The 132,513-nt window shown below is 45.8% G+C and overlaps 2 protein-coding genes and 1 non-coding gene across 3 annotated transcripts; 2 read left to right on the plus strand and 1 right to left on the minus strand.

Moving 5' to 3' along the window:
• Positions 1-4,774: 4,774 nt before the first annotated feature.
• MFSD6L (major facilitator superfamily domain containing 6 like) lies at positions 4,775-13,716 on the plus strand (the record flags this gene model as incomplete). Its single annotated transcript, XM_059732985.1, has 1 exon — positions 4,775-13,716. A coding segment is annotated over one exon (1,923 nt), but the record flags the coding sequence as incomplete, so codon positions are not given.
• An 8,607-nt stretch (positions 13,717-22,323) lies between these two features.
• Positions 22,324-117,017, plus strand: LOC102567257 (bMERB domain-containing protein 1). Its single transcript, XM_014595678.3, has 7 exons — positions 22,324-22,576; positions 49,748-49,868; positions 90,672-90,745; positions 92,713-92,827; positions 103,877-103,950; positions 106,665-106,822; positions 109,866-117,017. The coding sequence occupies exons 1-6, from the start codon at positions 22,498-22,500 to the stop codon at positions 106,781-106,783; spliced, it is 582 nt and encodes a 193-aa protein (XP_014451164.1). The 5' UTR covers positions 22,324-22,497; the 3' UTR covers positions 106,784-106,822; positions 109,866-117,017.
• Positions 96,897-96,968, minus strand: TRNAQ-UUG (transfer RNA glutamine (anticodon UUG)). Its single transcript has one exon. It is a non-coding gene; the product is annotated as a tRNA-Gln (tRNA).
• Positions 117,018-132,513: the final 15,496 nt, after the last annotated feature.

The raw sequence follows: 132,513 nt of genomic DNA on the forward strand, positions 1-132,513 counted from the left end.
CTTTGTATCTCTATGTTTCCACTATCCTGTCTCTGAAGAGTATGCTGCAAACACAGAGTGTCCACAAGGGCAAAGCCCGGTGGAAAAGTATGTATGCTTAAGTGACGGAGGTGTCCATGGTTCTGAGGCTGAGGGCAGCTGAGCTGCGAAGGGATATGTTTGCTGGCTATAGATACATTTTGGGAGTAAAATCCAGGAAGCGGTTGGTGGGGGAGGTTTAAACTATAGGACAGTGTACTAAGAACCTTAGCATTTGTTCAGTTTGTGCTGTTTCAAATGCATTTGTGGGGTCTCAAAGTGCAAGCAAACATACATTCAAGCCATTTGTTACATTGCAAGTGCAAGTGAAAAATTGTAAAGTTGCCCCATTTCAGTTGAAGTTTACCATGGGAGAGTGATATCTTTGGCAAAATCAAACATGTGCTTACTCCACTGAGATATCACTGTCCTCTAGCAACCCAGAATACACTATTCCTCACCTCCATTCCACTCCAAGGCCTGTCTCTCCCTTGACCCTTCCAACCTTACAATCTATGAATCTATGAAAGTGAGCCAGGGTAAATCCCTACAGGAAGGCATGCTGACATATCTGTTCAGCATCCCTCTTGTGGAGTGCAAGCGGTGCATACTCAGGTTGGTTGGGACCATGAACATGTGCCTGTTCCTGTTACATCCCAACTTTGCTACAGCACAAAATTCCACAAAATTGGAATGGCACAAGCTGAACATGTACCAAGCCCATAAGATCTACAGAGCTGAAAAACCACACAGACCCAGAATGTGAGGCCCACACACAGAAACCTGGTGAGTGTCCACTACACTCAATAAATCTCTTCCATTTAAATGGTTGTCTTTATGTTGCAAGTGCCAGTACACAATTTTCTTGTTCAGTTGTGTGTATCCAAAAAAAAAAAATGGAATAATCCCATTTGAAAATATTGTGAAAAGATTCTAGAGATATTTAGTTTGCCTTAGCTCAGGAACATCTTGTTTGAAGCTAGTGAAATTTCTCATCTGGAAATGTTCACTTCTCCATTCCCTTGATCAAAAGAAATTTCAGTTTTTCAAAACCAAAGTAAGCATGATTTTTTTTAAATGTGCATCGTTTCCTGATCACCTCCAGTTTTGACCTTTTTGGTGGCTGTGTTTGGCTAGCCTGTGAGCTGGTTTAGCAAGAGTTAGCAAAACCTACCTGTGTGGTCTTGGACATGTCACTTCCTTTGTGCCTCAGTTTTCTGAACAAGAATGAAACACACCACGAAACACAAAGAGATCCTATTTTCAGCAGTGCAAGTAGCAATGCTTACGGTTAAATATAGTCTGATACTTCTTGATTATTAGACATTCTTTTCAGTTGTTTATAAATTTGCCCAACTTTAAGCATTTTGGCTGAAATTCTCCCTCCTTGGGATTTGCCTAAGATTTACTTTTACCAGGAAAGTTTCAGCAAATATAGCTCAGGCATGTCTCACAGATGAGGTTAAGGGAAAATATACTGTTCTCCCCATATAATATTCTGATACTGTGTTGAGAAGCTCCTATGCTTTCAACCAGAGTTTTGAAATATAGCCTAGCATGGGGATCTACATTTTATCGTTCTGAAAACCCTCAGATCAGATGCACAGGTGTAGAAACATGCTACTGTAAACGTTTCTTTTCCTTTAGAACCTGGACTGAGTTGCTTGTTGTGTGTGTATAGGCACTTAATTTTTTTTCCCCCAAGGCCAAATCAGTTCCAAATTCAGCTGAGCAAAGCCCAGTAGTCTAGTTCCAAAATTCAACTGAGCAGAGCTTAATTGTCAAGTCTGTGTGCCTAGACCACTGGTCAAGTATGCTCCCTCCCAGACCCAGAGGTCTGGGGCTTTGGATACTCCCCAAATCCAGGCAGGAATCCTCTGTGTAAGCCCAGGCCTGGAGGCCCTGGGGTTCAGCTGTCCCCTTTCTCCCTTGATCTTAGCCAAATGGCTGCATTTGGTGCATGTAAGTGAGCAGAACTATTCACCTTGATGCTACATTCCTGACATTGCTTTTACACCATCACAAATAAAGGAACTTCCTGATAATTTACAGTGATGGAAGTGAGAAAGAAATTAAGCTGTTACATGCACCCCTGCACACACACACAGATCCATTGCAAGGCCCAGAACTCACACTTTCCTAGATCTCCCTTTCCCACACCGTGATTGTATGGATTTGATGAAAAGGTAACTGTTGCAAATGAAGATCCCTAAAGAGAACCCTGATCTAAGCAGCTGTCCGACAGGGATCAGGAGGTTGAAGTCGGTTCCTAGGTTGGGCAGCACCCTGCTCAGACTTATTAAGAAGTGTCCTCCAGATGCGTGGTTTGGGGTGACCTGAAAATGATTTTGCCCCATAATCCCAGTTCCTTATTCAGGGCTATGTACTTGATACCTGATATCATTTTACATTTTTCATAGGATCATAGAATCATAGAAAATGAGGGTTGGCAGGGACCTCAGGAGGTCTAGTCCAACCCCCCCGCTCAAAGCAGGACCATCCCCAACTAGATCATTGCAGCCAGGGCTTTGTTGAGTCTGGCCTTAAAACCACCTAGATAACCCGTTCTCGTGCTTCACCACCCTCCTAGTGAGAAAGTTTTCCAACTTAAACCTCCCTTGAGACCATTGCTCCTTACCATTGCTCCTTGTTCTGTCATCTGCCACCGCTGAGAACAGTCTCACTCCATACTCTTTGGAACTACCTTCAGGTAGTTGAAGGCTGTTATTAAATCCCACCCTGTCTTCTCTTCTCCAGACTAAATAAGCCCAGTTCCCTCAGTCTCTCCCTCAGCCACTCCTCCCAAGTCATATGCTGCAGCCCCCTAACCACTTTCATTGCCCTCCACTGGACTCTTTCCAACTTGTCCACATTCTTTCTATAATATATTTTTATTAGGAAATATACATTTTTTTATGAAATCCTAACTCTTTAGCATGTCTAATTCATTACTCTCAACCTTCGAGTGTGTAAAGATTAGCTTTGAGAAAGGAGCAGGAAATAGCAGCTCCCACATGGTCTAGCAGTTAGGATTCCTGGTTTTTCACCTGGGTGACCTGGGTTTGACTCCCAGCATGGGAATGCTCTGACTTTGGGGCTGGACCTGATGATCTGCAGTGTCCCTTTCAGCCTCTCTGAATAAGGATGTGGCAATAAGGAATCAACTTCAGCCTCATACAGAGATTATTGCCAGATGCGGCTTTCCTTTCACCTCTCTGCCTCAGGTTTGCTGCTTTCCACCCCCTGGAGGACAAGGGGGAACAAGCAGGAAACATTGCAAAGGACAAGGCAAAGGTCACTCTGAAACCCCACGTTGGCCTTGGGGACTAGTGTGGGAATGGCTGTGCCTGCAGGCTCCTCCAGCCTGAAGGGGGAAGCAGGGGGGGCTTCAATCTGGGCTGCACAACCTGCACCTGGACTCATGCTCCCCAGCCCTGCACACAGCTGGCAAGGGAGGGGCCAGGTCTTAAATATGAAATTATCATATTTGTAAACTCAAAGTTATCATATTTGCTGAAAAACTATTGTACACTGCAAAATATGCAAATAACTCATCTTCTTATTGACTTTATATTGCTCCCTATAAGTTGCTACTGAGTGAGTGAGAACTGGATCATCAAAGTGGAAACTCTTTCAGGCAAGTAACGATAAGAAAGTGACAAAATAAGCTCAAAAGTCAGCTGAGACTCCCTGACAATGACTTGGGTTTTGCACATGCTGCATCAATGAGCTGCCTCAAAAATTATCATACGTTTTGTCAGGTATCCAGGTTGTAGCCATATTAGTCTAGAGACAAAAGGAATCAAAACTCATGGCAGAGGTTATATTTTTTATTAAGCCAACTAAATTTTGGCAACAGAACATTATTTGCATGCTTTGGGGCACAAATGCCCTTCTTCAGGCAAAGGAGAAAAGATTGTAAAAGTTGCCCTAGGTAGAAATGAAAGTTCATACTACATAGGAGGGTTGAAGGTGTGGTAACATCTCTTAGGTTGTCTGGAGCAGGGATGTATTTGGTCTGAGACAAAAAGAAAAACTCTAGAGCTCTTGGTTCAGAGTTGGTCTTTTATTAGACCAACTAAGAAATCACACAAAAAAAATCATCTTTTTTTCTGCAAGCTTTCGGGCACACGCGCCCTTCCTCCAGCTCAGGGAAAATGAATGGTCAACAGTCCCCACAGGTAGAAAATAATCTTCATTTTTGCACACATTTTATAGATAGATATAAATATATAGATCTCTCTCTCTCTCGATATAGATATATAGAGATGGAGAGAGAGATCTATATATTTGCGATTTCTTAGTCTAATAAAGGGATCACGTCTGAACCCAGCGTGCTACCGTTTTGCACGTCTCCAGGACGAGGACTGATGATCACCCCACACCCCGCAACATTGGGGAGCGGCAGCTGGCGCCGCCCCCCTCCCCGCCTGCAGGCGGCGCTACCCCTCGCCGCGCCCCCAGCTGCCGGCCTCTCTGTCCCGCGGGAGGACTCGGCTCTGTGGTGCGTCTCCTAGCAGCGGGCAGGCCCGGGGCGGGGCCGGGGCCGGGGCCGAGCCGGGCCTGGCCGGCAGGTGGCGGGGGCGGGGCGGCAGGTGCACGTGGCGCATGCGCACGGGGAAGGCGGCGGCGGGGAGCGGGGCCATGAGCAGCCCGCGGCCGGCAGGTAAGGGGAAGGGAAGGGAAGGGCTGGGGCGGGCGCGGGGCGGCGGCGTGGGCCCCGCCGTAGCGCTGAGCCCGTCTTCCCGGTGGTTGCCTTGCAGGTGGCGGTGGGGGCCGGCAGCATGTGGCCGAGGCCACGAGCACCAACCAGCAGTGGGACGTGCACAAGGCCCTGGCTGTGGCTGGCGTCTTCCATTTCCTCCACGGCGCCGGCAACGCCTGCGTGGCTCCCTTTCTGAGCCTGTACTGCCGGCAGCTGGGGCTGCCCGCCCCGCTCGTGGGCATCGTCATGGGCATCAAGCACCTCGTGTCGTGCCTCTGGGCCCCACTCGCCTCCTACCTAGCCAAGAGCCGCGGCAAGAGGAAGGTGCTCATCGCCGCCTCCCTGCTGGGCTCCGTCGGGGCCGGGTTGCTGCTCACGCTCGTCCCGCCTCTGAGCCAGGAGGCTCTGTACAGGTACTGCAACGTCAGCCACGCGTCGCCCGGTGCCACTGCCGACGTGGGCACGAGCAACGCCAGTGGCAACGCGGCCCTGGGGACCGGGGTCCAGCCCGCGGTAAGTAAGGCGGCTTTCCAAGAATCGATTGGTTTTACGGATCCGCTCGAGGAAAAAAATGGAAGAGCTGGTAAAGATGATAAAAGTGCGGATCCCCACATGAGTGGTGCCCCTGGCATGACGGCGTCTGTACAGTTGAAACAGGTGGCACAGGAGCTTGATACGCCCCCTTCCAGTGAAACGCGGTTTAACCAACCTGAACAAGGAACAAGCAGCCCGGGCTCTCGGTTTCTAAAGGTGAATGATAATCCTGAAGAAAACTTTCCTATGAGTGGAAGTAGCGAGCTTTCTCTGTTTCAAACAAACCCTCGCCCTGTTGTTGAGACTCCTTATGTTTTTGAAAATCTCTCGGGACACTGGGAAGACGCTCAGGATGTCAACTTGGAGCTCCTGCCAGTTAACTTTCTTGACAGGAAGCACCAGGTTTTTCTCATGGTGCTGGGTGCTGTTGTGTTTTGGGAGCTGCTGGCTGCACCCCTCGAATGGACAGTTGATGATAGCCTTTATGAATATCTTGACTTTGTTGATGCAACCGACAGATACGGGAATCTTTGGATTTGGAGTTATTTGGGTGCTTCCGGAGGAGCCTGCAGTATTTCTATACTTGTGGATCAGTTGAATTGCTTCCTCAATACTGAAGTCTCCCGTCTCGCTGTTCATTTCTATGGCTACGCCCTGCTGATCACACTCACATTGCTTGTCAGCATCTTTTTTCCCATACATGTTTCTAGGAAAACGGAGCACGTGAACAAAACTGTCAAGGCACTGAACCTCATTGGAAGTGATGGTCGAACAATTCTGTCAGCTGTCACAGTCTTCCTGACCGGGGTCATTGGATCTACGGTACAGAACTTTCTCTTCTGGCAAATGCAGGACCAGGGCAGCACTGAATTATACATGGGTCTCTCAGTGGCAATTGGACTAATTGCTGAAATTTTGCTGCATTTCTGCAAAAGCAGGTTGCTAAGGACTCTGTCAAGCAGTGGCACTGTTGCACTGAGTTTAAGTTGCCTTGCACTACAACTTCTGTACTATTCGTTCCTGTGGAATGCATGGGCCGTTTTACCTATCCAGATTTTATCTGCCTTCAGTAATGGTTCTTTATGGTGGGCAGTTAATATGATGGTTGATGATGTAGCCACTCCTGGAACAGAAAGAGCTCTGCACATTGTCCTCCAAGGCCTCTCCTATGGTTGTGGAGCTAGTCTGGGAAGTTTCACAGGAGGATTTGTTGTGAGCAATTTTGGCCTGGCAGTTCTATACAGGGCATGTTGCATAAGTTTGATACTTTGGTTAATCTTGTTCCTTATCGTCCAATCCAAGCTGCCTCGGCAGAAAAAAATCAATTATTCTCGTCTCCTAGCTGCAGATCCCAGTGATGTGAGCGATTCTGATGAGGAAAGGGAAAGGGACTGGCTGGTGAAAGCTATGAAAGATGAGCATTTCAGTAGGAATTGGTAACTTTGCACTTGATCTGTAATGGAACAAATTCTGAGTACAAAGATTAAACTGCTGGACGGCAAGGAAAGAAGTACCTAGGAATGTCTAATAATTTTTAAATGATGGAATTATACAGTGTACATATCTGCAACACAAGCTATGTATAAAGACCACATTTTATAAATTGTTTATTTTCTTAAGGTTAATTTATAGTAAATATTTGTAAGAAGTTTTTGTTTTTTTAACTTAATGATTCAATTTCCAGAATTTAAAAGGAAAGGATTTTGAGATGAATGCTAAAATGAAAAAGACAAATGTGGACGTTAGCTTCTTATCTGAAGCTTACAAAGCTGGAATCTTATACTTTAGCACAGTTGACTCTGTTTGTTTTTTTAATGCTTATGCACTAAGGCTGCCAACAGACATGGAAAAAAAACTGCACTTTCCTGGAAGAGGCAACACATTAGTTTGACCAGGCTCTGCAGCATCTGTATAGATTACGTGCTTCAGCAGGGGGTTTTGGTACTTTTATGTAATAGCTGATTCATTCAGCTATTAGATGAAAGCACAAAAAAGCCCCAATAACCACCTGATCTCTACAGATGTTGGGCAAACTGGATCCAACTAGCGTGCTGCATCTTCTGGGTGTTGGTTTTGGCATGGGGCGCACAGAGTTTAAAGTGCCGTTTTGGGGTGTTGGGGGGTTACATCTGTAAGCAGCCTAATATTAATAAGATGCCATTTCAGTGAGACTCACTTTTTATTGACCACAGACTATTAATGAAAGAAACACCCAACTTGTTTTATTCTGTTTGGGACTCTAAAATCAATCTCACTGTAGACTGTACACTTTTGGGTTTAGGTGATGAAGGCAAAGCTGACAAACCATTGGGCTTCCTATTAGTCAACCATTTTTTAAAGTGGTGGCTGGGACTGTGCGCCAAATATTGGCTCCTTCCGCCCCCAAAGCTTCCTATAGATCTTCCTTATATTTAACATTATCTACAAAGACTGCAGGTACCCAGAATGCAATACCATATCTTGATTTGAATAGCCTCTGTTTGAATCAAAATAGAATGCTGAATACTGGGAACTTACATGATAAGATATTAGTTGGCCTAGCTGCTCCCACTGAATTTGATGGGTCTTTTGAATTCAGGGGAAGCAGACTTAAATTGTCAAGTTTGGTGCTCTTGACAAGTTGCCCCTTGAGAAAGTTTGGGTAACTTGTATATTTAAATACACTCCACTAGCTATATCTTGTCCAAATGCATTTATACTTCTTTGGGGTCAGTAACTCAGTTTAAAGTGTCCCCTACATTTGTCCAGTTACCTCCAAAAGTATGAATTCCAACATATTTGAAGATTTGACTGACTTTACCAAAAGATTCATGATGGACCTTTATAGGATGAATAGATCATGAAGTTTTATTGTCCTTCTGGCTAAAATGAGGCATTTATTGCCAGTTTAAGAAATGCTTACTCTTCGGAGACTCTTCCTCTCTTGAAGGATGATAGAACTGAATACCTAGTGGGTGGCCAGCTGAGGGGCCACTGAAAGCAAAAGGATTAAATATTTAGTGCAGGTATATGCAATAGAAGTAGGGCTTGTAAAAGACCTGAAAATAGTATGCATTTGGCCATGGTAAACAGTTTACCTATTACCTTTCTAATTTAGTAGAAAGTGGCAGGGAACCAGCAACAGGGAAGGTGGTACCATTAAAAGGTAATTTATGGCTGTTACGATTCATCTGCATGCCAGATAATTTCAATTTTAGTTTAACTATCTGCACTTCCTGGCATAAAACTACTTTACCATGAAGAATACTCTACTAGAATTGTTCTATAGATACAATTGTTATACTGCCAAAAACAATTTAAGCTCTTTTTTTTTTTTTTTTGATAGGCAAGATAATATTGCCACCTTGTAGGAATTCAAACAGAACAAGCTGAGAAGTTTTGGTGTCAAAAAAATTGGACCCCAGCTCAATCAATCATATAATACTTTGCCACTGAGTGGTAATTGGTGACACTTAGCAGTTTTGGCTGAGGGTTTTTTAATTAAAAGTATGCATCAGACCCCAGCACTATTTTTTGAAGGACAGTGTCATAGGCACCCAGATATAGTTTGGTAATAACTAGGTAGGTAGGATTTGGTCCAAAATTGGCCCAAATCTTATAATTATAACCTGTGTCTTTAAAATCTAGTGAAAATACTTGGGTTTTTTTTCTAAATCAAAGTTTGAAACCTAAGTTTTAAATGCTGTGAATTAGTCTGTAAGTGAAACAGATACAGCAAGCTTGTATTGAAGCAGAAATTGTACTGATTTAAGTACCTGTTATTTTTTTTTAATATGTGCAACAGCATTTTACATAAAACGGTATCGCATTACAGAGTACTTTGTGCTAATTTAGATAGTATAGCACCTCTTACTTTGTTTTGGGAGTGTTTATGGGGCTGCCCAAATTTAGCAACATGGATTTAACAACATGGGATAACAACTGATCTCAGTAAAACGATTCAATTTCTATGTGTAGACCTAGACTTTCAGAATAAAAGATTTTACAAACTGAGATGAGGAATGTTAAAAGTAAAAAGATAAACGGTTTGAAGTGTCCAGTAAATTGGATATCTAAACTATTTTCACTTCATCACAGACCCAGTAGCAGTAATAGTAAAACAAGTTTGTCTACAACACATAATTACAGCATATCAGAGCAGGCTCCGGGCTTGTGTTCTGGACTTAGGTGATAAATTCCTGTTACTCTGGCTCATCTCTTTCATTCTCCATTTCTCCTTTCTGTGCTAGGTTTTATGTGCACTGTCCCAGCCCTAGTGAAGAGAAATGAGGGCCTGTGTGAAGAACAGTGGGATATTCTGCCCCTCAGTGACTCATGTTTTTACAGCAGCCAGCAGATTAAACTGAGTTGTCTTTTACATTCACTTAACACTTTCTAGTGTTTTAGCTGTGATACCCTTTGCTGTAGCGGGTCTCCCTCACAGCTTTGGTATTTTTTTTAACAAGTATAAATGTATTAAAGCTGTGAATACCATTGGGACTGCAATAAAAATGCAGAGAAACCAAAGTGCCATTAGGTCGTATAAATTGTGTCTTTTAACAAGTGAAGAAACCGATTCAATGTACTGATGCATTTCCAAGCCCAACCATGTCAATAACGTAGAGTTGGATCATTTAACATATGCTAATGCCAAAAAGCAGTAGTGACAAACTTCTGCAAAATGTTTCTCTGTTGTATTATTTTTTTAATCTTATAAGGCAGTGGGTGTGTGGAATAAGTGACTATAAAGCTCTGGAGCAAACTTCCACAATTTACTTCTAGAACTATTTTTTTTCTATGTCAGTTGGAGAGTTGAGCTGGGTGCTTTCCTTCTTACACATCACCATGCTTTCTAATCAAGCATTTATATTTTTAGTGAAGGGAATGACTGTAATTATGAACACTTCTGGAATTGATAGATGAGAAGGAAGAGACTTCAGCCCCCAACATAACTGTGCTGGTCCTGCGGAACTAATATGAGTAAAAGCATAAACACTGCCTTTTCTGCTTATGTCTGTATTAGAAAGCTTGCACTAGTATAACTAAGTCACCTTGAATCATTGCAGGCCCCTAATAAATAGTTGAAACCAATTTAAATTGTGCTTTAATTGGTTTAAGTGCATCTATATGAGAAGTTTGTATTGCTTTAATTGGATCAGGTTTAGTGGACAGTGCCTCTGTTACCAAAATTAGCAAATCAATGAAATAAGTGCCATTTTTACATACTCACTTTTCTGGCCATAACTAAACTATAAAACGAGCAGAATGCTGTCATTCTGATTCAGCTAAACCAGAATCTGGAATAACTGACTTCATTATCGCCTTTATTTGTTTTTTATCACTGAAACCACAGCCTTGTGCAACATTTCCATTGGTGTTTTATAAAAAATAATGACTTGTAACTAGGACTGTGGAAAGCAGTATGTTCATTTTACAGTAGGACTGTGCAGACTTCCATCCAGTTCTAGCCATGCGAGTGGTTCACATCCTCTTGAGTGCTGCTTGGAGTTTAAGATTCCAGGAGAACCACTATTTCTAAGCACAAGTTGCATGAAACCAGCAATCCAATGAAATTGCAATTTCCTCATACGTTCCAAATGATAAGAATCATCCTAGGTTGAACTTCTAGAGACAGAAATAATTTCTAAGTGTTCATGGAATTCAACAAATCTTTTCACGAAGCTGATTTCATTGTTTAGTTAGTAATGAAATATAGTCAGGTGAATTTCTAGAGAGGATTTTGGTGTTCGCAATGAATGCCTGGCCATTCTTTCAAATAAATAGGTCTCATCTAGTCCTTTTGTTAGATAGTTCAATTTAATATGTATTTTTCCAAGAATGTTAAGGTTACTATTTTGACTAGCAGTATATGACAAACAGGAATTTTTGCAGGTACCAAATCTTAAAAACTGGAACGTTCCTGAATCCAGACCTCTTTTATGATAGAACATAATGTTCATAATGTTTCAGGCATTATGTATATTGTCTTACTATTGCTAAGGCTTTCCATACAATCCATCTATAAAAACGCTTGTTTGGTTTTTGGTTTTTTTGTTGTTTTTTTTTTTTTTGGGGGGGGGGGGTGTTGCTTTGTGTTTTTGAAATCTGTACTGTCCTGGGAGTTTGGATGATGCATTCTAAATCAGATTGCAGTTTTTGGAATCACAGTGTTGCAGAGTCTCTTGATAGAACCTGCTGCAACCTTTTAAAATTGATCCATCCTCAGCTGTCCTTTCTCAGAGTTTTCAGCTGTGCAAACCAATGTAGTAGGTGTTGGAACTAATCTTGTCCATTTGGTTCAACATTCTAATGAGAAGATAATATTGGAGGTATAGGAAAAGAAAAATGACTATTTTATGATCCAGCTATTATGGAAATAGGCATTTGTATGTGATTTGATCAATCATAAGAATTTGGTAAGTGCTCTTATTTATCAAAGTGGCTTTCATTTGCATCTGCAATCTAATTAGTTAATTGGCTTTATTTTTTACTATTGCTATTGACCTTGATTGTTTTAAGCCAGGAGTGGTGAAGTTGATGCCACAAGTGCCATAACAGCTGCTTATAGAAAGAGGCTCAAGCTTCCAACCATGCAAGCAGCATACTGGAGAGGAGGTATCAGGTGTCACCACTAAGGACTGGGCTAACCCTTCCCTAGCCCTGCATCTGCCACTGAATTGTTTGTCACAGAGAACTTTGGATCCTCGCTTGCCATGTAGAACTGTGGTTGTGAGGCCACAGAAGGGTTAATTTGGCTGTTGGTAGTGACACCTTTCTTGCAGCAACATCCTCCCCCTGCTCTGCTCGGCTTTCCAGCCTCCATTCCTGCATCCCAAGGTGAGAAATCTGTCAAGTATGCCTCTGGGGATGAGGGGCCGGAGCTGTGGTAGGAACATAATTTGTGGCATGCCTGCCAAAAAGATAACCACAACTGATTTTTGGCAATGAAAAATAACTGCATTATTTTATGACTTGATGAAAATACTTCTTGACAAATAGAGCAGCAAGAAAACTGTTTTTCCCAAATCAGAATGAAAAGTCCAATCCAGAAAATACTTATATACTGAAAATCTTTCTCCCACTCCCTCCCCCCTGGCAAATTGGTACTGGTCCACTGATTTTGTTTTTGTTCTTTTCTGTTTTAATGCTTTTTATTTATTTATTTACTATAGCTAATCTAAATTTCTAAACAAAAAGTTACATTGAACCTAAAAACTGGAATGCTTTGTTTAGAAAATGTCTTGTTTCTTTTTAACATCCCAAACTTGTTCACACAGTTTGTGTTGAGAAACTCAAAGTTAACCTTTCACATGGAAAGTTTCATCGGTAGTGGTTTTAATATTTTCTCCTTAGACAACGAATTAACAACGTCCTGTAGTGACAAGCATTTATTCTATAGCACTTCCACAACAATAAGATTGCAGCTTCTCCTCATTAAACTCCTGTAACAGCTGGTGGGGGGGGTGTAGGTTGTAACCGTGTTGGTCTAAGGACATAGGCAGACAAGGTTCCTTGGGTGAATCTGGTATCTTTTATTAGACCTCTATATATATATATATATATATATATATATATATATATATATTAGACCAACAGCTGGTAAAATCTGAATGTAGAAACAGATTTTCCAGGTAGCCACCACTACCTTATGTTGCCAGGCAACATATCTGTATATAATGAAGGAAGCTTAATAATGTTAATGGAGTTGGCATTGAATGGTTCAGCTATCAAGACTATGGAAGCACTTCAGTTCTTGTATTTTTGTTGTGTGCCTTAGAGCTATATAAAGTTTCTTACTATCTACTCAAATTGCCTTCTAAAGAGCTCAAATGAGTGTATCTGTCTTAATGTTTTTCAACCTGCTGTTTTAATCTTTTTGTAATTTGCTAGCACACTTCAAGTAGTATGGATACTATATTACAGCTTACTTGACTTGGGCAGGATGTTTTTTATAATCCTTTAATGTATGTCTACTTTTCATTATGGATACATCTCTTTTTCTCTGTGCATGGTTACTTCTGTAAAAAGCAATATTTTTGCTTTTAAGAACTACTCCTCTATGACTGGAAGTGTTGATATTAGAAAATCTGTTCCTGTGTAGTCTTATATAAAAACCCTTTGAGAACTGGATCCATGAAAGACTTTCAGCTTATTCGAGGACTTATGGAGGTTCTGCATGGAATTAGAACGACGGATTTCGCCATGTGGATCAGTTTGAACAGGGCATGCTGATGGGTTCCAGTGATTCCAAGTACAACAGTCAACGCATTTGAATGTAACTTTCTTTTATTTAGACCTATTCTTCCAGTTTGGCAAAGTGTTGTTGTTTTTTTTAAATTTAATGATGACTGTATGCAGCGGATCAAATTGCATGCTTGAATTGGATCATAAACCCAGCATGTAAACTCTGAACTTGTTAGATTACATCCCATATTCTTATTAGCATATAAAATAAAAATCTAAAACATGTTAAAACCTCATTTTGGCCCACATTAGTTTCCACTACTGATGAAAGCAGTCCCAGAACTATTCCAGTCTCCCACTGATTAAAATATTTACGCTTTTTTGTTTCCCTTGCAACACAATCAAAACAAATCTGAGGTGACTCACGTTGAGAGCATGGAAATTGGTTTAATGGAAGATGTTCTTTGCTTAATGAGTTGACACAATTGGATGCTGGGAGCTGATAACATTTTTGCATATGTAATTAAGGTGTTATAATATGCTTGATTTAAAAAAAAAAAAAAGTAGATGTCAACAGATGTTTCTATTTGCACAGGAACAGCCATTTCCTTCCTACATAGATTAGAGGTGCACTGATATATCAGATTGGCACCAATAAAAGGAAAATTATCGGCAGTTGGCTTTTTTTTTGGCTGGTTGTAGCTGATAAAGTCACTGCATGCATGTGTGTAGCCACAGCATGCACACAGCCAGGAATGCAGCCTGGGAGTTAGGAAAGCAGCATCCTCCTGGTAAGTCTGTGGAGGGGAAGGGGTGTGGAGGAGGGAAGGGGCGTGGGGGAGCAGATTCCCCTATTTCCTCCCCCAGGGGTGCATACAACGGTGGGTAGCTGCCACCCCTCCCACATGCCCTGGACAAGCTGCCTACGGCTCTGTCCCATTCCTGGGTTGCATTCCCCACCCCTTCCTTTCCCTTCCTTACACCTCTTCTCCCCCACAGACTTACCGGCCAGACACCGCCCTCCAAACTGCTGGGCTGCATTCCAGTAAATTGGCTATCTGATTGGTATTGGCCAATATGGCTGGTTAATAATTGGCCATCAGTATTGGCCAAGAAAAATCTTTATTGGTGCACGCCCAGTATAGATATTTGGTTTGCCTCTTTAGCAATAAAAATAAACCTAAAGGTTCCCCTTGCACAGGGGGCTGGACCCAATGATCTCACAAGGTCCCTTCCAGTGTTAATGTCTATGAAATGTGTAATGCAAATTCTAAAATTGTTAGTGCGTAGAATAGGTGGCATGAGAGGTTTGGAACAGCTCATGAAAATACTGAGGTTGCATATTGATGAGATCGTGTTTTTTTTTTCAAAATGGCATCAGATATTGCACTGCTTGCTTCCCTGACTTTCTGTGCTAACACAGTGAGGAAGTTGTATTTGCAAAACATGAATTATTTAGAAAAGGAAGAACTGTTTGTGTCTACTGTGAATACTTGCATTTAATCTGCATAGGGTCACTATTGCTACTTTTCATTCTAGAATCAACATTTCTAGCATACTTTATCAGAAATGAGTTATTGTTTTAAATCTTTGATTGAATGAAGGATGACCCATTTCCCTTTGCTCTTGGAGATGTTAGGAACTCTGTTTCATTAAATTATTGCCTTTTGGAACTTGGGGATTTTGGCATGCATATGTTCTGCTGCTTTGTGGATGGATGCAGTTCTAATAGGTAGGCGTAATCTCTGGGTGGATGGATTAAAGCCATGTAATGCCCAAATGGGGCAGGATTTAAAACACATCCCTGTCCTCATCATTTCCATATTGGGCAGTTTAGGTAGCTCCTTGATCCATGTACTGGGTTTTGAGGAATCCATTTTGAGGAACATACTTCTTCCCATGCATTTTATAAGGACTTGAGATGCCTACTGCCTAATTCAGGGCTGTTTTTTGTCTTTTTAGCACAAAAATACTGCATCAGAACCCAGTGCCTGAAATATCTATTTCCTTGTCCACAGCACGATTTAGGATTTAATGTGGCACTTGTTATGCTCTCTAAATATCTCCCAAAATGCTGATGGATTTAACCTAACGACACTCTTTGGCATCCGTTTACATGTGGACGGCTGAGGTACAAAAAAAGGAAGCAATGTGTTCAGGTCACACCAGACTGGCAGACCCTGGGTCTCATGAAACCTAGTCCAGTGCTGTGCCCGTCATCTTTTCCTGTCATATAAATGTTCTGTTGAGACATCTGCTGTTTCCCTCTCTCCTGCATGGAGTGCCAGCTGCCCATGGGAAAGGATATTATGTTCTCAGTATATTATAAAACCCTTTCACATCCCTCTGATGTGTACTGTAAATCCTAACCCCAACACTTGAATACAAGGCCCTCTATTGTTGAACTCTGATACAATAGAAATAGTGACATCTCATTTTAAATAGACTTCGGGTGCATCTACATGTTGCCCTAGGGCGATGTACTGATGCGCTGCATCATATGGCACACCGTAGTGATGTAGCAATCACATGGGCCTATACATAATCGGCAGCTCTTGCCGTAGTGGCACACTTCCCCAGTATAGCATGCTGCTACAGTGACATGGCAGTAAAATCTAACAGTGTGCTGTGCACACAGCACAGTGAGTAACCACCCATACAGCGCCGTGCTCTAGTACTTCCAAAAGGAAGTACTAAGGCACAGTGCTGTAGCAACGTCACCATATGGCAATATGTAGATGTGCCCTTTGAGAAACAGTTTCTCTGTGCCACCCCTCCTTTTTTCATTGGTTCAAACTGAATATAGGGTCTTTAGACTTCAAGTAAATGTGTGTTTTAAAAAAAACCCCATCTTTTGTTTATGCAATTAATCTCTATTCCTGTGTGCCTTGCAGTCCACAATGCAAAGCTCAGCCCAGCTGTGCAGTGGAAGGTGCAAGCTTTTTTTCTGTAGGATAAAGACCTGATGAAAAATGTAAGCATCTGAGAAACTACTTCTACCAATTTGCACAGGAAACTATACTCTCTCATTGTACTGTGTGAGAAGTGAGACTTAGCTCTACCAAAAACTTGAGCCAGTCAGATCTGTGTATTTTGGAGGAGAGGCAGAAGGGGAGTAGTTTTTTGGTCAAGAAACAAAATATGTTGAGTCTGAAATGCTGTTGGAGTACTTCTTGGGAGTTGTAATTTGAAGGCATTCCTCATAGACTGGGCTTTGGCTGAACTTCATCTCCTGTGATGCACCAGTTCCCCCCCTTGTAGTAGGAAAGATTGAGCCCCATTACCATGCCAACACTGCTAAGCATCGTGGAACATAAAGTACCTCTGGGGACTTGTGGCCCTATTATATTGCTTCAGGTCAAAATGTGTTCAGTTTTGGCAAAAGGCAGAAACTGCTTTGGTTTTCTGATATTCTGTTTCCTGACCAATTCACATTTTCTATACAAAGGAGACACTTTTTTTGGGGGGGGGGGGAGGGGGGGAGTATGAAAACCCAGCTTTTTGTTGACACTTTTGATGGAATATCTAATGTAAACTGTCTCTCCAGGGGTCACCTCCTCCTATACAGAAAGCACTTTGCACTTCTCTTAACAAAATCCTGCAAGTCTGGATTTGGGGCTGGGTTCCCAGGTGAAGTTCACCTTGTTTCTCTAATCGCATCTTCAGCTGGTCTATCTGCATTTTGCTGTCTGCTCCCCTATGATAAGTGCGAAAACATAATGACACAGGATAGCATCTTCAAAGCAAAATATGTATTTTTCCATAGAAACATAAACTAAGTGACTCTTAATATCTCTTCCAAGCTAGATATTGAGCCACTGATGACTGCTCTGAACATGATGATCCAACCAATTATATATCCACTTTACAGTACTTTCACCCAGACTGCATTTCCCTGTCTTAGTAATGAGAATGTCATGGGAGGCAGTCGAAAAGCTTGCTATAGTTGAGGTATATCACATTGTACTGCTCTCCCCCCTGCATCCACAGATCCTGTCAACTTGTAAAAAGACATCAGCTTTCTCAAGCTTTTCATCAAATCCATGTTGGCTGTTTCCTGATCACAGTGTTATCCTGCTGGGGCTCATCCAGACGAGCACAAACGTATAGTTTGTGGTGCCACAGACCTGTCTGCAGTGCCACACACATCACACATGCAGGCATTCTCTGTATTGATAATTTGCAGCATGGTGGGTGGGGGGAGGAGGGGGTTTGACACCAGGAGATCCTGGTGTCAAAAAAACCCATGCCTTAAAAAAGCAGGGTGGTGCGTGTGGTGGCAGCATGCAGGGCCAGAAACCAGAGCCTGGCTGGCTGGAGTCACACTTAAGGTGCCAGCCAGGCTTTGTGCTGCCAGATTGCCAGGGCTGGAGCCCCTGGAGTCCCTCAGGACCCCAGGTGCTGGCCTCAGCCTACTCCACCCGACCCAGGCAGCGTTCCCTCTAAGGTGTGCGGCCGCACAGGTGCGCCTGGCAGCACGGCATGTGCGTGCCTACACGTCCACTCACGCCACACAGCTTAAAGGGAACACTGCACCCAGGGCAACATGCCATGTGTGCACAGGCGTTTCCTGGGGACAGGCAGAAGCGGCACATGTGGGGATGGGCCCTTGGTGTTTAGAAACCAAAATACTGTATTTACTCGACTAGAAGATGAGGCTGATTATAAGACAATGCCCCAAAAATTAGATTCTGTATATGGAAAATCTATACATTTGTTATAATTTTCCAGGTATAGAATCTAATTATTGGAGGTTTGCTTTGAATTTGTCTCCCTCCACCTGTTACAGCAGAGAAAATAAATCTGGGGGGGATCAGGTAGACCCTTTTCCCTCGAGCAGCACCTTGCTCCTCTCCTTACTGTCAGACCTGACCTTCCTGAGCATATGGAAGTGAGGAGCAAATTTGAAAGCAATAACCTTGAAATTAAACATGGCTGTAGCAATATGCATATAGTGCCTATACACCCAGTTCATCCAGAATTGAGGCATTTTACCTTGGGTTTTTTTTAAACTGCTGCAGGTTTTAGCACAGGTGTTTCATAAACATACCTTTGAGCAGAATTTTGGCACTTATGTATGTGTAGTACAAACTATGTGATATTAGTCCAAAGCCAAAGGTTTATGATTTACTCCATAGTTTATTGGAGTGGTCTCTACCCGAGTCAACAACATGACAACCACACAGCTCAGCACTGCTCAATATGTGTGCGTACGCCAGATACTAGGGGGGTGTGAAACAGGCCGTATTCAATTTGGATTTGGATTTGGCCTGCATCAGGAACAGTGATTCGATTCATTGATTCGGATCACTGTCCCCAATTCGATTCAGCCAAATCCGAATCTGAAGATTTGATGATGATTCAGAGAATCAGCAATTTGGACATAGGCACAACTTTAAATGTTTTTTCTACATACCTCTAGGTACCAGGCATGGCTCATGAATGCGACTGGCAGGGGGTGTACGTGCCTCCCCCACCCCCCATGGGGCCAGGGCCCCCCCGATAGCTGACACTGATGCTGTTTGTAGGGTTGGTGCCCTCCCTGATAGGGTTGGCAGCTTCTGCAGGTGCCTCCCCCCAGATTCAGGAGGCACCAGCCACTCATGACTTCCAGTCCGCTTCTGGGTCCACTGCAGAGGACAACAGGGCCCGCCCCCCGCATGTCCTCCCGGCCCGGTGATTGGCCACAGGGAGGCACCAGTCGCTGAGCCAGGGAGGTACAGCCCCCTCCCCCCCCCCCCCCCGCGTGCTCTCCGGCAGACTGGGAAGTGGACCAGAAGTGCTCTTGTGGGACGTTCCATCCACCCCAGCATCGCAGCATTCACAAGCTGCCTGCTACCTTGAGGTATGTAGAAAAAAAATGTAAAGCTGTGTCTATGTCTGAATTACTGAATCTTTCCAAATCTCTCTGAGTCAATCCAGAGGGTTCCGATTCAATTCGGAGAGATTAAAGGGTCTCCTGATTCGATTCGGAGATTCAGCCACTGAATTGGATCGAATCTCTGCCAAATTGAATTGGAGACCGACACTTTGCACAGCCCTACCAGATACCTCCCTCACCCACACCCCCGCCAAAGGAACCATGTGTTAATTAACTCCTACTCATGACTGGAAGCAGGTGTTATTGTCACAAGTCCAGGGATGCTTCAAAAATTCATATACAGATAAGGCATAGGGCAACCTCATTCCAGCTTTACCCCATGGAGGACAGGGCCACATTAATCATATATGCCAGGCTGAGGGGGGAGATAACATAGGGATTCTGAGTGAACTGTTTGGGGCCCTGTTTCATATTGTTGGCCAAGCATTTAACGCTAGTGAAGAAACAGTAATGATTGGAAATGGGAAAGACACGGGCAGTTTAACTGTGGGACTGAGAGGAAGTCAAAATATATGCAATGTTGTGGCTCACCATGACTTGAAAAAGAGTTGGGGTTGAGGCAGACTGCGCTTAATGGGTACTGCCCTTCTGATCTATACTTGTTAGACACTGCACTGACCTATCCTTGTAGTACCAGTGACAGTAATGTGAACTAGGGGTTGAAAGCTAGCAACTGGAGCTGCAATGAAAGGGATATTGTAAATGTACCAGGGAAAAGAATATGGACAGATGCACAGGACTCTGTGTGTGATTATTGTAACAGGCATGTGGGTGCACAGATATGAGGTTTTGTTACAAGTTAATGTTTTGAAAATGGGTTAAGGATTTTGAAGAATGGGATGCTAGACATTATATCTATCTATCTGTCTATCTGTCTATCTATCTATCTATCTATCTATCTATTGACATACATTTTTTACAAAAAAATGGTTTGCATGTTTGTCCATTCATTTTATGATCATGTTTAGTGTTGGCTGTATTTAATCAAGTTCATAGTTGGTTTCTCTTGTTAAGAGTTGCTGCATTTAGCAGCTGTTTAACCATGGGCAATGTATTTAGTGAGATTTCCTTGTATGAGGCTATAAAATGAGGGGGCTTTTTTCCCCATGCAAATTGGGGGAAAATCCCTTGTCTTGTATTTGAGAAAATATGGTAGATATACTCCACAGTCTTTCTGAGTATTGAGGTTAGACTGACTGGTCTTTCATTCCAATATATAATGCACATTGGGTTGTGACACTGTCTAATCAGAGCTCTATCTAGGAACCTCGTTTGCAGAGAGGGAACTGTGACAGACCTGTATTCAGAGGTGATTCTTAGGGGAGTTTAATCTGGTGTAAATCACCCAGCAAGGGGTTGAATGAGTGCATACATTCTGCCAATGCAGACTTACATCCATTGTCTCTAAAAATGGTTCCCATACTTCATTAATGTGTTTCAGTTAATGTGCTTTAGTTAATGCACATTAATTCTAATACTGCCATTGTGAAGAACTAGGAAAATGCACATTAACCTGGCTTAACACGCATTAACGAAAGTGCATGCTTTTAAAGTGATGCTTAATGTACATTAGCCTATTTTAATGCACATTAAGTAAAAAACGGGCTTTTATATGTCATGACCCAAAGGGTATGATTGTGTGTGTGCTTTGGCACTGCAGAATTATTTCCTGCCACGAGGAGCTTTCTTTGCACGGTGCAATTCTCAGTTGCATAGAGACAACCCTGGTGCAAAGGAGTTCCCGCCACCTGTATGTAAATTTGTTTCCCATTATTGGCTGTTTCTAAATTATTCCCACGTGGTGGCTAGCGATTGGCTTGCTAGCCGTATAAGAGGCTAGAGCGGTTTCCGCCCAAGTTGGAGGAGGAGAAAGAGGACTTCACATCTCATGAAGAACTCTAAGCGTGCTGTGGAGCTTAACAAACCCAGCGTGTGCCTTAAGAAGGATACAGGGGCCTGATCAACCTCTAGCCTCTCCCCATCGCCGCCTGATCCCTCGACGTACCCTTCCCTGAGCGCTTTCGTGGAGAGTCACCTTTCGGACTCTCATCATGGTATCCAGAGCTCTTCTCGGGTTATTTCGTCCGGTTGATTCGACGGGCTCGCGGTTCTAGAGCTCTCAGCCGGCCTTGGACCAGAGTTCGCGGTTAGAACTCTTGTCCGCTCTTCTTTTCTATCTGTAACTGCAACGCAAGCAAGTTTTCCTGCCTGCACCGTGACCATCTATGGCGTAAGTAAAATAATCTTTAATCAACCTCTACGCGTCTGTGCCTAATTCTAGTCCGCCGTGCCGAATTCCCCGACCCACGTGCCAGGGCTGCTGGCCACAGCCTGCTGCGCGCCCCCGAAAGCCTCGGACCACTCCCGGCCCGCACATTATATACATACTTTTCTGTCCCATGACATGCCAACGAACCTGCTGCTTCCACACGTGAGCTGAGGCAAACTGTGCAGTTGTGTAAACGCTGAAATGCGCATCAGCATGCGGAAAATGGCAGCGGCACGCTTTTGAACGAAAGCACCTCTGATGGGTTTTAGTTCAAAGTGTGCCACTGCCGTTTTCTCCGCACTGAAATGCATTTCACTGCTTATACAACGGCAAGCATCACAGCACCAGGTGCTTTTCAAACCGCCCCGCACTGGGGCGCTTGTATGTGCAAAAATGCCCCGCATGTATAGGTGAGGCTTTAATGTGTATTAAAATGGGCTAACGCGCATTAAAGTGCACGTGTAGACTTGCCCAAGGACGTGACAATCCAAAAGCTAGCTCATGAATGTCCTGCTTGACATCCTCTGGGTTTAATTCCCTTCTGTGCTATTGACACCCCTCAGGGGGTTGGGAAGGAGGAGCCCTCCCCTGAGTCGCACGCTTCGGCTTTCAGCAGGCGCGGACCGGAGCTGCGTGCCTCGTTCCTGCCAAGGGCAGGGGGCTGGAGCCCGAGCCAGCCCTTCCCCCGGTGTCCGCCAGAGGACGCGTCTCCGCCCATCCAGCCGCCAGCTCCGCCGGGTCGGCGCAGCCCTGCCGAGCCGTCGGGACGCGCGGGCGCCGGGGGCCGCTGCGCTCCGCGCCGGGCTCGCTCCCTCCACGCGCGCGGCGCTTCCCTCTGCCGCGGGCTCCCCAGCAGTGCCGCTGCCGGCCCGGGGGGCTCCGCTGCGCAAAGCCCAGCACGCCCCCGGCAAGGATTTGGAAGCAGGGATGGAGAAGGAGCGCGGGACGCCGACCCAGTACGGAGCGCTGGAGTCGACCAGGTGGACAGCCGCGGAGCCGGCCGCAGGTGAGCGCGGGCGGGCGGGGGGCGCCGCAGCCCCTTCCCGCGCGGCGCGCGGAGCTCCCTCCTCCTCCTCCACCTCCATTCATAAAAGCGGCTCCAGCGCCCGGGCGGCCACGAGCAGCTGGGGAGAGGAGAGGAGAGGGCGCGGGCGCGGGCGGCTCCTCCCCGCGGTCCCGGCGCTCGGGGTCCGGCCTGGGCAGGCGGAGGCCGCCCTCCCCGGACTCAGCACCTGGAAAGGCTGGGCTGGGGGCAGGGGTCAGCCCACCCTCCGGCCGGGTGGGGACAGGGGGGTTCAAGCACGTGTCAAACCCCTCCAGTCACCTCCTGGTGCCAGAGCACGGCCTTGGTGGTCAACTCCGAGGCAGCTGATAGAGAGACCCGATTTCAGTCGGTGACAGCTGCAGGGCAGATGCAGAGAGGAGGAAACCTGCCAGAGCTGGAAGCAAAGCATCTTCTGTGAAAGGGATCCAGCTGTGGGACCCCTGGGAGGAGATGGGGGGGGGGGCCGACAAGCTGCAGGAGGTGACCCAAAGTCATCCTCTCCGGCAGGACAGCGCTGGCAATGCTGCCCCTGCCCTCCAACGCCCCCCCCCCCCCCCAAAATGTGTTCCAACACTGTCTGCTTATTAGACTTATATGCCAGTCTTTCCAACAAAGGCTCAGGGTAGCTTGCAAATAAACAAGAAAATATATTATGGAACAAAATGTGAACAAAAATAACTTAGAGTGTTAAAATAGAATATAATACACCCACTCCCAAAGCAACACTGCCTCTTAAACCCACGCTGACCCCTTTTATACCAGTGGCTCTTTCTAGACTGAAGACACCCCTCCGAAAATGCCAGCTCTTAACTTTCACTTGTTCTTTGAGCACAGAAAAATAATAGCACAATTCTGTTGCAAAGAGCTCAGAAGGACCACAGCAGGTCAGAGTGTATTTGATACTGTGGATTGCTTTTTTTGAAATCTCTGCGTTTATCTTGTGAATCGTGTCTCATTTAACAGTGCAGCATCTCACAGCACCCTTTAAAAAATCTTACAGCACCCCAGGTTGCCATGGCGTTTTCTGTGAAAAGCAGCCCCTTCCTGCCTCCATGTGCTAGATAGGTCCCTCCAACACCCTTGGCCAACGGGAGTTTCAGGATCAGGCTGCTTATGATTTTATTTATATTCTTTTTAGTACACCTCCCTGCCTGCATACACCCCTCAAGAAATTGTTAAACTTAACATTTTTATATGGTAAGGTTGTTGTAAGAGAACAGGATCCCACACATGGTAGCCATATACATATATAGTTGTGGGATGTTAAAGCAGTCTTAATCATTTACTTAATCATACAGTCTATGTTTGCCCTGGGGAAAGCATTTATGACTCTTTCATATGATGCTGTGGTTCTGAGAGACAGGACCCCAGGCATGGTAACTGCATTAGTACATATTTTTAGGATAATAAAGTATTGTTAGGCATAGAACTTAGTATGCGGTCTAAATATGCCTGGTCTAGCTGGTCTTCACTATAGTCTATCATATACAGGAGGATCTCATTCAGTACATCACTCTCACTTTTGGCAGGTGGTCTCATCAAGCTCTCTTCATACCGACAACGGCCAGTGATGTGTTTGATATAAATGTCCTACAACTATCTGATGCTGTCTGATCCTATGAGATACCTCATGAGCTTGGAGTAGTGCCTTAGCATTCTGTAGGCTCTTAGGACAGTCTTGTTGCTTGGGTCCCATTACACTGCAGGCTAACCACATGTCCACATACATGTGTACACACAAGCTGATGCCATGACAGTAGCCTAGCTTATGCCATTCTAGTGGGTCTCTGAGCAATGTTTTTAGCATTGCTGATGGTGTTTTTATATTTGCCAGTGCAGTGCCAGAAAAGCCTGAGGGTGACATCCTTTTCTTTCTTCCCAAATAGTTCCAAGAGGAAATTTGGCAGTAACACTTGCAGCTGGGGCTCTAAATTATAGCTAAATCAGTCCATGATCTGAGCTTTGACTTAGCGTGTGCATACTAGAATGTTATTGGCACCTGGCAAGTCTCAGCAGCTAAAAGGATCTAGCTCACATAGAGAAGTTTAGTCCTTGGGAACTGTCAATCACTCAGGCATCTTTCACTGTGACATAACTGACTAGAACAGAGGTGGGCAATTATTTGGCCCCATAGGCCCCATAGGCAGTTTCAGGGAGCTGCTGTGGGCTGGTCAGCACCAACCCCCTGCCTCTCCCTACCACAACAGTGCACCAAACCCGGGGCCCACAGGTCCTGCGGCTCCTCCCTGCCTCTGTTGCCACCACCAGAACCCAGTAGCAGCTGAGCACCTGCCCCTCCCCATGCCTGCTCTGGACTCACCCTGGCTGGAGGAGACCAGCTCCAGACCAGCTGGGATCTAAGTGCACAGCCCCGTTCCTGGTTCCAGCCTGCCCCATGCCTACTCTGGACCAGTCCCAGCTGAAGCAAACCATCTTGGGACCAGCCCGGGGCCCACGCACACAGCCCCAACCTCAGCTGCACCTGCTCTGGACTGGCCCACCTATGATGAGTGGCAGTGGCTGGGCAGAACCTGCTACTGGGTATGGGGGAAAAGTGGCTGCACCCTGCATCCTTTTGCTTCTGGCTGCAGCTGCCCAGAGCCTGCATCCAGGCTGCCCTGAAGCTACTCTCTGCTGCCACTGCTGCCCCACTGGGCAGCCCAGAGGTGGTGCTAGTGACAGCTGCAGAGAGGAGCCGCAGGGCAGCCCAGCAGGGTAGTGGTGGCAGTGAAGAGGAGCTGCAAGGCAGCCTGCGTGCAGACTCAAGGCACCTGCAGCAAGAAGGGCCTGGCAGCAGCAAGGAGGGAGTGGCTGGTCCCGCCCCCCCCCCCCCCCAACCCAGCAGCAGCTTTCATCTGGGTGCTTATCATGGGCAGGGTGGGCTGGGACCAGGGCTGTGCACACAGGTCCTGGCTGGTCTAAAGCTAGTTCAGGCAGGCCAGGGTTGGGGTTGTGCACACAGGGACTTGCCAGTCTTCATGGGACCAGGGCTGGCATTGGCAACTGGAAGGAGATGCCCCAGCCCCGCTGTGTGCCTGGGGGTAGTGGGATGTGTGCCATGGACTGGATGGCACCTGGGTCAGGTGGGACCAAGGGACCCACTGTGGGGTGGTCAAAGTCCTTCTGCAGGCTGGATCTGGCCCATGGGCCATATTTTGCCCACCTCTGCACTAGAACCACAGACCTGCTTTGGTTGCTGTTTTGAGTTATGCAGGGCTTACTGCTGGCTGTCTAAATGTTTTCAAAGTCATACAAAGTGAAACGCTTTAGCTATCATATTCCTTATTGGTGACTCTTTCCCCGGGCGGTGCGTGATGATTATTGCATCTCTGGGTTTAAATCAAAGCTCTCTTCTCTTATTTGCAGGGTTCAAATTGTTCCTGTCAGGACGTCAGGTTATTCCAGTAATACTTTATTGATCTAGTTGTCTCACTTGGTTACCATGTGCCAAAAGTTTTGGTATGCCTGGCTGCTTAAACAATCTCTGCTGTCATGGTATAATCACATATCCACTAATAGGACCATTTCTTTTCCTATCATAAGTGGATCAGAGGACCTGCTGATTGGTTTACACCTATCATCTGGTATCAAGAAAGGTACAGGGAAAGCATGGTGGGAAGTCATGGAACAACCCAGCAACAGGGAAACCTTCTACCTCCCTCCCATCAGTTCCAGGACAGTTTATCTTTTCTAAGGTGTTACCAAAAACCCAGTACTGTTCTTTCAAGAGACAAAGCTACAGCCAGTCTATGATTAGGACCTCTTTTGCAGGTTTAGACACAAAATTAAGGGACAGTTATAAATTCCTTAGTGGTTACCCTTTTTGTACATCAAATCAAGATGGTAGAATTACATCTCACAATGCTCCTCCATTGCTTTTTAGCAGGTAAGGTGTTACTACCACACAAATCAAATAAAGAGGGAAGAGACCATTCTATAACACAGCCTTTTATTGATTTTACACCCCAAAGCACAAAAATAAGCACTCATTTCTATGCCTATCTAACTACCTGCAACAGCACAATACAGATTCTCAGCAGGGCCGTGCAAAGCTTCAGGTGGTGGTTTGATTCGGAGGAGATTAGGCCCAATTTGGTGGACAAATCTCCGAATCCAAATCGAATCTGGAGACCAAGTTAAAGGTCCAAATCGATTCAAAGCTCTCTGAATCTTCGGAAAAGATTTGGAGAGCTTTGATGATTTGGACAGTCCTCGGTGGCTGCAGTGGGGATCTGCAGCCAGACTCTGAGCTGGTAAGTACTAGGGGCAGGGAAGGGGGGACTGGGGGGAGGGGACTGGGACCCCTGCCAGCCCCACCCCCATGGCTGCCCTGCCTGCCCCAGCTCCTGGTGCTTCAAAGAAAAGTCCCAGTGCTCACCAGGTGCTGCCAGGCAGAGGGGTGATCCCTGCTGTCCCCCACTGCCCTACACTGTGTGGGGGGCTCTGCCACAAGCCCGCTGACCACCCCTCACTCCCCCAGCCCCCCCATGGGTGCCCCACCCAGGCCAGGTCTGGCCCTTTAAGAAAAAAACACCCAGAATAGAATGCCCTGGGACTCTCCGCTCCTGCAGCAGCTTTGGGGGGGCTTGTGCAGAGCCCCCCACGTGGCACAGAGCAGCAGGGGGCAGAAGGGAGTGGTGAGTCCCGGGGCTTTTCTCATTTGCTTTTTTTTCTAAAAGGTTCTGGAGCTGGCCCAGGCGGGGTGCTGGGGGAGTAGGGAGGGGGGGTTGGGGGACTCATGCAGAGCCCCCCACATAGCATGGGACAGTGAGGGGCAGTAGGGATTGCCCTCCCCCACGAGCAGCACACGGTGAGTCAGGGCTTTTTTTTCCCAAAGAGCTGGAAGCTGGGGAGGACGGGGCAGCCATTGCTGAGCTGGGAGAGATGGGCCTGGCTGATTTGGAGATTTGGCAGCAGCAGAATCTCCAAATCAGATTCAGCGGAACCAATTTGGGACAGTGATTCGAACCACCACATGGAATCACTGTCCCGCGAATTGGCCGAATCCGAAGCGAATACTAGCCACTTTACACAGGCCTAATTCTCACCTATACTGGCTGGGGGAGAACCAGGAGGAAGGAGAAAGGTGGCATGCAGGCTGGCAGCAGGTTGTCTTGAATTTGCTGAGGTCTTCCCCAAGTCATTCCCCCCGCACTTTTACACCCAATCTTTATATGTGGGTTAGTTAAATATTCTGACTGGCTTATTCAAATTTCTTTGTTTCACTGACCTGAGACTGAACCAGCTTTTCTGTAGACTTGAAAGATGCCAATTAACTAGGGTCTGTGTCCGTGTGAAAATTACAATTCCGGGAGAGAGGATTAAGAACATAAATAAGCATTGCCGTTTGTTGGATTAGACCATAGATCCATCTTGCTGACTAGGGCTGTGCAAAACAGCACCATTCCACTTCGACAGCTGTTTCAACGGAAGAGTGTTTTGTTTTGAGTTTTGTTTCATTTCGAAAGCACTGTTTCGTTTTGTTTCATCAAAACTGTTTTGCTGTTTCTGTCATCCAGCAGGCAGATCGGGGCTCCTGCACCCCAGGAGGAGTCGGCAGATTCCCGCAGCCCTCCTGTGGGTTTGGGGAGGCCCCAATCGGCCTGCCAGATCATAGGAGGCTGCTCCTGCTGCCTGGGACGGTGCTGGGTGCAGCCTGCACCTAGCACCAGGAAGATCGGTGCTGCTGCTGGCCCCAGCTGGCAGCATCCTCCTCCTGTCATCTAGACCTGCCACAGCTCCGATCCCAGGAGGGTCCCTGCATGAGCTGATTTGCCCTGGACCCCACACCCTCCTTGGGCCAGCTCCGGTATGGGGCCTGGGGCATATCAGTTCGTGCAGGGACCTACCATTGCCCTGATCCCTTTTCCCCCAATTCATTATTTTAAGAACTGTTACAGTCTTCCTCCTTATCTAATTTCTAGTTGAGATGAATAATACCAATCTTTTTCTATATGGATTCTACATAGCAAGGGCAGTGCCAGCAGTGCACCTGAACCAGGAGTCCTGGCACCGGGAGCATCAAATCGAACAGAAGTAATGTTACCTGTTAGTGCATAGGGAGGAGCTCTGCACATGACCTGTACTGAACATCGAAATGCCTGGCTATGGCTCTGTATATGGTTGTTCCCAGACCTGTATGAATTTTGTCCTCTTGTCTCCCAACTTCCTCTGCTTTTGCTATGTCCTTTTGGTGGTAGGGTGACAAGAGCTGTCCACAATGCTTCAGATGAGGGCAAACCTCTGATTAATATAATAGCACTGTATTATTTTCCATCCTATTCCTAGTGAGCCAAACTCTTTGCTTTTTTGGCTGTTGCTGCACATTAAGGGGAAGTCATCCTTTAACAGCTTGCAATAAGGCTCTGATCTTTTGCCTGAGTTATTAAAGCTCACCTTAACTTCAGCAAAGTGTATATCTGTAATTCTGTAACGATTCCCTCTCCTCTCATATGACTATCTGATTCTTCCAGTGTCTCAGGCTCACTTTACAGATTATTTAATTTTCTAACTCCAATCTTTTAAACATTCATACATATTCACTAGCTTCCCCCATTGAAACAGAATGAAATTACATTAGCAGCCTCCTGTACAATGACATGGGCCTGTGTATTCTCATTCAGGTCTAAACTGCCCAGTCCCTAGGCAGGTCCCCTGCACATTATTCAAGTGACCTATTCAGACTTCAGTATAACAGCTACTCTGTTTTGCTGGGCCGTTATTTTCTCTGAATCAGTTATTGTCCAAAAAAAAACAGCAACAACTCAGAGCAGACTTATGATCCCATGGACCATATCTAACACTCACAAAAGCCAGAAGGGACAGCATGAGGAGTGATTGGAATAATTTTTAAAGTAAAGACTTTCCCAGAGATACCAGTAAGGTGCTGTTGAGACTGGAGCTCTACGATCAAAATTTCTGTTCCTCTGTGTCACCAGCTGTGAATAGCCCCTTTGTATTTTCTCTGTGTAATAAATGCTAAGGAAGCAGAGATGGATAATGCACCTTATAAGCACAAAATGTGACCAACTGAAAACCTCATGAACCCACCAGCTCTGGCTGTCACTATGTAGAACAAGGGTGCGAAAGACACAGCCAGCAAACTGGATCCGGCCCACCCTGTCATCTGACCCTTGGTGTTGCCTGCAGAGCTCAGAGTTGACACACGGGCAGCATATGGAGCATGCCAGATGGCTCTGCACACCTCATGCAGTGCCTGCTCCAGCCATTCTGGGACCGTATCACACACGGCACCCACTCCAGCCACTTTGGGACCACTTTGTACATGGTGCCCATTCCAGCACTCATCAGTCCCATACTGGATCTAGCAGCACATCCCAGAGTAGTGGCTACACACAGCACGGCCCCAGAGCAGTGAAGTGGCTGCTGCATGCAGTGTGGCCCTGGAGTGTTGGAGAGGCTGCCACATGCAGCACAGCTCCAGACCAGCTGCCACATGGCTCTGGAGCACTGGAGCAGAATCGTGGCATGCGCAGTGTCTACTCCAGCTGCTCTAGGACACGCATTAGATCTGCCATGTGGTTCCGATCCATCCCACGGACCAGCCCCCCACCACTCATCCGGCCTGCAGGGCTGGATGTGTTTGACAGCCCTGATATAGAAAAAAAAAAAGAAATCAGTAGCTTCAGATCACTGGGTCAGCCTACATATTGCTTAAAGCAGTTACATTAACTAAAAAGAAAGTAATGCCCAACTCAACCACAACTCCTGTATTTGTCCAAGAGCACTCTGAAATAAGTCGGAAGTGTGGATACGACCCCTGCCATGCTGGCCAGCACTGAATATATTTGGAAAGTAAAGTAAAGCTATGCATTAGGTGCCATCAGTAGGTTCAGTGAAACAGAAGTTATCTTGGCTTCTAATGAGCATATTCAATATATTGCATACCTTACAACAACCACCAGAAAAATGGCGCACAGCTGCGGACTTCATTTTTTCACACATACAGCATCCCTTAGCCTAGCAAAACAAGGTACTGCCTAGAGGTGACATTCAAACAACCTTAAATTCTGCACTCCTAACCAGAGGCTAAATGGGACTGAAAAAAAGAATACCTGTCTGAGACTTCTATCTTCCCACAGGTGATCAGAGCAAAGAGGCTTTTTTTCCAGGAATTTCTGCCTTCCTGGCTTGTACACCAGGGATAAGATTTTCAAAAGCAGCCATTTTCAAAAGTAATTTTGGGCTGGAGCCTCAAAGGTAATTGGTTCCTAAATCCCATTGAAATCCTAAAAGAATCTGATCCTGAGGAGTTTAAATCTTAGTTAGGTGTATCTACACAAGATGCTACTTCACAATGGTTATTTGCACATTTATTTGGTACTTGTACAAGCAAGTACCAAACAAATGCGCAGTAACTGGAGTTACTGTGTAGTAGCACTGGTGAACGCATTACATGACACTACTGTGCAGTAGCCTAATGTTACTCAGCAGTAGGGTCTTGGCATGGTTTTTGCCACGTGACACTACTACGCAGTAGTATCAGGCTACTGCGAAGTCAGCATCTTGTGTAGATGCATCCAGTGATTTTCATATGTGCACCTTTCTCCTGAAATAAATATTACCATTTAAAAAAAAAGACAAAAAATGATTGACCTGGAGAACAGAAATAAAAGCAGAGAAAGTGGGGTCAGAATTCCCTGGTGACCTCTTGAATATTATATTGCAAGAGAGAAAATTAGCCTTTTAAAAAAGGAATGATGAGTTAGGGAAAAGTCCTTTGGATGCTGGCAACAGGAAGGCATGCTTCTCTTTTGCAGAAACTAGACAAATACTTCTGAAGTGTATTCAGGATTTTTTAAGCTGTTTGACTCCCTGTCTCTAATATTGTCTTGGAACTTGTATGCAATTAGCTTGATTGTTTCACATTTTTCCTCTTCCATCTCACTGGGTGATCAGTGGCAGTAACACCAGGATTCCTCAAAAAGCTCTCAGAATTCAGTTGGGTACGAGGATCATTAGTTTCCTTGGTGTGGACCAGGTACTGACGGTTGGCGCGATGTGAACGTTGATCCATTGCCAACCTTCCATCTCACTAGTTTGTTGTAGTTTTGCTTGTGAATGACTAGATTAGCGTAGGGCACAGAAGGACTTTGGTGCAGGGCAGATGGGATGTGCAGGCTTGATGTCATACAGTATCAATGCTCTGTGGGTCCTAGAATGGGCACGAAGAGGAATGCGACAGGTCAGGAGAGTAGAGCTGAGAAACCAAAGGAGTGGCTGGGACTACAACAATGGAGGTTGGTAAAGGTCAAGACCAAGATTTATTAGCAGACTTGTGTCAGGACCATGGGCTAGGATATGAAGGGATTATTGTAGGGCACATCTGAGGCAGACTAAAGCACTGTGTTGGGAAGTTTCATTTATAGATCTAACCAGAGGTGCTCTTCCTTTCCCTTTCAGAGTTTCCTGTTTCACATGCAAACACCACTGTATACACTGCAGAGCAAAAAGTAACGAGTCATTGAAGGGTTAAGCCAGTGCCTCCCAGTGTGCTAGCTTTCTTTTTTCCCATGTTAGAGCTGGGCTAACAGGAGAAAACCTTTAGCATGAGTGTAGAGCAGGGCATGAATGTATAGCTCTGGAGCCCTAGCAGGACATCTTGACTATTCTGTCTTCCTGCTGTGGACTGTGATTGTGAGTGAAGGAAGAGATGTCCCAAAGAAAAGCTATTAAAATGTGGTCTGTACAACATCTGCCCCAGTGCTGCCATGACTCCCCAGCAGGCATTGCCATTGTCAATAACTTGCTTCTGAGTGCACATATATGTTACCTCCAGGTGTGTCAAAATCCTCTGGAGAGGCTGAGGCATCCGGGTAAAAACAGCTGCTGTACAGTCAGAACAGTGCCAGCATTGAAGCATCTGAGCATGGAGTGGTTGAGCAGTAAAATGTCTCCAGTGGCTTTTCATTTTTCAGCACAGTTGGACTGTGATACCAATGACTGATGGAAGTATCACAGAGCCACTTTCTTGTGGGTACCAGCTTCAATTACAATGGAAGAAAACTAAAGTGTGAGAATGTTTTTTAACATAGCTCTGTGGTGATGCTCTGAATTGTCATTCCGACCTTGATTCATTTTTCTTCAAGGTTGTGCCTGGACTCTTCAGTGTATTCAGAAGACCAGCAAGCACAAGGAAAGGTATATCTGCAATGGAGTAGCTAGGACTGGGGCTTCTTCTTAAATGCTCCCAAAATGTGGGTCACATCTTCACTGAGAAATTATCTTATGAGCTAGAGGATTCTCGTGTGACCTGGGCTTGCCTGTTTGCAGGGGACTATTGTTTTCTGCTGCTCTATACTCTGGCAGCACCTCAAAGCAACAGTTTTCCTATTTAGACCTTTTTTCATCTGTGATGCTTGTTGATTGTATTTTTGCTTTTGAAGTCCCTCTTTGTGCATTGCCCAACCCATGTGAGTTGTCATTTTGAACTGTGAGCCGATTGATATATTTTCTCACAGAAAAGTGACTGCTGGGAGGGGCTCACAGGCACACAGATGAGAAGAAGGAGTTTGCAATATATACCCTGAGGGTGCTGTGCTCAGGGATGCTCATTGACTTCCTTGGTCATAATGGTTTACATTCTAGAAGACTAGGAAAACTACAGGAGTTTGTGGAAATCACCCGGCATGTCTGAACCGAGAGAGCGTTATATAAAATGAGAGAATGAGAATTACACCCAGTCAGGTTTTGAAAGATAGGTAGTTAAGTTACGTTGTCATGCAGTCCAGCCAGCCTGGGTGTCTATAAGCAGTTGATTGAATAAAGACATGTTGGAAGCTCAAATGTGAGGTCTGCATGTGCAGTGCACACATTCAGCAGGCAGATTTCAGGTGCATGTCTGGAACCGTGGGCCATGGTGATTTTCAGTGTGGGTCGAGTTATCAGCAATGCTGAAGATTCATGATCTGGGTAGATAACAATGATAGTTCAAGGTGCTTGTGACCTCTCAGAATCAGGCCCCCATACCAGTTTTCTACTGTTTCTGGTTTTCCAGTCTTGCCATTTTCTCTGTTGTTCCTTTCACTCCTTAGCAAAATATTAACCAAGTGATTCATTTCCTGGGAAGAAAACACAGATGGACCCAAGGGCTGAACCAAGCAGCAGGAGTGGAAGGGCTTTATAATTGTTTTGTGAAGCTGCTTAAAAGCTGAAATTACTTCTCTTTTTTTTAAACAGCATAGCAATGACTGGACACTACTGTAAACAGAAATAACAACTTACAAGTCTGGGAGAGTTTATGCAAATGAAATTATGTACCAGGAATGATGGAGTGGCTCAGCAGCTTAACTAGGGCAGGGTGCCCAGGGGACCCACCCTGGGCACTGACCGGGGGGTGGGAGGGAGCACAAAAAAAGCCTGCTGCCACTGCAGCCATACAAATCACACCAGTGGCACCACAGCAGCCAGAATTTGCTGTTGTCACAGCTGTCCTGTGCACCCAGATGCATTGTTATGCCTTAGGAATGGTTATTTTAATGACTGGACTACAATGCTGAGCACACCTTTGGTGAAGCAGATGTTTGCAGAACCCTAATCACACCCAATCTGAGTTTTTTCCTGTAATGAAAGACATATACATATAGACCTGAAAGGCACTTGGATTGTTCAGTCTGGCCCAAACTATCCCAGGCAACCATGCCTTATAATCTGCTTCCTCCAATCAGTCTACCCCTTGAGTACTTACTAGCCATTGCACCTGTGTCTTTACCTAATGAAATCTGCATTAAGCTCAAGTCTCAGCTTATAGGAGCAGCTGTAAAATAACCAGCCTCATCATCTTATTCTGGCCACAGAAGCGAGATTTAAATAAATGCAGATTTTTATGGAAGCTTCAAGGCTGCGTTTAAAAAAATATCAATGAGTGACAGTATATGCATTCTAGCCATTTGTGCTATTGTTTTCATTACGTGGCCAATTATTGGGCACTGTAGTAAAGCATGCTTGGTGAAAGCACAGCCAGTTAATGGTAGGCTGAGCTAAAATGTTGCAATGCTAGTTCTTACATTTCGACAGCACATTCCTTGTGGAAGAACAAGACATCAAAGCACTTTGCAGGCTGGGTGCATGTACACTGCAGTGCAAAAAAAATCTGTCCATGCGCATGGCTCCTGGGTGCCTGAACACCAGAGGCATGGAACCTCCCAGCAGCCAGCCCCTAGCAACCACCGAACAGGGCCCTAGCAACTGCGCTAAAGAAGGATTTCCTTTAAAAATTAACAGCAGGTGTCTTAAAGCTGGGGTGTCAAACACATCAGGCTCTGCAGCAGGATGTGTAATATGGAGCCAGCTGGATGAGTAGCCTAGGGCCAGTCAATGGGCTCAGACCAGCCCTGCATGCTGTATCCAGGACACAGGGTTGGTTTAGTGTGGATGCTACATGCCGTGCATGTGTCAGCCCCACGGGCTGCATGCACGATGCAGCACATGAGGCCTGTCTGGTGTTTGCTGTGTATAGCACGTGGTGCTGGTCTGAGACCTGCAGGCAGCTCCCCAGCCCAGATGATAGTGCTTTGCAGGCCATATCTTTGACACCCCTGGCTTCAAGTGCAGCCAAACATTTCTGATTCCATCCAGTATGCACTGGCCCACGTGCATACTTGACTGCTTGTTACAGCAAGGCCGCACACAACACGCTGAGCCAAGTCTTGCACGTGCACCACACATGGCATCCAGGGCCAGTCTGGTGTGCACTGCTTGGGGTGCCCATGCCAGACCAGATCCAGCACATAGGACCAGATTGCAGGCCCAATCCAGCCTGTGGACCAGCCACATGCTACACCCCTGGCCCATGGACCAGTTTCAAGCTACTCATCTGGTCCAAGTGGCCTGATGGGTTTGCTGCACCCGCATTACAGAATATTCAGTTATTGTCTTCTGAACACCGTATCCTAGTTTCCCTTCAGGAACTTACCCAGATCAGTCCTGCTTAGCTTATAAGTAAGTCCTAGGTCAGAGCCCGAAGTGGATGTGGTAGCAGTTGTGAGCAATACATAATGAATGTGTGTTTGCTGCTTGATAGGTTTTGTTAAAATAAGCATAGGTGATGATTTCTGCCTCCTCTCAGGGAGGAAGTCGTTACTCAGGCACTGTCAGGCACAGCAGTTCTTTCTCCTGCTAGAATGGTTCATCACAGCTCACCAGAGTTATGAATCAGGAGTGAGTGTATTAGTGAAACCTCAGAAGACTGGATACAGGTTCTAGGCACCCACACAAAATGCTTTCTTAATTTACAAATTAGGATTGCCGTTTCCCCAGTAAAAGACAAGGAAACAATACAGCAGTTCTCACAGCCAACACAATACCAGTCTGTAGATGACAACTCATCATGATCAGGAAGGACACTCCACCTTTCCAGAACAGCAACAAAGGTATAGCCCAGATCCTATCCAAGCCAATGGAAGGGTATTCACTATTTTTTGGTGGGTACTGCTGGAGGTTGGGTTGGTGCAGGCACTAAGGTGTGTGCTTGCTAGTCCAGAGGTCATGAGTTCAAGGCTCACAGCAAAGCCTCCTTGTGAGCCCAGATCCCATCCAAATCAAAGGAAGAGTATTCACTATTTTCAGTGGGCATTGGTTGAGGGCTGGAGTGGTGCAAGCCATCAGATTGCAACAAATCTGCAAGTTCTGCTAAATACCTTGTCATGAGAAGGAGGAGAATTAGGGTTTGGTCAGGCTCTGCCTGGCTACTACTTTCATTCCCATCTCATTCTGGGCAGGGAGTCCTAGCATTCAGGCCCATGGCTTTCTGGGCAAGTACCTTAACCACTTAGCTTTTGGGGTTATATGAGAATCCTCTTCTCCTGGGCTTATCTTTCTGGGACTTATGCTTCTGGTAGTTTTAGCTCCACTCCAGCTGGTAGCTTGTTGGTGGTCAGATGTAGCATCGCAATAAGAAATATTGAAGAGTGTTGGAGCAATGATACAGCTTTGCTTACCTCCCATCTTAGCCTCAAAAAGATCTGTGATTGATCCATTACTGAGAACTACCGCTTGCATATCATCACGGAGCAGGCAAAGAATGGTGATGAATTTCAGTGGGCATCCTCAGTCAATGAGCTGCAGTACGCTGATGATGCTCTGCTCACTCAGAAGTAGAACTTCAGGCAATCATCAGTGTCTTTACTGAGGCTCACAAGAAAATGAGACCAATGCCTAATATTCAAAAAACAAAGATCTTCAATCAACAAGCTTTTAATGAGCAATCCTCAGTTCCAGTCATTCAGATTCACAGGGAGACTCTGGAGAACATTGAGTACTTCCATCTCTTGCAGAGGGCTGACATTGATGAAGAAATCCAACATTGCCTCAAATGTGCAAGTGCAGCCTTTGGAGCCTGAGGAAAAGTGTGTTCAAAGATCATGACATCAAATCTGAAACTAAGCTCATGGTTGTGAGCCCCACCCTATTGTACAGAGCTGAGACATGAACAACCTACAGGAGACAACTCAGCTGGAGAAGTACCATCGGTGCTGCCTGCAGAAGATCCTTTGAATCCAGTGGGAAGATGGATGCACCAAGATTAGCATTCTCTTACAAGCAAATACCATGAGCATCAAAACGATGATCATCCAACTTCAACTTTGTTGGGCTGGCCATATCATCTGGATGTCTGATTCCAGACTCCCAAAGCAAGTTTTGTTCTCCCAACTCAGTTGAGGCATACACTCAAGAGGAGGGCAGAGAAAGTGCTTCAAGGAAGTCCTCAAGACCAACTTGAAAAAATAAGCATTGACATCAGCTCATGGGAGACTATTGCCCAGAACCACCCCACATGGAGGCAGAGTCTGCTGCAAAGATCTCAGTACTTTGAAACCTTATGATGACAACAGGAGATGGAAAAGAGTGAGCAGCAGAAACAGCGTGTTGTGTTTTGAATCAAGAATCCAGAGCCACCCACCTCACACAGAAACATGTGCCTGAGTTGCAATAGAACCTGTCAATCCCAGATCAGCCTCGTCAGCTGTCTTTGGACCCACAGATAAGACTTTAATGGAAAACTATGATCCTCAACCGCAAGGGATTGCCAAAGACGACAGACCGTCCAACAAATTAGTTTAAATAAGTGCTGAATTTGAGAAAAACACAGCAGGTGATTTGTGAACAGAGGAGTAGAACTGGTTGAATAGATTACTCATCACATATAACTATTCACTTCCAGTTCCATGGTTTTGGAATAAAAATGCCAAATAGTTGCATACCAGTATAACAGTAACTGTGAAGTGGACACACAAGAATACCAAAACACTTTGCGCTTCTGCAGGAATTCCTGCCACAGGGACTCAGAGTTCTTCACTAATCTTAGCTGATAAAAGATCATCATTATAGGTACAAGGTTGTGAGCATAGTTCATGGAGAAAATTCCACTCACATATTGGTGCATCTTCATTCTTTGTCTCCTCCCAAATGGACAGAGCTTCTTGGGGACTAAGGAAAGCAACATATAAGGGATCTGCTCTCTCAGTGATCAGGAAGCAAAAACTATCCTTGACACGTGACTTATAACCTTTTCTTATTGTCTGTCATGGCTTTCGCTCATGAGCTCCTGCCATTTCTTCCAATGCTTGTACATCATAGGAAAGATGCATTATTGAGCATGTAATAAATCTGTCACTGCACATCATTGATAATGAGCAAAATTGACACATCTCTGATAACTAAACAGAGCTCTGAAGCAGAAGTTTATAGGGACAGGGCCTGGAAGAGACTCTGACATGACACACAAAAATGGATTGGATGTTTCTGCCATGGTGAAAAATGCAGGCTCTGATGCACTGCATAAATCAGTGAGACATCTGTCAAAACAGAGTAGCAGGAAGGAGGCACATCTAGTGGCTGGAGCAGACAAACGGAGTCAAGATGGTGAAGTTCTGATCCTCTCTTAGCCTCTGAATAGCTAAGCAGGGCTCTTCTGTCACTGCAAAACAAAGGCCATAGACCCCACATACCTCAGGGGAGCATTGTGAGACTCAGTAAAGGTTTTGAAATAGCTTCTCAATCTTTGCATGAAAAGTAAAAAGTATTAGGTTAACTACAAGCTCCTTAGGGGAGGGGCTGTTTTCAGATCTGTGTTTGTGCAGTGTGTAGCAGGGTGGGGGCCTGGTCCCCAAGTGGGAGCCCTCGGTGCTAGTGCAATATGAATTCTTCATTTCACTGTCCATTGAGGGATGTCTAAAGGAATTTGGTGCCCTTGTTGTGGCAGGTTTTATTTCCTACCCTCTCACTCGCCTGATTTAGCTTTCTGGGTAATGAAGATAAACCATGGAGATGCTTTAAGGCTTTAAGAAAACTTAAAAGCTAAGGAGCTGCCTCATTTGGGGCTATTCATGACAGGGCAATGGGTTTCTGTTATCATATAGCTAGGGATCTACTTAATTCACAATTTTGCAGAAACTGTGAAATCTGGGATTGTCCATGAGATCAACTTAAAAAAAAAATGCTAGCTCCCCAGTGGGAGCTAGCAATCCTCGCTGCTATGGCCCAGCTTTGCAGCCCACTCAGGGAGGGGAAGGTGCCAGGTAATGAGGCGGTATTAAGGGCAGCTGCCCCCTTGTCCCTCCTCCCCCACCAGGGCCTCTCCACCAGTCAGTGCTGAGGGGCAGGGCTGGCAGAACACATCTGGAAAATGTCCGTGAAATGTGCTCTTTATGCTGCTACCAACCCATGAAAATAGTTTAGTTTCACCACGACTTAAGTAGGTCCCTACGTATAGTTTGCACTGTGTGGGGAAGCAGGGAGGAGAACCTTTGCTCTAGTTTTAGGGCATGAACCACTGGATCCTTTGCCATGCAAGCTAAATGAGCACTGTGTCTGTTAGCATTCAGAGCAGGTTCTGTAGCTTCTCTGTGAATGAGACCCTCCAGAGTCAGAAGACCTGTGCATGTTTACTGAGCCAGTACATCACGAAAGGATATACTGCGTAGCACTGCACCACTCCCTCATCCAACTTCGTAGGTCTTATTAGATTTCCAAAGAGGTGGGGAAAATCCTTGATGAGGCAGATGTGTGCTGTGTGGATCAGCACCTTACCCAAAGGACCCAGTGCAGGGGAAGTGCCCTACTAACAGGGTTGCCAACTGTTCAAAAAAAAAAAAAAGGCTAAAAATGCTTATTCATAAAGTCTCTTACAAAAGTTGAGCTGTCTGTAAAAAAAACCAGGAAACCATGAGCTTGATTGACGATCTGTTCCTGGAATGAGGCTGGATGCAAGTCTTGATGGACAGAGCAAAAGCATTGCCACCTTGTGTCTGAGAATGAGCATAGCTCAGCACCCTGCAGGGAGCTTTCCATTAGCGTTTTGTGACCTATGGGAGTGTCCATAACCTACTCCTACCTGTCCCCCCACCCTCCCTACAACCACATGCTGCCACTAAGTCCTATTGGCCATTGCCTGCCTGTAGCAACAGTTAACTTCAATGGCAAGCAGGTCTGCATGGCCCTAGACCAGGGGTGGGCAAAATGCGGCCCATGGGCCAAATGCGGCCCACCAGGCCATCCTATCCGGCCTGTCGGGCCCCTAAAAAATTTAGAAAATTAATATTTATCTGCCCCTGGCTGCTTGTCATGCGGCCCTTGATGGCTTGTCAAAACTCAGTAAGCGGCCCTCCATCCAAAATAATTGCCCGCCCCTGCCGTAGGCAGTCTGAGGCACTGGACTGGACAGGGAAGTGGGAGGCACAGTTCGTTTGCTAGTGGGTGAGACTGTTAACTGCTTGAGGTCACTTAATGTTTAATGGTTATGGTCTTCCCCAAGGTTATATGTTTATCCTTTTTTTCCTGTTAATCAACCCTGTTTTAGTTGAACGTTGCTTGCGAGTGAGGAAGGCTGTTCACTTTAGAATACCCAGTTAAAATGTATTTTCCTAGGTTTCTGGGTGAAGGCTCAAGCCAGATTGAGACAGCTGGTGTTAAACTGCTAAATTTAAACCTGGCCCCTGATACTTCTGTCCAGGGCATTGCAGAAGGGTTACATTTGCATTACATATAATGTATGTCAATAAAAACGCACACCAGTAAAAAGTTTGGTTATCAGTAAACAGTTTGCAGGTTGGCAAAAAAAAAATTCTTGGGCTGGCAACCCTGCCTGCTATGTGGGGGCATGCCCTGTTGGCAATAGCGTAGCTAAAGTGGGACACCTGAAGCTGGAACCCTGGGCATTGACTTAAGGGAGTGAGGGGACAGAAAAATAGATGCTGCCGCAGCTGCATAGCCATGCCAGCCACACCAGCAGCTGGAAGTCACTGCTGTCCCTATGCATTGCCACTGTTCTGGGCACCCAGGTGCTTTGTTATGCCTCTACTGGTTGGTTACCCCTAGCAAATGTCAGCCATGGGGCAACTGACTCTTCTACTTTATATCTATGCCCCAGCCCAGGCAATAGCAAAACTCTTGAGGGATGGTGACATGTATAGATATGTTTGAACTCATAACTGCCTATATGAAACACTGCAGCTGGGCCATGGAAGGTTGTCTGTCCAGCTTATCCCGGTACTCACAGCACAAGGTTCTCTCTGCACTCACTGTTTCCAGCTTTACAATCCATTTTTGTTTGACACTTGGCAATTTCCATTCCATTCCTCCCACTGCAAAGTTCAACCCAAGAAACCTAGATATAACCTTTATGGGAAGGAAAAAGGGAATCTGGAAGTCAGGATGCCTGGGTTCTTTTCCTGGCTATGCCTCTGACTCCTTGTGTTACCTAGAGTAAGTCATTTTCCCTCTCTGTGCCTCAGTTTCCCTGTCTGGGCAGTGAAAACAATACGTACATCATAGGTGGGTTATGAAGCTTAACTGTTGGTTGCAGAGCACAGTGAGATCCTTGAGCAGAAGGACAAAGGGTTATTGCATGAAATGAGTAACTTCTGTATATCATGCCTACAAACCTTAATTCAAGGAGCTCAACCGAAACCAATAACTGATAACGCCAAATGTCATTGAAATGCCACTTGTTCTATATTTGCTGGTGTGACAAAGCTGAATTAAATGCAAACATTAAACAATAGAATCAGCTGCTCTTTACCCATCTGTCTGCAAAGCACTGCCTGTCTACAAGTAGCTCCAGGTTATTACTGTCCCACATTAACCCTGAACATCACCTGGTCTCAAAATCCCACTGTTTCTTGTTTAGCTTACAGTAACTTGGAGAAAGAACACTGAAATCCTGCTTTTCAGATTCTACCCATGGCTTTGCAGATTATCACTTTAAATTAAACCCTGTGAAGTGACAGCATTTGCTCCATAGTTTAGGTTGAAACTAGGTTTTCATTATAAGTTTGATCCCCTCCATATAAAGTCCTATTGGCCTCCAAATTGGCAGGTTTAGTTCAGGGCCACAGTAAGACCTTTGCACAAAAGTTGGAGTGAATCAGATCAGGGATCCCTGAATTACGGCCTTTGACCACAGCAAAGCATCCAATTCCCAAACTTCTTCAAATCTGTCTCTTCCTGTTCTCTCCCCAACTTTCAGCAAAATGAATGGAAAGCAAGGGAGAAAGAGAAATGTTGTTGTGGCCATGGTGGTCCAGGAAATGCATGAGAAGGAAAGGGTTTTTTTGTGCTGTCATTTATGTGTCCAGCTGTATAGGTAGGGTAGGTAAGCTTTCAGGCACAAAGACCTGAAGAAGGGCACTTGTTCAGCATTCCCACAAATCAGATTTAGCTGATCATGTCAAGTAACAAAAATAACTAACCTGCTTTCCAACAGCATTGCTGGGGGATGTCAGCTCCAGCTATCTTAAAAGTAGGGCTATAGCCCCACTGCTAGGAGCTACAGAAGCAGGGAGGCTTTGTGCTTCTTTCTCCCCCTGTAATCTCCTGCAACATAAAGTTGCTCCCGGTGCCTCCCAACTTTACCATCTCTGCTTCTTAAACCCTTCCCATCTCCTCCTACTTTCAAAAGCCCTTTGGCCCCACATGCTCCTCAACCTCACCCATGTTTTACAAGCAAGGGCCCACGTGGTTGAGTGAGGTTGATGAGATTACCCAGGCAGAGGTAGGATACCAGGGGATGGGCTTCCTTCCTGAGGAACACAGTAGGACCCCTCACCTCACCCACAGCCGTCTGCTGTCCCACAGTCTGCTTATTCTCACCAGGATGATCCTCCTGCTGTTTCCCTCACCCCCAGCAATGTGGGCACTAGAGCAGCTGGGGGCTATCAGAGTTTCCCCCTTGCTCTGTGCACCTCCCCAGTGCAGCTGGTCAGGCTGACCTGAGGGAGCACCTGGGCTCTGGGGTGAATATATTCAGCATGAGCAAACTAGCATGGCATGTCCCCCTTTTCTGACTGGGATACTGTCAGAAAAGGCTAATTTGACCCCTAGCCAGACTCTGAGTGTCCTTCATTTAGAGCTATGGGTGAGGGAGGGACCCAGATTTTGGTTCATTAAAAAAATAAGCCATCCAAAGTATCGGAGAGGGGAGTTTTTGGTATGGGGAATGTCAGTGTGTGAATCTGATAGGCAGTATCTCTCCCTTACTGGATTGAAAGACTCCAGCTAGGCACAAGCTTCACTGGAGTTTCTTATGAGAGAGATTGAGGGAACATAGTGGGTGTCTGGATTACATAAGTATCCTAATTCACAGACCAAGATCCCTCTCCAGATAGAGAATAAATTGAGGGTGGGGCGAGAGAGATCTTAACAAATGTAGATTTTGCTCTGTGCTGCCTCCTAAATACTGTCTGAGTAAGGAGCTGGCAGGGGGATGTGCCACAATAACCATGAAATGTTCCAAGACTCCATGAACCCATGATATTCAAGCCCCATTTGTACATATTCAAGCCCCATTTGTACATAGAGCATAACAAGCAGCAAGAGCCTGGTTATGGTCTATGCAGAGGCCATAAATGGGAAGATGTGAATTGTATCTGAGTGCATGTCCAGGTTTGGGTGTCCTTACCATGTACACATGTCTGCATCTGCCTTAGTGTGCACACATGTTCACATGTGTTTTGTGTGCAAGGACAGTTTAGGTATTTATTCATTAGATGTGAAATGTATTAACCAAGAGTTGGTGCCATTGCTACCCTCAGTCTCAGGTAAGGTGCTGCTTCCCACACAGCCAGCTGCATTTGTTGGTGCTGGAGCTGAGTGATTGGAGGTGCAGAGCCACCTTTCTGGGAGGAGTGTCAATCTTGTGTACCAAGTAATTTGTTAAGTCTGGCTCTGTTGTGACTACCTCAGGGAGTTGTACTAACCGTTTAGCTCATTTTTGTTGTCTGCGTATCAGCTGTCTTCCTAGTCTGACCTGTTATCTTTCAGTTCTACCCTTAGTCCGAGCTCCTGTTTTGCTGGGTAAGGTACCACCAACAGGCAAGGGCAGAGGCAGAGAGGGAGCAGTGTCATGGTCATACCCCCTTTCAGGTTATGCTGTAGGAACAGCAGCCAGGAACTTTTTTAATGTCTTTGAAACAGGTAAGAATCCACCTCTCTTGGCACCCCCTCCCTTCTCTGTGCTCAACGGCATCTCCCATTCCCTCCCCTCCTATTTTCCCCATCCCCTAAGCACCATTGCCACTGTCCTTGGCTGACCATGGGGTGGGGGAACTCCAAAGCCACTTCTGCTCTGCTCAAGACAGGCTGCATGGGCATCAGGAAGAGCAGCAGCAGCTGTAGTGGGCAGGTTTCCCTCCCGGCCTGGTCTTTCTGGGTGTCCCCTGCCAGCCCAGGAGCAAATGCAAGGAAGGAACATCCAAGCACCTCTTTTGCTTTCCCCTGAAGAGCCTGGCTCCTTGTGCTCCTGCTTCTTGCAGCCCTGGTAGGAGCATGGTAGGAGTGGCCAGGGCAGCGGCAAATTGGTGTCCTCTTCCTGCACCCTGAGACTTAAGTAGGGGGATGAGAGTAGAGGAAATGTGCTGCTGAGCATGGAGGGGAAGGGAGTGGGGGAGGGGAGGGGGAATTCTTACCTGATTTGGGGACTTAATAAAAGTCCCTGACTACTGCTTCCACAGTGTGGCCTGCCCTCCTTTGTGCGGGTGGGGGGAAGCTGAGAGCAGGAGTCAAGCCACATCTTCAGTGCTGGTTGTTGCTTCTGCACCACCTGCTTTGAAGTCCTGGATCTGCCTTTGGCTAAAGCTATATATTGGCATAGTGGGGTTGTTTTTGACTTACTCCCTCCACTAGGGTATTGAATTGGTTATGCTATGGTCACTATTATGGAGTGGCTTACCTAGATACCTCTTGAGCCAGGACCTGTGTACTACTCCGGATTAGGCACAGAGTTCCTTCTCCTGTTGTGTGTTGCAAGACAAGTTATTCTAGAAAGCAGTAATTTGTTAGATCCAGAAATTTTATCTCCAAATCTCACCCTCATGAGGTGTTTTATCTAGTTAATATGAGGGTAGTTGAAGACTCCCACTATTATTGCCTATCCTACTTTTACAGCTTCTCTAATTTCCCTCAGCATTTCATAACTACCTTCACTCTCCTCATTAGGTGGTTGGTAGTACAATCTTAGTACTATGTTTTTTTATATTCAAGTATGAAATTACTGCCCACACAGGTTCTATGCTACCATATGTAGCCAAATCCAAGATGACTTTGAATTTAAGGTGACCCCCAATAATTAGATTCTATACATGGACAATTATAAATTAGTTATAATTTTCTATGCATAGAATCTAATTATATTGAAGGGTTGTCTTAAATTCTTCCCTTCCCTCCACTGCTGTTGCAAGGAAACCAGCAGCAGGGGGACAAGCAGTGGGGAATGAAATGCGGGGGGGGGGGGGGGAGGGGAGGGGCAGGCAGCCTGCCCCTTGCATACTCTCCAACTGGTGTCTGCCCCCCCCCCCCCCTCCTCCCCAGCCACCTGCCCCCTGGGTGTGTGCCCCTTTGGCTCTGACTATGACTCTGACTTGGAGCACGGAGCATATGGTGGCTTCAGCCCTGGTTGTGTATCAGTGACAGTGGTAGCTTTTAGAGTCATGGAGATGTAAGACTGTAAGGGACCTCCAGAGGCCATCTAGTCCAACCCCCTGCCTAAGGCAGGATCATCCCTAGGCAAATCATCCCATACAAACCATAAACTAAACTCTACATAAGATTGCCATCAACCCTGACACAACACAGACCTAACACTAACCTGCCACAAGTAAAGCAGGGGAACCACAGCAGCCAATGTCCTGCTTCTATGACATGTTGTCCATATATGCTCAAGTGATCCTGGATAGAGGGTCATGCCCCCCACTACAGGGAAGGCAAAAACCCCCACAATGCATACCAATCTGACTATGGGGGGAAATTCCTTCCAGTTCCTGAATATGAAGATTGGTCTGACCCTGAGCACAGGGGGCAAGGTCCTCTAGCCAGGGACCTCCAGGTTTAAGTCTTGGCAGGGGTATTGGCACACCTCAGTCAAAATCCCCAGCTTTGTCTGCAGCCAATGCCTCTGAGGAGGGCTTAAAAAAATCTTGACGCATGTAGCAGGAAGGGAAGGGGGGAGCGCAAAATTCCCTCCCAGCCCTATGTGGTAACCAGCAAAATCCAGAAGCATAGGAAATACCTATAGTGGAACCAGTGGCTGTTCAACCTCTTCTTGAGCACTTCCGCTGATGGAGAGTCCACAACTTCCTTCGGCAGTCAATTCCACTGCCTCACTGTTCTGCCAGTGAAGAATTTTTTCCAGATATCCAATCTAAACCTACTTTGCTGCAACTTCAAGCCAGTGGTCTATGCCCCCCTCCCTGCAGCAACGTGTTTTCCCTGTTCATTATGGCAGCACTTCAAGTATGTGAAGATTGCTATCATGTCTCCTCTTAAGCACCTTTTCTGCAAGCTGAACATGCCTAGCTCCTTCAACCTTATATCCAGCTGCAGGTACTTCTGTGCAGTGTCTTTCAGTTGTCATGCCAATGTCTGGGTTACTGTGCTATATCCATTTTTCTTTCTCAGAATCTTTGCTTGTATGTCTCCTTAGATATTTTGAGATGTTTTAGGATAGCCTTCTTTACTTCTGGGGCCTCTTCTCAGGTAGTGTTTGATCAGTGGCCTGAGCCTCTCCAATTAACAAATGTCTAGTTCTCAGGGCCCACATATTGAAACTCCATCAAGCTGCCATGGTGGCCTTCTCAAATAGTTTGGGAAAAGACTCTGGGTTGTCATCCTTTGTCATTTTTCAGGGACAAATCCTGGCAACTCTGGCAGGGAGCAGCAGCTTTGGCCTCAGTCATTTCTTGCAATGTTCACATTAATTATTGTTGTTGTCTCAGGACGTCTAATTGAGCTGTTCCTTGTTCATGATGCAGACCCATCTATTCTCCATTTTCCCACATAAGCCTTATATTTCTTGTAATAGGAGGTCTAAAGTCCTTTGTGCGTGTTCTCTGTTGGCCTTTCGCTGTTCAGTTGTTACTATGCCAGGAGGTGTACTAGTTGCTCCATGGTCTCATGGTCCTCAGCATTCTTCGTATCTACTGCTGTCTTCCCGGCCAGTATACCAAATGCAGTGGCTTGCACCTTCTCCTTGCTCAAGATGGGATGCCATCTGCACTCTCTGCACTCTAGCCTTCCCTCCTCCCCAGGGGTTCCTTTATCTCGCCTGCCACATCTTGCTCTAATTCAGTGTGCAGGTGTCTGAAGAGAAGAACAGATTAGTCAACAGGACATGAGGTTTTTTGGGTCTACTGGTACTTGCTTCTTCAGTTTGGACTTTCTGCCCAATGTCCTTTAATTCTTGTTGCCAATCTCTATTGGACTTTTTCCCACCTGGTAAGCCTGCCCAGGCCAATCCCCTCTTCTTCATGCTTCTTAATCCTTCTGGATAGGCCCAGCACCAAGATGGCTTTCCTTGTGGCCTATTAGGCCTCCCTAAGTTTTACCCCAGACTCATCAACAGGCAATTCCCCTGGGTTTCTATTCCTCCAGCAGGAGCTCTGTCCTTCTCACCAGAGGAAAGCCCTTCTGCCCCCCTCTATCCCCACCCCAATTCACTGCTGGGAACCTTCCCTTATATTTCTCTCTAGGGTATGGCCTCCAGCCTGCCTTGTTCTTCTTAAAGAGCTCTGCCCCTTCTCCCTTGTAATGAGGATGAAAGTTGCCATGTTAAAATGGCCCAGGGGGCCTCTTCCAGTCCTTTGTACAGTTGGGTCCGGATGGAGGCTTGAGCTAGGATTGTGTATTGAATAGAGAGCTAGCTGAGGACAGGTATGTAACAACCAGTGCACATCTGGTTAAGACATGTCAGATGGAGGACATGTCCAGTATGGTACAGGTATTTCTTACCATGGCTAATAGAACATCAGGTACTTTTTTAGGCTCTTACTTCTGAACTTTGTGCTCCCCATGTCCTAACAGTGATCTCAGACAAGGCAGAACAGCCTCTTAGTCTAACAGTCTTTTCTCTCTGCCTTCCATTCATCTCCAGCAGAAATGTCTCTAGGCAAAACACAAGCAGTCTGACTATCTAAAGAATGAAACATCAGTTCATACTCTCCCCTTAAGCAAGTCTTCTCATTCATTCTTTCACTGCTTTATAGAGGATGAGGTCACAGGTATTCTGATGTTTATCACCAGTGTAAAGTCTGGCAAAACATTGGCTTTGAAAGAATAATCAGCAAAGCTCAAGAAAGAGGGTTAAAGGTGACAGAGCTAACTTCATGCTTGACCTGTTGCTTTCCTTTTTCCATGTCCTTTTGACAAGGTATTTAGCAGAAGTCACAGATTTTCATTGGAATCTGACAGGGCCATGCTGCAAGTGCTTTTGCTGTAGCCTCAAACTCGCGACCTGTGGGCTGTCAACCACACACCTTAGCACCCTCGGCAATCTAGCCCCATGCTCAGCCTGTAAGGAGCAGGAACTGATTCCAGCAGGCTTCCTTTTCAGACACAATCCTTCACATGGGCACTGCATGCTTGAAGAGCTGACTGAGCTGGCTCTGATGATAATGTGTGCAGCCAAGCAGAACTGTTCTAGGGCAGAGCAGATTGAGCAAAGCCAAGAAAATACAAGTAAAGGAAAAGGGCAACTGCATGGCACTTTTACAGAAGTTAACTTTCACATATGGAAGTGTATGTGTCTTGGACCAGAATCTAATCTCTCTTTTCCTAGTGTATTTTTGAAGTGGTACCACTGAAGTCAGTAGAGTTGCTGCAAGTTAGTGTTCCAGCTTGTTTGGTGCTTGCACTGCTACCAAGATTGAGCAAAGAATGTAAGGGTGTGACTGTTCTGCTGAATATGATAGATGTGATTCTCAGTTACAGTAAAGCCATACTGATACAGCAAACAGCATACTGGGGAACTTAAGCATGCTACATGGGCAGGCTGTCTAGTAGCATAACTAGGGGGCCAAGAGAAGCAAACTTGGAGGGGGTGCCAGAATGGCCCCCAGCTCCACTAGTTTTTGCCATAGCAGAAACAGCCCTGCACCATCTGGTCAGAGGATCTGGGTACGGGTCAGGAACACCTTCCTTTCCCCTTTTTCCTTTCCCCACTACACCTTGCTCTCCAGAGCTCAGTATACCAACCTAACCCCTCTCTGAGCACAAGGGAGTTTGCCTGGGGCAGGAAAGTCATTAATTGCACCTCTTCTTTTCTCATATACTTCATTTCCCCCTCTACGCTTCATTAATGTGGCAGAGCCACACAACGGCTTTATCTTTGATGCTTGCCAGGTCCTCATCCTGGGCGTGCTGGAGTGCTGCCAGTTTCAACCCACCTAGTTTCACCTCTGAGGCTGCCCCTTGAACTGCAAGCTGTGTAGCTGCATCTGTACATTGCTGTGTGTGGGCTAATTGAAACTGTCACTCAGCAGTGCTCATTTGCCTGCCTGTAGTGCTACACAGACACAACTACAGTTTTTCCAGTTCAGTAAGTAGCTTGTCCAGAGCAGTCCAGCATGGTGGAGGGCATTGCTGCCTGGCAGGGTAGATGTGCCCTAAATCCCCTGTGGATTACATAGGCAGGTAAAGTAGGATTAAGCTACACTGAAAATGTAGTGTAAATCAGACCCAGTGAGTTTTAAGTTAAGCATGTGCCTAATTGCTTTGCTGAACTAAGGCAAGGATGCTCCACACCTTGCAGGATTGAACCATGAGAGTATTTGATCCCTTGTCTCCACGAATCATCTATCCTTTATTCCTGCTTTTAACCTGATTCATTCCATGTTTCATTTGCAGAAAAGGACATTGTTTCAATGGCTGATTCCACCACAACCATTGATGACATAGAAGGGGAGCTCTTTAAAATTGAGAGAATAAGAGAGGTCCTCGTGCGAAGGGAGTCAGAGCTGAGATACATGTGAGTAGAGCACCAGTTTCTCTGTGTGTGTGTGTGTGTGTGTGTGTGTGTGTGTGTGTGTGTGTGTGTGTGTGTGTGTGTGTGCGTGCGCGCGCACCTGCCAGTGGTTGGGGCTATTCAATGATACCTTTGTCTTCTGTTGCTGCCTGCTGTTATGCTTGAAGAGCATTCAGTTAAGCCTTTGCTAGTATTATAAAGATGGCTGCCCTGTGGCTTTCTGCCTGATCTCATTGAGACAAATCCCTGCAATATACAGAGCTGGTGCCAAGGACAGGAGTCCAGTGAGCAGGATGCTGCCATGTCTTCATCCTGAACTGTTAAGTGCTGATTGCTGCCAGAGGAGCCCAGCCCAAGGGGTTCCTTCCCAGGAGATGCTCAGAAAAGCTTCTCCCCAACACGGTGACCTTGGACTGCAGAGAAGCATTTGGTAGGGCCAGGTCATCATCCTGGAATGTCTATGCCTCTGTCTTCTACCTGGAGGTCAATCAGATTACTGAGCTTAACCGAAAGTGTGCCATGCTACTGACTGTCATTGGCTCAGATGCTTTTGATATTGTGTACTCACAATGTCCCCAGCAAAACCCCATGACAAGTCAAACACTGAAATCCTCACACTACTAAATAATCATCTCACACTAACTCCACCTGAAACTGTTAGACAGTTCCATTTCAACAAGTGCAGTCAGCTGCCAGATGAAAGGATTGCAGCATATACAGGTGAGTTGAATTGTTTGTCCAAGAATTGTATTTATGGTACAAGTCTTGAGTCTCAACTGGGAATCAGCTTGTGTGTGGGATTCAGGATGAAGCCCTGCTGCAGACTCCTTTCAAAGCAAAACTTAACATCCACCAATGCTTAGGAAGAAACATTTAACAAGGCTGAATCTCACTGTTTAAAGCTTGTCTGCAAAACTGATATCAACTGAGATTCAGCAAGTGCAATTCAAAGGGAATTCACTAAAGGAGCCACCATCAGCACATAACATAGTAAATTCTTCAACTCTGGGAAGCTGCCAAAGCTGTGGTGAGAGCCACAGATGCAACACATACCATGTCCGTGATGCCAAATGCTGTCATTACAAATGCAAGTATCACATTAAATGTGTGTGTTGTCAGAAGTTCACGCTATCCAAAAAGAAGTGAAACAAGCAGGGTATGCTTTGAGCTGCCACAAATACTGTTGTTGATCTAAATGGAATTTCAGCCTGATGTTTGCCAACAGCATGGAAATACCGCCCATACAGAAGAAGATGACCTACACTATACTCCAAGTTGTTCCATGTGTCATGAAGGCAGACTCAGATCTGCATTTGCTGTAATTTCAAACAAGACATAGGAATTCTGTGGCCTCAAAATCATGTTCCTTTTGTTCCATGAGAAGCAGGACTTGCTGAGTCCAGTAAACAAGCAGTTGAATTGAAAGGAGAATGTTATGTAAATAACCTCTATGGCAGTGGTCACCAACCGGTCAATCCCGATCAACTGGTTGATCAGGGAGCCTCTGACAGCCTCTGAGATAGACTATCAGAGGCTTCGTGATCGGGAGCAGCCAGAATGCAGTCCAGGAGCAGCAGGACATAGGAGCGGCAGGACCCATGTGGCTGGGCTGAGCTGCACCCCCTGGTGCTGGGGCCGAGCTGCATGAGTGGGACGATCCCCCTCCGTGCCCCCTGCCACCAGGTGAATGGGGTCCTGGCCGGGCCGGGCCAGGCCAAGGGAGGGTCAGAGCCTGGGTAGCTTGTCCAGGCATGCAGGGGGGCTCCCGCCACTGCATGCACCCCAGCAGAGGTCTGGGGGGCACGTTGCCCCCAATCTGTGCACAGGGCGAGGCGGCTGCTGCTGTGCACTGGGCTTTGTGCCCCAAGCCCCGCTGCAGTTTGTGGTGTGAAGCCTGGGGTGAAAGCCCAGCACGCAGTGGCAGCAGACCTGTTGACCAGATCTGAAATCAAATTCCAGGTGATGTACCATCTACAGTTGCAGAAGACATTGTACCGTCAACAGGTTTTATGAGTCCATTAGTTCTTGTTTTAGTCGTGTCAAATACTCCAGCTGCTGAAGTAACTCAAGAAGAGCCAAAACAACCTGCTGCCATCTACAGTGACAGGCCTCCAACCCCTGAATTAGGTTGTCCAGGGAGAGTCATCAACTCGTAGGTAGAGCTTTTCTATGTTGTGTTTCTCTCCTATGGCCGTCTGCTATTATGCTTGAAGATCAGGCAGTCAAGGCTTAAGCCAGAGCTGTCCACCTGACAGGCCACATGCAGTCTGCAGGGCTTGTCAGTAGACCTGTGTGAATCAGTTTGGCTGAATCTCTGAATCAGCCAGGCCAGGCCTATCCCCCTCCTGCTCTCCCAAACCCCTTCCCCATCCCAGCCCTCCCCCATGGCTCCCCCACCTGCCGCGGCTCCGGCTCTTTAAGGAAAAAAAACTCAAGAAAACGCCCCTGGACTCACTGTTCCCGCCGGCAGGGGGCAACCTCCACTGCCCCCGCTGCCCTGCACCATGTGGGGGGCTCTGCCATGAGCCCCCAGAAGCCCCGAGGCTGCTGCATGAGTGGTGAGTCCTGGGGTTTTTCTCTGGTTTTTTTTTCTTAAAGGGCTGGAGCTGGGGCAGGTGGGGCAGCCGTGGGGGGCTGGAGGAGTGTGGGGGGGTTGGAGGGCTTGTGACAGAGCCCCCCTTCCAGCGTGGGGCAATGGGGGGCAGCGGGGATCATCCCCTCCCCCCACCCAGCAGCACCTGGTGAGTGGGGGCTTTTTTTAAAGCACCAGGAGCTGGGGTGGGCAGGGCAGCCATGTGGGGGCTGCGGGAGCGGGCAGCGGGGGTCAGAGGTGCTGGGGGGGGTTAGGGGAGCAAGCAGGGGATGGGGGCTGGCAGGGATCCCCCCATGGTCCCCTCCACCCTCCTCCAGCCCCCTATTTACCAGCTCTGAGTCTGGCTCCAGCTCCGTGCTGCAGCAGGCGGGGACTGCCCAAATCATTGAAGCTCTCCAAATCTTTTCCGAAGATTCAGAGAGCTTCAAATTGATTCGGACCTTTTTACTGGTCCCCTGATTCGATTCAGATTTGGAGATTTGGCCACCAAATCGAGCCGAATCTGCTCTGAATCAAATCACCACCCGAAGCCTCGCACAGCCCTACTTGTCAGTACAGCTGCTGCAGCCGCTGGTTTGGCGCAGCTCCAGAACCCAGAGGGTGAACGTTGCTGCTACTCGCTCCCTTCCCCTTACCTCCCACTGGATTTAGGATCTTTGGTTGCCATTGGTGACAAAAATTGTGCTAGGGAAGAAGTGGGGGAGGCATTCACCCTTTAAGTGACAGAGCCATGCCAATACAGCAGCTCCAACAGCTGTGCAGACAAGCCATCAACCCCCTTGTCAGAGGTGGGTCATCCAGCCTGTGAGAAGTCCTGCAGTCCAGATTCGGCCCGCAAAGCCAAATGACTTGGATGCACCAAGTACAACGTACAATGAAAATGGTTGCCCTGTTGTTTCCTGTGTCCTCACTAGGACAAACAACCCCCTTCAAGATCTTCTGTGCCTTTGCGCGGTGCCTCTGCCTTTTTTTAAAGAAAAAGTCCCAGTTCCCTGCAGAACTAGTGCTGACTCTGGGGCTTTTCTCCATTAAAAAAGAGTCTGGGATTGTAAGTGAATCTCACTCAAACTTCAACACTTGAGAACAATTGCATTTTAGCAGGTTTTGTTGCGAAAGCAGCCATTTAGCTGGACTAAACCTGATCACAATGAGGACTGTGAAAATAAAGCAACAATAAGAGAAACTAGCAAAACAAAAAATCACTGAGAAACTCTCTCCATATTGCATGACGTTCTCAGTGCCACAGTTAAAGTGGTTGAGGTAAGGGCCTGAGTGGGAGAAAATAGGCAGGAGCTCAGTGATATGATTGAGGTTTCAACGAAGTTTAAAGTCAGGAAGGAACATCCTAGTCCTCTAATCTGGCCTCTTGTATGACATAGCCCAGAGTGTTTTACACAGCATCAGACCCACAAATTTGTCTAAAGGCTGAGGAAGGATTCGATAACAGTCGTCAAATACTTGAAAGGCAATTACACAGAGGATGGAAATGTTTTTTTCTGTGTGGCTGTAGGGGATAGAACTAGGAGCAATGGCCTCAAGCTTCAGCAGGGGTAATTTAGGTTGGAGATTAGGAGGAACTTTCTGACTTTGAGGGTGGTCAAGCACTGGAAAAAGCTACCTGGAGAAATTGAAGAATCTCCATTTTCAGAAGTTTTCAAGAGCAGGCTAGACAGACACTTGGCTGGGATGGTTTGGTCAGGGATGACCCTGCCTTGATCAGGGAGCTGGACTAGATGATCTCATGAGGTCCCTTCCAGCCCTTATCACCTACAATCCTATGGACTTCCTAACTGGGCTAGAGCACAGCTTTTAGAATCCAGTTTTGATTTGAAAACTTCACACACAGAGAATCCTCTCCCTAGGGAGGTGATAGTGATGGGTTGTGGGAAAGCAGCCAGAGGAAAAGGCAAAGGTAATATCAACCCCTTTCACTCAGTGCTGCTGTCACAGCTCATCGGAGTCCAGCATGTAGGGATGGTGTTTGGCCTCCAACCATCAGTGCTGGGAACCTCAGGGCCCATGAGTTCTCATCTGTTTGATGTTTTTGTCCATGCCTCCCTGATTACAGCATGATGTCTGTGGTGAGACCCATTCTTGGGACTTCATAATTTTCAGAAATAATGAATATAAAGAAGAAATTAATCTTCCATTTTATAATAAAATAGATTTCTCATTCTTCCTTTCAGCAGATCCTTCAACACTTCATTGATCCAAAGCAAAAAAGAGCAGTCAGTAAAATTGCATGCATCAGTAAGGCTCAACTTCTATGGCAGGTTGTTTGAGAAGAAAAAAAAACCACACGCCCCATAGTATGCAAACCATCTCTTATTTTGCAGTGATTGTCTCCAGAACCCTAAAGCCATGTCACTGTAAAATAGTGTGATCATGGTGGCCAGAAACCAGTTACAGTTGAGGTGTGCGTGTTGGTGAGGGGAGTGAAAGACAGAAAGCAAACTAGTTTTACAGCCCCAGTCCCACAAATAGTGAAACTGGCTCTGTCTGCAGTCCTTGGGATTTTATATTCAACAATCCAATTGAATCCCACAGGCTGTGACCACAGCAACCACAATGTGGTTTCAGATGCTGTCACAAATCAAAGAACCTGCAGCCCTGCTGAAGGTCACCCAGTGATTCACTCCGATTCCCTGTGACTTCGTTTGTTGCCATGAGTCATGCGAACACTTGCTGTATAGCGGTAAAGAAGGAATTGAGAGAGCCTGGGTCAAAGCTAGCACAGCAGGACGGTGAGAGATCACCTGGCTCACAGAAAGCAGGAGCTTCCTCTGCTGTCCAGAAGCTGGGCTCACAAGACAGCATCTTAACTACATCTGGAAGCTGCACCCCTGGAAACTGAACTGAAACTGTTATAGTTAACTAAAAAGGCTGGGTGGATATGCTTCCTCCAGTGTTAAATGAAGCTTATTTTGGCTTAGCTTGGGTCCATTTGGAACAGGTTTAACTAAACCAAAAGAAATTCTTACACCAAAATAAGCACGCAGGCTTTTGCACTGATCGAAATCTCAGTTAAGCAGCCAATTCACATTTTTCCAGTAAAAATTTTCCCATGTAGACAAACCACAACCTGAACCCATCACAGGGCTGGGGACTTTCACAGCAGCAAAGCATCACTGGATACATGTAGGAGGGATGAGTATATATTTGGAGTGAATATATGTGTATATTTTTTCCACGCAAGTCTTCAGCGCACTAGATCCCTGGTGGTCTATAGTGCTTCTTTTCTGTCTTTGCCTCCCCAACAATTGGAGGCCATGAGCATCAGCCTGCAATCTGGCCAGGCACAAGGGACAAAACTTCCCCCCAACACTTTTGCAGGAACCACAGCTGCTGTTTGGGGGGTTTGGGTTTTTTTTAGGAGTATGAGACTGGGTTTTGGGAAAGGAACCTGAAACTTTGCTAGTTGCTCAAAGAAGAGCACTCCCAAATATCCAGGTTTTGTACTCTGCAATAACGTGTTTCTCTGACCTACCTATCTCTGCAATGAAACATAACTTAATTGAAACTCCCAGTGCATCCTCGTAAAACTTTCCTATGCTTTCCCATCACCTGGGGTCTTTGGAGAGCTGTCTCTCTTATTACATCAAGCCAAAAGGGAAATGTTGCACATCAAAGGCTTGAATTAGTCTTTATCTGTTCCATCTTCCTCATAGACTTTCCAGTTCAGGTGCTTGTCTTTTTCTTTTTGGACAAAAGCAACTTCTGCAGCTTATGCAAGCAGAAGCAGAGGAAAGGGCTTCAGCAGTCTTGGGAAAAGTTTATAAAAAATGTAACTAATTAAAGTTAAAAGTTAACACCTTTAATATTAACTTGAGTTAAGTTAAAAGTTAAATATTTCCACTTTCAACTAGTTAAAAGAGTAACTAGTTATAAGTTAAGTTGATTCATGAGAAATGTGTGAAACACGGTGAATTGCCTCTTAGCATCATTTTTCATTTTCAAATGCAATGAGTGGGTTTCTTTTCCATAAGCCAACAGAAGCACACTCAGTTACATGGAGCTCACCCTGGTTTACCTGAAAACAATGTTATAGTTGTCATACAGTTTTCAGAATAACACTTTACCAATACCTATGTAATGTTAGATCCTTCTCACCCTCTCCATGTGAAGTACGTTGTAAAAGTCAAAGCATCATATAGGTATACCAGAATAACAGAAAGGAGATATTCATAGCCAGGTGACAAATGAAAGCTGTTTCCACAGAAAACCTCTGTTGCTACAATTTTTATTGCTCAAAAGGTAACAAAAAGGTATGAAATACATCTGAATTGGAAAGAAAGTGTCTGAAAATCAAAATTAGACTGAAATGAGAAAATCAGTTGAAATGAGAAAAAGAATGTTGAGTTGCATAGCAGGAACTGTTTAAACATGCTGATTGAACTTCAGCAAAAGCTGCATTTCAAAATTGACATCTGACAATTTTCCTCTTCTGTCTTGCAAAACTAAGCCCCCACTACTGAGCAATCGCTCTACATGGGCAGATGAGGGAATGCTCGTGTTATAATGGATGAATAGTTTCTTCATAGTAAGTGACATCTCAGATACGTTTCTCACAGATGAGAAGTAATGCTCAATTTCTTGGGCCCTGGGCTGCTGGTTCTGATCTTCAATAAAATTTAAAAAGTCATCATGTGCTTCACCCTCACTACTTGCTCCCACTCTTACTGGGATCAGTGTCTCTGCTTGCTTGTGCTTGTTCCCCCTCCTGCAGCCAACTGGCTGCCCTGTTGACTTCTGCAAATGCACAGAAAATGCCAGCATGAACTAGGGAACTCTTAGGCTTGCAGTTCTTAAGACACCATATCTCATAGGAAGGCACACTACTCTCTGTCTCTTGAACAAGAAGTCCTAGAGTTTCAATAAAGAAATATTCCATGTACGTCCTAGAGTATGGCTGTGTCAGGAAAAACTCTGGGAAAGCCGGATTTCCATTTTTTTTTAACTTTTAATTTATACTTTAAAAAAAGTTAAAGTTAACCTCTTTTTTTTACTAGTTAAAGTTAAAAGTTGACAGCTGAAAAATTTGATTAGTTAAAGTTAAAAATTAGCCATTTCTTTAACTATTTAACTAGTTAATTCCCATGTCTGGACTTCAGGGAGTGATTATGATGCTTGACAAAACAGTCTTTTTCTTAAGCAAACTATGAATCACTTAAGCTTGAGGGAGTCAAATTGCAACCTACAGATTTCTGCAGCATGAGAGGCATCTGCCTCCATCTCTACGTTTATGTAAATTCGCTCTTACAGATTGTAGAAAAGTAGGACTGTGTGAGAGAGGCCCCTAATCCTTGTTACTTTAAGAGAGGGCAGCGTTATATCCTTGGAAACTATTGTAGTCATCTGAGTTAGTGCCAGCTGCAAAAGGTAAGTAGCCAAGGAAAGACATAGGCAAGAGCCACAAGACCACAAGCAACTATCCTAGAGCAAGTTGCCTTGAAATAAATAAGCTACAAGGTGCTGAGCTCCAGATATGTAGTTAACTAGTGACAGCAGCATAGCTGAGTAGGCTGCAGCAGAGGGGAGCAGGCTGCTGATTAATGAATTAAGGAGAAACTGTTATGTGTAGTTGAAAGGTCATGTGATTGGAAGGGATGGAGTCCAGTGTAGTATGAGCCTGGCTCGGTGATTCGGCAGGTGAGTTATTATTACACACTCCGTAACGGATTCCAACTTCCATTGGCAACGTGCAGGGGGTGCACGCGCACCCCTGAGATTGGCTGTGCACCCCCTGGAAGCGCCTGCCATGAAACGATTGGCTGCTGTACCACCCCCAGGTCAGCGATCTGGTGCCCGCCCAGACTCAGGAGACACCAGTTGCCCATGCCAACTTCCATGGCCATCATCCGGCTATGAGCGCCTGGCTCCTGGGCCAGAGAAGGCAGTCTGTTGCTTAAGCATTGAAAGGAAAAGAGCTGAGAGAAAAGGCAGACAGAGCTCTTTGGGTAAATGTGATATCTTTTATTAGACCAACTAAATAGTTGGAAAAATTGTTCTTTGCAAGCTTTGGGGTACAAACGCCCTTCTTCAGGCAGAAGGAGATTTTGTGCGAATAAACTGCTGAACAGAGATCCACAGTCAGAGGAAGGTACCCTGAAGAGCTGTCAGAGTTAACTGATAGAGAACAAAGGTTTCCTGTGGTATGAAGGCCCAGAGAGGCTTAGGCGTTTTAGTTAATTAATATTTGTTAATGTTGGTTGGTTTGGCTGTGCTGCAGGGGCACTAGGGAGGAAAGCCCTGGACGGAGGCAGGCAGTTGGGAGTGCTTGGGAGAAAATATGCTCAGATATAAAGACCAAAAGCACAAGCTGGCTGAGGTTAATTTAAAGGGAAAATGCCTTGCTCAGGAACTTAGTTGAAAGGTTGGGCCAGACCAAGACAGCCTGATAATAAGCAAGGCAGGGCAAAGCATCTCAAGGATCATTCTGGTATTCTGAAGCCAGACAAACTGATTTATTTTTCAACAAGGGGTGGCAACGAGGGAACCAGGTGGTGTTCTGGGAAGACAGAGAGAAGAGGATTGGAGCAGCAGATGGGGGGTACTGCAGCTATCCTCAGAAGTGGGGTCCTATTAAAGGCTGCACGATTGCAGGGGGGAGTTCTCTGCCCAGCCTGGAGCTGGCTGGGACCTGCCCTTGACCAGGACAGTTTCCAGCCAGCCCTGTGCTTAGTGGGAAAGTCTGCACGTGCTGCCTGGAGATGACTGGGGACTGTCTCATTTCAGGTAGTCCCTAGCCAGCTTCCGGCTGCATGGGAGTAGACTACTGCCAGAAACAGATCTGCTCTCAAATCCCCACACATGTAGATGCCTGCCCACTGCCCAGGGTGGGTTTAAACCTACCCCGCAGCATTTGTGAATGTAGACATGCCCAGTGAGAACCAGAAGTAGAACTTGAGTTGTAGCTCCTTGACCTCCAATCTAGCCTCTAAGCACACTCCTTTCATAGAGGGTTTTAAAATTTGAATTGATTCTTCCTTCAGCTAATAGCAGAGTTTCTCACCTGTTGGAGAGATGCTAAAAAGTGTGAGTTCTTCACTATCCAAATTATGACTGATTGGCTTATTCTGCTAGTGAAAGATTGCAGAATTTGGTCCTAAACCGGGTACAAAATAGGCATGTACAGATTCAAGAATAATCACTGGCACAACAACTGTGGATGGCAGAATTGGGTGGGACGTCTCTGCATTTCACTGGGTGCATCTACATGTGAAATTGATTGATGCAATCAACATAGTTCATGCTGGAGTTTATTGCTCCCAGGTGCAGCATTTACACATGCACCTGAGACCACAGCATGTTGAGTCAGGGCAGTGTACCCCAACTGGCAGCAGGCCCAGGGGGCAGCTGAGTTGCAGCAGAGTAAATAACTCCACCGTAGAATGGTACTTGTGATGGGCAGTACTATTCTATGGCAGAGTTAACTAGTTTACTCTGACCTAATAGCACCACACATGTAGATGGTGTTGCTTTACTGAGGGGCTAACTAGGCAGCTCTATAGTAAGCATCTTGTGTAGATGCCCCCACTGTTACTGCAGTCCCTCTGTGTCAGTCTGCAGGGCCCTGCTTGCTCTAACACCACTCATTTAGGAAGCCCACGTAGAAGGCAGGGTTTTGTTCCTTTTAAATGGTGTGTTCAGAACTCCCAGATGTTGTCTCCATACAGGTAAATCGGTCCAGCATTCACAGCACAGTGCACCGGAGGAGTTGCCAGCATAGCATTAGCAGCCCCACTCTGTGAACTGCCAAGCAGCCATAGAAAAGTGCAGAGGGGCACATCCAGACCTGGGAAGAGTATGTCTGCATTATGTGGGATGGTGCTACAGAGTACTGCTTAAAAACATGTCCCCTGGCCCTGTACTTGCTCCCACTCTGAATATGCTGTGTTTAAAAAATGTCATTTAGCTGCTGTTTGAACAGTGTTGGTGCAGCCAAATGCTGCTCTCAGGAATGAGCAATGTTGGGTGCATGCCAGAAAGCAACTACATGGCATATTTAGTTTTGGCCTACAGCATACATGGAGCAAGATCATTGCTTAGGATGTGTTTTTTTCCAATAGCATCATCCAACCTGGTGTCACCTGCCCTAATGCAGCCCTCATCTTTAGCTGTCTCAGTTGGCAGTCACAGGAACAAGTGCTATTATTTATGTCTATATGTGGATGTGGGTTTTTAATATCTGATCCTTTTCTCTGTATCAGAAAATTGGCCTGCAATTTCAATGGATTAAGAAGTGAATCCAAGATCCTCATTAAATACCCACTAGTCACTACACAATGGCCATGTTAAACAGACTGGTCTTTTGGTCAAATTAATTGTATTCCTCTTTGTATCCTGGGCCCATATTTGCCTCTAGCTTGTAATTGTTTGTGGAGGATCAGAAACAGTGTTCCCCAGTTTCCTGAAAGCACCTTGACAGAGTGTGTACTGTGCCTTATAGACATCTCATTAAAGCAGTGGTTTTCAGCCTGTGGGCTGCAGACCCCTGGGGGTCCACAGACTGTCTAGGGGTCCATGAAAGATTACTATGATCAATCAAAAGTATATGAATACCCACACTTACAATTCAAAGGAATGTGCACCTCCATTCATTTTTAGGGGTCTGCAAATGAAAATGGATTGAAAACTAGGCCTGTACGAAGTGCCTAGTATTTGCTTCAGATTTGGATTTGGCCAATTCGGGGGACAGTGATTCAATTCAGTGATTTGAATCGTTGTCCCAAATCAATTCCGCCAAATCAGCCAGACCCATCCCCGCCAGCCCGGCAATGGCTGCCCCACCTGCCCCAGCTCCCGGCTCTTTGGGGGAAAAAAGTTCTGACTCACCGGGTGCTACCAGGTAGGGGACAATTCCTGCTGCCCCCCACTGCCCCACGCTGTGTGGGGGGGGCTCTGCACGAGCCCCCAACCCCCTCCCCCTCACTCCCCCAGCCCTGCCACAGGTGCCCCACCTGGGCCAGCTCTGGCCCTTTAAGGAAAAAAAACCCAAGAAACCCTACAGACTCACCACTCCTGCCAGCGAGGGGTGATCCCCACTGCCCCGCACCATGTGGGGGGCTCTGCATGAGCCCCCAAAGCCTGAGGCCGCTGCAGAAGCAGTGAGTCTCTGGGGTTTTCTCAGGTTTTTTTTTTTCTTAAGGGGCTGGAGCTGGCCCAGGCGGGGCAGCCGTGGGGAGGCTGGAGCAGCAGGGGGGGCAGCAGAGATCACCCCCCACTGGCAGCACCCAGTGAGCGCCAGGGGGTTTCATTAAAGCACCGGGAGCTGGGGCAGGTGTGGCAGCCATGGGGGGGCTGGCAGAGTGGGCACGGGTCAGAGGGAGTGGGGGGGCTGGCAGGGGGGCTGGCAGGGGTCCCTCCATGGTCCCCTCCCCTGCCTCTAGTACATACCAGCTCAGAGTCCCAGTCCAGCTCCCTGCTGCAGCCACTGGGGACTGCCCGAATCATCAAAGCTTTCTGAATCTTTTCCGAAGATTTGGAGAGCTTTGAATCAATTTGGACCTTTAAATTGGTCCCCTGATTTGATTCGGATTTGGAGATTCGGCCACTGAATCAGGCTGAATCTCCTCTGAATCGAATCACTGTCCGAAGCCTCGCGCAGCCCTATTGAAAAGCCCTGCACTAGAGTGAGCACTGTAGAGATTTGATGGGCGTTAGGCACTAGCAGTGTGTACATCATGAAGATGCTACAGTGATTCTATTTGTACAGCCTGTGGGAGTCTCACCCATTACAGCACTAATGCTATTTGCATAAAGTACATGGGAAGGAAAGGGTTGTTTGATGCTGCTGTTGGGTGTCTCTTGTCTCTACCTTCAGCAAAGCATCAGCGAATATTTTTTTTTCATTCAGGCCAAGCTTTTCTTGGCACATGTTTGTGACCCAAAGCAGTGCTGACAGCATTCATTTTGCAACAGCCAGGATGAGTGGGAGCTGTATTTTTACCACACTAATTGGATGCTGCCTTGGACTGTTATCAAGGGTGACACTGCCAGGAAGGAAAAGGCAGCCACGAAAAGGGCTTTTATGTTTGGTCTTTTTTATTGTTATTATTTCTGTTAGAATCACAGACAATCTGGCAAAATCTTTGGGTTGCAGAGTATTAGGGTGCCCTGAAGCAGTGTGGACCAGTGGAGTGGCCATAATACCGAGGCTCCACAAAAGTGGTTTCTAGCCCCAAGTTTGCCTACTGATCTGCTGTCAGATACCCTCTGTGTCTTTTCCCCCTCTTCCCCCATTAACAAAGAGAAGATAATGCTATTGTCCCACTTTGCCGAGCACCTGGAGATCTAGGAATACGATACACAATAGGATACCTAGGTATACATTTTTGGATCCCCATCTGGCTTATGGCATTTATATCCTTACCAGCTTGAGTGAAAGGGTCTGAATCAGAATGGATGAGGGCAAAACTCCTATGTATTTTTGGCATTGATTTGAAACAGCTGTGCATACTGCCATCCAGGTCCTAGAAACTGAGGTCATAACTACAAGGCAAATGTATTGTGCTAGGCATCAGCGTTCTTGAACATGCCATGTGTGCTGCCTCCTGAACCAGAAGCAGTGTAACCATGTCTAGAACATTTGGGTGGGCTAATTAGCATGGTTGAGCAACCTTGCCAATTAGTGTGCCTCCTTGCTAATTAGCCCAGACCTGTCATCACACAGGCACAGCTAAACACCTTGCCATTTCAAAGGCAAGCCATACAATGCAGTTTGGCATGTTTGAAACTGCTTTTCCCTGGCATGGTAAACCTGGCATGTAGACATGGCTTGAGAAACCCAGAAATTGTAGCATCGCCCAACTCATCCTCCAAATAGACTCCTGCAGGACAGTGTACATAAAGATCTGCAGTCCCCAGAGAGCCGAAGCTCTGGCAAGACTTCAGTCAGGCTTCTCCATCCTTTTTTGTTCTGAACTGGATGGAATACAATCACACATAGCACCCAGGTCCATTCACGTGCTTAATAGAAACTGGCTTGTAGTGCACACTGACAGTATTAAGTTCAGTACAAATCACAGCAATCATAATTGCCTACAGGCTGGAACACTCACCCAGGAAGCAGATCTGGATTTTGGACTCTCTTGAGGCTGAGAGGATTCAAACCCACATATTCCACCTACAGGGATACTACAGAAAAGTTGAGCTGGAAGAGACTTCAGGAAGTCATTTAGTACAAACCTGCTCAAAGTAGGATCATCCCTACCTAAACCATCCTATGCAAAACTGTACGAATAACCCTCTCACATAACTACCAGATACAATGCCCAATAACACTACAAACACCCTAAATTGCCACAAAAAATAGGGGAACTAGAGCACTGTCAGTCTTCTGCCACCACAAGGACAGGAAGTAGTTTGTTAAATTATATTAGAGCTATCCAAGGAAGAGGACCCTACCCACTGCTGCGGTGAGAGGCATCCCTCCCCCAGACTGCCAGTCAGATTGTGGGTAATATTCTTTCCTCATCCCAAATGTAACAATCAGTCTGACCCCAGGAGGAGCAAGACCTAGATATCTAGGTACTTCTGGGTTTTTTAATACCAACAAGAGCATTGCCACAGCCCAGTTAAAATCCCCAGCCTTGGCTGCAGCCAATATCTAATGTTTCATAGTAAGGCAAAAAAAAAACAACAAAAAAACCCCCAAAACATAAAAAACACATGACATTTGTTGCAACAGGAGGGGAAAAATTCCTTCCTAGCCCTGTATAGCAACCAGCAAAGCCTAGAAACATGGGAAAAACAAACACCTTCCACTCTGTACTGCAACCTGCACATTACCATACAACCCCACACATCACACACCCTAAGTGGAGAGCTGGAGCTTCCCTTTTTATCACCCTATCCCCTCCATGAAATTATCCTAAATCTTTTAATCTTCTTTCATAACTGAACCATCTGTGGAGCTCTGCTTCATTCTCCTGCGCCTCCATAATTTCTATTTATTCTGGGCTGCAGAGCTCTTATCGTGATCTCCAAGCAGGAGTCTCCTGGACTTCCAACTGTTGCTCTTCAGAATCTAGACACTGCTACTCCTAGGTCATTTCTGACAGTGCTTATCCAACCTCTTCTTGCAGCAGTTGAGGAGTGCTTATCCAACTCTCAGTTAAGGAGATTCCCTAATTGCCCCAGGCAGTCCATTCCCTTCTGTCTCACAGTTCTAACAGGAAAGAAGCATTTCCTGACAGACAGTCTCAACCTACTTTGCAATTCTAAGCCATTGCTAGGCATCCTACTTTCTGCAGCGAGGAAAAAGGGGAGTTCTCGCTCTTATTTCTGGCAGCCCTTCAGGTATTTAAGAAGTGCTATCATGTCCCCTCGTGAGCGCCATTTCTGCATGCTGAACATGCTTATTTCTCTCAATCTCTCCTTTTGTGGCTTGACTTGAAAATCTTAAGTATTTTTGTCACCTACCTTTGGGACTCCCTCTAGCTCCTCCATGTCCTTTTTAAAATGCAGAGTATAGAACTGTGCAGTGTGGAGTAGAGTGGCACTGTCACCTCCTCTGTTTTATACAACATACTCATATAGTCAGCAACAAGCAGCAGGGCCACCAGGACCCCTTGGCCAATCAGTGGCAGGGAGGCAAAAATGGTACCGTGTTTAAAATCACAGTTTTTGCTTCCCTCCCGATCAGGAGTGAGCCATAAGCAGGGCCCCTCCTCCAGTCAGCAGCAGGGGGGTGTGCAGGAGAACCTGCAAGATTAAATGAGCTGCAGCACATCCCACTTCCGCTGTAAATTGTAGTAGTTTTCTCTAGATCTTGTTCCTCCAATTTGCTTCTAAGGAAGTTGTACGGTACTTTGTCAAAAGCTTTTTCCGAAGTCCAAGTACACTCAATCCACTGCATTCCCTTCAGCCACCTGATTAATTACTTTGTCAAAGAAGGAGATCAGATTTGTTTGGCATAGTTTGTTCTTAGCAAATCAATGCTGGCTGCTTGTGATCATTGTTTCCTCCTCCAGATGCTTGCAAATGAACTCATTTTAGAGCTTTATGTGGCCTTCATTCACCTGAGACCTTTGATTCAATCCACAGAGAGACCCTATGGAAGATGCTGATGAGATTTGGATGCCTGCCAAAATTTGTTACCATTAATCAGACTTCTTCATGATGACATGACAGCTACAGCAGCCCTAAGCAATGGCTCGGAAATGGGCCCCTTCACCATTAGAACTGGACTCAAGCATGATTGCACCAACACTTTTTTCCACCTATATTGCAGCTATTCTCATTGCTGATAGATTTCCATCTGGCATCCAATATTGGCATCCATCTGGTATCCAATATTGCATGGACAGCACTCTCTTTAACATCAACCAGTTATGTTCCAAATCCAAAATAAACACCACTTCCATTGCTGATCTTCAGTACATGATGATGCCATGTGTGCCCACTCAATTGAAGAGTTGCAGGTCACTCCTGACTGCTTCTGTGATGTGGATGGAATGCCTGGACTCGTTTTCATCACGAAAACCAAGATACTTTTCCAACCTAACCCAAATCATCCAGCTGCTCCCCCACATATAACAACTAGAGGGCAGTCCTTGGAGAACATTGAGCATTTCCTCTACCCGGGTTGTCACTTTTCCCAAAATGTAAACATAGATGATGATATTCAACACCAAATAAAATCTTCCAATGCTGTCTTTGGACATCTGCAAAATCAGGTTTTCAGTGATCATGACATCAGAACCCAAACCAAACTTCTAATCTACCAGGCTGTTGTCATCCCTACACTGTTGTATGGGTGTGAAACCTGGACACCATATTGAAAACACCTGAAAGCCTTGGAATGTTACCATCAGCGATGTCTTCAGAAAATCCTGCATGTCGACTGGTAGAACAGAAGAATGGATGTTCTGGCACAAGCAAACCCCACCAGTATTGAAGCCATGTTTATATATTCACCAGATCCGTTGGACAGGATGTGTCATAAGGATGCCTGACAACCAGCTCCTGGAACAGGTTCTGTACTCCCAAGTCACCAGTGGTTACCTCTGTGGAGATGGGCAAAAGAATCCTAGAACTTGAAGGGACCAGTATCATCAAGTCTAGTCCCCTGCCATGGGCAGGAAGTTATTGGGCTCAGATGAGCTCAACAAGGTGCCTGTCCAGCCTCAACTTGAACATCTCCAAGGAGGGTGATTGCACCACCTCTACCAGGAGTGTGTTCCAGATTCTGGTGACCCTTACAGAAAAGAAGGTCTTTCTTATATCTAGCCTAAATTTACCCTCTATTAGCTTATGCCCATTGGTCCTTGTCCTCCCTTGAGGTACTTTCCTGAAGAGTTGCTCCCCTAGATCCTGGTGCTCACCTCTGACGTTCTTGTAGGCGGCTATTAAGTCACCTCTTAGTTTTCTCTTACTGAGGCTGAACAGGCCCACTTCCCGGAGTCTCTCCTTGTAGGACCTATCCTCCATGCCCTTAATCATATGGGTGGCCCTTCTTTGTATCCTCAAGTGTCTAGTTCTCAAGCGGTGCCCAGAACTAGACAAAGTACTCCAGCTGAGGCCTCACCAGTGCCAAATAGCAAGGGAGGAGCACCTCCCTGGATCTGTTGACCATGTATCGGCTGATGCATGCCAGGATTCTATTTGCCCTTCTGGCAACATCATTGCACCGCTGGCTTATATTCATCTTTCAGTCGATTGTGATCCCCAGGTCTCGTTCAGATATTCAGTGCCAGCCAATGGACCACCACCCATCATGTAGTTGTGGTGAGTGTTCTTTCTACCCAGGTGAAGGACCTTGCACTTATCCCTGTTAAACTTCATCTGATTTCATTCCGCCCAAAATTCCAGTCTGTCAAGGTCTTCCTGGATCCCACCCCTATCCTCCAGTGTGCCCGCATTCCCTCACAGCTTGGTATCCTCGGCAAACTTAATCATTGAGCTCTCCACCCCCTCATCCAAGTCATTAATGAATATATTGAAGAGCACGGGTTCAAGCACCGATCCCTGGGGGACACCACTGGAGACGACCCTCCAGGATGAGGCCATCCCATCAATTACCACCCTCTAGGAGTGGCCTATGAGCCAATTGTCCACCTAGCTCACCGGAGACTGGTCCAGCCCAGCAATCTCCAGTTTGTTTGAGGGTATCCCATGGGAAACAGAATCAAAGACTTTAGTAAAGTCTAAGTAAATTTCATCAACCACATGTCCCTCATCCAGATGGCTAGTTACCTGGTTGTAGAAGGACACAAGGTTTGTCAGACATGATCTACCCACCACAAAGCCATGCTGGTTACTTCTTAAGACCCCGTCAGTTACCAGATTGTGATTTATGGCCTCCTTAATAAATTTTTCAAAGATTTTACCCAGGACTGAGGTTAGACTGACCAATCTGTAGTTTGCAGGGTCATCCCTCTTCCTCTTTTTTGAAGATGGGCACCACATTGGCCCTCTTCCAGTTGTCAGGGACCACTGCCAAGTTCCACACCTCTGCAAACAGCTTGGCCAGTGGCATTGCTATAAGCTACGCAGATTCTTTCAGGACTCTTGGGGCAGATCATTGGGCCCAGCAGACTTGAAAACATCCAAGTGTTGTAGGAGATCCCTCACTTGTTCAGGACTGATTTCATGTAGCCTGTTGTCTTCCTCATGCTCCCCAGGCCTCTGGCCAGGTGAACAACCTTTGTTTGATTGCAGGAATACCGACACGAAGTATATATTTAGGAGTTCTGATTTCTCACAGGCATCAACTGTGGGCTGCCCATGAGTATTCAGTAGGGGGTCCACAGTAGAGCCCTAATTTTTTTTCTTGCTCCCTGTGTATCTGTAGAAGAACTTTTTGTTGTCTTCTATTCTGGTTGCCAACTTTATCTCCAAGCTTGCTTTAACCTTCTGTCTTGTATCTGCAGGCCCTGGTGATACAGGTGTATTCCTCTCTGGTTGTTGAGCCTTTCTTCCAGTGCTTGTATGTTTCTTTTTTCTTTTTCAGCAGCTCACTAACATTGTTGTTGAGCTAAGCAGGTCTCTTGGCTCCTTTCCCACTTTTTGCCCGCATGGGAATGGCCTGTTTTTGAGCTTCAAGAACTGCCTACTTAAGGAAGCACCACTGTTCCTGCACTCCCAAATCATCTAGTTGCTGGTTGCAGAGGGCCTTTCCAGCTAGCCTCTTGAGTTTGCCAAAATCTACCTTCTTGAAATCCAGGACTTCTGTTCTGCTGACCAATTTTCCAGTCTTACAGTGGATGGTGAACCTAACCAGGTCATGATCGCTATCTCCCAGAGTACCACCAATCCATAGGTGGCCCATGATGTCCTCTCCTTTGGCCAGCACTAAATCCAGAGTAGCCTTACACCTAGTGGGCCCTTCCACTACCTGTGTCAGAAGCAGGTCATCTATTGTTGCCAAGAAATTGGCTGATCTGCCGGAGGTGGCCAAGTGATCTTCCCAATAGATGTCAGAGTAGTTGAAGTCACCCATGACAATCATGTCTCTAGAGCTAGCTGCCTCAGTGAGTTATCTGGAAAATGCTTGATCACTCTCCTTATCTTGGGATGGAGGCCTGTAGTAGACTTCCACCATCAGGTCTCCTTCTCCTGGTCCCCCTTGTATCCTGACCCAGAGGATCTCAAGGGACACTTCCCTATTGTCAAACGTGACCTGCAGGGAGGGGTATCACTCTTTTACATACAGGGCTTTGCCTCCTCCCTTCTTCCCAACCCAATCCTTCCTGTAGAGCTTATAGCCCTCAATATTCACTGCCCAGTTATGTGTGTCATCCCACCAAGCCTCTGTCAACCTAATCAAATGAAAATCCTCGTCATCCAGAACGAGTGCAAGTTCCTCCTGTTTGTTCCCCATGCTTCTGGCATTTCCATAGAGACACATGAGCTCTCCCCTAGCCGCCTCAGGTTTACTGTAACACCACTTGTGATTAAAGATGTCAGTACATGTCTGGTTATCCATTGCTTGAATGTCTTCCTATGCTTCCTTTTGGCTTCATGTCCAGCAGTGGAACCTTCTCCCTGGCCCCCATACGTGCTTAGTTTAAAGCTCTCCTCAACAAGTTGGTGACTCTCGTAGAAAAGAGCTTCTTCCCTCTGCCTGTGAGATGAATGGCATCCCTTGCGTGTAGACTGCTGTTGCAGAACTGCATACTAAGGTCGAGGTATCTGAAGCCCACATGGTGACACCATCTCCTAAGCCTTCGGTTGAGCTCTTCGATACATTCCTCCCTCCAACAGCAACAGTGCCTGGCTGGGAGGATTGAAGAGAAGACTACATGCGCTCCTAGGCCCTTGAGCTTTGCCCCCCATGGTCTTGTAGTCTCTCATGATCCTCCTGGGGCCACTTCTCACTGTATTGTTGGTGCCCACAGGGACAAGGAGCATGGGGTAGTGGTCCATAGGGCAGACCCGCTTAGGGATTCCAACTGTGACATCTCTAATCCTGGCTCCTGGAAGGCAGCAGACCTGTCATGCAAAGGGGTCTGGGCGGCAGATGGTTTCTTCTGCCCTCCCACGACTATCACCCTACATTGTTTCCTTACTGGGGTTGGATGATCCTGCATGGGTGCACGGTCCATCGATGGTGAGAGGGCTGCAAAGCTGATGTGTACGGTTATTGGAGGGGCAACTGATGCACCTCATGGCATCGATCCTGATGTGACCAGTTTCCACCCGCTATCAGTCATGGCATCTTGGCATCTTGGCCAGGCTTGGTCTTCTGCCCAGTCTCCATAGCATCCTCCTCCAGGTGCAGGGCCTGGCAGTAGGTGTCAGTCTCTACCTCCTGTTCCCTGATGAATCTTAGCCTGTCCACCTACTCCTGTAGTTACCTCATCCGGCCCTCCAGAGTCTCCACCAGCGAGCACATCCCACAAGTGGGAGGGGGAGTGCCCCTAGTCCCAGTGACCAGCAGACATGATAGGCAGCCCCTGCAGCCTGGAGACAAGGGCTCTGTCTGTGTGAAAGCCAGGAGCATAGGCTCTGTCAGGGTGGAAGCCTCCAAGGTACCAGGGGGGGTGTTCCATCCAGACCAGGAAACCTAGGGGTGCAGTGTGTACCCAACAGCATATTGCAGGGTGGCCCTGGTCGCGTGGCTGCCTAAGTGTTTGTATAAGTAGTAGACCAGATGGGTGGGTGTTATTGCCCCCACATGGTCCTTACCTGCTGCTGCTGCAGCCTAGCATGCAGGCTCAAGCAGCTGCCTGTTGGGGAATCCCCTAGCTTCCTGGTTTCCCAAGCAGCTGGGGGATTCCCAGGGTCCCTCCCTGAAGGGGGGGAGGGTAGATCCCTTGTCCCCTTTACTTGATGTCCAGTACTGGATGACTTTCCTCAGCATGGGGGGTAGGGCTTTGGTACCCCAGGGGTGTCCTGCCATGTGTGGAGCAACCAGGGGGGCAACTCAGGACTGAGAGTGCCCGCCAGTAGCCCCCAGATACCCCCCCATGCAAACTCTTGCACTAACTCACATGCCAGGCCCAGAGTGCGCCTGGTTGCATGGCTGCAGTCACGTGGCTCCCTGGGGGGCTGGGCTAAGTAAGAACTGGGGGGAGAGGGGGGCATGACCATCCTCGGCTCCACTCAGTTGCCTCTCATCACTGCTCTGGCTACCTGTCACGGCCCCTGCTTACCTCCTGGCTCTGCACTGGGGGTGTCCGCCTAAGGGTCCACTGGCGGGATACAGCTCTCGGGGGTGCAATGAGCTTACGCCCATGCATCTCCACCAGAGAGCCGGTCCCAATTGAGATTTGAGGAAACCCTGAAGAGGTTCAAGGAAACCGTGAAGACCAATTTGAAGAAATTAATTTCAACACCTGGGAGACTCAAGCACTGAATTGTCCGTAGTGGCACCATGAAGTATGAAGAGGCATTGACTATTTTGACTAAACTCGCCTCACTGGAGACAAATTGGTGAGAGAGACAAAGGGAAAGAACTGTGACCCATCATCACAAATATCCACTCCTTCCTACTGAAGCTGTATGGCATATCTGCAGTCAAGCATGCAGGTCTTGGCTGGCATCTTCAGTCATCCCCAGACTCACTGATGACTTCTCTGTCTACTGGAAGACTTTCATCCTCATTCAAAGGACTGCTGATAACAATGTTTGCAAATAGTCTTATGATATGCTCCAATAACTTCCTGGGTATTTAAGTCAGGCTAACGGCTCTACAATTCTCTAGTTTCTTTTTTTTATTTTATTTTTTTAATTAGGGGCACTATATTGGCCCTTTTCCAGACCTCTGATACCTCATCTGTCTCCCATGATTGAGTCAGTATAATTATCAAGGACTCTGAGATCTCCTTTGCCAGTTCCTTCAGTACCCCGGGCTGAAGTTCATCAAGCTACGCTGATGTGAATTCATTCAAACCAATCAAAAGCTCTCTGACAGGCTCTTTCCTTATATCAACCTTCAGCCTGTCCTCTTCCTTGTCCAGTAATCATCATTAGCTCTCAGGTTGCAGCTTATTTTATAGGGAAGACTGAGGCAAAGTAGGTGTTAAGTAGCTCCACCGTCTTAGCATCTTCTGTTAAGAGCTCCCTCTGCCTATTTAGCAGTAGACCCGCAGCTTCCTCAGTCTTTCTTTTCTGACTAACAGACTTACAGAGCCTTTTAACTTCCTTTACCAGGTATAGCTCACTTTTTACCTGTGCCTCCTTGATTTTGTCGCTTTTGCTATTTCCTGGTATTCTTCTTTAGTGGCCTGCCTGTCCTTTGATTGCCTGTATGTTTTCCTATTGATTTTGAGGTGTCCTGAAAGCTCCTTGTGCAGACACTTTGGTCTCTCCCATTTTTCTTGTGTTTCCATTGTCCCATAGTTGGGATCCTTGCTTCCTGACCTTGTCTGTTCCTGATCCTCTGGGTTGTGCCCCTCCAGGGTCAAGACCTGAACCTCCCAGTAGTACCCCTGACAAAGGTTCCCAGAACCTGAGACCAAGAGCTTGGTATGTTTTTAACTTAATAAAAAGGTACTTTTGCCCTGGTAATATTGAAAAATATCTCTTTTGCAGTTTCTCTACCCATACATCTCATTTATATACTCCCTGGGTAGAGGGATAGCTCACAGCTGTAAGTTTTGAGTTTCACCTGATTGTTTTCTCCTGCCTGTGGCTTCTGGCACCATATTGGCTTGTGCACCTGTGTCTAGTTTAAAACAAATTTGTCCCATGTGTCTCCCACTGCAATGTTGTCCATCATTCCTATGAAAAATGCCTTCAAGCTAATGGGGCTGTCATCATCCTCATTGTCTATACCTAGCAGGCACTGCTTGCCCTTAAAAGGACTGCAGTGGATTACATGCCTCTGCATGTAACAAAGTCTACATCTTTGTTTCCAAGCTCAGCATTGTTTTGTCTTGTGGTTGGCACAATAGGTGCAACTCCATGAGCTTTTTTTTGTGAATTGTTGCAGATGCCTTTCTGCTTCAGGCCTCGCTTCTTAAGAATCCTTATTATACTAATAGATTCTCTAGCATTCACAGTGTCAGAGCACAATCCTCTCTTTATATGTATCTGTCTAGTGTGGGTGATTTCCTTTGCTTAGCAAATTATAATTGCTTTGGCAAAGGTTAATGCTGGATCTTCAGATAACCTAAGTGTTTTGTCCCAAGTCCTGATCACAATCTGGGCTCTTCTTAGCATCGTGGTTAATGCCTTTAAATTGAAAGATTAGCTCTACAGCCTTGGGTCAGTTATACACACTTCTATGCTTTCATCTCCTTTCCCATATTGTTCATATCTTCCATTTTAATGTGCAGTGCAGTGCTTATCAATTTTTGTATTACAGTTTTGTAGCTAGCTTCCTCTGTGAAACATAACTATAAGCTATTAAAATATGTCATGTGCTTTAGAACCAACTATTGTCAGAAATAATGTTACCTTCTGACTTTTCCTTTTTCCTAGCACTCACTTTTGAATAGGGTGGAACAGAATCACAGTTAGGTGCCTAAGTCCACTTTTAAATCTAATAGGAGGAAGAAAATCAGTCATATTCCTTTGTGTTCAGTTGTAAAACACACTAGAAATCTGCAGAATACATGTGGGATTGCTAAAGTTACATGTTAATTCTCAGTCATGTTTGGGGACGAAAGAGAGTCTTTCCTGGATGTACTAAACTACACCTGCAGGATTGAAAGGGTTAATGCCTTATCAATCAGAATAGAAACTGATAGCAACTAGAACAATAAAAGAACATTGCGCATGGATGTTCAAAAGAACCCTGATGGTGTGGCTTTCTTTCACAGTCTCACAAATTGTGTTATAAATTACATGTTATGCACAGATCTGCTAATCCTTTTTTATTTATTGTAAAGAAAAAGATAAAAGCACTTTACCTCTCATTACTCTCCCAAGGTAGCATTACTTCTTTGCCCTGCATTTTCCTATTGGGTCAGACAAAGTACAAAACAACAATCATTCCTTTGGAGAGAGAAGTAATTGCATTTCCTTAACTTAAAATTATTGATGGAAATGATCTTAAATGAGTACTCACCTTCCTGACTGTAAATACAGAGATGTGGAGTGCAGGGGAAATTTTATCAATAGCAGCACATAAGTTATAGGAACCCTGCTTAGAAAGCAGTCAGAAAGGCAGTATGTGCTAAGGTTCAATATAATTGAGCAGGGCTATGGTAGCTCCAGTCTGTATAGATTTGTTATGACCATTAGGTTTGATGAATGGACTGTAAGGTGGATAGAAAACTGGCTGGAGCATAGGGGTCAGGGGGTAGTAGTCAATGGCTCGAAGTCCAGTTGACTGCCAGTATCAAGTGGAGTGCCCCAAGGGTTGGTCCTGGGGCCAGTTTTGTTCAACGTCTTCATCAACAACCTGGAAGATGGTATAGAGTGCACCCTCAGTAAATTTGCAGATGACACCAAGCTAGGAGAGTAGTAGATACGCTGGCAGGTAGGGCTAGGATTCAGAGAGTACTAGACAAACTGGAGGATTGAGACAAAAAAAATTTCATGAGGTTCAATAAGGACAAGTGCAAAGTCCTGCACTTAGGACAGAATGACCCCATGCGCCAGTACAGGCTGGGGGCTGACTGGCTGGGCAGCAGCTCTGTAGAAAAGGACCTGGGGGTTACAGTGAGAAAATAAGCTGAATATGAGCCAGCAGTGTGCCCTTGTTGTGAAGAAGGATAACAGCATACTGGGCTGCATCGGTAGGTGTGTTGCCAGCAGATCAAGGAAAGTGATTATTCCCCTCTATTCAGCACTGGTGAGGCCACATCTGGAGTACTGTGTTCAGTTTTGGGCCCCCCACTACAGAAGGGTTGTGTACAAATTGGAGAGAGTTCAGTGGAGGGCACCAAAAATGGTTAGGGAGCTGGGGGACATGACTTATGAGGAGAGGCTGCAGGAACTTGGCTTATTTAATCTGGAAAAGAGAAGACTGAGGTGGGATTTAATAGCAGCCTTCAACTACCTGAAGGTGGTTCCAAAGAGGATGGAGCTGGACTGTCCTCAGTGGTGACAGATGACAGAACAAGGAGCAGTGGGGAGGAGTAAGGAGAAGTTTAGGCTAGATATTAGGGGAAAAAATTAACTAGGAGGATAGTAAAACATTGGAACAGGTTACCCAGAGAGGTGATGAAAGCTCCGTTCTTGGAGGTTTTTAAGACCTGGCTAGACAGTCTTGGCTGGGGAGATCTAGTTGGGGATGGTCCTGCTTTGAGCACGGGTTGGACTAGATGACTTCCTGAGAACCCTTTCAACCCTGATTTTCTATGATTCTGTGATCACATTTAGGAAACTGTCTGCCATTTGAGGCACCTCTTTACCATAAAAAGTAGAGTAACGAAACACAACTAAGAGAAAAGCAAATGAAATGTTGAAGGGTCAAGCAACTTTTGTCTGTAGTAGAAGATAGATATCCACAGTTCCCTTCAGCTAGCAATATGTGGCTCTAAAAATTGAGAAACTTCTTTGAGCTTGCCCCAGCCCCACAGATTTGTCCTTGTCCCAAATGCACTGGGTCTCACATGTGGCAGGCATAAACTGGGAGCTCCTGATGGTAGCACATAGCAGCAAGTGCAGCAGCAGTCACTACCCTTCCATCCTCTTGAATTTGGAATCAATGGGAAACCATGAGTTATAGTGTCAGTTTTTTAGCTTAGTGCTATGATTCTATGCAGTCATCTTTATCTTGGGACATGGGCATGTGTTGTTCATCTCCTTCCTGGATAAGTAAAGAGGAAATTTCATAGCTCAGAATCAAAGTCAGGTCTCTGTTATGGCAAGTCTCAATCATCTTGCCAGAGCTGCAACTGATAAGATTTGCACCCCAGGCACAACCCCCAATAGCCCATGAGGGATGTTGCTGTGAGGAAAGTGTTGTCACCACCAGCAGGCTGTGGGGATGAACAGGTAATTACCTCTCTCTGGAAAGTACTCATTATAGAGAGGTTGATGTTTCCCCTTACAGGCGAATCAATACTGCCAATATTTTCGTTTGCCCATCCCAACAAATTTGTCTCTCTGTATCCATAGCTCTTTATACTACCTGTCAGTGGGCATGTCTGTACATTCATTAGTGCACATTAGGTACTGCACATTTAGTTTTGTACTAGCTTAATAAAGTACTAACTAAATGCTCTGTAACTGGAGTTACTGCACACTAGCACCAGTGCACGTTTTTTTTGTGATGCTTACTGCACCTTACCCTAATAACATTGTGCAGTAGGCTATTAGCACGGTTTTAAACCACCACACTACTGCACAGTATTATTAGGCTAATGCGCTTTAAGCGTCTTTTGTAGACATGCCCAGTGAGTCTGGTAATAGCTTTTGTCCTTGTAAAGCAATGGCCCATTGAAATTTAAGAGTTTCCCCTCCTCCCTGTCCCTTAGGTCTGCGTGCCATGGTTCTTCTGACCTGTATATAGCTGTTAACTAGGCAGGAGTACTTTCCTTATCTGATCCAGCTATAACTGTTTGTATAAACTATGGCCCAGAATTGCAGAGAATACAGGCCAAATAACATGATTCATATAGTGATAAAAGTGATGCAAATGAATGTAGCATATCCATAGCTTTCAAAAGAAATAAAGCATGATGTTAATTAAATTAAATGTGGAACAAATATCTCCACATGAGACACCCTGAATCTCCATATTGTTCCTGGGTTTTGGGTGGGTTTGTGAGGACAGGCATCTAGGGAATTTGGTTTCTATCCTGGCACTGACACAGGTACAGGCCTTGGGGCAAACTGACTTACAATGAATATGTAATGTGTGCTAGAGCTGGCCAGGAATTTGTGTCAAGCAATTTTCTGATGGACTATTCTATTTCTGCAGCATCAGAATAGACCACAAGATACAGTTGCTCTTACAAAAAATATTATTTTCCTCCAGAAAAGTCAAAATTAAATATTAAATATTTCCTTTCCAGCTGATTTGTCCCAAATTGGAATAACTTGCTTCCTTGAAATGACCCTGTTTCATATTTCAGTATTTCCTTATTGGATGTTTTTTGGCCTTCATTCTCCCTTATGGGCCTGTCTCCCTGATAAGGCTACATTTTCTGATCTGAGCAGAACACAGGGGTCATGGCAGCTTAGTTTTTCCTAGAGTATCTTTTTATTCACCCATAGCCTGAACTTTAACTTTGTGTCTGAAGCAAAGATGAGCCATGGTCATTAGTATTTCTGGAGAAGAAATGGAGCAGGCAGGCCCCATTATCTCTGAGGTAGCCCTTCAGCCATCACTGTTTTAGTGGTAGTGGTTTATTATAGAAACAGGAATGGCATGTGCTCAGCACTTTTGTAAATTAGGTCTTTAATCTTCTCTGGGGGTATGGTACTCCATAAGTGCCTTGCACTTTCCTGCTAAGCAACTGGGTCCATCCATGCTGGAAACTGTCTGATCCAGTGTTGCAGTTCCTATGGTAGCTTGCTTTGTACAGCATCCACACCTCTCCCTCTTTGCTTTTCTGTGGACTAGCATTAATGATTTTGGATCTATCTATTGCTGATCATCAAGGGCTGATAGTGTGCAACATTTTTTTTATTTTTTTTTTTTGGGGGGGGGGGGGGGTTGTCCATGCAGGCCTCTTAGTGCTTTTTTTTTAACTGAATGGGAGGGAAGGATGGACGAACGGACGGACGAAAGGACAGACAGATAGATACCTGCTTTCACTATTCATAGTTGTAAAACTTTACCATCCTCTTCAGTTATTCAATGGCTAATGGTACCTTAGAAAGAGTATTTTTTCTTTTCCATTTATTTGGGACTCTAAATAGTTGAATAAGGTGCTGGACTCAACACCTTCGATGCCAGAGTTTAAGATAAATCTGCTTTTCCAGGGGACATATTTTGCTCATGCAGAACAGTCTTCCAGGTCCCAGTTACTCCTGAAGCATCACTAACATTCTTCCCCTTTCCTTCTTTCATTTTTCTTCCCTAATTAATATTTTAGTGTCCTCCATTCAGCCAACAAGACTGCAGCTTTGGGCTGCTCCATACAGACATGAATCATTCTGAAAGGGGCAAAGGATGATGACTCACAGCTGAAAACAGCAGGATTGTTTGATTTGCAGAAAGGGTGCTTAGCAACGCAGGCTTTCAAGTGATCTAAAGCCATATCCCTCTAAGGTGATGCAGGCTAATAAGCTACAGAATATGTATGTTTCTTTGTCACTCCTAAAAATGTCAACAGTATTCTCCTAGATTGCTGAATTTCCAGTGTGGCTTGCAAAACATCCACTGAGCCCTAGTATGTTGCACAACTCAGGAAGAATTTCCTGATTCCTTTTTATAATTTGCACAAGTGAGTCCTGGTCCAAAGTATCAGTGAGTCATAGGTATGTTATAGGTATGTAATGGAGCTGCCAAATAACAAGGAGTCTCGAGGCAAAAGCCTGGGGGAACTGTCTTGGGAAAACAGCATGTGAACAAAAAGTTGCCCCAGGAAAAAGATACCCTGGATTGGAAGTGGAGTAAAGATTTACTTCTGTGTAAGGTGGTACAGTATGTGGTTCCAGCTTTGATTTTTTTTCTCTTCAGGGTAGCTTGTTTTTTCATTCCTCCATGGCCTGAGGTAGTACTGGTTCTTGACTGAGTTTGTGTCTGTAGAAAAGGTGAGCCAGGGTCATAAGTAGGGTTGCCAACCCTCCAGGATTGCCCTGGGTTCTCCAGAAATTAGATATCTGTCTCCAGGGCTATGGTCAAACTTTACACATAAACCAGTTTAAGTAATCAAAAACTGGTTTAAACCTTAACAAAACAGATTTTCAGCGCGCAGAAGCCAGTTTCAAAACGGCAAAAACCAGTTTGAGATAAACCTGGTTGACTGTTATATCAGACTTAATAGATTGAGCTCAAACTGGTTTATGCAATTTCTATCCCAGACCCCTTTCTGGTTTAAGTTCAACCAGAGTCCCCCAGCATCCCACCATGCTCTCTGGGCTGGGCTTTCTGCTCCAGCAGAGCAGGGCTGGCCCCACCTCTCTGCTCCCCAGCCAGAGCAGGGATAGGCAAGGACAGGCAGGGTCAGGGGTCTTACCAGACGCTGGGTGGGAAGGGAGTAGGGAATACGTTTATTCCCCCACTCCCTCCCTCCCCTGTCCCACCAGCACAGACCTCCACTTCTCAGTGGTGAGGGCATGGCCAGACCCTGAAGTAGCCTTGGCTGAACTGGCCAGAGAGGGGTTTAATACTCCCTCCCTGTCCAACCAGCAGGGATTGGAGCTGGGTCTGCCAGGCTCTCTCTCCTTGCTGCTGCAGCGGTGGGGCCAGGAACGGCCAGACACCAGCCAACATGGCCGCCAGGAAAGAGGGGGCAGGAGTGGGGGTTCTTCCTCCCTCTACCCTCACTGCCTCTGGGGGGCTGCAGCTGGATCTGCCTGCCCTGGCCACCACCACCGCCTGCTCTGTGCTTGGAGCAAGCAGCAGAATAAGCCTGCTGCTGCCCCCTCTACCAGAGGGAAGTGGAATAACCCCCCTCCCTGCCCCCCACCTAAAGAGTCTTGTGCCCCACCCGGCCGCTGCAGCAGCGAGGGGGCAGGGCTCTTGATGGGGGCAGCAGCCTCTGTCATGGTATTGGAGAGTGCAAGCCCCTTCACAGCAGGGGCACCATGCTGCGGGGCAGGCAGAGCTGCAGCTGACTGCGCATGGCAGGGCCAGGATTCAGAGGGGCCACAGCCCCCCCAGCACCATCGCTGCTGCCATGGTCCACAGCAGCTTTCCCCGTCCTGCAGTATGGCCCCTCCCACCAGGAAGGGGCTTGCATTCCAGGGAATTGTGACAGGGGCTGCTGCCTCCCTTGTGGTCACTCCCCCCGCATCACTCCAGCAGCCGGGCAGGGGCATGGCCAGACACCTGCCAGCACGGCCCCTTAGGCAGGGGGCAGAGAGGGAGGTTATTCCTCCGGCATGTGGCAGAGGGGGCAGCAGAGGGCTTATTCCACTGCTTGCCCCAAGCAGGGAGCAAGCGGCGGCAGTTGGGGCGGGCAGCCCTGGCTGCAGTTTCCCGGGAGCAGTGGGGATAGAGGGGCAAATGACCCCCCTCCCTGCTGCCTCTGCCTCAGGGGCCATGGTGGTTGGCATCTGGCTGCACCTGGCCCCACTGCTGCAGCAGCAAGTGGGGAGTGCCCAGCAGACTTGACTTGGGTCCCTGGCAGTGGGACAGGGAGGGGGGAATTAAACCCCCCTCCCTGGCCAGTTCAGCCAAGGCTACTGTCTGGGCTGGCCATGCCCCATCCTCCAACTCCACACACAGTTTCCCTGCAGCCAAGGGTGCACTCTAGCACCCTCCAGCTCCTAACCTGAGCAACTGCAGGCATGTGCCCACATTTCCTCAGTCCAGAGGGAATGTCTGTACAGTTGCAGTTCAGTTCAACCTAGACAGGTTAGACTAACTTGCAAAGATCAAATCAATTCAGGCTCTGGCTTTTTGAATGTCTGTCCCTAGCCAAGGAAACTGCTGAGAGTCACCTGGAAGATAAATGACAGGACATTCTTTAAAATTAATATTAAATGTTGAACCAACGTATACAGTAGTCCAGTGGGTTTGCCTTTCTGATGTAATGTCTACATACCGTAATCCATACCTGATATATGCAAGCATGCTGGCATGTGCACATTGTATGTTGTGGCCACACTGGTGTTCTGGAAACCTCCCAGAACAGATTCAAACAGAGTTGGCAACCCTAGTCATGAGTGTTTCTGAAGAGGTGAAGCAGGCAGGCCCCAGTATCTCTGAAGCAAAGGTAAACCCACACCCATTACTGTTTTAGTTATGTAAAAGGAATTGCATGTGCTTAGTATTGTGATGGATTAGGCTTTTATCTGTGTGCTATTTGAACAATACATATGCAGAGATGGGTTTAATAAAGGTAAATGTAACCAACAAAGTTCATATCCGTATCTGTACTACTTTAAAGGCTGAGTAGGTGTCTTCATATCCTGACTTTGGTTTGGGTCTGGCTATCCTCTTTACATGTTTGTGAAATACCAGACTTATCAGTGATTCTGTACAATGTTAGCAACCACCCCCCAGCTATTACTAGGCATTATTCCAAATGCTGGTTAGTTCAGAAATACCATGATAGCTCTACCTGGTAGGGCTGTGTGAAGCTCTGGTCCCTGATTTGATTCAGCAGAGATTCAGCCCAGTTCAGTGGCCAAATCTCTGAATCTGAATTGAATCATAGGACCCTTTAATCTCTCTGAATCAAATCAGAACCCTCTGAATCAATTCGGAGAGATTCAGAAAGATTCAGCTATTCAGACATAGACACAGTTTTAAATGTTTTTTCTACATACCTCTAGGTACCAGGCAACTCGTGAATGCTGCAGTGCTGGGGTGCATGGAGCGGTCCACAGGAGCGTGGGAGGCTCCCCAGCATGCTCAGCAGGTGACCCGGAAGTGGACCAGAAGCACTTCCAGTCCACTTCTGGGTCCACCGGGGAGTGTGCTAGGACCACCCCTCCCCCACCCGTGCGCCCTCCCAGCTCGGCAACTGGTGCATCCTGGGTCTGGGGGGGCACCCGGGGTCCCCTGGTAGCCGATCACAGAGTCGGGAGGGGGGGCCCTGTGAGCTCTGCGGTGGACCCAGAAGTGGTTGGAAGTACTTCCAGTCCACTTCCAGGTTCGCTGTCAAGCATGCAGAGGGCCCCCCATGCTCCTGTGAGATGCCCCATCTGCCCCAGCATTGCAGCGTTCACAAGCTGCGCTGGTACCTCGAGGTATGTAGAAAAATCATTTAAAACTGTGTCTATGTCCAAATCGCTGATTCTCCAAATCAGCATCAAATCTTCAGATTCAGATTTGGCCAAATCGAATCGGAGATAGCGATCTGAATCAACAAATCAAATCATTGTCCCCAATTCAGGCCGAATCCGAATCAAATAGGGCCTGTTTCGCATACCCCTTGTACCTGAGTATTTTAATTTCCTGCCTTGCCTGAGTCCAGGACATAGTGCAAAGACATTGAAATATTTATCAAAATTGCATCTATTAAAGAAATGTCAGATGAAGTCAGCTCTTCTCAAGTCACACTTCAGGTAAATCTCTGAGGAAAATACAAAGCAGCAGTCTCTGTGATAATCGATCCACAGCTGTCTAGGATTATTGTAGAACATAGGACTAGACTCCTTTCTATCAATGGAGTTGGTCAGTTTAGAGTGTTTGAACTACCCTTTCTTGCCTGCATGGAGTTTCTACTGGTACAAAGCTATTCTGGTCCACAGAAATTAAAGTGTTTGGCTACAAAGGCCAGCAGCTAGCTCCTTGATGCATCCATGGAATGAGAGGTATAACTCAGTCCCTAGTGTGCGTGGGTGACACTGATGCCTGTCATGACCAGGAGGCTGTCCTTCACTGTTACGCCATTGTCCCATTCTGCTACAATTACTACTTCTGATGCCATGCTGAGTCTGGCCCAGAAAAAGGACTTGGAGCTCTGGAAAGAGAAATATCTCAGTTGCTCTGATGGGAAATCAGGCCTGGGGGTCTGTGAATGTATAGTTAATAAACCCTGAAAAATTGGCTTGTCATTCTGCAGGAATTCAATGTGGAAGTAGAAATAACCCTCTAATTGCTAAAATGCATGAACTGTTTCTTAATTAAAAGGAAATATCTTTGGAAGCTCTTTTTCAGATCTGCGTGGAACCTCGGTCAAATCAATATGCATTCATGATCACCACTGCTGTGCCAAGGAAATTCCCAGGAAACTAGGCTTCAAAAGAACTGTAGCTTGCTCTATCTTAGATTGTTATAATAAAATATACTGAGCACATTTTACTGTTTGTGGAGGAGCTTCACATGCAAGTCAGAGCAAAGTAAATGCCGTCTTCAGTTTCAGATGAGGGAAGAGCAGTTCAGAAGGGCTAAATGACTGATCAAAATAACTCATTTCTCAGTGTTAGATTTAGGAAGAGAAACTATGATTTTTGATTCCCAGTCCAGTATGCTAATCCCTGGCCCATAAACCACAGTCTAAGCAGAAGAGTCAACATCCAGTCAATCTAGAGGCACCAGAAAAACTCATGGTCTCTGCTGTAGATTTATTTTTGCAGGCTTGAAGCATGTATGCAAATAAATTTACAAAACAAAACAAAAATACAGTATTTCTTTCATAGATTTCATAGACACTAGGGCTCGAAGGGACCTCAGAAGATCATCGAGTCCAGCCCCCTGCCCAATTTCTTGCTTGCTGCAGGTGACTAGCAAAGCCTGGGTTTAATACATTATAGTTTCATAGTTTCATAGTTGGTAAGGTCAGAAGGGACCTGAGGAGATCTTCTAGTCCGACCCCTTGCCGTGGCAGGAAAGAGTACTGGGGTCAAACGACCCCAGCCAGATGTTCATCCAGCCTTTTTTTAAAGACCCCCAGGGTAGGAGCCAGCACCACTTCTCTTGGAAGTTGGTTCCAGATCCTAGCTGCCCTGACAGAGAAATAACGCCTCCTAATGTCTAGCCTGAAACTACCCTCCGCTAGCTTCTGTCCGTTGTTTCGTGTAACTCCCGGAAGTGCTCGGGGGAACGGAGACTCCCAGTGCCTGCTGGTCCCCCTTGACTAGTTATAAATAGCCACTAGATCCCCTCTCAGCCTTCTCTTGTGGAGGCTGAACAGGTTCAGGTCCCGTAGCCTCTCCTCGTAGGGCCTGCCCTGCTGCCCCCTGATCATGCGGGTGGCCCTCCTCTGGACCCTCTCCATGTTGTCCACATCCCTCCTGAAGTGCAGTGCCCAGAACTGGACGCAGTACTCCAACTGCGACCTGACCAGTGTCGCGTAGAGGGGGAGGATCACCTCCTTGGACCTGCTTGAGATGCATCTGCGGATGCACGACAAGGTGTGTTTGGCCTTCCTGACCATGTCCTCACTTTGTCGGCCCATATTTGTTGTGGCATCAATGATGACTCCAAGATCCTTTTCTGTCTCAACACTGGCGAGAAGGGAGTTCCCCAGCCTGCAGGTCTGCCGCTGGTTCCTCCTCCCCAGGTGCAGTACCCTGCACTTGTCAGTGTTGAACCCCATCCTGTTCTCATTGGCCCACCCCTGTAACCTGTCTAGATCCACTTGCAGCCTGTTCCTTCCTACTAGCGTACCCACTTCACCCCACATCTTAGTGTCATCTGCGAACTTGAACAGGGTGCTTTCTACCCCCTCACCCAAGTCACTGATGAAGATGTTGAATTGTGCGGGTCTGAGGACCGAGCCCTGGGGAACCCCACTGCCCACATCCCTCCAGGTCGAATAAGATCTGTCCACCACCACCCTCTGGGCGCAGCCCTCCAGCCAGTTAGTGACCCATCTGACCGTGTAGGCATCAACACCACTGTCTCCTAGTTTCCTACTGAGAATGGGGTGAGGGACCGTGTCGAAGGCCTTCCTGAAATCCAGAAATCTATATTCACTGTGACACCTGAATCCAAGGACTTGGTGACCTGGTCATAGAAGGCCACCAGGTTGGTTTGACAAGACCTGCCCCTAATGAACCCATGCTGATTGCCCCTGAGCATAACCTCCCCTGCTGGCCCTTCCTGGACATGTGCCAGGATAATTCTTTCGAAAAGCTTCCCCAGGACCAAGGTAAGACTCCTGGGCCTATAGTTTCCTGGGTCCTCCTTCTTCCCTTTTTTGAAGATGGGGACTGCATTGGCCCTTTTCCAGTCCTCCGGCACATCGCCCAAGTGCCATGAGTGCTCGTAGAGCTGTGCCAGAGGTCCCGCAATGACCCCTGCTAGTTCCTTCAGCACTCTGGGGTGCAGACCATCAGGACCTGCGGATTTAAATACATCTAGTCCCTCCAGAAGTTCCCTGACAAGGTCCTCATTAACCCTAGGCCTGGGTGTGCCACCCAGTGGGCCCTTGGGGGTGCCAGTGGGGGAGATATCTGGGTCCCACCCTTATAAAAGGGTGCAAAACATATTGTAAGCATATTAAAAACTTAAGAGGCAGGTGCATAAACAAAGGAAAAAACCTTTGATAGCAGACACTTCTGTTGCAGGGCAGCTGTGCGGCATCTAGCCTTTGTATTTCACTTCAGATATAGAAATTTGGGATGAGTTTTTGTGCTCCCTTTCTGTCACATGCTTTTATATTTTTTTCTTTGTTGTTTTCCTTAATTTGCAATCAGAATAATGTTGCTTGAGAAATACAGGTGTGTTTCCGTTCATGTGGGAGACATAACAGAAGCAAAACCCCATATGTAACCAGAGTAGCTGCTTTAATGTAGGGTGCACCCTGTGGGTGTTCCCTCATGGTGGCTGTGCATTTCACAGCACACGGAGGATGGTTCAGTTGGCCGCAAAATATACGTTCTTCTGTAGTATCGCATCTGAAACTCACACCAAACAGTAGGCCTGTGTGAAGCGGCTAGTATTCGCTTTGAATTCAGATTTGGCCGATTCAGGGCACGGTGATTCGATTGGGTGATTCAGATCACTGACCCGAATCAATTTGGCTGAATCTCCAAATTTCCGAATCGCCCAGGCCCGTACCCACCCCCTGTTCTCCCAGCCCAGCAATGGCTGCCCCATCTGCCCCAGCTCCTGGCACTTGGAAAAAAAAAGCCCCAGTGCTCACTGGGTGCTGCCAGACGGGGGGCAATCCCCGCTGCCCCCCACTACCCCACACTGCATGGGGGGCTCTGCACGAGCCCCTCTCCCCCTCCCCCCACTGTCCCAGACCACCCATGGCTGCCCAGCCCAGCTCCAGCCCTCTAACAAAAAAAAATGAGGAAAACCCCCAGACTCACTGCTCCTGCTGGTGGGGGGCAATCCTGCTGGGCAGGGCAGGGGGCTGGGCAGGGCAGCCATGGGGAGGGCTGGGAGAGCAAGGGGGGGGTTGAGGGGCTCATGACAGAGCCCCCCCATGCAGCATGGGGCAGTGGGGGGCAGCAGGGATCGCCCGCTGCCTGGCAGCACCCGGTGAGCTGGGGCTTTTTTTTTAAAGTACTGGCAGGTGGGGCAGGTGGGGCAGTCATGGTAGGATTGGGGGAGCAGGTGGGGGCTGGGGGAGCAGGCAGGGGATAGGGGCTGGCAGGGGTCCCCCCATGGTCCCCTCCCCCCAACCCCCTCTAGCTCCTCCTCCTCCGCCCCTTCTTACGAGCTCAGAGTCCAGCTGCAGCCACCAGGGACTGTCCAAATCTATTCGAAGCTCTCCTAATCTTTTCTGAAGATTCAGAGAGCTTTGAATATATTCGGACCTTTTAATTGTCCCTTGATTCAATTCGGATTTGGAGATTCGGCCACCGAATCGGGCCGAATCTCCTCCAAATAGAATCACCACCCAAAGCTTCACACAGCCCTACCAAACAGCAGTGAAGACTTTTAGGATATCTAAGCAGATGGTAGAGGTCTTGCTCTAGGAGCTTCTAAAGGAGAATCTGATACAAAGATACGTGAGAAAACATTTAAATTGCAAGTGATGGATCCAATTGTTTGGCTCTTGGTCTGCACAGAACTAAACATGTAAGTGCTGTTTCAGTGAAACGTGGGTGATTTTGAATGAAAAAGCTGCAAACCAAAATAAAAAGCATAGCCTACAGCTGTGAGTATTTAAAATGCCAGGGAGATAACTGACATCGTATATTGGGATGAGGGAACAGCTGAAAAGACTGTAAGATACTGACTTGATCTGCCTTTGATAGAGAATCTGGCTTGTTAGACACCTAGAGATACCCCTAATTATACTGCTATTGGTGCAGTCCCTGGCTTGCAGAAGGGGTATGTCTTTGTGGATAACCTTTGCTAATGTGAGTAGCCCCACTGATATCAAGGGAGTTGTAGTGATCACCGGGTTCAATAAAAACCATCAGACTGACAAAGTATCAGACTCTCTGAGGCATGTGAAGATCTTGCTTTTGATGATCTGGCTCTCCTTCTGTTCTCAGTGGTAAGGTAGGTTGACAATAGTCCATGTATAGAATTGAAGGCTTGTGATAATGCCTTGATTCTATGGCCAGGGACAGAAGTTACATATAAACCAGTGTAAGTGATCAGAAGCAGCTCAGATCTGTAACACATCAGAAGTTCAGTGCACGTAAACCACTTTCAAAATGACTGAAACCGATTTAAGATACACTTGGATAGATGTAGTAACAGACTTAACTGATTTAGATTAAATCGGTTTATTGAACTTCTGTCCCAGTTCCGCTCCAGAGTCAAGTTAACTTGCAGTCCTTCAGGACTTGCTTCCTTGCTTGCAGCATCCCAGGATGCTTTGAACCTCCCCCATAACCTCCCCCTCCCACTGTCTCCCCAAGGTGGACGGGCTAGCTGTGGCCCAAGCTGTCTGCTCCAACCAAGCAGAGAGGCATGCTCTAGTACCCCCCAGCTTCTGGCCTGGAGCGCTGCAGGTATGTGGCTGCATTTCCAGAATCAAAAGCAAATGTTTGTTCACTTGCTTATTGGTTCAGTCTATGCAGCTTAGACTAACCTGTGAAAACGGAGTCAGTTCAGCCTCGGGCTTTTTGACTGTCTGTACTTAGCCTATATGACTAACTTTGCATTTGTGGTAAAGGAACATGCTAACCCTGTAGGAAAGACTGGATTAAGGTGGCCATGTGGGAGCATGTGTTGGTACTTTTAAGTTTTATTCCAGTTGTGGGTCAAGTGAACTTACATAAGATTGGTCATTGTAACGCACCTAGGAATAGTGACTACTACAGCTGATACTCCCTTCACTTAGTTTTGGCAGCTATGCTTCTGCACAAAGTTCTTTAGCTATAGGCTACAGGGGCTGATTTCTTCTTTCTGAATGATAGTATTTGTATTTCTCTTTAGGACCATTTCTTCCCATAAGAAAACAGTTGCTACTTATGTTCTGTAACAGTTGGTTTAAACAACAGTTAACAATTCTGTAACAATTGGCTTAAAGATAGAAAGCAAAGAGTAAGTATAAATGGTCAGTTTTCAAGATAGCAAGTTAGGAATATAGCTTCTGAATGAGAACTTCCTATACCTTAAATGTGGGAGGCTGCAAGTGAGAAAGGAACAGTGGAAAAAAACTCTGGTCATAACAGGTTATTTCCCCCTTTCAGCATCAGCTGTCTGCCACTGTGTGATTGGGCAAGATAGACCTATGGTCTGACCCAGTAAATGGCAATGCTTATGTTTTGTTATGATTTCATCCTAAGAAAACTGTCCACATTTGGGCCATGACAGCCAACAGGATCATCAAGAGGCATGGATTTTGTGTCTTGTACTGCAAACACACTGTTAACTAGATTGAGTTTCTCACAAGCTGCCAGAAATGGTGTCACCTTCCTAGGTTCTTTACTTTTGTATTGGATACTAGCAATGCACCTCCCTTTCACTGGCAACATTCAGTCTTTCTTATTGGTTTTGCTCGATCCCACCATATCTACAAAAAGACTTCACCTCCACTGTATGCTTAACTGTATGTACTTGAGGGTTTTGTGCTTGGGATCTGCAACACTTGGCAAAATGGTTCCTCTTACCAGTTATAACAAAACTTTCCAAATGAAGAACAGTGTTTGTGGCCATGCTGTCTTCGACACTTACTGCACACCTGGAGGAGGTGTTAGGTGAGCAATTACCTTAAATGTGTCAATTGCTGCCTAACTGCAGTGTGACCCACAACATGACGACAGTTTGGTGCCTGTTATTGACCTGCCTTCAAAAAAACAATGCTAGTTCCATTAATTATCCACTTTGCCTAGATTGGTATGTAGTAGTACACCACCCTCACATGAGGCAGGGAGGGCAGAGGGGGACATAGCAGAGTAATCCTTAAATGCAGCCATGCAGTCTGAGTGCAAACCCAAACTGCAATTCTGTGGGGTTCGGGGGAAGGGGACCACAGTTCAACCACCCACTGGCCATTGAGGTTCCAGAGAGCTTGAGCTCCTCACCTACCACCTCCCTGTAGCCTGACTTCTCCTTACCCAGCCAGTATATCTGGCTGCCACTTAGCATCCCTGGGAGGAAGGTTTGACCTGTCATGGGCTGGGTCTTTTGGAGCGCTTGGTCCCTATTGGGAGAGAACTTGCTGAGATGCTGAACATGGGAGGAGGACGGGAAACTCCAGGCCTTCATTGTCTGAGCCTGGGTCTGTTTGGCAGGATGGCCAGTGAGCCCATGTGGCTCAGCAGGATGGCCTGGGAGTCTATAATCTGGCTAATCACCTAAATTGCTCTGCTGATATGTGGCTGCACGCCTTCAGCCTCAGTCGAGACGTCCTCATCATTCTCCTGGGTGATGCAGGCCTCTATGTCCTCTGCAGTTTTGTGGCTATGACTGTGCTTAACTGTGAAGATTCAAGACAGTTTCTCATGGGGAGCATACATGATCCTGCATGCACCCAACATGCGGTTGTTATCCTATGTCCTCATGAATTGCTGCCTCAGTACCTTGCTTTTGACCATCCCTGGGTCCAGTCACAGTCCTTGGGCTGCTGTTTCCTTTGCAATTCACCTTGTTTTTTTGGCTCTACCAGAGCACCCACTGGTTTTCAATCTCACCCCAGATAGTGATGAGATCCACTACCCCCTGCCTGTTCCAGGTGTTGCCATACTTTTTCATTCACTGTCAGGGCAGCTAGGATCTGGAACCAACTTCCAAGAGAAGCGGTGCTGGCTCCTACCCTGGGGACCTTTAAGAGAAGGCTGGATGAACACCTCACCAGGGTCGTTTGACCCCAGTACTCTTTCCTGCCATGGCAGTGGGTCGGACTTGATGATCTGCTCAGGTCCCTTCCAACCCTACCAACTATGAACCTATGATGCTGCTCTCAGATCACAGGCCCATGGTGGAGGGAGGCTGGATGGCGGTGTGGAGGTATGGAGGTCCAAACTTGCCTTTGATGGATCTGATGACCTTCCTGACAGCCAGACAGTTAAGTGGATGGAGGTCCTTGTTGATTGGGGTGTTTCAGGTTACTTCAGTGGATGGAGACTCCAAAGCTGATCTCAGGTGGACAATGAGCATGAAATAGCTGAGTCACCATGCAGGGCATATAATAGATAGGGGTCCGCCAGGGTCCTGACACCACTGGGTAGTAGAGTTCTGCAATCAGGGCTAGCGTGGCTGCACATAGTTCAAAGGGGGCAAAGAATGGGGCTGAAACAGTGCATTGTTGTATGCTTGAACTGATTGGCCTGTTTGTCCTACAGCAGTATGGGGCAACCACTCAGACATCCTCTGCAGTAGTGTCTTCTAACCCACAAATCTATTTGGGGTTTTATTCTTTGACAAGCAACAGCATCTGACCATTTGTGCTTTGTCCCCAAACAAAACATTTTCTCACACAACACGGATAATGTCTGTTCATAGCCTGTCTTTCAGTTTCTAACTACTTCAGTTTGGGTCTCACATTCTTTCAAGTTCTTTCTCATTTGCCATTTTTGACACCACGTAGTGATCATTTGGTTTATTAAAAATAGTCAGGCATGAAGAGATCTAAACAACTGTGGAGTACTAGGGGAGAAAAAAGCAACATGATTTTATACACGGTTTTTGGATTTTTTGTTTGAGGAGATGGGTGCTTTGATGTTAAGCACAACTGCCATTGTGGAGAGAGAGTATGTAAGATTTTAATAAAGTTTCATTGTCCCTAGAGCAATGAAACTTGTTTTGCCAACAACCATCTATGCTGACCAATTAATACTAACAAAAGCTCTCAAACATGGGTAAAATAAAGTGAGTTGCTATTCTCTGGCAGAGGTGGACATTCCACTCCATGTGAAGAATATACATTAAATTCAGGATTTGGTTTGTTTGGTTTTTATACTTTGCCTCTATCAGTCCTTTCATAAGGTATTTTTTGTCTCTATAGGATGGATGACATTCAGCTTTGTAAAGAAATCAGTCGGCTGAAAAAGGAGCTTCAGAAACTCATTGCACTGCCAGGTAAGGCCCAAGTATGTTGCAAACCTTTTGGACCATGTTCCAAATCCTTTTGAACTTAATGGTTCAGACCACCAATTACTTTTAGAGGTTTTTGACTGTGTCCCTTGTTTCTAGATGTGCTAATACTAAGTGATGAGCTGAACAACAAAAGTTCAGTTGAGCAACCAGCAGCTTGGATCTTGCTCAAATCATGATGTACTAGAAATCTCAGCAAAAACAGTGATCTTCTGGGTTTCCCAATGAACTTCTAACGGGAATTTTTGTTTAGAAAATAATCTAAATATGTTGGTGCATGCCTAGGGCTCGAAATTTCACCAGATCAGAATATGTTTAATAGAGAAAGGCATAGTAAGGACAAGATAAAATCTGGAACTATCAAAGGTGAAAACTAGGACAAAGTTGCAAAATTTAACAGTGGCTGCATCAACACTAAAGTTTTTAACTCAAATTAGTTGACTGCTGCTTAAATGAGCCAACATCCAAGATATTTATATGGCTTCCACTATCACAGTGCCTGAGTACCTGGAATTAACTTAAAGTATTTATCTTCACAACACTGCTGAGAGGTAGGGAAATCAGCTCTATTATAGGGATGAAGAACTGAGGCACAGAGAGACTGCTGGGTATGTCTGTACCACTGACTACGGTGTAGAAATATCTGAGCTAGCTTGGATGCTGGTAGCCATCGATGCAGAATAATTTGTAACTTGCCCAAAGTAACACAAAGTCTGTGGTGGAGCAGCAACCCAATCAGAGGCCTCACAAGTCATAAGCTAGTGCCATAACCACAAAACCATCTTTCATAAGCAGAGACGCGTTGAATTGAAGACTCCACAAATGTTCATTCCAGGCATAAATGTGCATAGCTTACCCTTGGATCTAAAGTTGGATATGACTGACCTGTGCTCAGCCAACAATAAGATGCAATAAGACAACCTTCTGTGTCCTGAGCATATGTCTAACACTGTAAAATGATAAGAAGTCCTTCCTATTTGGATCCTAATAGCAACACCTCAGATCTCTCTATATAAAAGGCTTTAAACTAAAAATCAATACCCACTTTAAATGTTGCTGAGATTCAACCTACAAATTAGGTCCACACCATGGATTTCACTGCATATTTATATAGCCCAAGGAGGACAGGTAATGGGAATCCAGTCTGTGCTGGATCAATTTTGAAACTGGTTGCTTGAACACTTGAGATTGTCTTACAAACTGCAGCTGCATATAGCAAAATTCAATCTTTAAATTATCTAGCCCTCCATTTATCTTTAATACTAGCATCATGTTCATATTATTCACACGGTACTGCCTATTTTATATGCCATATGTTTTAAGGGAGATTTAACAGATACCTAGACTTTATATCAGCCTATTGCATAGAGGTAAGCGATGACAGAAAGTGCTCAGGATTCTGATGGCAAGGACACCCCATGGAGTTCACGTAAAGATTTAGCCAGAGAATTTCAAAGCATTTTGGAGGAGATGCTTGTCCCTGATCCTTCTTAATTCAGATAGGAACTGGCCATTCAGGTCCCTTTGGCAGTTTGGAAAGCTAAGGATCCCGTTTGGAAAGTTCAGTAAGGTTCCATGATCCGTGTTATGCAGGAAATCAGGCTAGATGATTCAAAAGGAGCATTATGGCTTTAATATTTATGAATCTACTAAGTGAAAGGTAATTCCCAAGTCAGAGGCACTTTCAAAATATCCACCCAAATCTCTAGTTAGCCAGCTAAGTAGCCTGATTTTTAAAACTGCAGATTTCTAAAAGCAACCCCCACTTGAGGGTATTTGGGAAATGTTGCCACTTCAGTGCCCAAATACAGATATAAAAACTCTCTTCCTCCCCTTGTTTCATACAAGACATTGTCTGGGAAGTCAGCTTAGCCTGCAGCACAGTTAAAATCATGTGCTTTGATACTTTTTCTAGCATTAGGACAGAGTGTGTTGTGTTCTTCCTGCTACAGAAACAGAGAAGTCTAACGAGGAGAAGCAGAAGGAGGAAGAGCTGGTACAGCAGATACACAAGCTGGTGGAAACGCGGGATTTCCTGGTGGACGACGTGGAATTTGAAAGACTGAGGTAGCTGAAGGAACCAGCTCAAGTGTGCTTGGAGCCTGCTGTAGAAAGAGTATTGCAAAGGCTGGCAGAAGGCCAGTTTGTCAGGCTCCCAGCAGGTTTGTTAGCATTGGTACCTGATGCACAGATGGGTCACTTTGGCAAAAATAGGTGTAAAAATAGCTCAACAGCTGGGTTGGTGTGCAGGGTTGGATTATGGCAATTTATTATACGAGGCACATTTTAACACTGGGTTCATCAAGTCACTGCCTGCACAGCCTGGCCCACAATACAGGCCTGTCCAGCCCAATATGGCAGCATACTTATGCCGGTCTGGGCTCGTTTACATGAGACACTAAATGAGCAGTAGACTAATTCTGCTGCGCATTAGCACATCATGGCAAAAGCTGTACTAATGCAGTAATGCACAGTAGAATTAGTCTACTGTGCATTAGTGTCACAAAAAGACCATGCGCTGGCAGTATAGCACAGTAGTGCCAGTTACTGCACACTGAGTTAGTACCTGTTATTACAGGTGCTAAACTTAATGTGCAGTAACAATGGCGCATTAATACATGTGTAGATGCGCCCTCTGTCTAGTGCATGTATAGTGCCAGTCACTGTAGTATCTAAGCTAAATTGCTACCAAAGGCAAGCATCACAATGTTATCTGACATGGACATTGCTGCTGATGCTACCCTAAAGAACTAACCTTTGCTTGGAAAACTATCCCAGGAGTGTTGTGTGGTTGCATGTTGTTCCCTTGTCCTCAGCTTCATTCTTCAGCTTCAGTAACTACACAGAGGCTTCCATACATCAAAGGAGTTTGCATTCAACTATTAAACACTCAGGCTCATATCTGCCCATAGGATGTAGACAGCTGGCTCTTTGTGGGAACTATCCAATAAGTGTCCCCCGCTCTCCCCCTATAAATCCAGTAACAGCATTTTAGGGGTAGCCCACCTGCCCCTCCCTCCAAATGCCTCTTTAGATCTCCTTGCCATTAAGAGTTAAAAAGCCTTAAAACTGATGTGTGACAACATGGAAGGGATTGGGTAAGTTGGGATGCCTGGCTCCTGCGTGTACCATTCCCTCTGCACTCTGGATCACTGCCATCCAAATACTAACTAGTTTTCAGTCTCTTGTGAAATCTGACAAGATGGCAGTTTGTAGTGTGGGGCCAAGGTGGTACTGGGACCTTGCTGCAATGAGTCTGTAAAGCAGAGGGAAAGATTCATAGATTCATAGACGTTTGGGTCGGAAGGGACCTTAGGAGATCATTGAGTCTGACCCCCTACCCTGGGCAGGAAAGAGCGCTGGGGTCAGATGACCCCAGCCAGATACCTGTCAAGCCTCTTAAAGACCCCCAAGGTAAGGGAGAGCACCACCTTTCTTGGAAACCCATTCCTGATGTTGGCAACCCTTACCGTAAAGAAGTTCTTCCTGATGTCTAACCTAAATCTGCTCTCCGTAAGTTTGTAACCATTGTTCCTAGTTACTCCAAGGGGTGCCCTGGTAAACAGAGTATCTCCTATTCCTTATGGCTCCCCCTGATGAATTTGTAGGAGACCACAAGATCACCTCTCAGCCTTCTCTTGTGGAGGCTGAAGAGATCCAGGGCCCTCAATCTCTCCTCGTAGGGCTTTGCCTGCACGCCCCTAACCATTCAAGTGGCCCTCCTCTGGAACCTCTCGAGGTTGTCCACATCCCTCTTGAAGTGTGGCACCCAAAACTGGATGCAGTACTCCAACTACAGCTTGACCAATGCCACATAAAGGGAAAGTATCACCTCCTTGGACCTGTTCGTCATCCACCTGCTAATGCATGATAAAGTGCGGTTAGCTTTAGTGATCACTTTGTCACACTGATGACTCACGTTCATCTTGGAATCAACAGTGACTCCAAGATCCCTTTCTGCTGCTGAGAAAGTCCTCCCCCATCCTGTAAGCTGGTTGTTCCTCCTCCCTAGGTGCAGCACCTTGCATTTGTCCTTATTGAACTGCCTCCTGTTCTGTTCCACCCACTTTTCCAACCTGTCCAGATCTACCTGGATTCAGTCCCTACCCTCTGGTGTGTTAACTGTACTCCATAATTTGGTATCATCGTCAAATTTGGACAGAGTGCTTTCCATGCCCTCATCCAAGTCACTGATGAAGACATTGAACAGCCCTGATCCAAGTACCAAGCCTTGTGGGACTCCACTGCCCAGATCTTTCCAGGTCGATACTGACCCGTCCACCACCACTCTCTGAGTGTGACCCCTAAGCCAATTTGTCACCCACCTGACCATGTCATCATCTACATTATCTATGAGAATATATTGAGATACTGAATCAAAGGTCTTCTTAAAATCCAAGTAGATGGCATCCACCTCAATTCCTGTGTCTAAGCATTTTGTGACCTTGTCATAAAAAGAAACAAGGTTAGTCAGGCAGGATCTGCCTACTATGAATCTATGCTGGTTGCCCTTTAGCATTGCTTTTCCCGCTGGACTCCCACAAATGTGATCCTTAATAATTTTTTCAAAGATTTTCCTGAGGATAAAGGTGAGACTATCTGGTTTATAGTTATCTGTATCCTTCTTCCTCCCCTTCTTGAAAATAGGGACCACATTGGCCCTTTTCCAGTCCTCTGGGACCTGACCTGAGCACCAAGAGTGCTCAAACAGCCGTGCCAGTGGCTCTGCTATTACACTGGCTGATTTGAACACATCCAGCCCCTCCAAGTATCTCTTTACTAAGTCAGTGCTAACTGTTGGTGGGTTGGTTTCCCCTTTATGCCTGTCTATGATCCCATTGGGAGATTTGTCCTTATCTGAGTTCAGGAATACAGAGGGAAAAAACCTCATTGAAGAGCTCAGCTTTGCCCCCCCACCCCACCCATCTGTCACTAATTGCCCTAGTTTGTGCTGTAGGGGTCTATGCTACCCTGCACCTTCTTTTTGCTCCCTATGTACCTGACATTTTGTTTTCTTTCATTTTTGTTGCTAGCCTAAGTTCCATTTCTGCTTTGGCCTTTCTGACTGCCTCCCTGTAAGGGTGTACCAAGTAGGTATACTCCACCTTGGTAGCTACCCCCTGCTTCCACAGCCTGTATGCTTCTTTTTTTGCCCCTAGGCTTTCTTGGACTTCCCTGTTCAGCCAAGAGGGTTTCTTGGCCCGTTTGCCCCCTTTCTTGCACAACGGGATTGTCTCCTGCACCACCCTTCCTGGACTCCTATTTCACCAATGCTCTTGTTCTTCAGTGCCTCACTACCTAATCTCCTAAGCACACTGAAGTTAGCCGTTCTGAAGTCTAGCACTTCTGCCCTACTGGTTATCTTTCCCACCCTACGCCAGATAGTGAATTCAATCAAGTGATGGTCACTGTCCCCTAGGTTACCTTGTGTCAGTAGATCCCCCACCAAATCATCCCCTGCAGCTCAGACCAAGTCCAGCAAGGCGTTTCCCCTAGTGGGACTGTATGCCTCCTGTGTAAGGTGAAGGTCCTGTATGCAGGTTAAGAACATACATGAATGGCTGGATCTAGCTGACTGCTGCTCCCAGCAGATGCCCAGGTAGTTTAGGTCCAACTCTTCCTCCTGGTGTAGCGGCCTGTAGTAGACCCCCACTACCAAGTCCCTTTCCCCCTGATTCCCTTGCATTCTGACCCACAATACCTCTATTTGCCCTTCCTCTGATCCCATCTTGATTATGGCAGATGTATATTGCTCCTTCACATAGAGAGCAACACCTCCCCCTTTTTCTGCCTACTCTATCTCATCTGTACAGCCTATAGCCCTCAATGCTTACTGCCCAATCATGGGTGAGGTCCTACTAAGTTTCAGTTAGCCCAACTAAATTAAAATTCTTGTTTGCAAGCAGGAGCGTGCATTCCTCCTGCTTGTCCCCCATGCTCCTAGCATTAGTGTAGAGACATTTGAGCCCCCCCACCATGGGTGTCCTTGGTGCCTCCCTGTCCTGATGCCTATCAGGCCCCTTAGTACTTATGGGGGCTTTTCCAGCACATGGCTCTTGGTTTATTGCCTATAGATTCTCACTGTTGTCTGCATCCATGTCCCCCAACAAACCTGGTTTAAAGCCCTAATGAAAGTAGGTTCTACTGAGATTTGAACTCAGATTGCTGGATTCAAAGTCCAGAGTGCGAACCATTACACCATAGAACCAGGTGTTTGCTTTTATTGCAGGGGGTGTATGTTCTCCTTGTTTTATTATTTGTATTGCTGTAGCATCTAGAGACCCTAACCAAAATCAGACCCCAGTTGTTAGGTGCTGTACAAACAGTTAGATGGGCCCTGCCCCAGAAAGTTTACAATCTAACTGGACAAAGAAAGAACAGGAAGGGAAAGATCAGTAAGGCAAAGTGAAAGGGCTTGTTTAAATTCATAAAGCTAGTTCAGGCAGAGCCAGAGAGAACACAGGTCTCTTGACTTCTAGTCCACTGTCTGACCAATTAAGCTATATTTATCAATGACAATTTTCCAGAGCTCCTGCCAAATGGAAAATTTGTAAGATGAAAGATCCTGCTGTTCTGGGATCTTTGCTTACAGGAGTGATGGGGGTTCCAGTCGTTAATGTAGTAAACTCCCTGTTGGGCAGCTATCAGGACTGGAAGAACATCAAATGATTGCAGGAGCAATTACATGGCTGGTGAGTGGAAAGTGGCAATAAGATTGATATTCTGGGAATCTCAGGGTGTCATCCAACAGTCTGTTCTTCAGAAGTGGATGTCTGAGAGTCTACTTAATAAACTGCAGAGGCCTGGACCTCCTGACACAGCATGTGAAGATGAAGGGTTGCATGCAGTCAACTAATGAGAGGTGCCTCCTCTATACAGAGTACCTGACTGCTGAGATTTTCCAAGCAAAGCTTTCACATCATAGATGCACATTTAGCCCTCAGTACAAATGGGTCTACAAAGGGGTTCTGACATAGAGTAAGCTCTCCTGGAAACAGTGTGTGTTTAGGAGTGTGGCATCCCAGGAAACAGTCTGGGTGCAGCTAGCAGGAACTTCCTCATGTGGCACCTCTATTCTAGGTGCAGAATGACAAATATTCATAATTTGAGAGTAGAGCTAATCAGAGTTCAGGTAGAGAGAATGAAACAGGAGCTTCATACCATCCAAATGAGCTCAGTAGATCATCCTGATCAGGGAATGCACATGATGGTGTCTGCCGGAGTCAGAGGCCAGGTTCTAACACTTGTGATGACTGCTGATCCTCTGCATCCCGTAGTATAGACCCTGCATCTCTTTCAGGGTCAAACCCCTAATACATTGTGCCATATTGTGCTATATTTTCAAAGCTTAACCACAAAAGCTAACTTTTCCCCCCTCATTCTTATATAGAAAAAAATCAGCTTCTAACTAGGTCTGTGTGAAGCAGCTAGTATTCGCTTCAAATTCAGCTGGTTCGGGGGACAGTGATTCAATTCGGTGATTCAAATCACTGTCCTGATTTGATTTGGCCGAATCTTCAAATCAGCCAGGCCCATCCCCCACCCCTCTCCCAGCCCCGCAATGGCTGCCCCACCTGCCTCAGTTCCCCGCACTTTGGAAAAAAAAAGCCCCAACTCAGCAGGTGCTGCCGGGTGGGAGGCGATCCCCCTGCCTCTCATTGCCCCACGCTATATGGGGGCTTTGCACAAGCCCCACAACCCCTCCACGGGTGCTCTGCCCAGGCCAGTTCCAGCCCTTTAAGAAAAAAAAAATGAAAACCCCCAGACTCACCACTCCTGCTGGTGGGGGGCAATCTCTGCTGCCCCATGCCATGTGGGGGGCTCTGCACGAGCCCCCAAAGCCCCAAGGCCGCTGCAGGAGCAGTGATTCCCAGGGGTTTTCTTGGGGTTTTTTTCTTAAAGGGCAAGAGCTGGCCTGGGCAGGGCACCCCGGGGCAGGGGGGCTAGGGGAGTGAGGGGAGGGCCGGGGGGGGTCTCATGCAGAGCCCCCCATGCAGTAGGGGGCAGCAGACATCGCCCTTCCTGCCCGGCAGCACCCAATGAGCACTGGGGCTTTTCTTTAAAGTACCAAGCTGGGGAGGGTGGGGCAGCCATGGGGAGGCTGGGGGAGCGGGCAGGGGTTGGGGGGACTGGCAGGTGTCCCCCCACGGTCCCCTCCCCCAGCCCCACTCCTCTGCCCCTAGTTCTTATCAGCTTAGAGTCAGCTGCAGCTCCCTGCTGCAGCCACCGGGGACTGCCTGAATCATCAAAGCTCTCCAAATCTTTTCCGAAGATTTGGAGAGCTTTGAATCCATTCAGACCTTTACATTCATTGGTCCCCTGATTCAATTCGGATTCGGAGATTTGGCCACCGAATCGGGCCAAATCTACTCCAAAGCAAAGCACCACCCGAAGCTTCGCACAGCCCTACTTCTAACCCCAGAATTTTGAGTAGAGATTCATTGACTCAGCATATTATTTAAATAATTTTAATAGCTTATACTCAATTTATAGCTTATACTACATTTTTACCTTAGCCTATGCTGTATTAAATTAAAATTTCATTTTAACTGGTTTATTTAAAAAAAAAGAAAGTGCAATTATAATTTAAATTTTAAAAAATCCAATTTAATTAAAAATCAGCCTTTTTTTTTTTTTTTAAATCTCCACCACTAACATTGAATTTGATTGACCTTGATGTATGTCATTTTGTTTTTTCTTGTTAATGTTACCAGGTCAGGTAGTCTCATTCTAAGTTTCTTGTTAAGAAACAGCTCTGCTTGCAAAAGCTCATTTATCAAAGGTGTTTCAAAGGAGATGCGCTACAGTTTAGAAATGCCAAATAAAAACCTGTGTGAGACTCCTCTGCCTTTGAGAATCATAGAAACATAGAATATTAGGTTTGGAAAGGACCTCAGGAAGTCATTTAGTCTAACCCCCTGCTAAAAGCAGGACCATCCTCACCTATATCATCCCAGCCAAGGCTTTCCTAGCCAGGTCTTTTTAGCAGCCTTTTTATTATTTTGATATCATTTTCTACAAGTTTATTAGACTGTGGATATCTTGGGCTAGAGGTTATGTGTGTAGACTCATATTCCTTTGCAAAATGCTTGAACTCATACCCATCAAATTGTGGTCCATTGTCAGACCTGACCACAACTGGGTTGCTGTTTTTGGCAATGAAATACTGTGTGCTATTACATGCGTTACAGTAGTTGTTCTCAGGTCTTGCCATTTCTGGACAGTTAGAGTAATAGTCTAAAACCAATACAATGTTTTTTTTCAGCATGAGTGAACAGGTCTATGGCTACTTTGGACCATAGAGCCAGTTATTCCTCAGTCACTACCGTTGGCCGTTTTGCTTCACTACGTCTATATTTTTGACAGGCTAAACATGATTTAATATACTTTTCTATGTACATATTCATTTGTGGCCAGTACAGAGTTTTTCTAGCCCTACTTTTGCATTTCTCTATACTTAAGTGTCCTTCATGTATCTCTGTAGTCTGTAACATATTCCGCGGTAATACTTTGAGAACAAGTCTGCCATTTCTAAACAAGAGCCCATCACTTAAATTACTGACAATTCTGCTTCAAAGTGGTTTGAGGACTGGGCATGTACCTGTTTGTATATTCTGATCATGTACCATGGCATCTGTGAGTACAGCCCACACTTCATCAGAAACTGGGCACATTTTTTTTAACAAATTGACATGTACAATGTCTAATTGTGGGTTTGGTTCTACTTCTGTTCTGTCAAAAGCTCTAGACAGAGTATCCACCACCACTAACTCTTTCCCTGGTTTATATTCTAATCTTAAATCATAACTGCAACTGAAAGAATAGCTCTGTAATCTTGGAGGTGTGTCAGTGAGCCCCCTTTTTGCTATTGCTGTCATTGGCTTGTGATCTGTTTCAGCTAATGCTGGTCTCTCATGAAGGAACAAATGAAACTTTTTACATCCATGTATCAGAGCTAAAGCCTTTTTTACCAGTTTGTGCATACTGACACTCAGTTTTAGTTAAAGTCCTGGAAGCATAGGAGATGGGTCTTCAATCCTTCCCATACTTCTGTATGAGTGCTGTTCCTAGGCTCTCCTTAGAGGCATCTGTAGACAGCTTTGTCTGACTTGTGCTGTCATAGTATTTAAGTATTGGAGCCTTTTATAATAACTGTTTTAAGTTCCTGAACTCTTCATCACAATCTGCTTCTCATATCCATTTTTAATTTTTGTGCAGTAAAGCTCTTAGGTTGCAGCACTTTTGTACCAGAAAAGGTACACATTTCCCCACCGAGTTTTCCTATGCCCAAAAACATTTGCAGTCCTTCCTTATATGTGGGAGGTGGCATTTTAGTAATTGGTTGTACCCTGCTGGGCTCTCTCTGTATACTTTGATCCATTCATTTTCTACCCATATAGGTTTCTTCTCTGACTCTAAATTTGTACGTTTGTCTGTTGTGTTTTAAACTTGCTGATCAAGTGCTTTCCAGAGCTCTCTCAAGTCTCTCATCATGTTTCTCCATGTATGTCCCCATATGTGTTGTATGTATTTATGAAACACTTCGGATGCTGAATGTAACCCAAAGGGCAATCTGCAAAAGTAGAATCTTCTACATGGAGCTCTGAATGTGCACAAATGCCTGCTGTTTTTTTCTAATGGAAGCTGCCAAAACCCAGCTGATGCAGCTAATGTGGAGAATATGTTGCTTGTGACATTTCTCCAAAAATGTATTTCGTAGTAGGAATGGAAACATGTTCCTTTTATAACATATTTATTACTTTCTTTTGGGTCTAGGCCAAGGCAAAAGTTTCCTTTTTTTGTACTATTACCAAAGAATGAACCCACCCTGTCAGTTCCTCTACTTTCTCAATAGTTGAGCATTCAATTTTTCTAGTTCTGGTTTCAGGCTTTGTCTTATTGCTAAAGGAATATTTCTGGGAGTATGCCTTGTGGGAATATAGAGTTTAAACAGCTTAATATTTTTTTTTTAAGCTTCCCAAGCCCCTCAAATACATCCTGAAACTTATCTTCAATTTTACTGTGCCCCTCTATGGTATATATTCTCCAAATAAGGCCTAGTGCTTGACAGGTCTTTAATCCTGCTATAACCACACATTTTCCTGGCACAACCAAAACTGAATTTTTTTCATTTTAATGTTTTACCTTTCTCTCCAGCTTACATGTGCCAATAGTAGAAATCAACTCCCCACTGCAAGCTTGGAGACTTACCTAATTGCTGTGAATACTTGCTTTTGTTTTCAAACCCTTTACAATATAGTCTGGTGTAATATTGGCTCATGCGCCATTGTCCAGTTTAAAAGTCACAGCACATCTGTTTGCTTCCAGCATGATATTCCAGTTGTGTGATGATACTGTATCTTGTACAGCTCCATATAGCTCCTCTTCTCAGGTGTGTTCAGTGTCGCAATTCACCTTGCTGTGCGGTGCTTGCAAACTCTGTTCCTTTCTGTGCCCACAGTCCTCTCCTCTGCACACTCTAGAAAAATGGTTCATTCTTTTGTATATGTTGCAGCATTGTGCAAAAGCAGAACATTGCCCTGGTGTATGTGTGTTACCAGCATGTATGGCTCTTCATGCTGCTCTTCTGAAGCTCTCCTTGATTGCATTTTCAGGCCTCCCCTTGAAATTTCTTTTTTGTCTCTGTTCTTTTCTGAGAGGGTTCATTATTCCATCAAATACTGAGCATCTGGCTTTACTGTCCAAAGACTTCACTCTACCCTGGATGATTGCTGCTGCTTTGTACATGCTGTTTGCTTTCTCTAGCTTGAGATCAGGAACCTCCAGCAGTCTTTTCCTAAGCTTCATGGCTCTGATATCTATTACTATCTGATCTCTAATGGAGTCTGTTAATTCTCCAAAATTAAAGGATTGACTCAGCAGCTTGAAATCATTTTCAAATTCCCCAAAGGATTTTTCTTCTTTTTCTGATCCCATGTGGAACTGATAGTTTTCCCAAGTCTTATTCTTTTTTTGGAGTGCAATACTCCTTAAACTTTCTGAGCACTGTCTCATAATCAGCCTGCTCTGCTTGGCTCAGTGGCATACTGTTACATATATCCAGTGCCTTAGCACCTGCTGTATTCAGAAAAATAGTTATCTTTTGGACATTTGACTTCTCAGTGCCTCCACTCACCCTCGTGTACAGGTTGAATCGTTGCTCAAACCTCTTACAGTTCTCTGCTGCATGACTGAAGAGTTTCAGCTCTGCTTGAGCCTGTAGTTGCTCCACTTTTTTCTTTTACTTTTTCTATTTTTAAAGCTCATTCTGTGCAATGTATTCACTTATTTTCAGCTACTTCTGGTACCATGTTGCATTATGGGGTCAGTTCACTGAAACAGGAGTCATTTTTCCAAAGAGGTTTCTTTATTCATGTACACACATGTGCGTGCACGCACAGAGCCATCTCTCTCTCAGTTCCTCTCTCAGTTCTGTTCAACTCCATCTAGCTCTTACAGATATACAATCCTTACAAGAGTGTGTTCAATGCAGGTGGTGTAAAAGGCTGGAAGGGAACAGAGATACAGCAAGAGAGCCACATGGACTAAACCAGTCATTTATGTCTGTATATAATAGTTATAAGCTAATTGAAGAGACAAAAGTCAATATAAGTGCCCAGGAGTCAACTAGGAGCATACATTACAAATATTACAGTGGCCATCTGAAAGTCCCTTAACCTGGGATTTTCAAAGGCGCTAAAAGGACTTAGGCAGACAAGGTTCCTTGGGTGAATTTGATATCTTTTATTAGACCAACCCAAATAGTTGGAGAATAGTTAGTAAGCAAGCTTTCAAGTTCGAAAACCCTTCGTCAGGCTAAGGAAGTTTCAGCAGTTTGTGTGTGCTCTTCCTGGATGGAATAAAAAGTAAAGAAGCCAGGGGCTGGGCTGGGCTGGGCTGGGGAGTCAGTTGCCTTAGGCACCCAGCTTCCACTACCTCTCACACTGGCTGATGCTACTGACAAATTGAAATCCTTCCTTCTCTGTGCTTCAAAGAGAAGGAAAGGAACTTGCTGATGAGTTAAGACCCATGTTCAAGACCTCCCAGTTGTTAGCCATGTATGTAGATTTGAATACTTCCTTTACTAAGCATTAACTAATCTCTTCCTTGTCACAGGGAAAGAGAAGAAGACAAAGAAATGGCTGAATTCCTGAAAAGCAAGCTGTCCAAAAGCTATCTCCAGAAAGCAAGTAGGTGGTGGATTATTATTATCCCTTACACAGGCATCCCTTTGGCAGTATCCCCAGTTTACCAAATATCCAGACCCAGGAATTTATTGTTGTAACCAGGCAGATGATGTTTCCATGGAGACTATATAGCACCAAAAAGAGGGGACTCTTGCTCACCTTCAGCACCTACATATTATGTTCCAAAAAGAAAAGCAGAGTATTCATTGGTGTGTGCATTGATGCTGTGCCTCCATTTCTTTCCTGGCATTACTACAAAGAAGATGCTTTGGTAACTGTTTGGAATAAATGGCTCCTATATATATATAAATGTATATGTACATACATGTGTAATACTTATTTAATTTATCTGTCTTTTCATCTAGCATTATTATCCAAACAGTTGCCCATTCTACTGCATTCCATTTACAGCGTACCTCCTCCCATGTACCTTCCTTATGCACAGAGCAGCATGCCTGCAGCCCAGTTAGAGGCACGTACATATCTAAAGCAGTAATGGGGACACACATCATCTAAGTCTGTTTGGGAGGTATGTCCTGTCTAGGGTCACTCAGTGTCTACCACATGAGGGCCTGGACACATGAGACATTTACATTAATATAATTCATCTTTACATCAAAGAGAAAAGGAGTGAACACATTACGTACAGCCCAACACTGGTGTAATGGAATGAATCCCAGTGCAGCATTACCCTGAGAAAAAACAGGGTTGTTTCCAAGAGTAGATGTATGCATAAGGCACAAGTGTTATTATTTGTTTCCTGCCACCTAGTCACAAGGTGCTGTGATCATAGGAAAGTAAGACTGTAAGGTCATCTAGTCATGCAGGTCAGGGCTGTCCAACTTCTGAGCCCACAAGAGTGGGGGCTGCATGCCATGCAGACCACACCAAGTGTGCCATGCGGATGCTCCCCTCCACCCCCAGCCCCTGCTGCACCATTCAGTTCCACCCTCCTCATCCCCCACAACTACTCCGTTGTATAAACCCAAGTGCAGGGGAGCTGGACCCAATGATCGATGATCTGTAAGGTCCCTTCCAGCCGCTAACAACAATGAAACTATGAAACCCAATCCCAATACCCCACAGCAACTGCTGCAGGTCCCCACACTGCTGCACTTCATGGACATGATTCCCCCGTCTCCCCACAAGTGTTTCTGGACTCACCCATGTTGCCACACTGCCTTGCCCCTGGGGCAAAGGCAGGAAGTGGCAGGCAAGGGAGGGAGGAGGGAACGTGTGACTGAGTGCTATTGCAGCCAGAATGATGGAGGGGAGCTGCAGCAGGGTGAGAGCCTGGGGCTACACATTAGCCCCGTATAGACTGCATGTAGCCCATGGACTGTCAGTTGGACAGCCCTGAGCTACATCTAGTCCAGCCCCTTAATCAGTGCAGGATCATTTTTCACTAAACCATCCCAGCCAAGTGTCTGTCTAACCTGCTCTTGCAAACTTCCAGGGACAGATTCCACAATTTCTCTAGGGAACCTGTTCCCATGCTTGACCACCCTCATAGTCAGAAAACTCTGCGTGATCTCTAACCCTCTGTTGCAGCTTGAGGCCATTGCTCCTAGTTCTGTCCCCTGCCACCACAGAGAAAAGCCCATCTACATCCTCTGTATAATTGCCCTTCAGGTATTTGAAGTCTTATCAAATCCCCCCTCAGTCTTCTCCTCTCCAGACTAAATAACTACAGTTCTTTCACTCATAGCCCTTTACTCATACTACAGTCCTTTACTTATAACTCATACTTCCCAAGCCTCTAATCATTTGTATTGCTCTCTTCTGGATTCTTTCTACTTTGTCCACATCTTCCTTGAAGTGTGGGGCCCAAAACTGGACATAGTACTCCAGGTGCCGCCCCACCAGTGCTAAATAGAGTGGAAGAATCACTTCCCTTGATTTGCCAGTCCTACTTTTGTTTATGTGACCCAATATACTGTTGTCCTTTTTTTGTAACAAGAGTAGCCTGTTGGATCATATTCATCTTATAATCAACTGTAACCCCCAGGTCCATCTTTACACTACTGCAGCCTGGACACTGATTCCCCAGTCTGTATTTGTGCATGCATTAATTTAATCTTAAGTGAAGGACTTTACATTTGCCCTTGCCGAATTCCATCTGGTTAATGTCAGACCATTTTTCCAGTCTATCCCGGGTCATTTGCAGCTCCACCCAATATGATGTCATTCCCAAAGTTCCTGGCTGCGCTCGGTCCCATCGTCCAGATCATTAATGAAGATATTAAATACTGTAATACCAGACCCAGGACAGACCCCTGGGAAACCCCGCTTGATACCTTCTCCCAACTAGACAATGCCCCATTGATGACTACTCACTAAGCACATGATCCAACCAGTTACGTATCCACTTTACACTGCCCTTCATCTAGTCTGTATTTCCTTAGCTTGTTAATGAGAATGTTGTGGGAGATAGTATCAAAAGCCTTGCCTGACATCATGGTATATCACATCCATTGTTCTCCTACTATTGCAAAAAACTACCCCAAAAAGTACACGTCTCTCTGCTTGACGTCCCAGTGTAATTTATGCTAGCGTATACAACTATATAAAGTGAACCAGTGTAAATGTATTGTGTGTCCAGACCCTGAGACCACTCAGTGAGGAAAGCCATAAGAGATGACATTGGCACTGTACTGTAGGTGCCAATCCAGTACTGATTTGCTGTTCCATCAAGGTAACAAGATCTTTTTTCTTAGCTCCCGCCAAAGAGAAGAAAATGACTTCCAGAGGGCAGCAAACCTCCACGCCATATGTAACCAAAACAGGTCTTACCCTGCTAAAGGAGTGTTGTGGCTTTACCTGCTCCATTATGTAGACTGATCCGGTGGCTCCTCTGCACAGAGCAAGATCATGGGTAATATAGACTTCCTTGCTCTCTGAAAAACCAAACATGAGGCAAGTGAGGTTTCCTCGTTGTACTCTTCTCTCCTATTTTAATATGTACATTGAGCAAGGTGAAAGGTGGCAGAGAGTCAGCGCTGGGCTGAATGTTTCCTGCTGCTAAGCCCATATCTCAGTGGCAGGAGCTTCTAAACATATAAAGGAAAGGTTTGTGGGCCAAACTCATTTCTGGTGTAACGGAATTGTTGTCAGTGAAATTATATATCACATATGCATTTAGTTCTCTCCTTCTTTCAGCTAACACTGAAATCAGTAGGACTTTGTCTTACACTGCCCAAAACCACTCTATCCCTGTCCCTCCCATCTTTCTCTCTCATTAGCAGGTTGCAGACTGACAAGATCTACTGAAGTTACCTAGCAACCACAGGGTGAACAACTGTAAAATGATGTATATCTTCTCTTAAAAATGGTTTCTTGAGGACAGAATTATGGCAAATTTCTCTAACCTTCTACTTATTGCCAGTCTTCTGAAGTAGAGACAACAACAATCAAGCCTGCATTGATTTTCTAGTGGACTGTGTCAACTATTTTATATTTGAAAGTTTTAAAAAAGGTCACCTGACTTAAAAGTTCCAAACATTTGTGGGCTAGTAAGCAAAATGACTCTTTAACGATTTCAGGAGTTTAAATTATTGCATGTGGGCTTGTGGTCTGAGCTAGATCTAATCAGAGCAGGACAAAATTTGAAAAAGCATTACTGACATTAGTTTAAGGCTTAATCCCTTCAGCATTTGTTAGAATATAAACAAATGCCTTATAAATGTAGGAATTGCATCTCTCAAATGATTTACATCAGTCATTAGTCACTCTTAAACCTTGCAGGCCCTGCAACAGCACACTTTTAGAGTTACATCACTCTGGGTAGGGCATCTACACAAGACACTAAATGCACAGTAGATTAATTCTACTGTGCATTAGTGTGGCAGGAAAAAACCATACTAATGCACAGTAGAATTCATCTACTGCGCGTTAGCATCACGTAAACATGCTAATTACAGCACATTAAATTAGTACCTGTTTTAGAGGTACTAAACTTAATGCACCATAATTCCAGCACATTAATGAACGTGTAGACGCACCCTCTGATTACTACCTTGCTTAGTTCTCTCACTTAAATTCAAATGTACTTTTACCATCCACAGAAAATGTGGAAGGTGAGAAGCAATGTTTTCTGCAAAGGGATATAGTATTTTGGAATATGGGATTTCTACTAGTTTTAATATTTGACTCCAACAGTTTCAGAGAAACTAACTTCTAAAGCTGTGACAGAAATATTGTTGCAGAGCTGGTTAGCTTGCAGACTAGCAGCAATGTTTGCACTTTCTGTGATTGTAGCTGAGCGCCAAAAGAAAGAAAAAAAACCCCTGATTGTTGTACTTCTAACAGCACCTAGCCTAGAAAGGCTACTTGACTAAGCTAGAAAGAGAAACATCGGGCTTTTTGTTAGTTCCTTAGGTTTCCTGACTGAGAAGAGCTTTTGTTCACTGAAAGGGAGTTTCGGCTTTTAGATACCTCTGGCAGTGATATAGCAGGTGTATTTTCTTATTTCTCTTCCATTGGATAATACTGAAGACATCAGGGTAGCGATTGTTTTGTTAAAATTAACCTTTTTAATTAAGCTTTTTTTAAAACAAAAGTTACCTAGGTTTTCCATTTTGCTGATATTGTAATGAGGGCTTTTATCAACATTTTTATTGACATTTTATACAAAGTTTTATTGAGGTTGCTATATGATAAAGCCAAAATTATGATAAATATGTAGAGAAAAAAAATTAAGTAAAACTGCAAAATTCTGAAAAAAAAATTGAATCAAGGAAAGGAAAAAACTTAGAAAATTTTCAGTTTTTCATTAAATAATTCTTCTGGGTTTTGACCAGCTTTGCATTAGTGCTTCTTCCCTCTCGCATCAGTATGCACTGGTGTCACATCCAGCAGTGGCAAAACTGGGCCAGTGAGATCATTGTCATGAAAGTGATTGTTAAACAAGAAGTTCAGCATTCAGAATATATTTCAGGATCTAACAGGTGAGAAACATGGGAATGTGAAGGGAGAAAATGTAGGTTTTAATGAAGATACCTCTGGTCCTGAGCAGACAAAGGAAATGCTTTGAGATCTTTAAAAGCCAGGGGATGCTAAAACACCAGAGAGCTATTGTGGTCTAGTGGATTGCAGCCTGCGCTGGGATACAGGAGAGCTGGGTTCTCTTCCTGCTCCTTTTCTGCTGGGTGACCTTTGGTAAGTCATCTACCTCAATGTTCCCATCTCTTAAACTGAGGCCTTCTCAGTAAAGTACTTTGAGATTTACTGACCAATTCCAAACGAGCCTAGGCTCCTTGTGGATCTAATGCAAGGTGGATCAGTCTTGATTAAGTCCTCAGGACAGTCTGTCCGGTGTCCATTATTAGTGATCCTATTCTCCTCCCAAAGCTTTTGGGAATGGCACAATAACACCATCCCTTGATATAGAGGTTTCATAATTTATTGGTCTTCCACATAAAAATATGTCTATACAAAAATAGTTGTTGCAACCATACCAGGACTAATGAGGTTTTTGCAGGGTCTGCCTTTCTGATCCTATCTTGCCATTTAATTTGGAGTGGCTGACAAAGACAGTGAAAATTGATATCCTCCATCTACCAATCTCTAGCCATTTTAGGCACACACATTTCACTCAGTGCCTGATGGGCCTTGCAGGATTGCTGGATGATTGGTAATGAGATCTGATGACAGGTATTATAAGAACTAGGTATTATCATTGTCAGTGTAGTAATATGTCATCTTCTCTTAAGAGGAAAAGCCTTTCCTTAAATACTGATGTGAGGCTTTTCTATTCTGGGATGTGGCCTGATCGTAGCAGCCTGATTCATGAGAGCTGGTCCCGTTCCCATTAGCCACCCAGTACCGCACGGTCAGGCCTTCAGTCAGTCAGGGCGAGCTGAGCTGCATTTTGATTACCTTGTGATGTCCATTTCCTCTCTCTGATCCTTTCCCAACAGGACTCCAGGCAGAGTCTGCAGCTCCTGAGAGCTTCCACTTCCCATCATTGCTCATGCTTCCCACCATGGCACAAACACTAAAAGGACATTTCTGAGCTGGCGGTTACAAGCGTAGACATTGGCTTGTTTCTCAGTGCCACTTAAAAGGTAGTGTCCTTCATGACATCAGCAAACCACAGCTACCAACTGATCTCAGCCTGGCAGAGGCTTGTGGAGCAACAGCAGAGGCACATGCAAGGGAACGTCAGACAAACTGGATCTGTCTGTAGCTTTTAAGCAAACAGAATAAAAAGGGGACTTGGGAGAGTTTGCACTCGTTAAACATCACACCCCTCACATTTTGCAGTGCTCTGACATGGCAACAGGGTGTCACATTTACCTCCTGCTTCTTACCCATTCCATAGTTCATCTCAATGGGCTGGCTCGAAAGAACCCCTTCTAGGAAAAAGTCTCTGGTTTGGATATTGCGAATGTACCATTTTGCTGTCACACGTGTGATGGCTGTGAATGATGCTCTGGGAAGGGTCAGAGTACAAAACCAAAAAGAGAAGTCCCGTGAGGACTAATTTGTTAGAAGTGTATATTGTCAATGATGTGTTGCCTGAATGCAGACCCTGATGTGTTTATAAATTTACGGTAGGGAAATTGGTTTCAAACCCATTGAAACACTGCATTCACATTCCAGCCTCAGCACTGGGTCCATGATCCAGTTAGCAGAAAAAGGGGAAAATAGAGGAAGGAAGAAGAAAAAAAAAAAAAAGAAAAACATGGTGACAGCAGAGGAGAAAACAGATAGGGAGTGGAGAGGAAAGGAGGAGATAAATATGAGATGAAAACTCCTAATGAAAGCAGACATATTACTCAAATTCTTCCCTCAGGCACATCAGAACTGCCCTTCTAGGATCAATGGCGTGACTCAGAGGAGAATTTGGCCCACAGACAAGTGGGACAGTTCAGTATCTGGAGGGTCTCCTGTTTAATAACTGACTCCCCAGTCTGCTTTATGGCTGCCTAGGAATATGTCTGTTTTTAGCATTAAAACAGCTTTACTGGAAAAAGAATTCAGACTAATCTGGTAAACCCAGAAACATCATTAGCCAAAGCCCTGAGCTCCATGAAGTTCATTTAGCCCTACTTTTGACCCCTTGTGTTCTATACTTCCATAGTACCCATACATCCAAAGTCATTACTGCTGAGAGCTCAACAAGACAGTTGATCTGCTATTTTGTGGACATCTATGCCGCAGCGTTCTGCTTTTCAAGCTGACATGGATTCTTCCTCCAGACATTTTGGGGTGGCACATGGCTCTCTGTGAGCTGTATTGCTCTTTGATGCATGGCAGGCCTTTAGCTCAGTTTTGCTGAAGCTCTCTGTAGGACTATGAGAAGAATTTCCTATTTGGCCTGATGTGTGACCATCAGTCATGGGTTTTCTGGTGGAATGTGAAGCAAGGTGCTGGTGGACCACTGCCATCATTTCATTTACTGTCCCATGTAGCTGATTACAGAAAAACCTTGTTAATTTGGTATCAGAGAGTTCAAAGTGTTGGATACTTCAAAGCTATGTCACTCCCATAGCCAGAAGGATAGGTTTTTCTATGCATTACTATATGCATAATATGATAGATGTCTCCTTTGAAATTCAAAGCTGTTTTCTGGTCCCTTGGACCAGGAAAACCTTGTTAATTTGAAACACAAGGAACCAAAAAATACCAACTTTGAAATACTGTAAATGGGATCAAAATAAGCATACAGATAGTAATTTGCATGTATCCAAATCACTATGGGTATGTACAGACTTAGGTCACCCATGTGCAGACCTTACTAACTGATAAGAAAAAAAATGAAATATTATCCCAGTGATTGATTAAGCAGATGTCATGGGATGTAGCACAAGGAGTTCCTAATATAGACCAGCAGCAATGAAATAGGGCCCCTTTTTCTTCTGCTTGGATGAATCTAAGTGCAGAAGTGTCCCACTAACACCTCGCTTCCCCTCCCCGCCCCGGTTTCACCAACCCCCAATCCTGCCCATGATTATGTATGTAGCTGGGGCTGCTGCCCCCACCTCCCACCCCTGCAGATTTTGTTGTGCCCTGGCACCTGCTGTCCCAAGCCCTGAGCAGTCCACATGCTCCTGTCCCCTCAGGCACTCGATGGCCAGAGGGAAGGTGGGGTCTGCATCCCCCCTGCTGTACAGTATGCAGGCTGTGCACAACAGGCCTGGGGACCTCACTGCCAGGGCAATCCCTGAAGGCTGGGAGTGCCCAAGGAGGCAGGAGTACACCGAGGGGCCAGGGCTTAGGACAGCAAGTGTCAGGGTGCAAGGGAGAATGCAGGGATGGGCGATAGGGCAGCAGCCCCATTTATATGCAAGATTGGGGGCTGGATCAGGGATGGATTCATGGGACTGGAGATGCCAAATCCACAAGGGGTTTCCATCGATAGGTGGGATCAAAGGTGAGAGGGGGGCAGTTGGCGGGACAGTTCCTTAATTACATTGAGCAAAAGAGAAAGGGTCCCTAGATCATTGCTGCTGGTCTACATTAGGAACTCCTTGTGTTATAGCCCCTGACATCTGCATAATTAGTCCCTGGGATAACTCCGCATTTTGTTCATATCATTTAGGTCCGTACATGAGTGAATGAAGTCTGTAGATATGGGTAGTAATTTGCATATATGCAAATCACTATTGGTTCATTTATTTGGAACCCATTTATTTTGAAGTCCATATTTTTTGGTCTCCTGTGTTTCGAATTAATGAGGTTTTACAATATATTTTATTTTAGTTGCACACAACAATAGGGAACCCCCGCCCTCCCGCCCTCCCTCCCAGTTTTGAGTCCCTCCCATAGTACACAGGGACCTGTTTTCTAACCTTCCTGATGGGCTTCCTGTCTGCTTTTCCTGCTTGACTAAATTCATCTTTCTCTGATTTATACAGAGGTTTCCCTTTGTGTGCAGCCAGAAAATCTCTAGAGCTTCAGAGCAAGGCACACCCTCATAACCACAGGAGTGAAGCTCAAAGGGTTTAACATGTTAGCTTGTTATCTCTGAAAATGTAACCCAGCTCCCCCTCATGTTATATGTGAGTTGAGTCTGGCATCTCCCTTAATTATTAGTTACTTATTTATTAGTGTATATTGGTGTCTACTGTAGTCACAGCCTGGTACTTGCTAGAGCAGCAGTTCTCAGTCTTTCTTGGCATGCAGGTCCACTCCCAGGCTTGCCTTCCCACTTCTGGTGCAAGTTTGACTTTTACAGTTGAATATCCATGGGGTTTGTGACCTCACCCATAAGTGCTGTGATTCCCTTGGGGTCACAACCCCTAGTTTGGGAACTGCTGTCCTAGAGTATAGGACACTTTAAATAAGTCTGCTCTACAAGCTGCAGAATAGCGTAGAGTACTCTGCTGATAAGCAGGCTGAGTTAACCCATGTGGAGCTCTGTGTTGCCCCAGCCAGCCTTCACCCAGTATCCCCATACTAGCTCATTGGCAGCTAGCTTGAGTATCTGTGTCCAACGCTGAAGTGTGCCATATAGCATTTTCATCATGCTACTGTCTCTGTTAGACAGTGATTGCCCAGGTAGTGGTAGAGTAACACCAGAGGCCATCCAGCCCTGATATGACTAGGATTTATGTTGCACTTTTGCCCCTGGATCCCAGGAAACTGTCTCTAGCAAGCCTTGGGCCATTCTCTGATCCCTGTGGATAATATGTCCTATAGGCCTCCTAACTGCTCTCCCTTCACACACATTCCTGAATGTAGGTGTTGGTCTCCATCTATAAACCCTAAAAGAACAAGCCCTGAGATCCTCCTTCACTCCATGTAGGATACCATTGCATCTGTGATCAGCCTCAGCCTGAGTTAGTTGATCTTTGGGACAGGGAGCTGCTTGGCAGGGCAGTCTCAGGAAGGGCCTGTCAATTTGAAATTCACTCCTCAACCTGGTTCAAAATATCCCAGAACTGTGGACTATCAAGTATGCTGCCAGATCTAGATGCGGGGTCAGGCAATTGAGGTCAAATGAAGGAGTGGGTTAGGAGGGGAAATGGGATTCTGAACTGTTCTGCAGTATGTGATTGTTGATTGTACATGTATGCTTATTTGTAGGGGGTGGTCATGGTGCTCTTTGGGTCACTCAGTCATATTTCTAGTGTTTTTGTTAACAGATGGCAAAAGCAGTAGCATAATTAGGGATGGATGTCAATTTAGGGGGCATTAGAAAGTTATCCCCAGGGTGCTGCAGTACACACACACACACACACACACCCATCTCCCCATGTCACCAAAATTCCTACTTACTCCTCTGGGCAGAGGTTTCCATTGCAGGGGAATTACGCTCTTTTAGGGGCATCTGTTTCATTGCAGATAAATGTGTGTCTGTTTTTATATTACATTAACACTGGATAGAAATAGCTGTGTAAGAGCAGGGGGTTTAGATGGGATATAAGCTAAATTGCTCAGAAGAGCGGGAAGATTTACTCTGTTTCATACTGAAGTGCATGAGTTCGGCCAGGTTTGCTGATACTGCAAGAGAACAGAATGAACCTCCACCAGTCAGTTAAGTAACAGTATTTATCTTTGTTTTTCATATTATTTCTCTTGCAAAACACCTAAAAGGCACAAAATTGACTCCAGGATTTAAAATCTTCTCAGTCAAGAAGTCCTGGACTCTTTTTTTTCATATGCTGCTCACACATGAATGCAGGTTCTCCATCTCAGTGTCTCAGTTTCCAGAGGAGTGTTGGAGAAGGGTCTGGATAATGGCTAACTTGTGTTGTGGTTGTTAGAGTATTGTGCTGGGAACTCAAACGCATTGAAGGCAAACCCCCTCTGGGTAGGTAGACCTATAACCTAGGTCTTCTGCTTATTGGGCAAGTGCCCTCAGCTATTGGAATCACATATGGGAGGGCCCTTCTCCCCCCCTGCTGTTTCCAAGACTTACATTCAGGTATGTATATACCTAGCCATGCACATACCCAGCCAGTGTACAGCCTATGGTGTATGCTGAGCCTACACATGCTTGCTTATGTGTCCACACTGCAGGGGTAGTAGAATCACACACTTTGCATAGGTAGCAACAGCACGACTCACACAGTCAGGAATCAGCCATTTAGACACAACGGGGGGAAAATAAAATTCCGTCCCGTGTCCAGCTGTTCCTCCGAATCGCAGGAGAGTGGATCCATCTTGAGGTTGAAGTGAACAAGTGCAGGGGGGAAGTTACTGAGGCACAAACATGCTTTGCTTAAGTTCCAGGCCACATCAGGCAGGACCTATATTTGGCTCAGCACCATGAGATGCTGATTGGAGCTGTCAGCATACAGTGGAAATCTACTGCCTGACAGGTCTGCAAGCCCAGCTGCCAGTCACTCTGTATGTGTGACTCACTTGCAAGAGACAGATGTTTGCCTCCCCCACCCTTCATTTCCAAGCAAGATCAGCTGTGTTGGTAACCCTAGAGCTCACTGCATTAGCGGCAGTGATACTACTGAGATCCTGTTACTTTAATACTCTTCATTCTAATTCAGTGGTTCTCAATTTGTGGTCTGTACAGATTCACAAGCTCTGCTAGTGCTTTGCAGAAAGTGCGCAGGCTCCTCCCCTTTGTTTCCATGAACTACAATAAATCAAATGCTTCCCTCATATTATATACACAATGATTGAATTTACCATAGGTGAAAGAAAATGGGAGGAGAGGTGGCCCTACAGCAGCTAATCAGAGAAGGTCCTTTTAATAGCTGATAGGAGAGGTGCTTCTCACAGCCAACAGGTGAGCAGGTAGATCCTGGGATGGTGAATGGGAGAGGAATTGGCTCCTTCAGTAAATGTAAGGACAGGCGTTGTGATGTGATGACAAGTAAAAACACAGGTATCCACCATACAGTGTCTATGGAAAGATGGGAGGCCCCAGGTTTAAGCAGTTTCTCAAGGAGTAGCTTTTGCTCTGTAGAGGGACAATGTTCCGTTGCTCTTAGCAGCTGAGCACTTGTCACAGGTACTGAAACCAAACCATAAGTGAATGTGTTTGTGGCCAGTATCTGATTGCACGGCAGGTCATGTGGGCTGCCTTTTTAGTCTACTCATGCTGAACAAAGTAGACTAAAACTAGCCAGAAATGATCAGAGGAGAATCCTCCCTGCACAGGGAAGCCCTCCACTGGTTTCTGCCCAGCTGCTTCTATCACTGTCTTTGCCTAAAAGAAGGAAGAAGTGGGATGCAAAGGGGATGCAAAGGGGGCACGGCGAAGCATCTAAAGGGGTATATCATAGTTGATCTCTGCTAGGCCTGATTCTCCATGGATTCCCCACAGTTGTATGGCCACGACCAAGCCTAATGCCAAAGATGCAAATTAGAACTTCTTACTGTCTGTAATTTGCATCAGAGCCAGATGACATGGCAGCAGGGAGCTGCAGTGAAGTCCTTGCACTTTCCCCATGCAGTGCATCCAGGCAACATGGAGACTGCAGCCCAGCCTGTGCAGAGATAGTGCACTTCTCCTGGATTTACTAATAGTCATTAAGTATATTCTGTTGCACCTGCTGTAATGTGTGAGCACCTACAGTGCTTAAACCTTGGGCAGTTGCCAGTTGCTGACTTCAGTTGCCAGTTGCTTAACTGCTTTAAAACTGGAAAATAAATCTTAGCAAGCTACCCTGAGCAAAGAAATAGTCTCCAAACTCAAAGTTTTGTTGCAGGCTTCTATGTCCAAAGTCAGTGAAAATCAAATAGCTGTTCTCAGCCACATATCTCCTGGTGAGAGAGATTACCAGCCACCAGTATAAATTTCAATCTAGCATTATAAAAAGTGAAAAAAGGTTTTGATCCCCTAACCCCAAAGAAGCTCACTGTTCTGTCCCTTACAAAGTGAATTTATGCAGAATGAAGATATCACTCAGATCCCAAGTGACAGACAGCCACAGTGAAAAGAGACAAATACTTTGGAAGAGCAGTTGGTTACAAGCAAGGTGTTTGTCCCTGTGCTACTGGTTATTTGCTCTGGCCTCCTTCTAGGTTGCCTAAGAGATCAGATTATGTATCCCTCACAAAATACCTGTGTCATGGACTTACAAATGTGGCTTTGTACAGTCAAAGGTGTGTGAATTGTTCTGTACAGCTGTTTCTCAATAAATGTATTCTGTATAGCATATACTCTGTATGCCTTGTCTTTCAAATGGGCCTCTTCCCGATAGATGCTGCAACAAATGCATGGGCACCTGGCCTTTTGTGGATGTCGCATCAGAGTCGCACAGAATTTCATGGTGATAACAGAGAGAGAACTCATGTCTTGCTGCTTCAGCACCACAAGCCCTTACCACTTGAATGAGAAGAAAAACACCATTAGCAGCAGATGGTCTTGGGCACACAATTGAGCAATTCTGATTCATCCAGTGTAGAGCACAGGAGCACTACATGCACACTGGTGAGTTCACTGCACTATCAATACACAAAACCCACTGCCATAGGATAATGAAGACTGCTATGAAGATAAAACTATCTGTGGAAATCCCAGGTGCAAAATGAACACCTGAGTGTACAGCAGTACAAGGGCACTTTAGACTGGAGATACACAGCCTGTGGCAGATGTGAGAGTGGGGCATAATGTACTGGGTAAGTAAAGTGCACAGCTGAAAGGTCATTTCATAATAAGTGGTGATGGATTCCTGATTTAACCAATGAGCAACATTTCAAAATATTGCGGGTTTTCAATTAACATGAAGCAAAACAAACTGCAGGTTATTCCAGCCCTTTAATCATCTATCTTCTATCACAAGAAAGAAAGCTCTAAAACCCCTGCAATTTCCCAAGCAAAAGGTAAGCTATTAAAACACATAACTGTTTATTATCCACAGCACCACAGTGCTTAACCTTGGTGCTCTAAGTAATTTTAGTGTGTGGTTCCATGTCCTACGCCTACATGAGTCACATTGCTTAAAGACTTTGTTTTCACTTAGCACCAGAAATAGGAACAGCTGGTAGGAAACATACTAGAAGCTGCGTCTTCATGATGCTTAGAGATCAGATCTGTCCTTAGGGGAAAATCCTGGCATGTCCTTTGGGGTCAACAGTCTCCCTAGAGAGCAGAATTGGACAGGTTCAATTGACTACAGGACATGGGTACACTTGAGTTTGGGGGTACACATCTCCAGTATGGCACACACCAGCTCTGTGTACGTCCTTGCATGTCACTGCTAGGAGGAGGGAAATGAGAGGTCTGCAGTAAAATGAGATGTGCCAAAAGGTCCACTGTTACCAAGATGCTCTTCTCAGTGAAATGGGCTTTAGGGTTAGTGCAGCTTTTGCACCAGATACTCCCTGCATCTGAGAGAAAGGATAGGAGGACATCATCTGTTTCTCGACTGGACTGGAGAGCACTTGACTGGCTCTCCCTCTGCCTCTAGCGCCGGATAGTTTCCGCACAAGCCACTCATAGCAGCCAAAATGAAGGCAAAAGGGAAAAGGAAATGAGAATTAGTGATTAGTTGTGGATCCCAGACTCCCTGCCCAACCCTGACTGGAGCAGCCACTGACTACTACCCTATCTCTGGCCCTGACATTTCGGTTCACTGAGACCTTATTGGCAGATTACAGTAGACAAATGTGGCCAAGGATGCTTCGGGCCCCATCAGAGACAGGTGCAGGCCAATTAGGACATGGTCAGACTCGAATTCCTGCCCATCCCTCATGCAGTGGCAGGTGGCTCTGAAGATGCCAACTCTGTCGTTTCCCACAGCTGCTCCTTTTCAGTCTTCAGTGTGGTTTTACCAAGTGTTCCTGATCACTTGAGGAAATACTTCTCTTCACACTTTTATATCTGCAACAGTGTCACAAAAAAGCATCTCTCTCTCTCCCTTTCAATCTCTTTGGCCTGCTGACTGCTCAGTCACTCTCTGCTGGGGCTAGCCTAAACTTTCTGCCTCATGGTTCACCTTTCTAGTCCTTGGCCAAGGGTTCTGCATTAGATGACAGCCTGACTTTGCACTGTGGTGAGGTCTTTACCTTATTGCAGGGATTTCTCACCATCTAGATAGTTGCTGGTTTTGATTCATTCTCCCCACTGATTCATGTGCTATATTTTAGGTGCTGGTCAAACACCTTTTCATTTTCATTGTTTTCTCCATTGGTCAGAGAGTTAGAGTTGACAATATACAGAATACATCCCCTGTAGTATGAAGGGAAGAGCAGGAATTGGTTATATTGGCTGCGGGCACACCTTCCATACTAAGACAGCCCCCAGCAGAGGATGCATGGGCTACCACAACACTAATAGAGCGTAACAAGAGATTAACTTCCCCAACTGATTGGTTGTTGGGTCTCAGCCTTTCTGCATCAGTGCATCAAACTTTCTGCATCAAGCTGTTGCACTGAACCAGTTAATCTCTACAATGCCTCCCTGTCCTGACTTCTGTCTAACTGTTATGCTGCAGCAGCTAGACATCACTATTTCTTCTGAGTGTCACCATGTTTGTATCCTTAGTACTTTTTATGTAACCAAAAAACTTAGGGCACCTAGGTACAACAGTAATGGAAATACTAGGAATGTGATTGATCATCTCCATCCCTGCGGTAGCCTGGGGGTACTGAGCATTAGAGCTGTGCAAAGATTTGGATCATGATTCGGATTTGGAGATGATTTGGATGATTCAGAGACCGAATCCAAATCAAATCACGGGAAGCTTTCGGCTTTCCAAATCGATTCGGAGCTTCCAAACCGATTCGGAAAAGATTCAGAGATTTGGCCATAGGGTATAATGGTGAATCAATGAAATATCTATAACTTTATTGTCTTTTGGCTGATTCAGCTGAAACCTGCAGGGATGGTGGCATCTGCTGAGAGCATGAAACAGACCAAGATTCAAGGTGATAGGTGTAGGGGTTTCTGGGAAAATGCCCCTCAAAGTCCTGAAAGCAAAACTCGTGTCACCTATGTGTGTTTAGCCACAGCGGGGTCAAAACTGCAGAGGTGCTAGCCCCTGCTGAGGCTACAAAGCCAGCCAAGTTTCAAGGAGATAGATGCAGTGGTTTGGGGGAAACTGCACCTCATGGTGCAGACAAGCAAAACTCGTGACATGGGTGACACTGTGCGTGTTAAGGTGCAGCAGGGTGACAGCTGCCAGCCTGCTAGCCCCTGCTGAGGCCACAAAGCCTGCCAGCTGTCAAGGAGATAGATGCAGGGGTTCTGGGTTCTGGGGCCCTGCACCTCTGGCTGCAGACAGGTAAAACTCATGACATGGGTGCTTGTGCAACTGTGTCTGTCTTGGGGCACGGGGTGTGGTGGGGGGAACTACTGCAGGCCTGGCTGCTAAACTACTGTGTTACCAATCAATCATGATTCACTCAGGGACCAGCTCAATACACAGTACCTAGCTACTAGTAGTTAGTAGATAATGAGTTAATTAGCAAGGATTAACACCTACAAAACCACAGACTAAGGAGAGGAAATAATCAATACAGACAATCAACTGCCCCAAGACAGAGACAGTCAGTCCCACAAGCACCTATGTCACAAGTTTTGTCTGTTCGCAGCTAGAGGTGCAGGGCCCCAGAACCCCCCTGCACCGATCTCCTTGACAGCGGGCAGGCTTCATGTCCGCAGCAGGAGCTAACAGGCCTGCAGCTTGCACCCTGCTGCACCTTAACACACACACTGTCGCTCATGTCACGAGATTTGCTTGTCCGCTGCTTGAGATTCAGTTTCCCACAAAACCCTCCACCTGTCTCCTGAAATTGGCAGGCTTTGTGGCCTCTGCAGGGGCTACCATCCCTGCAGTTTTCACCCTACTGCGCCTTAACACACAGAGAGTCATCTATGTCATGAGTTTTGCCTGTCAGCAGCTTGAGGTGCAGTTTCCTCCAAACCCCTGCACTGATCTTCTAGAAACTTGGCAGACTTTGTGGCCTCACCAGGGGCCACCACTCCTGCAGTTTTCACTCCACTGTGGCTTAACACATACATGTGACATGAGTTTTGCTTTCAAGAATTTGGGGTGCAGTTTCCCCTGAATCCCTATACCCATCTACTTGAAATTTGGCAGGTTTCATGCTCTCAGCAGAGGCTACCAACCCTGCAAGTTTCATCCAAACCAGACAAAATACAACAAAGTTATATATATTTCATTTATTCCCCATTATACCCTATGGCTGAATCTCTGAATTGGCCCCGAAGCTTCGGAACCAATTCGACCGAATCAAAGCAGGAAACTGATTTGTAGCTCTGAATCAAATCACTGGCATCCGAATTGGCTGAATCCAAACCTGAATCAAATAGTTCCCTATTTGCACAGGCCTACTGAGCATGGCCCAAGCCCAGCTGTGTAGCAATGGTGCAGAGTCGACACCACGGCTACAGGGCTGGGAGAAGTGTCACGGCAGAGGAGGAGGGCAAGGAAAATGGGGCAGTGGTAGCTTCAGGCTGCAGAGGAGGAGTGGCGGAGGATGCAAAGGCAGCAGGCACAGACCAGAGCTGTGGTTCTGGCCATCCTACTCTTCTTTCTAACTTCCTCATTTTTGTGTAATTTCCCTTCTTGAAGTTATATATTGGTGGGTGAACTTTTTTGGTTACTCCCTCCTGCTAGAACGTTAAATATGATTACCGTATGGTTAGTATTGCAAAGTAGCTCATCAACAGATACCTTTTGAACCAAGTCTTGTGTGTTACTCAGGATTAGTTCTAAAATTGCTTCTTCTCTTGTAGGATACCAGATGAGTTGGTCCAAGAAGCAGTTGTTTATCACATCCAGAAATTTTAGCTTCACCTCTCGCCCTGATGAGGCATTTGCCCAGTTTGTGTAAGAATAGCTGAAGTTTCCCATTACTACTGCCTGTCCCATTTTAGCAGCTTCTCTAATCTCCCTGAGGATTTCATAATCACCCTCCCCGCCTTGATCAGGTGGTCAGTAATACAGTCCTAGTACTATATTTGTTTTAGTCAAGTAAGGAATTTCTAAGAGATTCTATGGTAACTTTCCTTTCAGCTACGATTTTTAGATCACACATCAGACACAAATATAAATTTGAGGTGGAAATTAGCAAGTTTCTAATCATCAGAGCCTGAGGTTCTAGAAAAGCCCTCCTACAACAGTAATGGCATAAAAAAAAATTGCTTTTAAGATGAAGACTAATCAGTTTCTGAAAAGCATATTATGGTGTGATACATGTGATGGCTGGGGACTAGTCTTACCAAGACCTCAGGAGGTCTTTCCAGTCTTATGCCCTATATTTCTGTCACGATTTACGAAAATAATCTCTTAAAATGTCAATTTCCTATAGAGTCCTTCTTTCAGGTTTTTCCCCTGAAATACCTGTGGAAAATGGACATAGGTGTTGTACATTTCATGTCACAATGACCTGACCCTATGTAACATGAAGGTGAAGGGACACCTTGAGAGGTCAGGCACCTTCAAGTCAGCCAGCCCTGACAATCAACACCCCAGGGTACTCAAGGAGCTGGCTAGCATCATAGCCCAGCCCCTGGCATGGATCTTTGAGAACTCCTGGTGCTTTGGTGAAGTGCCTGATGATTGGAAGAATGCCAATGTGGTACCTATCTTGAAGAAAGGGAGGAAAGTGGATCCAGCAAAATACAGGCCCACATCAGCCTGACCTCTATCCCAGGGAAGGTCTTAGAAAAGATTATCGAAGAGGCCATTCTTAATGGGCTGGCTGATGGCAACATCCTGAGGGATAGCCAGCATGGGTTTGTTGTGGGTAGGTCTTGCCTGACCAATCTTATTTCTGTTTACGACCAGGTGACCTATCACTTGGACAAGGGAGATGAGATTGATGTCACATATCTTGACTTCAAAAAAGCCCTCGACCTTGTATCCCAAGATCACCTTTTGGCAAAACTGGCCAACTGCGGCCTCTGGTCCACCATGATCCACTGGCTGGGGAATTGGCTCCGTGGTCAGACCCAGAGGGTGGTGATTGACGGAAGTTAATTGTCATGGTGCCCTGTGACCAGTGGGGTCCCTCAAGGCACTGTCCTTGGACCTATATTGTTCAACATCTTCATTAATGATGTGGACATTGGAGTCAGAAGTGGACTGGCCAAGTTCGCCAATGATACCAAACTTTGGGGTAAAGCATCCACACCTGAGGACAGGAGGGTGATCCAGGCTGACCTTGACAGGCTCAGGAAATGGGTGGACAAGAACCTGATGGTGTTTAACACCAAAAAATGCAAGGTTCTCCACCTTGGGAGGAAAAACCTGCAGCATGCTTATAGGCTCAGCAGTGCTATGCTGGCTAACACTACAGATGAAAGGGACTTGTGACTCATGATTGACTACACAATGAACGTGAGCCTTCAAAGCGATGCTGCAGCTAGTAAAGTGAGCAAAACACTGGCTTGCATCCATAGATGCTTCTCAAGCAAATCCCAGGACATCATTCTCCCATTGTACTCAGCCTTGGTGAGGCTACAGCTGGAGTACTCCGTCCAGTTTTGGGCTCCATAATTCAAAAACAATGTGGAGAAGCTTGAGAGAGTCCAGAGAAGAGCCACGTGCATGATCAGAGGTCAGGAAAACAGACCTTACAACAACAGGCTGAGAGTTATGGGACTCTTCAGCCTGGAAAAGCGCAGGCTCAGGGGCAATCTGATGACCAAATATAAGTTTATAAGGGGTATTCACCAGGATCTGGGGTAGGGGTGGGCAAAATGGGGCCCAGGGGCTGGATGCGGCCCGCCAGGCCATTCTATTCAGCCCGCGGGGCCCCTAAAAAATTTAGACAATATTAATCTGCCCTGGGATCCCTGTCATACAGCACTCAATGGCTTGCCGAAACTCAGTAGATGGCCCTCTGCCCAAAATAATTGCCCGCCCCATATCTGGGGGAACATATGTTCACCAGAGCACCCCAAGGGATGACAAGGCCAAACGGTTATAACCTCCTGCAAGACCATTTCAGGCTGGACATAAGGAAGAACTTCTTTACTGTCCGAGCCCCCAAGGTCTGGAATAGCCTGCCATCGGAGGTGGTTCAAGCACCTACTTTGAACACCTTCAAGAGAAATGTGGATGTTTATCTTGCTGGGATCCTATGATCCCTGCTGACTTCCTGCCCCTGGGGCAGGGGGCTGGACTCGATGATCTTCTGAGGTCCCTTCCAGCCCTAATGTCTATGAAATCTATGAAATCTAGGAAACATATCTGTTTCTTGGCCAGCTATCTCCATTAATAGAAAATACCCATCTTTCCTTAGAATTCAGTTATACCTTCAGACAACTTGCCAGAGGCGAAATATGTAGTACTTCCAAGAATTCAATGAAAAGAACTCCTGCAGCTAGAAGAAAGAAAAATTAGAAACTGAACAGAAAATTCCCACAAGAATTGCTTGAAGGGAATATCAAAATCAATGAAAGCTCAGTTAAGTTCAGACACTTGCCCTCAATGCCTTCCCTCATTTTTTGACTTACTGTCAATTACAAATCACCAATGGGATTTTCTTTCTACAAAGCTAACAAAACAATAGAAAATACTCAGTAGTGAGAAAGACCCCATCAGGCTCAGAGGAACTGCAGAAGTGTAGCCTGAAGCAGAAGCTTGTTGTTGCTGTAGACAGCCAATGCTTCCCAGCTACCTCTAAATGTTAACCTCAAATATGAAAACAGAAGAAATTATCCAAAGTGCCAGCTCGTCTGCAAACTTCCATCATAAACTATGTGATGAAACTGAAACTAAGGAATATAAACGAAAGCCCTTGCAAAAGCTGGGAATGGTGTTTCTTGTATAATTATTAAAGTTATCTCAAACACAGGGTTCAGGTAACATCTGAAAGTGACTTACTGAGTTAAAACAGGGATGTCCAACTAGTGGCCCAGGAGGGGTTAAGCTGCAGCCCCATGGACTCCCACCTGGCTGCCATTTGCCCCCATTGCTCTGGGTGCTGGTGCAAACAGGTTCTCTGGGCTCTCTCTCCCTCTTGATTCTCCTACCTCCACCCCAGGGCATAGAGCAGTGCAACACCATGCAACCTGCAGTGCTGGGGGAGCCTACAGTCTGTGGTGCTGGCCTGGGGCAGCTTAGGGTGAGGCAGGGTGCCCAGGCCCATGGTGCAGTGGGAGGCAAGGAGGTGCCCAGACACATGGTGTAGCAGTAAGAGAATGCGTGAGGCACTTGGAGGCCATGGCCCACCACTGGTGTAACTGCTGCTACTGTGGCCCCTGTGGTATGTGGCCGTTGACCACTTAGAAGTTAGACAGCTCTGATCTAAACATAGGGAGAGGTCATTCATTGTGTTAGTCTGAAGTTAGGCAGAAAACGGGCTGTATGGCATCTTATAGACTAGTTTGTTCAATGAGGAATGCGCTTTCATAGGCTACAGCCTACTCCAGTGCCTGTGCTTGACAAAGGGAGTGTTGCCATTGACTTCAAGGGCAGTAGGCTTAGACTCATCAAGCCTAAAAAACACACACATCCCATTTCATCCCTGCCTGATACACAGCACAAACAGAAGTGGCAGCCATAATAGCTGACCTGTTTTAATCTATAGCCCTGTTCCTCATCAGTTTGATCCAAAATAAACTACCATATTTTCTAGCATACCACATGTCCCCAATGAGACATGCACCTTGTTGTTTTTGGAAGGCCGAATGAAGGATCTTATCTACTACAGCATGGACTCACAATGGCTGAATATTGGCTGCGTGCAGAAATGGCAGAGTCCATTCTGCAACATAACTCACCTTTTCCTTGCAACTCCACACCTAAAGGTTTAATCCTGTCACAGCCACTGCCAACCTGAGTGAAAAAGGATGACTGATGCCAAGGAGTGGGCTCTGCCTCTGCTGCATGTGGCTGGGAAGGAAGCATAACCCCCAGTAGCAATCTCAGCATCCCTATGCCTCCATTCCAGTGCAGAAATTAGCTTTCTTGCTTAAAACAATCTCCCCCCAATTTTGGATGGTTAATTTGGATGGGAAGGGTGCATGTGGTATATGAGGAAACGCACTAATAAGTACAATAAACCTGCTCTTAACTCACTTGTGCATGTCCGATTGCTGCATTGACCCAACTCTTCCTTCAGCAAATTACTCAGCACCAGGCCTGCAATTGTTCCAGTACTGTCTAGCACTGGTGAGATTCCTATTAGACAAGCCATTACATCTAGTACAGTCTGATTTGTGATCCTTCCAACTAGATCAAACTGGGGAAGGGCTCACCTCGACTTTAAAAATGAAATGTGCATGAACTAGTGGCTCACCATGATTACAAGAAGAAACAGATTCCATGTGCTTCTGCTGTTAGGGGGATGTGAAAAGGAGACATACCACTGGATGTCTGCAGCTGTCACTGATACCAGGAAATGAATAAGGCATAGAAGCTGAGAGTGAGAAAGAGCTGTCAGGTTGAAAACTAAGCAGGGTGGATGGGTGAAAGATTCCCTGGAGCTGTACCACCTGAACAGTCAGGAGCCCTGGGCTGCTTCTTCAGGATCAGCTGAATGACTCCCTTCCCCCACTCAGATGCTGTCTTCCCAAAGTCAATCAGAGATCTTCCTATTGTTATGAAAATTCCCACTGTAATAGCAATTCTGATTGGCTTCCTCTCCAATGCTTTTGTAACCATAAAAATAGCTGGTGTCCACTCCTAGGAGGCATTGCACAGCAACCAAGCTTGCCTAGAAGTCTACTATCTAGTTAAAGCAGAGCAAGCAGCTGCAAGCTTTGTCAAAGCATAAACTTGATCAAAGACAATGGGAAGATGTGCAGAAAGGGAGAAAGTGATAAAGAAATGTTTTCAAGTATGGGTGCTTAGAGAAATACCCAATAGTGAAAACTCAATTATGGAAATAGCATGTAAATAACCAGCAGAATAGTAACAGTAAGAACAATGAATATACAAGAAACAAAAGGTGTATTAAGTTTGGGAACAAACTGCTGTTGGATTACTGGATTATGCCCTGGACTGTCTGACGGAAAGGATAGGGAACAAGGCTCACTTGCAAGATAACTAGTACATTTCTTAGTATAAGGATGTGTGCTATCTGCTAAATAAACCTGTGTTAGTAGAGTGGGAGCTCCTGTCTCTCAAGCATTCTTTCTCTCAGCAACCCACTCATTCCCCAAACCAAGATTTCAGGGTAATACTTCTGTGAGTTTCACAGGATTTAGCACAGCAAGTACTACAAAGAACAGGGAACTAGTTGAGATAGAGTTAGAAAAAAAGAAGACTTTGGATTATTTTATAAATTCAGGAAAGTGTATGAGAGCAGAGGGCTTTCTTTATTGTACTTTTATGGCCTTGCACTCCCTGGGTCTGGCCAGAATTTGAAGTGCAAATACCAGTCACTGAGCACTTTGAGTTCCCCTTTCAAGTCAAGAGGACAGAGATGTTCCCTTCTTCTACAACCTATGGATTCCCATGTTATTGTGTGCACTTCTTTGTACTCTATGAGTTCTCCAGTGGGGCAGAAATTTCCCCCTACATTGCCCTGCATCATTTCCCCCCCCACGACTACTATGTTAATTAGCCCAGTTTCAAAAGGAGCACTGGAAAAATACTTGGGTAGCGACTAATGTGTGGCACAGTGGTTGGGCTCTTGAGCTGGGAAGCAAGAGAAGACTTAGTTCAAAGCCCCTCTGGGTAAGAGGGCCTAGAATTCAGGACCTTTGGCTTCCCAGTCAAGTACCCTAGTCACTGAGTCTTTGTGTCAAATGTCATTGTCAGTCATAGAAATCCACTGTGCAGCCACAAAGGGCATGCATCCATGTTATAACCATTAATGCAAAAGCTCAGTCTACATGACCACAGAGTTGTATGTAGTTATGCACAGGGCTATGTGTCCAGGTATAAAATTACCCTGGGCATGTAAATACCAAAAGTATCTCCTAAATAAACAAAAACATAGCTACTTAGGTGGCCAGGAAAGAACAATGTCACTCTTTGAGATCTACTGATAAGCATCACAATACAGAAGTTTATTAGTTTGGGAATCTGATATTACTTTTTTAATAATATTCATTTGTTCATTTATTATTAGACTCTTTTAGAGCTAACAATTTGTTAATACATTTCTCAAAAACAAACATGTTGATTATTGATCCACAGATGGGCAAATGTTTGTCATATAAATTATTCACATTTTTCCATGATTGGTAAACAAACTATTCATCTACACTTTCATTTCATTTCATTCTCTGACCAGTTCTTCAGATGTATGCAAACTAGTTCCCAGGTGTTATAGGGATCGCTGCATCTAATCTTCACAATCAGTATCCTAATCCTGATAAACTTCCTGCTTTTATGCATACAGGTAGCTGCATTTCAATCCTCTGTGAATAGAACTTGCTCAAAAATTTTGAAATGAAATATCTTCCCATCAGAAAATGGGCTTTGCCCAAGTTGAAATTTTCAAGGAAAAATAATTTGATTTCAGTTTGATATGACCAGGGATCTGGGTTTTCTGGTTCCCACAGGAAAATGGAAAAAAACTGTGGATTTTATCTTTTACCTGAGAAAAACATGGATTTTTCATTTTAACAGAGAAACATATCGATTTTGCTTTTTTGCAAAGAGCTCTCTGCAGGTTGGCAGAGATCTAGGCTGCAAGGAGCTGGGGAGAGCAGGAGGCGGGCAGTCAGGCAGGGGGCACCATGTGTATGTACATGCACATGCCCCCAGACAGCCTGGAGAGCAGTTCCTGCAGGTAAGTCTGGGAGGTAGATTGAGGCCCCCATAGGGAGGGGGGCAGGAAATTGGGAAGGGCTGGGGATGGGAATGCTACCCAGCTGGGCAGTGCATGGGGCTTGGGGCCTGGGGCCACAATGTGCAGCCACAGGGCCCCAGTGGGGAACGGGGTGGAGCTGTGCATAGCTTGTCGAGGGGAGAGGGGCTGGCTCCCCACCACTGTGCGCCTTCCTGGAGGCAGCATGGGGGACATGTGCCCCCCCAGATCTGTGCACAGGGTGGGAGCAGGGGTGGGCTGCCCACTGCAGGCTTGAGCTCCCTGCCCTGCTGCCCTCCCCTAGGGCCTCCACAACATGGCAGCAAGGACCAGGTGCAGCAGGGCAGAGCGGGGCAGGGTAGGTAAGCCTTTTGTGGCTGCTGCAAGCTCTGTGCTGCCCTGGTGACATGCCCCTTGCCCGCCCCAGGGCAGCAGGGGCGGCAGCATGGGATTGCGCCCCTCACTGCTCTGGGGTGGGCAGGGGGTGCAGCGCTAGGGCAGCGCAGGGCTCGCAGTGGCCCTAACAAGTTTCCCCACCTGGCCCCGCACTGCTATGCCATGCCGGGCCCGCCCACCAGGCTGTAGAGGCCCCAGGGAAGGGCAGCAGGGTGGGGAGCCTGAGCCACAGCAGGCAGCCTGCCCCTGCCCCTGCCCCCTCCACGGGTTCTGCTCCACCTGTGCTGCCCACAGTGGAGGGGGAGCCAGGTTCCCCGCTCGGGCTGCAGCAGCTGCTGCCTTCTGCAGGCCATCACCGGGGCTCAGGCACTGCAGGAAGCTGTGGACCTGGGTCCCTGGCCCTGTAGCCCTGGCAACTGGGGGCCCATCCAGCTAGGCTGGGTGGGGCAATGGGCTGGAAGGGGCTGTGGATGGTGAGAGAAGAGCACCAGCAGGGCTGTGAGGCTGTGGCTTGGGAGTGAGGGGCCTGGACCTGAGACTTTGTGAGCTAAGGGAGCAGAGGGAGTTCTGATTTTCCATGATAAAAAACCCAAAATCAAATACCAATATTTATATGTATTTAGAATTTATTTTACTATAATAATTGAGGCACTGGTAGGCTTCCAAACTGGTTTATAATTGTAAATATATCACTAAAACATTGTGTTCCATTGATACCTATATATAGTGGCATTTCATTTTAATCACGGATTTGGGGGGTTTTATCAGAGAATTTGCTTTTTTTTAATCAAGAAAAACCAGGATCCCTGGATATGACATTAATCTCTGCATCCAACCTGTGCTATGTCATGAGAGTTGTTGTTCCTGTTCCTCATACCCCTATTTTCCCCTGTGAGCCCAGACCCTCAGTTGTACAGCATCTGTCATAATAATACACCATAATATGTTTTCCTGGCTGAACTCCTGTGGGGTTGTATGGGAGTGCCCCTGAGACTGCTATCTATTGTTCAAGGCCAATACATTTAAATGCATAACAATTTCCTGCCTTTCCCAGATCAGGTAGCTACCTTAACAAGGAGTGAAATAGTTAACTCTGATATAGCTCAAGTATCATCACTAGTGCCTAAGGAGCTAGTGACCTTTGAAAATGGAGCAGTTCACATCTCAGCTCACAATCTTAGACTCAAGCAGACTTTTTTTTATCAGGTCCTGGTTTGAAACATTTCTTTGTTATCATAACAGTAGATTTACTTTTTAATATGAAATAAAATCTGAGATGCTAAAGAACACTTGAGAGGTCTGTAGATATTCTGACATCCTGCTAGACTACTGATCACTGAGGATACCTAGACACATGCCCAACACCTGCTCCAACACATGCTAATCAGCATGCTTCAGTAGCCTCAGCAACTTGTGTATTCAGCGTCCCCGCTCTTCAAAATGGTGGCAGGGGTGCTTTAACTAATATTTGCGAAAGAGCTTTAGTTAAGGCACCCCTGCCACCATTCTGAAGCACAGGATGATGAATACACGAGATGCTGAATGCACGAGATGCTGCCCTGAGACTGCAAAAGCAATCCCCCCAGCAGGCTTAGCATAAAAAATGGGATATCCAGATAGGGTTTCCACATGGCTTTAAAACTCAGTAACAAATACTGCCTTACTGCTTTCTTCCTCCTCCCCCTTTTTTAAACAACTAACATCTTGTCTTTGCTGCTGAAATGACCTCTGTAAATCAACACTTGTGAATAATTCTGAGGTAAAAACATAGAATCATAGAAAATTAGGGTTGATGGGGACCTCAGGAGATCATCTAGTCCAACCCGCTGCTCAAACCAGGATCATCCCCTGGTTAGATCATCCCAGCCAAGGCTTTGATTACTCAAGTCTTAGAAACCTCCAAGGATGGAGATTCCCCCACCTCTCTGGGTAACCTGTTCCAGTGTTTTACTACTCTCCTAGTGAGAAAGTCTTCTTTATATCTAACCTAAACCTCCCTTGCTGCAACTTGAAGGCAAACTAGCCAAGGGCTAGGGACAGAAGTTACACATAAACCAGTTTAAGTGATCAGAAACTGGTTTAAACCTGTAACAGAATAGAAGTTCAGTGTAGATAAACCAGTTTCAAAATGGCTGAAACTGGTTTAAGATAAACCTGCTTGAATGTAGTATCAGACAACTGATTTAGGTCAAACCAGCTTATGAAACTTCTGTCTCACATTCCTCCCTGGTTCAAGTTAAATTAGAATCCCCCAGTATCCCAGCATGCTTTCCAGCCCTGAGCTGGGCTGTCTGCTCTAGAGAGCAGAGCTGGCCCTGCCCCTCTGCTCCTTAACCGGAGCAGTGAGGGCTGGCTCACTGGCCTCACTGGCTGGCTCACTGCCCCCCCAGACAAACCCCAGCTGGGATCTGGGTTAGGGATGGAGGTTAAACTTCTCTCCCCCTGAGTGCAGAGCTGCGCTGCCCTGCCCTGCCCTGCCCTGCTAAATTCACTGCTGGCTGCCACTGAGGATGACAAATCCCAGAGGCACCTGGAAGCAGGAAGAAGTGATGAGCAAAGCTACAGAGTCCTGCTGTTGTGAGTCTGGACTGCAAATCCCAAAGACCTGGGGGACAGCAGGAAGAGGAAGCTAATGCACAGTCTATGCTGACTACATGCCAAAAAGCCATGCTCTAGCATGCCCTGGCTTCTGGCTTGAGCCACTGCAGGCATGTGGGTGCATTTCCTGAATTAAAAGTGAATCTCTGTTTATTTCCTTATTGGTTCAATCTGTGCAGCTTAAACTGACCTGAAAAGACTGAATCAATTCAGTCTCGGGCTTCTTGACTGTCCATACTTATCCAAGGTAAGCAAAATACCTGTGTCTGGGACTGACCTTGGCAAGTTTAATTTTAGGTCAGACTAAAGTGCTATTAATTCAATGTGTTTTCACCTCAGAATAGCTCCTATGAATTAGTCACTCCCCCTCTTTTAGCATTGAAAATGAGGCCTTGATCACTCAGTGCTAATGCAGGCCCGACTCTAAGATGTTAGTGACAGGCATAAACAGTGCCAGAGTGCACCCAGAGAGCAACCCAGATCCTCTCTGGGTCCCAATATGCCTCTAATCTTGGCTGTAGATAGTGAATTTGGGATGTCTTTCTTAAGGTGCCCACACTGTAGTATTTGCTTGTCTATGTGTAGAACTTGCATGCTTTCAACAAGCTGGCTTGGGTACAGCTAGCAGTTTAGCCATGACAGCATGGTAGCAGGCTTTCAGTATGATTTGCAAAACCCACCTGAGAAGTTGCATTAATATTCAAGTGGTTACCCTGTGCTCTGCTCTATGCTTCTGAGGTTAAATTGCTATCAGACCTGAGATAATTACTTCAAGGCTAACTTTGGCATGTCTAAATTACACTCTAGTTATTGCTATGACTGTAATGCACATGTATCCTTAGAAGCCTCAGAGATATTCTTACGTAGCAAAGTGACAGGCATGTGTAAAATGACTTATCATTGTCTGTATTCCTGTTTCACATCAGACTCTCTTCCCATAGTGATAATTCTCTGCATTTCTCCAGGGTCTTCCATCTG

The sequence above is a fragment of the Alligator mississippiensis genome, chromosome 8 (assembly GCF_030867095.1).
Source record: "Alligator mississippiensis isolate rAllMis1 chromosome 8, rAllMis1, whole genome shotgun sequence".
Lineage (NCBI taxonomy): Eukaryota > Metazoa > Chordata > Crocodylia > Alligatoridae > Alligator > Alligator mississippiensis.

What these genes read in the sequence shown, in the direction of transcription:
- LOC102567257 (XM_014595678.3), top strand. Translation starts at nt 22,498, where the DNA reads ATGGAGAAGGAGCGCGGGACGCCGACCCAGTACGGAGCGCTGGAGTCG. An exon ending in GAGTCAGAGCTGAGATACAT is followed by an intron (nt 49,869 to 90,671) that starts GTGAGTAGAGCA and finishes TTGTCTCTATAG; the next exon opens with GATGGATGACATTCAGCTTT. An exon ending in GAAACTCATTGCACTGCCAG is followed by an intron (nt 90,746 to 92,712) that starts GTAAGGCCCAAG and finishes TTCCTGCTACAG; the next exon opens with AAACAGAGAAGTCTAACGAG.